Source organism: Rhinolophus ferrumequinum, chromosome 17, assembly GCF_004115265.2.
Source record: "Rhinolophus ferrumequinum isolate MPI-CBG mRhiFer1 chromosome 17, mRhiFer1_v1.p, whole genome shotgun sequence".
Taxonomy (NCBI): domain Eukaryota; kingdom Metazoa; phylum Chordata; class Mammalia; order Chiroptera; family Rhinolophidae; genus Rhinolophus; species Rhinolophus ferrumequinum.
In genome coordinates this window covers 41225885-41327706 of record NC_046300.1, presented here as the reverse complement: position 1 = coordinate 41327706, position 101822 = coordinate 41225885, and the positions used below count along the sequence as shown (strand labels likewise).

At 46.2% G+C, this 101822-nt stretch overlaps 2 protein-coding genes and 1 long non-coding RNA gene across 5 annotated transcripts; 2 read left to right on the top strand and 1 right to left on the bottom strand.

Annotated features, from left to right (window-relative positions):
• The first annotated feature begins 8307 nt into the window (after window positions 1-8307).
• Window positions 8308-46709, top strand: TRH (thyrotropin releasing hormone). 2 transcript variants are annotated; one of them, XM_033131563.1, is made up of 4 exons: window positions 8308-8430; window positions 44048-44123; window positions 44971-45195; window positions 45859-46709. In XM_033131563.1, exons 1-4 carry the CDS (start codon window positions 8398-8400, stop codon window positions 46356-46358), a joined length of 834 nt encoding a protein of 277 aa, XP_032987454.1. In that variant the 5' UTR covers window positions 8308-8397; the 3' UTR covers window positions 46359-46709. The 2 variants fall into 2 exon arrangements, with proteins under 2 accessions (XP_032987454.1, XP_032987455.1); XM_033131564.1 differs by lacking the exons at window positions 8308-8430; window positions 44048-44123 and adding an exon at window positions 43755-44016.
• A 14742-nt stretch (window positions 46710-61451) lies between these two features.
• On the bottom strand, window positions 61452-65994 carry LOC117036988 (uncharacterized). The gene is made up of 3 exons (XR_004425463.1): window positions 65909-65994; window positions 63573-63606; window positions 61452-61711 (listed from the first exon to the last, which is right to left on the bottom strand). It is a non-coding gene; the product is annotated as an uncharacterized LOC117036988 (long non-coding RNA).
• A 9960-nt stretch (window positions 65995-75954) lies between these two features.
• Window positions 75955-98465, top strand: RBSN (rabenosyn, RAB effector). Of its 2 annotated transcripts, none has more exons than XM_033132647.1 (12): window positions 75955-76144; window positions 78245-78568; window positions 83025-83154; window positions 84694-84794; window positions 85637-85682; window positions 85795-85956; window positions 87815-88056; window positions 89341-89411; window positions 90965-91051; window positions 91989-92091; window positions 93304-93396; window positions 94526-98465. In XM_033132647.1, exons 2-12 carry the CDS (start codon window positions 78518-78520, stop codon window positions 95669-95671), a joined length of 2232 nt encoding a protein of 743 aa, XP_032988538.1. In that variant the 5' UTR covers window positions 75955-76144; window positions 78245-78517; the 3' UTR covers window positions 95672-98465. The 2 variants fall into 2 exon arrangements, with proteins under 2 accessions (XP_032988538.1, XP_032988537.1); XM_033132646.1 differs by having other exon boundaries at window positions 75956-76144; window positions 83014-83154.
• Window positions 98466-101822: the final 3357 nt, after the last annotated feature.

Genomic DNA, 101822 nt, shown 5'->3' with positions numbered 1-101822 from the left:
GGGCCAACATTAAAGATTAGGTACCCACAATATGATGTTGTGTGAAAAAGAAACCACTTACAGAAGACCACATACTATGTGATTCCGTTACAGGAAGCTCAAAGAAAGGCAAAACTAACCTATGATAATAGAGATAGATCACAAGAAAAGGGGTTGGGGGCCACCATGGAAGGGGTACACAGCAGTCTTCCTGGGTGCTAGAAATGTTTGGTATCTTGATCTGGGTGGTGGTTACACAGTGAGCATGTATGTAGACATATATTCTTAAGATTCACATGCTTTACTGCACGTGATTTATACCACACTTAAAATTTTAGGCAGAAGTAAGGAATCGTGACCAATTTCCTTTATTTTGGCATAGAAGACTTCCCCCAACTCCTTCTCTGCCTCCCACCAAGAAACTCAGAGGGAAGCCTTGGTGAATTTTAATCTTCCTTTCCTTGATTCGTTACGTTGACACCCAAAAAACCAAATTTCTTTCACTGACCTGGTCTTAACCTTGAACAGGATAGAATAAGGGCACAATCCAGGAGGCCCAGCAGGTAAGGTGGGAGTGTGAGTACAAATGGCCCTCGCCATAGTATCAGGACAATCAATGGTCTTCCCTGGGAATCAGATGTTGCCAGTGGGATAAGGCCTTAGTGCCAATTCCCACGGCCCCCACCTCATCCAAGCAGAGCCAAGAGTATAGTCAGCTCCAAGAGAACAGAACTCTGACAATTTCTATGCTGGGGCCTCATGGTCAGAATTGCTAGTGGTCAGGATGTCAGATGTATTGGTCTATTTTGGTTTCAAGTGATAGAAATCCAAAGCAAACAGGCTTCTGCAAAATCAGAGCGATTTACTGAAGGATACTGGTATTTATAGAACATATCCATGCAAATGGCAAGGCCTCAGAGACACTTGAGCCCGGGGGCATTTTCTCTCTTCTCTGCTTCTCTTAGTTTTATTATATCAGACGAGCTTTCTCCTCGTGATGGAGAATGTGGCTACCATCAGTTGCTGAGCTCCACACATGGTAGCCTCACACCAGAAAGCCTACATCCTGTTTCCCTTAAATCCAGTCCAGCAAATCAGAGGGGAGGGCTCTGATTGGCCCATTTTGTGTCCAGTGCCCACCCCTAGATCAATCAACTGTGGCCATGAGTGTGGGACATTGTGACTGGCAACACCCACCAGAACCACATGGTGGTTAGAAAGTAGAAAAGAATAGTGCCCCAAAAGAAGGTATTGTTCCCAAAAGAAGAAGGGGTGCAGAGCAGGGTGGACAATGGTGGAATACAGAGGGGCACAACTTAATCCAGAAAGCCTGGTCTGGTTACTCCACTAATTAAACATAACCTTCTCAATCCCCATTGTCCAGGGATCCTGAGACAAAGTCAGCAAGGCCCTACCTTTGAGATCCAACCAGCTCAGCAAGTGGTCAGAGAATATTCCAGAGAAAGGCTGTTCCTCTCTCAAGGTAGGATACTCAGCTTTATCAATAGGACAGGTGCAAGAGAGCAGTGGAAGCTCACCAGGCTGAGATCCCAGAGACTGGGCCTCAAGCTGTAACCAACTCAAGCTATGACCAAGTATAAATCCCCTTCTGTCTCTGGGCCTCAGTGACCTCCGCTGTAAAACAGAAGTGATGGAGCCAACTGACTAGAGTGACAGCAGAGTTCCTGAATGGCCAAACAGCCTGGATTTAAATCTCAGCTCTACCCCAGAAGTTGTACGCTTTTTGGGATGATGATGATGATAATGACGACGATGATGATTACTTTTTATTTTGAAAATAATCTCAAAATTACAGAATATTTGCAATAATAAGTCAAAGAACTCCTATATACTCTTAACCCGGATTCAACAGTTTCTAATATATTGGCACATTTATTTAGCCGTTCTCTTTTTTCTTTTTCTTTTTTTTAAACTATTGGAGAATACCTTGCATACATCTTTACTCTTTACTCTGCCCCTTTACTCTTCACAGTTGTGTTTCCTAAGAACAGGGATTGTCGCATAAATGACCACAATAGAGTTATCAAATTCAATAAGTTTAACATTGGTACAATACTTCCTAATCAACATATTCCAATGTTGTCAATTGTCTCAGTGTCCCTACAGTATTTTTTCCCCCTCCAGTATGGAGTCCAGTCCAGGAGCAGAAATTACATTCCGTTTTGTAAACAATAATATAAAGAGAGCCACTTTCAAATGGAACCAGAGTTGCCGTGCCGAAGGAACCACCTTGCACACCTTATGTATCAAACCTTGGAATGTGAAAATGGCAAAATAACCTTTGGACTGGGCTTCAGCAACCTTGTTTCCCCCCAAAAAGTGTTTGCAAAGATAATAAGAAAGCATTTATTATGACTACTGGACTGAAAATTTAAAACATTAGTTAGTATTAACATCACCATGTTACGTTATCTGCACCCATAGAAATGCTTTCCTTCTATTGATGTAATTGTTCCTCTTTCCTTTCTCATAACTATCCACTGCCTTTTTCTCCTAATCGGAACATTATTTGGGCTTCTGCCTGAATCAGTGGTCCCAAATAGCTATTCTTATTGATCTCAAATAAATGCTTGTTTGTCTCTCACTTTGAAAGTCCTTTTTATTTTTAGTTTAGTAATTGTCAGGTCTCTTTAGCCTTCTTTAGTCTGAAACAGTTCCTAAGCCTTTCCTTATCTCTTATGACATTGTTATTACTGAAGAATACAGGCCAATTGTTTTATAGAAAGCCTCGCAATGTGAGTTTGTCTTATGTTTCCTTATGATTAAATCCAGGTAACGCATCCCCAACCAGGATATTGTATGTGTTGTATCCTTTTAAGGGTGTCACAGTAGTTGAATGGATAAATAAACCGTAGTACATCCAGACAGTGGAATATTTTTCAGGGCTAAAAAAGAAATGAGCTATCAAACGATGAAAATACACAGAGGAACCTTAAATGCATATTATTAAGTGAAAGAAGTCAATCTGAAAAGGCTATATAATTGTTTGATTCCAACTATATGACATTCTGAAAAAGGTAAAACTATCAAGACAGTAAAAGATCAGTGGTTGCTGGGGGTTAAGAGTAGGGAGGGATGAATCTGCACAACACAGAGGATTTTTAGGGCGGTGAAAATACATTATACTATAAATGGTGGACCCATGTCATTAAACATTTGGTAAAACCCATAGACTGTACAACCCCAAGAGTGAACCCTCATGTGAACGATGGACTTTGGGTGATGGCGGTGTGTCAAGGTAGGCTAATCGATTGTAACAAAGTATCACTCTGGTGGAGGATGGTGACAGAAGGGTTGGTTTGGGGTGGGACAGACTGTGGGGACCTGCTAGTTATTCAGGGCAGACAATCAGAGAGTGTAACTTGGGGTGTGATAACAACTGAAGCTTATCATAAACCGTTGGGGCCATAAGGAAACTTCACATCCTTGAAAACTTTCTATTTTAGTAGCAGAACTTTTTCAGGCCAAACCTAGAACAGAAAATAGATGAAAACAGAGGTTTAGGTCGAGTGGGGATGGTTGTCCAGGGGACTGGGTCTTCCACCAGCTTTCCTGCCACCCTCCCTGACATCTTTGTAGAACTCCCGCTGGACGGCATCCCTCAATTTTGCAGATGAGGGAACTGACGCCCAGAGGGGAGTGACTGGCACCACTCCTCCTAGGTGGCGAGAGCCAGGACTTGGGACTTCTAGCCTGGGGTCTTTTCTCTTCAGGATCATTGGAAACTTTTCTTTAAAGTAAGAGCTTTGAATAGGGTTAAGGGAAAGGGGCAGGTGCAGGCATTTTAGCTCAGAAAATCACAAAGCCTCTGCTTTCTGGAACTCAGTGTTCCCATCTGTACAAAGGCGAGTGCTGAGCAAGGTGATCTTGGAGAGACTGTCCATCCCTGCATCTTGAGGCCATTGGCTGTGCCTCAGCCTTTCTTACGGGACTCCCAGCCCTGAGCCCCAGATCTTAGGCTATGTCCCTCCAACTCCCACCCCTAGTCTCAGAAAGGAAATGGAGGTGCCCAAGAGCTGATAGGAGTGAAAGCCAAGGGCAGAGTGCTGAGCAGAGGACAGGCAGCCCGCTGTCCAGAGGCTGAAGTGATCTAACCTGGCGGCTCACGGTGTATTTAGGCCTCTGAGCTCTTATCCCTGGGCTGGCAGCCGATTAGAGAAAAACAAAAATGGAATGACCTCTGCTTGGCCTGACAACTCCACCAAAAGGGAAGGAAACAGCTTTTGGGTTATTTTGCTCCTTCTTCTCTCAGTGGGTAGAGCAAAGCCAGGACCCCTGAGGGGATTGGCAATCCTGTAAATACCTCGTTTGGGACCAGGAATTTCCTTCCATCTGCCCTCTCAGACTGGCCTCTGTAACCTGGCCACACTGTCCAAATCTACCCTAACTCAGCACCACAGATTTACTTAACAAACGTTTATAGTCCAGGCTCTACTCTCAGCATTTTCTAATATTGATTCATTTACTCCTCAAACAGCCTCACTTTCACAGATGAACAAATTGAGGTCACAGAGACTTATTAACCTGCCTGTGGCCATAAGAAGCAGAGTCGGGACTCAAACCCAGGTAGTCTGGCTCCAGACTTAACCTCCATGCTATGCCACTTCTCCAAAGTCTGCCAGCCTTCAGTGCCACAGGACACCAGGCACCTCCCCTCTAAAGTAGCCCCAGAGAGCCCTCCCAGCCCCCATAACCACTAAGGTTACCCACATACAGTGGAAACCTGCCGTCCCAGAGAAATTAATAGAGGAATTGCTTGTCCACCCCACTCAGCGGTGCCCTCTGACCTGCTCCTCTGGGCTGCCCTGCCAGAAGGCTCCCGGACCATCTCACACCTCCTTCCCAAATTCCTCCAAGTCACCCGAGTCCAGGCTGAAGCCTTTAAACAATTTTACTAAAAATCTGAGAGAGTGAAAGGAAAAGGAAATCCAGTCAGCAGTTATGTCTGCAATGGCCATGCCCCCTGCCCTGGAGAACCCTGCCCTGGGGGCCCCTTCTGGCTGCTTCTCTCCTCAGCCCCTTGCCTCTCATTTTAGTCAGAGGCCCTGACATGGAATCACCTGTTCTCTTCCCGGAGTCCCGGAATCCTCACTTGCTAGGCCATTTCCCAGTCAGAGCAAGCAAACCCAAGGGACAGCTCTGCAGTCTCTTCAAAGATGCCTCCTCCCTGTTTCCACAGAACACAGCAATTAACATTTGATTCTTCAAGAGCCAAGGTTTCTTCCTTCCAGAGAAGGGCTGTCACTTTATCTTGGGTAACAGAGGGCCCCGTGAAAGTACTTTTCCAAATAAAAGAGCAATCTTTGCCCAAAAGCTATTTCCAGTGCTACCAAAAAATCAGGCTCCTATTGAGAACAGCTTTTCCACTCCATTTTCCTGACAAAACACAAGCAACAGCTGTAATGACTGAGCAATATACTCCTGGGATATGAATAAAATGGAGTCATTATAGTCAAATTACCAAAATCAAGTAGGTTGAGGCACAAGGAAATAATTCTGTTCTTACTTTAACTAGCCTGGGAACTTAAACGTTGGAAATTTCCAGTCCTGCATCAATGCCTGAATATCTATCAAACCTCCAGATAACCCTCTGATTACCCCATGAAGGACTACAGAAAGAACGTTCACATATCCAGACCACCTGACATCCATTATCGACACCACTCGTCATCTAGAGTGTTACCATCTCAGACCATTCCAGAGGCTAAGAGTGTTGGACTAATTCTTCTCAAGAATGTACCTTTTACCCCTCTGCTTTCCTTTCTCTTTCAGGAACATTCTGGGTATTGCCTAGTTGTGTTTCTAGTTTGCAAATCCTAAGACCTTGAATACATCTTTATTATTTATTTCTAGCCAAAGCCTCCAGGCTTTTTTTGAGTTCATTTGGCAAGTATAATCACAAAAGTTTATTTTGTCTCTCATTATGTCTTTAAAATGCGTTCAGTGGAGGAAGCTCTACCTCTGTCCCTGGATGAAAATTTGGATCTGATTATCCCCAAGTGTAATGGTTCATTTTATTTGTCAACTGGGCTGGGACACGGGGTGTCCGAATATTTGGTCAAATACCGTTCTGGATGTTTCTGGGAGAGTGTTTTTCAGTGAGATCTACATTTAAATCAGTGGACTTTGATTAAAGAAGAATGCCCTCGTAATGTGGTTAGGCCTCACCCAATCAGCTGAAGGCCAGAATACAACAAAAAGACCATCTTCCCCTGAGCAAGAGAAAATTCTCCAGCAGATGGCCTTCAGACGTCATCTGCAACATCAGCTCTTGCTGGTTCTCCAGCAGATGGCCTTCGGACGGGAACTGGAACTTCACTTCTCCTGGGTCTCCAACCTGCCAGCACAGTTTACCAATTTTACTCTTGCCAGTTTCCATGATTGCATAAGCCAATTGCTTGTGATAAATGATAAATACCTCTCTTTGTCCATATATACGTATATGCATATGTACGTATATATACACACATATATACACAAACATGTATACATGTTTTAAGAAACAAATACTGTATTAAAATTGTACTACTCAATATATACCCATAACAAAAGATGAATACAAGTCACGTTTGACTTCTGCAATTACAAGAGGTGCTCAAAGTGGTTACCATCAGCATCCAGACACTTCTGATTACAGTGAACTACTCTTGAGCAACATTGACCAAAGTGTCCAGTTGTATACATTTTTTGGCACCCCTGGTATATTATATATTATATATATATATATATATAGTCATACACCACATAATGTTTCAGTCAATGACCAATCACATATATGACAGTGGCCTCATAAGATTATAATTGATTATAAGCAAAAAGTTTGTTTGCAATGTTGAAAGAAAAGGCTTGACCCCACTACAGTGTTGAATTTGCTGCTAGCTCTGGGTGGTTTCCAAATAAAGCATGTTGTCCATCTCCTGTGTGCCCACTCCCACAGCTGAACATGCACACACACTTGCGTGTACAAACTCACTTTCCTTCCTTATGTTTCTCTTTATCTCTCTTTCTTCCGGGTCCTGTTTCTCTCTTTCTTTCTAGCTCTGTCTCTCCTTTTCTCTTCCTTCCCTTTCTCCCTTCCTCCTCCTGACCTCCACTCTCTCTCTAACTGGTATTTCCCCCCCCCAGCCCTCCTCTTGCCTCCACAACACACACCGATACACAACTGTCTTTTACACCGTATTTTTACTATACCTTTTCTATGTCTATGTTTAGATATACAAAAACTTACCATTGTGCTATAATTGACTATAGTATCCAGTTCAGTAACATGCTGTACAGGTTTGTAGCCTGGGAGCAACAGACTATACCATCTAGCCTAGGCGTGCAGTAGGCTCTACCATCTAGGTTTGTGGCAGTGCACATCTAGGTTTGTGGATGTTTGCACAATGATGAAATCACCACATGATGCACTTCTCAGAAAGTAGCCCTGTCATTAAGCGACACATGACTGTACATGTATACATATCCTACCGTGTTTCCCTGCAAATAAGATCAGGTCTTATATTAAGGTTTGCTCCAAAAGATGTATTATGTTCAGGGGATGTCATCCTGAAAAATCACGCTAGGGCTTATTTTCCAGTTAGGTCTTATTTTTGGGAAAATACAGTATTAGTTCTCTTTCTCTGGAAAGCCCTGCGAAACACACCAGGTTAAAAAACAACAACCAAACAAAACCTCTATATTGACTTTAGGTTCTTAAACACAGCCTCAGTTCAAAAGTTAAAATGTCCTGTCTGGGGAGCAGCCAAAGCTTTTAACTTTTAAAAAAGTTCTAGATGGCCCCTCCCCCTATTAGAGTGTGGATGGGTCCTGTTTTCTCTTTCCCCATCTTAAAGCCTCTTCCTCCATCTTGCTCAGGTGGTTTCTCACCCCTGGCTGTGGTAGGGTGGAAGGAGGGAGGAGATGGTGGGGAGCAGGCAAGTCCTTAGTTGATACTGCTACAGGATGGTGCTGAGGTATATGTAAAGCTGATCCTGCTCAGGGGGTGCTTTCATAGATTCTGAGAACCCCCAAGAGCATTCCATTTTACCTTTTTGATGTGGGGAACATATTTACCTCCTGCTGGTGACTTTCTCCTCAGCTCCTATTTTTATTCCTCCCTCCCACAACTGGGCACACACTACACTGACTCTCTGTGTTGGCGGCACACCAGTCCTCTAAGTGTCCTCTGGGGCATGATCAAGGCAGCTCTCTCGAGGGGTCCACGTCAGAAATTCTGAAATCTGAAATTGGGAAATTCGTTGCTTGTTCATCTGACAGCCTTGGGGAGGGAGGCCTCTTTCCTGCTCAGCCGGTTCTCCAAGGCTCCTTTCGCCCAAACTTTAGATTGTTGAATTAGGAATCAGAGACCAGGTCCAGCATCCCCCATCCTGCAAGAAGCCCATAGTTAGCGTCCAAATGGTCCTGTTGAGACTCCTCACCTGGCCTCAGGTAAGAGCACCCTCAGGTCTCTCCGTGGGTGGGGTAAGGCTGAGGGTGGGGAGAGTCAAAGTCCTACTATCTACAGAGACATTCTCTTCACAAATTTCTTTAATCTTCAATGACTAGATCATTAGACCTTCAATGATCTAGTGCAGGTGATCACCTTCAATGCAGGTGAGATGTTTTCGGGTCTTATAACAAGTTTTTGTTTATTTTCTTTGAACATTTATATCTGGGTCTGGAATGTCTTATTTATTTTATTTTGTTGAATCCTTAGGAAGTTGCAATTTAACATCTTGTTACACATACACAATTACATGTACAAAAAGATGGAGAACTCTATACCTCCGAATTTTGGTGGGGAGAGCTCTGAGTGTGTCTGAACAGGGAACAGACTGGAGAGTTGGCTTGGAAGTAGATGTTGAGGGCTCTGGTCGCTCTCATTCTGGTGCCTTTCCCTTTCCCACTCTACTCTTTTATAATATAACTGCCCCAGCCCTGATCCTAACCCCCTTGCTCTTAGTTCACTACCAGAAAAGGAAAGAGAAGCAGCTTTGCATAATAAAGAATTTGAAGGGCAATGGTAGGGCAGGAAGTACAGAAACAAGGGGGAAAGTGCAATGCAGAAGATGGTGAAAGATGGCCTGTAACCTTAAAACCGTCTCCCTACTACCAAAGCCTGACAAAATTCTTCTAAAACTCACAAGCAGGGTCCAGCCACTCCCCTGTGAGCACGATCTTATCTCTTCTGTGGGGCTGGGAGCTCTGCAAAGGCAGGGACAGCTGGGTCTGCCTTAGTCACTATTGGATCCCCCACAACAGGTTACTAATAAAGGTCAAATGATTGAATAGGGAGCCAGGGCCTCAGTCAGGCTCTGGGGTGGGCTGGGATTGCCAGCCTATATGGCCAGGATCCTGTATAGCTCTGTTCCCTCCCCTTGCTGGTCCTAGCATTGACACACAAATTACATCTTTATACATTATAAGCCCATCAACATAGGTTTCCTTTAGTTCTTTGAATATATTTAAAGTAGCTGATTTAAAGTCTTTGTCTAGTAAGTCCAAGGTTTGGTCTTCCTCAAGGACATATCTATGGGTTGCTTTTTTTTTTTTTTTTTTTTTGCCTGTGTATGAATGGGTCATACTTTCCCGTTTGCTTGTGTGTCTTGTCGTTTTGTTGAAAATTCAACATTTTAAATACTACAATGTGGCAATTCTAGAAACCAGATTTCTCCCATCCCCATGGCACGTTGTTGCTATTTATTGTTTTGCTACTGCTGTTTGTTTGTTTACTGACTTTTCTGAACTAATTCTGTCAAGTCTGTATTCTTTATCGTATGTGGCCACTAAAGCCTCTGCTTAGTTAGCTCAATGGTCAGCTAATGATTAGAGAGAGATTTCTTTAAATGTCTTCAACCATAAGTCTCCTAGCCTTTGAGGAGAGACTCTGTGTGTGTTAGGACATGCTTTTCATGTCCCATCAGGCAGTTTACAATACTACCTTAGCCTTCACTTTCTGCTTTAAGCAGAGCCTAAAGGTCAGCCAGAGGTGAAAGGTTAGGGCCTTCACAGGCATTTCCTGGACAAGTGCACAGCTCTTGCCATGTGCATGTCCTGCTAGATCCCCAAGAATATGTTGGAGCTTTTCAAAGCCCTCTAGGGACATCACATTTTCTAGCTTTTCTTTTAAAATCTGTGGTCAGCCTCTTGTTTCTCCCATCTGTTATCACTGCTTTAGGCAGCTTCTATGTTAAACTATTGTTGCTGGTTGTTTTTGACAAATGCCCCTAGGGAAAGGCTGTTCACATTGACTGAGCTGAGTCAGGTCAAATAAAAACAAACTCAAGGAGTGGAGATTTCCAAGGACCTTCTGGACAGGTCAAATAATGACAACTCTCTGGGACTAGCACTTTTTAGGGAGCTCCAAACCCTTTTTCCCCTCTCCAGTGGTTGCTAAGTTGCTGATTTTCATGGCTATTGTGATTATGAAACTGTTGGTTTTCAAGGCTACTGCAAAGCTAAGACGAGAGGAATGGGACAGGATAACATAAAATGCACCAAATCTCGCAGTTCTGAGATTCAGTTCTTTCTTTCCTCTCCTTCTTTTTTTCTTTCTCTCTCTCTTTTTCCTTCTCCTCCTCCTCCTTCTTCTTCTTGAATAAATGTTCCTTGGATTGTTATAAGCTTTTGGTTAATTTTCAGAGTACTGAAAAGTTAATTTGATGATTTTGCCGGTGTTCTCATTGTTCTTACAGAGGAGTAGATTTTCAGAGGTCCTCACTCCTCCATTCTGGAAGTGCTCTCCCTCCTCCTAGAGACTTCAAAATTCAAAATTTAAAAATGTGCTGCCCAAACAAAAGAGTCTGTAGATTGAGATGGTCTGTGGGCCACCAGATTTATGGTTTCTGACCCCAAAAATAAGCCCTCTAAAAATATTCATTTATTTGTGCAAAATTGTAACAACTGGGGAGTTGATATAAATGATGATTTCATAGAGTGTGGTTCCCAGATTTCTAATGATATTCTGGTTGTGATTTTCTGTGATTTATGACCATTGTGGCCATTCCCAATGGGTCTGGCCCTTACTCCATTACCTCTCAGCCAACATTTTTCTCAGGTCCCCAAGGTGGGCAGTGAGGGGGCTGCTCCCTGAGAAGAACACTGTTCCAGGGAGATGGAGTAGGTATAGAACCTGACAGAGTACAGGACTCTTTTTTGGGAAGTTTCTCATCATCTGATCAGCACACTAATCCCATGACATGGGTGGCACAGAAATGAACACAAAGGAAATGTCTTTTGGATGCTACTGATTGCTTAGATAATTGGGTACATCTCCCTGATATGAGTGAATATGTTACTGTATAAATGTTTGAGTGTGTGAGCATGAATGTTTTTGTGAGTGTTAGAGCGTATAAGTAAATGAGCTTAGGTTTGTGAGTGTGTGTAAACATGTGAGTTTGAGTAAGAACATAAAGCGAATGTTTGAGTGTATATAAGTGTATGGCTATGTGTGTAATAAAACATGTGGGTGAGTGTGTGTGTGAATGTGTATGAATGTTTGTGCATGTGTAGGACTGTGAAATATACAAGTATGTATGGAAGGGAATGCTATGGTGAATAAAAAAGGGGCTACATAATTAATCTGACAAACTCAGTGACAGAAAGTAACTTCACAGGGTGATCTGATCATAGATTCCTAAGTGGGCAGGTCATGGTGGGTAGTCATGCCTCAGACTACAGTTCCCTTAATAAAAGGTTTAGCTTGACCTTAAGCTAGCCCTGTCCATTATCCTTGTGCATTTAGGTTAACACACCTTTGAAATGCCAGCGTAATTTTCTTTTCAGACCCTTTCAAGGCAGTCATCACCCTCAAGAGAGTGTGTGATCTTATTGCCCATATACCATCCCTACTTATTAACTGTAAATGTAAAATGTTAACTATCCTGTACCCATCAATGTAAAAGAAGTATGTAAATCTCCATTTTACCTTTTACCCAATCATATGGATTTCCCCACCTTGCTTTCTCCTGCTTCTTTAATCTACCACCAATGGATTTCACGTAGTACTGCTTACTTCCCCTCCTTTGATTCTAAATGCATAAAAAGAACTGCAAAACTGCCATTCTCCAGAGCATTTTCTCAGTCCCTTGAGATCTTGCTTCCAGGCATGTCCTCAGTTTGGCTCAAATAAACTAATAAAATTATAAAATTTTCCATAGGTTTGGATGTTCTGTAGACACAACGTGGGTGTGTGAATACATATCAAAGTATGTGTTGTGAGTATGAATGGGTGTGTGAATATTTGAGTGTAAGTGTATGAATGTGTGTGTTAATTAAATACTGGGGGTGCCAAAAAAAATGTATACACATGACTTGTAGTCATCTTTTGTTATCGGTATATATTGAGTATTACAATTTTAATACAGTTTTTTCCTTTTTTAAAATGTGTATACATTTTTTTGGCACCCGCTGTATATTTGAGTCAGTGTGTATAACTATATCAGTATGTGAGAATGTTTGAATTTGTATGTGTAAATATATGGGTATGAGTGAATATGGATGGGTATATGAGAGTGAGAATATGTATAAATGCTTGCGTGTATATGTGTGTGAGCAGATTTAATATACATGTTTGAGTGTATGAGGTGTATGAATGTGTGACTTCTGCATTATTGAATGTGCATTTAAATATAGGAGTGTGTAAGTCTAACTGTATGGGTGTGTATGTTTGCATGTGTGTAACTGTATGTACGGGTGGGTGAATGAGTGTGAGTGTATGAGTATGTGGATATAAATGTTTGAGTGTAAGATATGAGCACATGTATATATGTATGAGTGTGAGCATGAGCGTGTATGCGAGTGTGAGTGTAGGTGCAGGTCTGGAGAGGTAAGCAAATACTCACTCGCAGCTTGGAGAGAAAGCCCTGGTTCTCCCTGGGAGGCGGAGAGCAGTTGTCCCCATGCAGGGACTATTAGGTCACACATCAGAAGTTCCCCTGCCCAGTGCCGTCCTGTATTGGGTCCTAAGGGCCCCTGGTTTTCTGCTCCCCCATCTCTCACAGTCTTGGGAGGCAGGGCAGGGCTCCCAGGCACTGGTTTGCTGGCTGTGGCCTTGTCTTCCCCTGAAAGTTGAAGCCTGGAGATCGCCTTTGCCCCCAAGTTTGCTGTCTTGGTAATGCAGGTAGAGCTACGTCTTATTGGCACCATTAAACTTTTCCCATTGGCCTCATTGCAAAGGCGACAAGGCAGGAAACATGTGTTCAGGAGGTTGTTTTAAAACCCTGCTTCTATTTGAGGAATAATGGGGTAGCTCCCAAGTTTTAGAATGAGACACTATGTTGAGAGCTTTGCATATATATTACCTCACCCGATCCTCCCAAAAGCCACTAGTAAGCACCGTTCATATTCAGACAGACCTGACTTCAAATAGTGATCCTGGGAGTGGTTAGCTGGGCGATCACAAACCAGAGTCCACTCTCAATCCTGGCTGGAGGGTGGCAGCCCTGTTCTTGTTCTTTAGGCCTCCATGAAAACTTCACCTCCTTACCTCACTCCCTCCTTCCATTAGCTCCATCAAATAATCCCGTGTATTTCCTTGATAACACAATTTGTAATTATCTAATTCTTTTTTTTGTTTGTTTGTTTTTTATTTTTTATTATTTTTATTATTTTTTTAAATTTATTGGGGTGACAATTGTTAGTAAAATTACATAGATTTCAGGTGTGCAATTCTGTATCACATCATCTATACAATACATTCTGTGTTCACCACCCAGCCAGTTCTCCTTCCATCACCATATATTTGATCCCCCTTACCCTCATCTCCCACCCCCCAACCCCCTTACCCTCTGGTAACCACTAAATTACGTTCCCCAGATTAATTTTCAAACCCCGTGGCCATCTTGTGGTTACTGATTGTTTTCTAATCCCCTCCCTTCCCCCTTCCCCCCTCTTATTCTTTTGTTTGTTGTTGTTTCCACCTCCAAACTCCTCTGAGGCAGATACTAAGTCTATTCTGGTCACAGCTTGTGGCATGTGACACATAGTAGGTACTCAATGAATAACTCTTAACTGACTGGCAATGAATGAACTCACATATGTGCCCTAGAGATAAATAAATACCTCTTGGAACCAGCTACCCACTGGGACCTACGCTTTGCAAAGCTCAGGTGTGGTGTTTACTATCTTGAATTTTCGAATGTGTTGGTGCTCATATTCTAGAACTATACTTTTACCAATTCGACTATTTGAAAACTTCAATTACTGGACTGGGTTCCTAGTCCACCCAGTTACAGGGTTCTAGCTATTTCTGGCCCTACACTTCCATCTACTGGCGATAGGTGGATCTGCAGCCTCAGGAACAAGCAAGGAACGTGATGGGGGGATCCCAGCCGGTCAGGAATTAATAAAATGAAGCAGTGACTATAGAGGATTCTGACAAGCAACTTGGTAGTAAACCAAAATAGGAAATCTCTCTTCTCCCTCTACCCACTTTTATAAAGCATTAAATTCCTCCCAAAGCTTCCATTCCCCGGTCCTGGGCTCTCAGAACCCAACCAAACTCCTCTCCCTCTCTTTAAGCCTGCTTCCCCTGCAGCCTACCCCATCTCAGTAATTGCTCCCACCCAAAACACCGAAGTCCTCCTGAAGAAGTCCTGGAGGACGGGGTGTGTATTCCTTCTCCAACACGAGCACAGACAGCGCCTTCTCTTTCTCCCATGCCCCATGTCTAGTCCACAGGAAAACCCTGTCTGCTCCATCTTTGAAAGCTATCTAGAATCTGACCATTTCACACTACCTTCCCTGCTCTTACTGTTGACATCATCTCTCAACTAGAAAAGATTCCTCTCTGAACATTTATCCAAAGAAGATCTATAAATGGCCAGCAAGCACATGAAAAGATGAACAACATCATTAGTCATTAGAGAAATGCAAATCAAAACCACAATGAGATACCGCTTCATACCCACAGGATGGCTATTATCCAAAAGAGAGAAAAAAGAACAAGTGTTGGTGAGAAGGTGGAAAATTGGAACCCATGGCTGGTGGGAATATAAAATGGTGCAGCCGCTATTGAAAATAGTTTGGTGATCCTCAAAATGTTAAATATAGTTACCACATGATCCTGCAGTTCCACTGCTGGGCATATACCTGAAAGAACTGAAAACAGGGAATCAAGCAGATACCTATATCAGTGTTCATAGTAGCATTATTCACCATAATGAAAAGACGAAACAACCTAAATGTCCATCAACAGATGACTGGATAAACAAAATGTGATATCTACAGACAAGGGAATATTATTCAGCCTTAAAAACAACTGAAAGTAGATTGAAGGTTACCAGGGACAGGTAAGGAGAGAGAATGAAGGGTCATTGCTTAATGAATAAGGAGTTTTTGTTTGGAATGATGAAAATTTCTGGAAATAGACAGTGGTGATGACTACCCAACCTTGTGAATGTACCTAATGCCACTGACTGTACATTTTTAAACATGGATCATCAAAAAGACAAGAGATAACAAATGCCTGGCGAGAATGTGGAGAAAGGCAACCCTTGTGCTCTGTGAGTAGGAATGTAAATTGGTGCAGCCACTATGGAAAACAGTATGGAAGGTTCTCAAAAAATTAAAAATTGAATTACCATATGATCCAGCAATCCCAATTCTGAGTATATATATGAAGGAAATGAAATCACTGTTGAAGAAATATCTTCACCTCTATGTTCATTGCAGTATTAATTACAATAACCAAAACATGGAAAGTGTCCATGGATGGATAAATGGATAAAGAGACTGTGAGATATATATATACACACACACATACACAGACATATATATATATATATATATGATGGAATACTATACAGCCATAAAAGAAGGAAATCCTGCCATTTGTGACAACATGGATAGAACTTGAGGGCATTATGCTAAGTGAAATAAGTCAGACAGTACGACAAATATGATCTCACTTATATAGGAATCTAAAAAAAACAAAATTCATAGAAATAGAGATCAGATTTGTGGTTACCAGATGCAGAAGTGGGGGTGGGAAATTGGAGGAAGTGATCAAAAGATACATCTGCAATGATTCTCTTTCCAAATCAGGTCACATTCTGTGGTACAGGGGCTTAAGACAGCAACATATGAATTTGGGGGGAGGGGATGCAATTTAACCCATAACGCTCCCCAACATAGACACCCCACTGCTCACACAGACTCTGTCCCTGTTTCTCCTCTATCTTCACACCACTCCCCATCCCACTCTTCATCTGGAAAACTTCAGTTCCTTCTCCAACACTAGGTACAGATATCCCCTCCTCCAGGAAGGCTTCCATGATTTCTTCCTCCCTTTTTGATGCCCCCACAGCTCCTTTGGCTTCCACAATTATAGTGATTTCTCTTTGCCACTAGGCTATCAGTTGCTATGAGCACGAACTAGTTTGTTGGGATCATTGTTGAAAATTGTGGACAGGGGAAGAGACTTCAGGGGATGCTGATTTTAGGATTGGGGAAGCCTGAGTCTGTAGAGGGTCTGAGAGAAGGAGTCTGTGAAGGGGAGTAGATTGAGAAAGAGGATGGTAAGGGGCTAACTGAGGATAAGGTGGGAGGGGCTGATTTCTGGGTCGGGGGCAGAGGAGCGGGAGGGTGAAGCTGCAGTGAGAATTTGCTCTGGAGAAAATGGAAGCCGAAGAAGCTCAAAAGGGCTGTGCAAAGCACTGGGTTGGGATCCCAGAGACCTGGTGTTCGGCCCTAAAACTCCACTTACCAACGTTGTGATGGAGCAGCGCCATTCCACTCTCTGGGCCTCAGTTTCTTTGTCTATAAAACAGGAGAGTTAGCTCCAGAGATCAAAAAACTGACTGTTGCTTTTCTGACAAATCTGGTCCCAAGACATGTTTTGTTTGACCTGCATAGTGATATATGAACTTTGAATTAGTTGCCAACCTGTAAAAATCGGGAAATTTCATCTAAAACCCAGCTTTCTAGTGTCTTTTGAGAAATGAGTATGTCTTCCCTCATGGCTGTGATTGGATGGGCAAAGGTGAGGCCAACAACCCCTTAAGAGGTCTCCTGTCTCCATCGGGGACTCAGTCTACGTAACTCCAAAGGCCTGTCTGAAAAATCTAAACGTCTATGAAAAGGATTTCAGGAGGTGGGGGTAGGGTTGCCAAATTTAGCAAATAAAAATATAGGACGTTGGGTGTGGTATCCCTAGGCTAGACTTAGCATTTGCCCCTTGCAAGCGTCTGACTTCATGAGGGTCACGACTTTAAGTGCACTTCTGACTTTTACCACCAGGGAGAAGCAGAGTAGCAAAGTTGACCTGAGTCTTCCAGTCCCGGGATCTCTGCTAGAACCTAGGGGATGAGGGGTGCTTAGGGGGTCCTGGAGGTGAGGAAGGGCAGGAAGCTAAAAGGAGGTGGAGGAAGGAGGAGCTGTGCCCGACCCTATGTCCAACAACTGAGGGAAGGCCAGAGGGGGCGAGGTCATAGTGTGTGTGATCAGAGAAGGCTTCTGGAAAAGGAGACCTTCAAGCTAGGCCTTAAAGACAGGCAGGATTTGGACAGTAAAGGAGAAGGAGGTATGGAGGGAGGAATGAGTTTGCACAGGCGGTGTAGCCTGGCTTAAAGCAGTACGACAATGTCAGAAATTCTGAAATTCTTCAAGCCATTGTTTTCATCATGATTCATGGATACAAGTGACAGAAACCTACCTCAAATTGACTTAAGCAAGAGAGGAAAACATTTTCTCATGTAACTAAAAAGTCTAGGAGAAAGATGCCTCTAGGTATGGCCATATCCAGGGACTCAGATGACATCATCGTGCCCTTGCCTCTCTCCATCTCTTAGCTCTGCCTCTTTCTGTGGTGACTCCATTCTCAGGCAAGCTTCCTAGTCCTGGTGGCAAGATGGCTGCAGAAGCTCCAGGCAGACCCCCAAAACATCATAGCAACCACCACGCAAGGAGAGAACTTCATTCACAATAATTCCACCAGACATCCTGGGGATTACTCTGATTAGCCGTGTCATATGTCCATCCAGAAACTAATTGGTGCGATTCTGGTTGACATGGTCTGAGCTATAGGCTGCCTCTGGCATGAGGGGTGGATCTGTCCACCCAACTCCCCTGGACTGATACTGAGGGAGAGGGTGGACTCCAAAGGAAAAGCAAGGTGGTCTTTTCAGAAGATGGGACAATGGTTGCTGGGCAGACAAAAAGAAGAGGGGTCTGTATACCAGGTTCTCACCTGAGGGATGGTAAATCAGAAATTGTGGATGAGGCAAGGGCGAGGCATGAGGTTTATTTTTGTTATCGGTTTGTTTTGCCTATTAAATATGATTGTATGACAAAACAAAGAGGCAACCAACCAAATGGGAGAAGATATGCCTCCGATCTACACAAAATATATAAGGAACTCATACAACTCAAGAACAAAAAGAAAAACAATCCAATTAAAAAATGGGCAGAGGACTTGAATAGACATTTCTCCAAAGAGAACATACAGGTGGCCAATAGACATATGAAAAGATGCTCAACATCACTAATCGTCAGAGAAATGCAAATAAAAACCACAATGAGATATCACCTCACACCTGTTAGAATGGCCATCATCAACAAGACAAATAATAACAAGTGTTGGAGAGGCTGTGGAGAAAAAGGAACCTTCATACACTGTTGATGGGAATGCAGACTGGTGCAGCTGTTATGGAAGGCAGTGTGGAGGTTCCTCAAAAAATTAAGAATAGAATTACCATATCACTCAGCAATCCCTCTCCTGGGCATATACCCCCAAAATATGAAAACATTTATCCATAAAGATATATGTGCACCAATGTTCATTGCAGCTTTATTTACGGTGGCTAAAACACATTGGAAACAACCAAAGTGTCCTTTGATAGATGAGTGGATAAAGAAGATGTGGTATATATACACAATGGAATACTACTCTGTTATAAGAAAAGATGAAATAGTGCCATTTGCGACACCATGGATAGATCTTGAGATTATTATCCTAAGCAAAATAAGTTAGAAAGAAAAAGTTGAGAACCATATAACTTCACTGATATGTGGGATATAAAAGTGAAAGCAACAAAGGAGCAAGACAAACAAATAAAGAAACAAAAACTCACAGACACAGGTAATAGTTTGGTAGATATGAGAGGGTAAGGGGTGAGGAGGGATAGTAGAAGAGGGTTAAGGGGGTCAAATATATGGTGATGGAAGGAGAACTAACTCTGGGTGGTGAACATACAATGTGATATATAGATAATGTATTACAGAATTGTGCACTTGAAACTTTTGTAATTTTACTAAGCATTGTCACCCCAATAAATTTTAATTTAAAAAAATGTAAATGTATGAATGATTGTTTTAAAGCCATGTCTACAACTTTGATACTGGCCAGACCTCCAATATACCTTAGTTAGATACCTGCAGCCTGATCTCATTCATTCAATAACTCGTTAATGACATCTACCATGGGCCAGGTGCTGTGCCAGAAGCTGAGGGCATAGCAATGAACAAGAGATAAGGTCTTTGCCTTCCTGTAGTTTATAATCTGATAAGACAGATGGATAAAAACAAGGAGACAACTAAACACATAATGTTTCCAGTGATGATTAAATGCTGTGAAGAAAAATAAAGCAAGAGAAGAGAAGGGTGATTGGTGCCGCTGTGCGTGCGTGTGTGATATTCCATACCGCATGGTCAGGAAGGAGGTGAGGAGTGAGCCAAACAGAGATCTGGGAATGAGCATTCCAGGCAGAGGGAACAGCAAGTGCAAAGACCCTGAGGCAGGAATAAGGTTGGTGTTTTCAAGGAACAACACCAGTCTTCATGGCTCTCAGGGAAGAAGACAGCAGTAGGAAGGCGGTTGGAGGAGTAGAGGAGACAGAGGCAGGTGGTAGAGAGCCTTGTGGGCCACTGTAAGGACTCTGGCTTTTAGTCTCCCTAACACAAAAAGCCACTGGAGTGTTCTGAGAAGACTTTCCTAGCAGCCAGATAGGAAATATAGATCGTAGTGGGCAAGGATGGAAGCAGGGAGACCAGAGGGAGGCTGTTGCAGTTGACCAGGCTAGAGGCGGCAGTGGCTGGACCAGGGTGATGGTAGGGAAAAGGTGAGATTCTAAATATATTTTGCAGGATGAGTCAATAGGATTTGCTGATAGACTGGTCGTGGGATGAGAAAGGGAGGAGTCAAGAATGACCGCAAAGGTTTTTTTTGCCTAAGCCACTGTTAGGATAGAGTTGTCTTTTCAGAGACAGAAAGACTGCAAGAGGAGCAGTCAGCAAATATTGAGAACCAGCTATGTGCCAGGGGTTACACCTGTGACCAAGCCAACCTTGTCCTGGAGGTTGGCAAGAAAGACAGACAATAACCACTAAACAAGTAAGCAAGTGAGAAGATTCCAGCTGGTAGAAAGTCCACACAGAAGATTAGAACAGGGTCACGGGAGTCTGCATGTTATTCGAAGAGCAACCAGAAACCACACTGGAGGGTTTTCAGCGGAGAGTGACAGGATCTGCTTTACAAGGACACTCTGGCTGTTGGGGACAGTGACAGGGAGGCCAGCAAGGAGGCTGCTGAAGGCCTCAATGTGGGAGATAGTGGTGTCCACGGGGAAGAGCTTGGACAGAGGAACGGAGGCAGCAAATAAACCTTTATTCTCTGTGTCAGCAGCGTCAGGAGCACGGTGGCATCACCATCCCTCTCCAGGGACTGGGACAAGCACCACACCGAGGGATTCTCAACCCTCAGCCCCTGTCACTTCAATAGTGACTGTCACTTTGTCATTAATTGCCACATCATCCTTCGTTTCCCTACAATCACTTCCATCTCTAGGTTTTTTATTTCCTCAGGAGCCGCCCTATCTTGCTCATATCCTGTTGGTCCAGACCCCTCGCCTACCAATGCAGCCTGTCTCTCTAGTTATGACTTTCCAAAGCTTCTCCTGGGGTCCCAGGGAGGAACTCCCACCCTCATCCCATCCTGCAGCCCCATGTCTGCTTTTTGTCTCTCCATCCGCAAAAAATCTCCTGGGCATCTCAGTCCTTCTCCTGAAATCTTAGCGTCAAATCACACCCAATGTGTGCACCGCACTTCACAGTCGGCACCCTCCATCCTCTCAGTTCTCAGCCCAGAAACGTGGATCCCTCAGGGTAAGACCCACTGCGGCCGAAGCCTGGCGTTACCCCTTCCTAAGTCTCTGACTCTGGGCAAGGCCTTCCGTCGAGCACCTCAGTTTCCTCAACTGTGAAATGTACACCGCTATCATTGTGGCACACGTGAGGGGTCTAGCACAGTTCCTGGCATGCGGAAGTTGCTCAGGAGGTGAGAATTCCCTTTCCTATAGAGAGTTACCTGGGCAGGAGTTGCAAACCATGGCCCTTCAGCTAAGGCCAGCCATAGACTCGTTTTATTTAGTGGATATTGTGGCTTCTCTAATCTGAATTTGAATATTTTTAGAAGGGGACACACATCTCCAAGGGGGCCAGAAACCCCATCACCCCTCACATTAAAAAAAAAAAATACCACATTTCTCTCTATAGCATAGCCCCTAAAGCTATTGTGGCAGATTATATTTTTCCAAAGTTGTTACAACTACATCTCCCATTCTATGTGTTCTTCTTGCTGTGTGACACACGTAGACAGCCCTCCCATTGAGAGGTGGGGTCTCTTTTCTCCCCTTGAATCAGGGTTGACATGTGACTACAGCATAGGGTCTTCTGTGTGATTTCTGAGGCTAGGTCATAGAAGGTGACACAGTTTTCACATGGTTCTCTCGTCCTTAGAATTCAGCCTCCATGCTGTGAGGAAGCTCAAGTCACATGGAAAAGACGTGTGGGTTTTCCAGCTGACAGCTCCAGCTGCGGTCTGAGGCAACAGCCAACAACAACCAGCAGACATATGAGTATATATGTATGAGGAAGGAAGCTTTTGGAATAACTCAAACTCTCAGATAGCTACTACATGAGAAACCGCAAGCAAGACCCCCCTTGTTGAGCCTAGGGAGATAATAAAATAACCATTTTTGTTTTAAGCGAAGAAGTTTAGGGGGTTTATTACTCAGGAATTGATAACTGAAACAGATGTCTTTACTACAGCCAGCAAAGGACAGAGTTAGAAATCAGATCCAGGACTATCAATTACCAGAACTTTCCAGAACTCACATGACCTACTTCTCTGGCAATTTCTGTGTCTTCTGTCTTTTAAGGAGGCAGACAATGAAGAGAAGTGGCCAAGGAATAAGAACTTCTGAAGAGGAAGAAACTCAGCTAACTACAGCAACATGAAGCCTCATGTCCCACTGAGAGCATGTATTGAGTCCTTGCTGTGTACTCCAGTAGGGAGCTAGATACATACACAGAGTTGTGAAAGTAATCCAAGGACACAAGTATTGTTATCTGATCATATCTCTAGCCATCAGTAAGGCCTTGTATCCAGCAGGTGCTTAATGCATGTTTATTATTCAGGATGAAGATAACAATTGAGCTAGGACCAAGAAGTCTTGCCAGTGGCAATAAACAGCGTCAGTAGTGATAGGTCCTGCGAAGAAAAATAAAGCTGGGTAAGGGGATAGTGAGTGATGGGGCTGCCATTTTAATTTGGGTGGCCCACGAAGGCCTCTCTAGGGCTGTGATATCTGAGCTAAGGCTGGAGTGAACAGAGGGAGTGAGCCATGGAGCTTTCTAGAGTGTCTGGGTGGAGGGAATAGCAGATACAACGGTGTTAAGACGGGAGAAGGAGGTGGTGCAATGGAGAAAAGCGAGTGAGGAGCAGGAAGAGCAGAGGGCAGATTAATGAGGCGGGACTGTGTGAGCTCTTTTGGGCCTGGTAAACACTTGCCTTTTACTCTGGGTAAAATAGGGAATGGCTGAAGGAAGGCAGAGGAGTCTAGTGATCTAAACTTCAAAATGGCCACTCTGGACATCTCGAGGAATCCCTGACTCTCTACCTCTCAGGCCTTCCTTCCTCTCAGCGGCATGAAGGCCACCAGCATCTCCAAGCTCACTCCTGCCCACTCTGCAATTTCAGAGGAAGGAAAGAAAGTTGTTCCCAACACTTCAGTGGGTAGTCCCGAGGTTGAAGCTCATTGGATGGACTTGGGTCACGTGCCCATCCCTGAGCCAATCACTGTGCCAAGTGGAGTCAGCCCTCAGGAAGAACAAGAACTCCTTATGGGGGAAGTGTCCTCCCAAGGAGAACCAAGGTCTATTTTTAGAGGCAGGGAGGTGCCAGGAGCAGGCACGTCTCAAGGTTGGGGTCACGGGGCGGGGGCGGGAGGCTGGCAATGCCACTAGTCATCTCATCCTGCTCATTTCAGAGGCAAAGCCTGTGGTTCTCAACAGCGTTGGCTCTGGAGCCAGACTGCCTGGGTTCAAATCCCAAATCTGCCACCTGCCATTTGGGTGACTTTGAGCCGCATCAAATTCCTGGAAGCAGTGTCTGAGTCGGGGATTCTAGTGCACATGTGTTACTGAGGATGAGCTCTCAGTAGGAATCCATAAGGGATTGAGGAAAACAAATAGGACAGGGGAAGTTGTCCTACCTTGTGGCGAGTGGGCCCCAGGCCAACAGGGCTCTGTGTGAGTATCTTAGGGCAGCCATAACAAAGTATCAAAAACAGAGTGGCTTAATCAACGGAAGTTCATTGTCTCACAGTTCTGGAGGCCAAAAGTCTGGAAGCAAGGTGTGAGTAGAGTCATGCTCTCTGTGTGTGTGTGTGTGTGTGTGTGTGTGTGTGTGTGTGTGTGTGTGAGGCGGAGTGGGGGCAGGGATCCTTTCTTGCCTCTTCTGGATTCTGGTGGTGGCCAGCAATCCTTGGCGTTCTTTGGTTTGTAGATACGTCACTCCAATGTCTGCCTCCGACGTCACATGGCCATCCCTCTCCCCATACATCTCAGTCTGTGTGTTTCTTCTCCCCTCTTATAAGGACACCAGTTATATTGCATGAAGGGTGCGCCTTATTCCAGTATGACTTCACCTTAACTAATTACATCTGCAATGACCCTATTTCCAAATAAGGTCACATTCTGAAATACTCGGGCTTAGTACTTCAACATATCTTTATGGGGGAACACAGTTTAACCCATAACAGGTTCCTTGTGGGGGTGGGCCAGCCTGTTGTACCTATACTTCAGACAGTCATTGCTCAAGGGTGGTCCCCAGTGGAGAGGGCTTTTGGGGTGATGTGGTTCCCACTGGTCAAGGACAATTGTCAGGAGAAGGGGGCAGCTGTGCTCTTTAGCAGCCAACACTTACAGCAGCTGGTAGATGGGTGCATTAACCAGTAAAGGGGAGCTGGGTGGGCTCCCCACAGCCTCTAGACAGGCAAGTTGTTCAACCTCCCTAAGCCTCAATTTTCTCATTTGGAAAATAAAAATTATAGAGTGCCTAATTTAGGGAGAGGTGAGGATTAAAATAATTTGTATTCTTAGAACAGCGCCTGACACAAGGTAAGTGCTTCAGAAATGTTAGCTTATTATTAATTACTATTTAGGCCATGGTGGGTGTGACAGATTCTGAGAAGTAGCAGGGTTCATTCTCAGCTCACGAATTGGTCCCTACTCAGCCTTCCTGGCTGACTCCAAAAAACCCCAGAAGAGTTAATTCATCACAAACAAAAAAAAATTAGATGGCCTTTAAGGCCATCTAATCCTCCATGACCATTTTGCAGATGGGGAAACTGAGGCCCAGCAAAGACCAAGTAATAGAAGGGAGGTAATATGGTGGTGGTTAAGAGAAAGATTTTGGAATCAGACAAACCTGGGCTTGTATCAGTACTGAGTGACTTTGCATCTGTACCTCTGCTTCTCTGGGCCTCGGTTCCTTGTCTATAAAATGGGTCATCATTGCACCTATGGTTGAACATTAAATGATGCTCTCTAACTGCTTATTAAGTGTGAGCTCCTGTGTCACACTAACATGATCATGAAACGTGGGCACACATGTGGCCATTCTGGAGGGAAGGGGACTTCTTTGTCCAGGGCTCCAGGATACCGTAGCCTGGGAGGTTTCAGCCTCAGTCCCCTACCCCTGGCTTCAGCCCTGTAGACTGTCTCCCATCTCAGGAGAGGCCCTTGTCTGGCCTGGGCTGTGGTCCCACCAGGAAATCAATACCAGTCTGTCAGCTGTCATCCACCTCCCCAGTACCGTGGAGCTGCTTAATTGTATAGATGCTGGTGCTGCCGCCAAGGCCTCGCTCGTCAGAGCCGTGTGGTGGTCACGGCCGTGCTTGGCTGAGAGGTACATTCATTACAGAGACAGCTTTTATAGGGACTTCCAGAGGGATTGCGGATGAGGAGTGAAGCAAGCAGGCACGCCTCACCGCCGGCGTGCAGCAGGCTTCTTGTCCAAGCTGCTGATAATAACAGCCAGAATTCACATATGGTTCAGTCTGTGCCGGGTGTGGTCCTAAGGGCTTAACAAACAACAACTCACAACAGCTCTATGAGGTAGGCATGGTTATTATCCTTGTCCCCATTTTACAGATGGGGCAACCGAGGCCCAGAGAAGTGAAGTGACTTGTCCAAGTTCACTCAGATAATAAGTAGGGCCAGTGGTTCCAGGGCCTGGGTGTTTATTTAGCCCCTGCTGTGTGGCTTCTCAGTGATAAGGATGTTAATATTTATGGTATTGATAATAATAGCAGCTTCCATGTATTGCAAGTTAGCAGGAGCCAGGTTTGGTACAAACCTCCTTTTCATACCTACTTTATTTCACTCCAACTCTCTGATGGGGATGAATGGCCCTAGTTTTTAAATGGGCCAATTGGACTGTGGGATGTGAAGGCACTTGCTCAGGGCCACACAGCTGATCAAGGAAAAGGATAGATAGATAGATGGATAGATAGATAGATAGATAGATAGATAGATAGATAGATAGATGATAGATAGATAAATAGATAGATATAAAATGTCTAGCTCCAAGCCTAGGCTCTTAACCAGCCCCCTCTGCTATCTTCCATTCACTTGCTTTGTGGCTTCAGGGAGGCCACTGCCCCTCTCTGGGCCTCAGTGTACTTTTAATCTATCAGTCAGTCTTTTCTGAGCTCCCAAGTGCTTAGACTGGGGTTGGGGGCTGGGGCAGGAACAAAAGAGGAAGAGGATGCCAAGGTCTCTGCCCTTAGGGTACCCAATACCTGCTTCCAGCCCTGAGGCAGCCTTTCTCCCAGCGTTTGTGGGCCTAAACCACCTGCAACACAATGGCTGCAGAGCTTGTTAGCAAGGCCAGTGCCAGCCCCAGAAATTCTGATTCAGGAGTTCTAGGGTGAAGCTCAGGAACCTGCATTTAAAGAAACTCCCAGGGGATTCTGGTACACAGCATCCATAGGCTGCGTTGAATTAGATTCTGTACTCTCCGCTCTTAATTAAAAAGCCTTATGAAAGGAACACATTCTCTAGCCAAGCCTCAAGAAGGCTATTTCAGTCATTGAACAAATTAATACAAAATTAAACATGTTTTAAAAATGATAACATATTATTTATCAGGTTCACCTTAAAGCATTCAAACAGTAGAGGAGGGTAAGCTAGTGACTTTCAACTTCTTCCCTCCCACTCTGCCTCCTGAAGCTGCCCAAAGAAAACTACACTCCAAACACTCTTGATCACTCACTTGGAGACAAACACAGTGCCCTTCACTGAGGACAGCAGGAGCCAGACAGACATGGTCCTGCAGAACCAACGACAATGACGGTGGCAGTTAACATTCCCTGAGCACTAACAGTAGCCAGTATCCTGATCCTTATAATGGGCTATGGAGTGGTATTACGATCATTCCCCTTTTACGAAAGAGGAGAATGGAGTTTATTGTCCGAATCATGCTTTTCCAAAGTTTGTGCAAGTTTGGCCTCTATCAGAAGCACTTGGACCAGTAGCCAAATGCAGATTCCTGGGTTTCCACCCACCAGCTTCCTGGAGCAGGGCCAGGAGCCTGCATTTTTATGCACACACCCTGGGTGTCTCTGACCCCTGCTCACTTATGAGAACCACTACTCATAACCACCTCATAACTGAGGTGGGAGGATGAGGAGACCACTGAGATGGTGGGACCTAAAGAGGAGGGAAAACAGCCCGTAAGAAAGGGACAGCCAGGGCACAGGTGCAGAGTGGGCTGGGCTCACCCTGCTGGGTTTCTCTCCGGTGGTGTGGCTGAGGCTCCCCGACCCCACATCTAACCTTCCCGACTCCAAGGCTCTAGCCCCTGAAAACTCTCCCCTCCTTCTCAAGACGTACAATTATACCAGCCTCAGGCCACCCCAGCTGCTTCTGTTATGTCTTATTAGTCAAGTGGAACATTAATTAAATGTGAGAATAATAGAGCCAGAGATGGAGGGAAAATTTATAAAGCCCAAGGAAGAAAAGAAGTCCTTTCACAGGACTCTGCAGTACTGGAACCCTGAATTGTGGGACAATGAGGAAGGCTGTCACCCTGACATTCCTTTTTGCCAGGTGACTCAAGGCAGCAGACCTTTGGATGTGCGTGGGGGGAGATGGGTACAGAGAAGGTGAACCCAGGAAGCCAAGAGAAACCAGGGTCACCGTACTGGGATAAACCAGACCCTGTGGGAAAAGAAGAAAATTCAAACTGCCTCCCTCTACCCCACCTTCACTCTCTGATGGCTTCCCTGGTGAACTTCCCATTTACACCTCAAGGCCCAGCCCCAAAGACCCCATCTCTGGGAAGCAGAGTTAATCCTTGCATTTCCCCGGGCTGTGGCAGCATTATAAGCAGCTCTGTCACAATTCACGTTCCTATTTCCATGTCTGTTCCCCTCAGGGTCGTCAGAACAAGGCCTGGCCCTGAGCATCTGTTGATGAACACTAGTTGGAAGAGCAAATGTGTTTTGTCAAGATAAACCCTGGGACTGGTCATCTGTGATCTCAGACTCCTCTTTCAAACGAACTCTCGCCCCCCATCCAGCCAGTACAAAGCTAGTAGTCTAGAGTTGTTTGAACTTCTTTAAGTGACATTCAGGTCCTCCGTGATCTCATCCTAACCCACCTCTTTATCAGGGTTTCTCAAGTAGGTTCCTGAGTCACCTACATCAGAATCACCTGGGGCCCACACTGGACCTACTGAGTCAGAATCTGAGGGAGTCTGAAGAGCCCCAGTGCAGACAGTACAGAGAGTGGGAGGAGGCAGAAATAGGCAGGGGGGTTGTAGAGCCTGGATGGTGGCGCTCTGTTGGAAACTGAATAGACGTGCCTTTTATATCAATCCCCAGGGCTGCGGTTTCCTCCTTTGCCAAACAATAAAGTGATCTAAATTAAACACAGTGCTCCTAGCAGAAACAATGAGAATTATTACATGCTCCGCTACCTCTTGGCAAAGCCTCTGGTTGACTCAGCCAACCTGGGAAGGCATGGAGAACAGCCTGTGTTGTCCACGCGCCCTGCCTGAAGGAAGAGAGCCTACGTGCTTCATTTCACCAAGGTCGTAGAGCTGTGAACACCTACCCTGGGAGGGTGGGAGGGTGGCAGGGCACGGGATCAAAGTGGACCTGCCCCACGAGCCGCTTTTCCAGCTTGCCTTCCTTCCCTGCTCTGTGCTCACATACCTGCAATAGCTCGGCATGTAGGGCCTTCCAAACCAGCCTGTTTGCAGGCTTGGGCTCCTCCCCAGCCCAGCTCATGCTTGTGTGCTCTGTGCATCCTCACACCCCACAGCTTTGGCACTTTCAGTCCTCTGTCCCTTGACTCATTTCCCCAGGTGATAAAATCCAACCTACGTTACCTCCTCTGTTAGGCTTTTCCTAAGTACTCCCACACTTCCAACAGGAGTTTCTCTCCACCCTGTGCTCCCACGGTAACTTATCACGATCACATGAATAGAAGCTAAACTTTACTGAGCACTTACTGTGAGCCGAGCCCTCTGTTTCCTGTCTGGACTCTCACTGCTATAGGTCCCATGTATGTCCCATTCTTTCCAGCCTGGTGGGGGAGGGGAAGAAAAGGGTGGGGTGGGGTGGGGTGGGTTCTGATGTGGCCTTACGAGGTTGCTGGGTGCTCCAGTTTACTATGAGAAGCAGCAAAACGATCCAAGAGACATGGGTGTAGCCCAAGAGGCACAAGCAAGAAGATCTTGTCGTGAGAGCCCAGGGCTCACTGGCCGTGTGGACCAGTGACTGCAGAGCATGCAGGAATAAGTCCAACACAGGGGAGACATAGTGTGGCAGATTGGATTTGCAAGATGGCCACAAGCTGCCCCATGCCACAGGTTCATACTGCAAAGAAATACTGACGCTTCTTTCATGGAGAAGTGGAGCTTATGTTCCCTCCCCTTGACTGTGTCATGTGACTATAGCACAAAGATGCCATGTGACTTCCAAGGCCATTGTAAAAGGTGACGCAACTTTGGCCTGGTTCTTTTGGGTCACTTGCTCTTGGAACCATGCTGTGAGGGAGCCCGTGTGTAGGTGTGCCAGGCCATAGCCCCAGCTAAGGTCCCCACCAACAGCCAGCGTCAGCTACTGACCAAGGAAGACGTCAAGATGCCCCCACCTCAGCCCCTGTCTGACTGCAGCAGCACAGCAGATCCTGAGCAAGAACCACCGTTAGCCCCAGAACACCCAAGAGAATAACAGACTGCCAGTGTTTTAAGCAACTAAGTTTTGGGGTGATTCCTTATGCAACAATAGAAAACCAGCTCAGATGGGGATCCAGATGGAGACTGAGTAGTAGGAGCAGGGAAACCCTGAAAGGACCAAGTTAAATTTCCACTTCTTGGCCAAAAGGGAGCTTGGGATAGAAACGAAGTTCCAATCTAGAAAGTCACAATTTTTGCATCTTTGACTTTTAGACTGGAAATCATATGCTTTATGCCAGCTGTGTGACCTTGGGCAAGTCACTGTCCCAATGGGACCTTCAATCTCTATAGGGCTAAGACGCCCACCTTACGGGATGGTTGTAAACATTAAAGGAGATCATGGATGTGAAGTGCCTGGACCTCACCTGGCATTCCTTGTGTGTTAACCCCTGCCTTTCCTCACGGCTGAGCACAGGTCGGGGAGCACCTGGCCATCTTCCTTGCCACCTTCACTCCAGGGTCATGCTGACACCTGAACACCTGTATGCAGTTCCAGGGGACACACAGACACCCCCTCCCTCCTCCCTTGGTGCTGGAGTGAGCCGGGAGCCAGATGATCGATGGGGAGCCCTGCCTCGATGAGCTCTCTGCTCATCGTAAGTGCCTGCCACCTCTGCCTCCCTCCTTTCTAAGGACAGCCCAAGCTCAGCAGGGACTTCATCAGGGCGGAATAAAACAACCAGAAATCTGCTTCTCATCCTATCCCCCATCCCATCTACCCAGAGTAGGACATTTGGCTACTCATCCTGCCCCTTGTGACAGGCAAGGTCTGGATGGAGACACAGACCTTCCCCTCCAGGAGCATTTGAAGCTTCTGGCCAGTCACCTCTTCTGCTGGTGGGTTAGCCTGAATATTTACCATTAGTCCAGATAGCAATGACCCATTTAGTGAGCACTGATTGTGCAATTACCAGATGCTTTACACATGTACCTCAGTTGATCCCCGCCAAATCCCTGTGTTAGGCACTACAATAGGTCCGTTTGACAAAGGAGAAACTGAGGAGCAAATAAGTCACCTTTCCTGGGATGCAGTTGAGCTGGAATCAGGCCATTCTGACTCCCAGGGCTCCCTACACTTAAGGGCTATCAAAATCTCCTCCAAATTCAAGCAACATCTTGTCCAGTGCTTAGCGGAAGACACCCTATGGTTCTAATGAACAGACAGGCAAACAGACCTACTCTTTCATTCAGTGAGCACCTATTAAGTACCAGGCTGTTTTAAGTGAAGGGATAGAAAAATTAACAAAAGGAAGTCCCTGACCTCACAGAGGTTACAAGATAGTGGCCCAGAGGGGTGATGTCACTTGCCTGAGGTCATGCAGCCAGTAAGTAGCCGTATCTGTGGGCCAACCGGAGCAGATGGCGTGGTCACTGGGGAAAGGCCCATCTGACATCCCAGGGTCAGTCCAGCCAAGGCACAGAGGACAGGAACTACTTTGGCAACAGACTGGCCAGGGTTCCATTCCCACTACTGCCATGTTCTCACCTTACAAATCTGGGCAAGTCACTTCACCTCTCTCAGCCTCTGTTTCCTCCTGGGTAAAAGGGGAAGGTGAAGCCCATGGTGAGATATTTGGGAGGGTTAAATGAGATCTGGCAAGTGCTAGGGCCTGGCTCCTCCTCTTTCCCTTCCAGTAAGCGTTTCAGACTTCTTCCACTTCCTCTACGTGGGCTACGTTGGCCTTGGTCAACCCTAATGAACTTGGAAGAGATCTGGGCATACTGTGGTCAGATCAGCCACCTCCTCTTCCTGCACTCTCAGTTTATTCCTGGGGTCCTGGGGTATGAAGTAGCAAGGCTTTGGTGTGAGTAGGCAGATTAATGGTAAAAGGTTATAGCACAAATTGTAAAAGAAAAGATTAAAAAGATAACTCTGGCAGTGTGTGGAAGGTAGATTAGAAGGGGGTATATTTGTCAGCTGTTGCCACAATAATGCTGCATAACAAACCACCCCAAAACTCAGTGGCTTAACACAAGGATCCTTTATTCTCACACGTGTGCAGTTGGCGTGGCTCTGATCCACATGTCTCTCATCCTCTCCCAGGAGCATGGTGAGTTGAATCTTGTTCTCATGGCAATGCCAGAGGCACAAGATGGTGAGTCTTAGGCTTGGAACTGGCCCACTTCTGTTCTATTCCACTGGCCAAAGCAAGTCAATGGCCAAGGCCAAACTTAAGGGGCAGGGACATCCATTCCATCCATGATGAAGCCTTGGTAAGGGTGTGGCTACAGGAAGGGGTGAGGAATTGGGACCGAATCTCAGTTATCACAGGAGAAAGTGGGGAGGTAGTGTGTCCAGTTCAGAGGCCTCTGCAGATATCCAGGTGCACAATAATGATGGCATGGACCAGAGTCGTAGCCGTGGAAGTGATGAGAAATAGCTGTTGGATAAATGAACACTCATACACCTTGCTATGGTCTGAATGTTTGTGTCCCCCCTAAATTCTTATGTTGAAATCCTAATGCCCAATGTGATGATATTAGAAGGTAGGGCCTTTGGGAGGTGATTAGATCGTGAGGGTGGAGGTCTCATGAATGGGATTAGTGCTCTTATAAAAGAGACCCCACAGAGCTCCCTTGCTCCTTTCCTTTCCACCATGTGCAGACACAATGAGAAGTCTGCAGTTTGGAAGAGACCTCACCTGACCATACGGGCACTCTGATCTCAGACTTCCAGACACCAGAATTGTGTGAAATAAATTTCTGTTGCTTATAAGCTACCCAGTCTGTGGTATCTTATTACAGCAGCCCAAACAGACTAAGACACACCTTAACCATTTATTTCACTCCTGAGAATTCATGCTAAAGACATCATCTAAAACTTGAAGATGTTTATTGCGGCATTGCTTCTAATAATTAAACACTGGAAACCATTTAAATGTGCATGAAATGTAACCCCTGCTCTCTCAGGCCTTTGAGAGTGTAGTAGAAAGAGACTGGGCTTTGGATTCAGAGAAACCTGGGTCCAAATTCTAGCTCCACCACTGTTGAGATGTGTGATCCCTGGGCAAGTTCACTTCACCTTTCTGAGCCTCAGGTATGAAGGAAGGATAGGAAAACTCATAGCTTTATAGAGCAGGACCGGTGTCAGGAAGGGCTTCCTAGACAAGCAGGACTCAAGTGGTGAAAGGAGGGCTATGATTTGGGGAGGCAGAGGGAGAAGGCAGGCGCCCTCACTGGAAGGGGTGGCACGCACGGCTGAAGCCCGGGTGGCAGGAACAACATGCATGTCTAGCGAAGTAGGCAAACTCGGATTGGAGCTGAAATATTGGGAAAAGGAACAGCGGAGATGAGATATGGGGGGGTTAAGAGGCTTGATCACAAAAGACTGAATTCTGTGCCTGGAAACAGAACTGGGGGATGGGGTCAGTGAGTTGTAAGTGTGGTCCCACTCTGGGCTGGACCCTCGCTTAATGGGCTGTGACCCAACAAGTGCCTCTCCTGGAATAGTCCCTTAGAACCGCTAGACATTCTGTTGTTTAAAATATAGTTCATTATGTTGTTCATGGGCTTCTCTGCCTTTCTGGTTTTAGGGAACCAATAGAGAGTGGGTCCCCTGCCCGTTAAAACCCTTACTTGGCACTTGATGTCATTGTCCCATTTGGTCCTCAGAGCCATGTGTATGTGTTTGAGTGTTTATCTCTGTATCTAGGACTATGTATGTCCATGTGTATTCTTGTTGTGGGTTCCTGTGTGTCTGTCTTGTGTCTCTGTATATCCCCATGTGTGTCTGTATATCTTTGGTGTCTTTATGTGTGTCCCGTGTGTGTCTGAGTCCCTATATTAGTCTCCACATGTAGACATCTGTGTGTGCTGAATGTGTGACATTTTCTCCACCACCTTTCCAGCACCCCGCCTCCTTGCCCATTTTCTCTATCTTGGGGGATGGCGACCCTGCCTTCTGTCCAGCATGGGCCAGCCTGGTGGCCGTCCCAAGCCCAGAGTGAGTGTGTCAGGACTTTGTAAAGCCCCATCATCCTGACTCATAACTGCAGTGAATCCATTTGTGACTTCTCTGGATACAAACTGAAAAATGACTGTCAGTAATAGTGCGGGAGGGGTTTCTCTCTCGGCATGACTCCAGCCAGAATTTATTAAACTTTCTTTTTTTAATTTCTTTTAATTTCCCTGTTGGACTCAAGTGGCTCATCAATCATGGGGCACCTTCAGTGTGAAGTGCATCACCAGTATTGTTCCACGTCATCTGGCCACACCCGTCCCCTCAGAGCAGGCAGCACCCCAATGTCCCATCCCCACGCCAGGCTGCGTCCCTGAAAAGACCAAGCTTATCCTTCATCAGAATGTCGTCATCCCTGCGTCCCTTTCTCTGCAGTGTGGGACATTGGCTATAATTGCAATCGGCTGGGCCTAGATGTGGCAGAGCATGTTTACGGGGCGGGGTCTTCAAGCTTATTATCAACAGGGCATTTGGAAACTGCTAGTGCTAGATCTATCTATTTGACTCTCCAGATCTACTCTCCCACTTTCCCCATCCTGCTCTAGATTTGGAAAGCTAGCCTTTATCAATGGCTCGCTTGGCCCCTGGTTTTCCGTTGGGTTCAGCCAACGATCTCTCTCAGAGGAGATCAGAGGGTGGGAGAAGAAAGAGGTTGTAGTATTTAATACCCTGGCTCCTTCCTTGTGGGCTCCCTCCACTGAAAGTTACAACTGCTGTCAAGACTCTCTCCATCCAATCTGCTCTTATTCTGGATTCTGGTAACCGCTATCTCTTCTCTCCCTTTTAGGCTTAACAGGTCTCCTCTTACCTTCCCTGGGCACTGCATTATTCTTTGTGCACTCTGTGCATACTTTGATAAATAGTTACTTTATTAAATTATCCTTAAACTATCCAATTTGAGAATGCCATTTATTTCCTGGCAAAATTCTTACCAATATACTCCTTCTCCCCTAGGCCATAAGCAGACACAATTTTGCTGTTTTAATTTTTTAAACAAATTAACTATATTTGTTCCTGATGACAAAAGTATCCATTGGGGGAAAGTCAGAAAATAAAAACTGTCATTTACCAAGTACCTACTCTGTTCTAGACAAACATGACGCCAGGCATATTACACATTTCTTTGCAGTACCCTGTGAGGTATGTTTTACTGCCTCTGTCATTTAGAGAGGTGGCATTTGTTGTCCACAGTCACATATCAAGGTAGTGGTGGGCCTAGGAGTAAAAACCAGGTCTGTGAGATTCCAGAGTCCTTTCTGTGACTCTGCCCCCATTCGCAGAAGCCTTTGTTTATCTGAGCATAAGTCATGACTGCCCTGAATAGTTCTCTGGCTCCAAAACCAATAAAGGAAAACCCGTTTGCTGCAGCCATTTAGGCCCTCAGAGTAGCCCTGGAGACGTGCCCAGTTTTGGCATTTGCGATGGTCAGACCCAGAGTGCTTGTGATAGATGGCTCTGGCCCCACTCTCTGCCCCAGCTGTGAGCTAGAGTTAAGAGCAGCCCTTCCTTGTGATTTCTCCCCCAAGAATCCATGCCCTAGATCTGCACCCACAAGTGAATCCTGGCTAAGAGTTGATGGAGGCATCATAAATGGTGAGTGCTAGGTGGGTCTGCAGGGGGGAGTGAGTCTCCTACACTTGGGCAACTCTGCTCCTCCACCTGCACATGGTGCCCCCCTGAGTGCCTACCCCCTCTTCTCCAGTGTTTCTAATGGTACCCATTCTTCAGGGTCCTGATCAGCCCTGCTTCAAGTTTGGCTAGACATCTCCAGTCCATAGAGACATCCTCCTACATGACACATCATTGGTACTACGTTTCTCGGCACATAATTGTTGTCTAGTTGTTTATATTGTTTTTGTCTTGTATTCCAGCTGCCCTGGGAGCTCCACAGGACAACATATATTCACTTCTATCTCACTCATTCATTCATAGATTTAATCACTTATCTACTCCTTGACTTATTCATTCATTCACTCTATCACCTAAAGTATTATTATTCTTAAAATGTTTCTGGCCTGCCTTTGGCCATATATGGACCAGAGGAAATGACCCACTATTGGAAGTCCAGGTCAGATGTCCACAGGGCCAGGCTGATTCCTATGACCCTGACCTTATGAATGACCTTGACCTTACGTTGTCCTTTCAGAGACTCATGAGACTTTGGGTCATTTCCCCACAGGGACACTTCTCAAGTAAAATTGGAGCTCCCCCTTTAAGGTTCAGAATAGCTCAAAAAGCAGCTGGGGCTTGGTGAGCCAGGAGACAGGACAAAGCTCCCTATACCCTGCCCTCTTCTGGTCAGCTACATTTTCAACATCTTAGAGGTTGTGTAGCATTATGGTTAAAAATCAAAGACTTGGTCTCCCACCTGGTGACCTTGGTCAAGTTATCCAACCTTCTGGGTCTCAGCTTTCTCTTCTATAAAGTGAGAATAACCATAATACTTACACCACTCAAATTTTTGAGGATTTAATGTAATAATGTATGGAAAACACTTTGTATTAGCACGTAATAAGGGATTCGCATGCAGTAAACAATTAGTTGGCTGAAATTGTTTATTATTATTAGTGTTTAAGCATTGTTATCACCCTCATTTTACAGAAGGAAAACTGAGGCCTAGAGAAACTAAATAATGTACCTAAGTCCCCGGTGATTTAGTGGCCAAGCTGGGACTCGAACACAGGCCTTCGAGTTGGAGGCAAAGGCTAAAAGGAAATGAGCTTTGTTGTCACGAAGCCCTTCTTCCCCACCCTGGCATGGGATGAGCCACATCCAGGCCTGGGACCCCTTCACTTCTTTGAGTTTCATCTGTCAGTCATTAGGTTGCAAGTGACAGAAAGGACAGCTCAAACGGACTTAAACAAAAAAGGAACTTATCAGTTCCATCCAGTGATATGTTCAAACAATGTCATGGAACACCAGTTCCTTTCCACTTCCTGGTTCAACTAACTTTGTGGTGACAACATTCACAAGCAGAATCTTCCCATGAGGTGCCAAAACTAGCCCCCAGAGGTTCTGGGCTTACATCCCACAACCGCAGCATAAAAAGAACCTCTCCCCATATAGTTTCAGTAAAAGTTTTATATTTGAGTCTCATTGGCCCAGCTTGGCCAGACATTTATCCTTGAACCAATTTTGGGAACTGGGGAGATTCATACCCTGACTGGCCAGGCCTTGGTCACGTGGGTCCCAAGATGGTGCCAGCCCCACACAAACCAACAGGTTCAAGGGCAAGGGAGGGTGTTCCCCGTTTGTAAACCCAGGTTCCTTTTACAAGAAGAAAGGGGACTGGAGGCTGACCAGAAAAGTAACAGCCTCTTATACAAATGGGAATAAGAAAACTTTCTTCCAAGTTCTTGTATAAATGATTTGTGATCCTGTAGAGAATATTTGTGGTACCTTTGGACCCCTATGTGGGGTTCTTTTGGTGTCCTTGACATCCATTTAACCCAATTGTATCCCCTTATCCTTCCAAGTCCTCTGTCATCCAACTCCTTCCCTCTCCATCTCTTCTGAAATCACAGCCAGGATATCACGAGATCTCAGTACAGGACTGCAAACAACAGAACCCAACTGTAGCTGACGTAGCAGAGAAGGGGCATTTATTGCTCCGTAGAGAGACTACATACGCGCGGCCAACAGGAGGGCCTTCCTTGCAAGGGTCCAGGCAGCAGGGACTTTATAACCATCTTGTCCCAGTACTGTCACCACTACTGACAAATGTCGCCCCAACAACTCTGAAATCTCTCCACCCAAGAGTCTACGTCCCAGGAGAGAGTGAGACCAAGCTTGGGCCACATGCTGACCCCTTGCACTGGGAGTTGGGGCAGAATGGCTGGCATCCATCCAGGCTGCATGGGGTAGGGATAAGGCAATTCCCCAGAAGGAAAGAGGGACCCTTCTGCTGGCTGGAAGTCAAAGGGTGGATGCAGGCAGCCAAGGACAACAGTGTCCGCTCCAGACTCACAAGTGGGATCTCATGGGCCAATGAGAAGGAACTCGTGGACTCTTAGAAAGCACAGTGGGCATCTCGTTGGGCCAAACGGAAGGCCTCTGTCAGCACCCACTGGGCCCCTCCTCCTCCACCTGTTGTCATCCTGACTCATGGCCCAGAGTTAGTAGCAGATTAATACCTACTCCCCCACTTGCAATATTCAGGGTACGGACTCCATGAATTCTGACGACAAGCTCTAATTAGCTCGAAACATTGGGATAGATATTACTTGTGGCTGACAGCAAGATAAATATATCTAAAGGATCAGGCGATTTAGAGTTGGTTTTCATTTTTCTTCTGTAATAAGAAAGGTGATGGCAGGGGTTGGGGCTTGTTATCTCTGGCGGGTGTGATGGATGACAAGGTGTCTGATACGCCAAGTGACTATGGCTCACAGACAAGCCACCCGTCACCCGCCCCTACCCCAGCTCATCCAAAGGACTTCCGTCCTCATCAGAATGAGCATATATCTTCTGGAGATGATCCAAAGATAAGCTTCATGATATTTCAAAAGTTAGATTCTTACTTTCTCTATTATGGGATTTGAGACACCAGATACTGGGTTGAAGGGTGGCTTCAGGTATTTAGTCCTTCAAAATACTTTCTATTAAAAAAGTTCCTTTAATTTAGTGAGGAGGAGTCATCAAAACATCAAAGAGAATATTGCAAAATGAAAAAAAAATTCTCCATAGTGGTCGTCATCCTAACAATCAGCTATTTTCACCTGGGTATATTCCCTTCCAGTGGGGTAAAGTGGGCAAAGCTTGGGAATAACACATATTTGAGTTCAAATCAAAGTAAGGTCCCCTGTTTCCTGGCTGTGTGACTTTGAACAAGTCACTTCACCTCTCTGAGGCTTGGCTTTTTGAAATAGGCAGAGTAATTTTGACTTCATAGGGCGATGTGAATTAAGTGAGGAAATGTGTTCTGGGTACCCAGGAGTTGGTCCCTACATACCAGTCCTTCTCTGTTGTCCCTTTCCAGTATTGCTCTTTTTCTCAGCACCCACTGTAGGCTAAGTTCTGTGGGAGACGAATACCTACTCTGTCCTCGGGAGAGTCCTTTTGTTACATTAATACATGTTAATTCACCAGACTAGCTAGCAGAGAACAGAGAGTGGAAGAGTAAACAGGTAAGTTTTGAAGGAGGCAGTGAGGATGTCTTATTCGTGGGTTGTACATTAGCTCTAGAGCCATGTCCCCTCTCTAGATGGGGTCACCAGTGACCCACCATACTGAAGATGACCACTAGAGTCTGCCCCAAATAAGCCACAGATACATGTGCCACACGTATACACATTGCCCTGTACACCTGGGCACAAACACACATGCACACGTGCACGCCATCCACACACGGACCCACCTGTGCATATAGACATGTGCACGTGTACAGACAAGGCATACACGTGTGTGCATATGTGCACACCATACAGACATGGACCGTGCATGTGTGCGTACACAGGTCCATGTGCAGAGGCAGAGACGTGCACAAACACGTATGTGCACATGCTCCATGCCAGCTGAATACATTACACAACGCAATCCAGAAATCACCCCGGTGCGTCCAGCTCCATGCCAGCCCTGTGGGGTGGTGGCAACCCTGCAGCCCCCGCTGCCCTCCCTGAGCACGAGTTCCACTCAGCAAGCTCCAGCTGGGCAGAAAATTGCTCTTTGGAAGCAATCTGGACCAAACAGACTTGCAATTGACCTCTCAGCATGAATATAAGACCTTATAGGGAACACAGGGTCTGGATTGGAGGGGGCTCATGGCTTCAGCTTATCAGTCTAGACTGTGAGTGTGGAAGCCTGGCCTGGCCCTGAGCCCAGACAGGGGCTGACTCTGCCTGGCATTTCACAGGGACTGAGCAGCCCCAACAGTCCCTGGATATTACCCATCGCTGGACCATGCCATTCTGGGGAGGAGAGGAAGGGGACCAGGCAGTTCTGCTTAGGAAAGGGAGAGGAAGCAAGTCCTCCAGCCGCCTGAGCTCCTCTGCTTCCAATTCTGCTTGTCTTGACTCTCCCCACCTATAGGGCCCAGCTTCTGCCCCTCTGCCTCCAGTAAGATTTCTCTGATTGCTCTGGCCTCCAGGTCTCTCCTTGCGCACCTTTAAGACTGCTCCCAGTTTATCTATTCCTCCTTATGGTAAATATCTGGAGTCTGTCATGTGTGTCCATTGTTGGGAGGCTACCCTTGTGCCCTCTCACCTCAAAAGACAAGACCAGGGGGCGACCGGATGGCTCAGTTGGTTAGAGCGTGAGCTCTTAACAACAAGGTTGCCGGTTCAATTCCCGCATGGGATGGTGGGCTGTGCCCCCTGCAACTAGATTGAAAATGGCAACTGGACTTGGAGCTGAGCTGCGCCCTCCACAACTAGATTGAAGGACAAAGAGGCACAACAAGAAGGGCCTGAAGAAGATGCAGGCCAACCACGTCAAGGCTATGAGTGCACGAGCTGAGGCCATCAAGGCCCCCATAAAGCCCAAGGAGGTCAAGCCCAAGACCTCAAGCTCAGTCCACTTGCCTACATCGCTCACTCCAAGCTTGGGAAACGTGCTTGTGCCTGCACCACCAATATCTCAGGCTGTGCCAGCCAAAGGCCAAGGCCAAGGCTCAAACCAGAGCTCTGGTCATGGCTGAAGCTGCCGCTTCACCTGCAGCTCAAGCTCTGGCTCCCAAAGGTGCCCAGGCACCCACGAAAGCTCCAGAGTGGAGGCCTCTGTCTGCCAACATCACCCCTGACGTGCCCCCTGAGGATCTGTCTGCGTGAGGCTGGTGGCCTCCTGTGCTGTTTGTACAAATAAGTCTGAGGCTGGATCTGTCAAAAAATAATAATAATTAAAAGGTAAGCTGGGAGGGGCTGCTTCAGGCCCTTCTGTAGCTCAGGGTTGATGATAAAGACCCAAAAATATCTTGGGGATATCTCTGAACAGAGAGTAAAAAGGCTTTGAGAAAGAACTCAGGGGAGGCTGGGTCTGGGAAATCAGAACCCCCAGGAACCCAATAGATCTCCTGTAGGAAGGTGTGTGTGTGTGTGTGTGTGTGTGTGTGTTGGGGTACACACAGGTGGACACTGAGAATTAGAAACAGTGCATAAACTCGCCATTAAATTATCCCATTATTCATTTTCAAAAGCATAGCTATATTAATCTGATAAGCAACTACAGTCTTGAGAATCAAGCACATTTGTATTATCAGAGGGAAAAAAAGAAGTTAGAAAAATATATGCAACATAATGACTGGACTCTCAGCTCCCTGTTTTAAATGCAGGTTTCATTATGATTTAGGTTTGGTGAGGCCAATCGATCAGGAGATGACTGCCATCGTTACTTACAGTTCCTAAGAGGAGCGAGCAAGCCACACGATGTAGGGCCACATAGGGAAGCAACAGGGTCTGCCAGGAGGCTAGAGGGAGCAGGAAGTGGGGGATGGGAGGGTGGGGGGAGGGGAGTTGTGCAAGAGTCTTTAATGTGGTTTCTGCAGGGAGGACCAAGCCAGGCAGGGTCAGAAAGTTTAGGATTGGCTGGTTTGAATCATCTCAGTGGGCTCTGGTGCATAGGGACTGTCCCCAGTTGTCTGGTACCTGGCCCTGGGTGATTAAGGCAAAGAGATATTAGCCCAGAGTATGGCAGGGGTGTGGACTCTGGATTGGTTTGTTTGCATATGAAAGGTGCTCCTAGGTGAGTCCTTTACTGTCTCTAGGAATTGGCTAAGCCCGGGAGAGGCAGTCTCTCCAGAATGAGCAAGACCCCAGAAGTAAAAGCATCAGAAACGATGGTTAAATACAGTACCTGAGGCCTAAAACAGGTTCTGGTACCTACTAGGAAATCGGTGAATATTTGCAGAAGGAAGGAAGGCAAGAAGAGAGAAAGGAGGGAGGGAGGAAGAGAGTTGGCATGCTGAGGACTCTTTGGATGCCTAAACCATGCTCTCTGGTCCCTTGCGCTTTGTGGGAACTCCCCCTATGCCTTTCCTCGGCCATCCAGGAACTCTCCCCCTCACAGACAACTCTGATTAAATCACTGATTATAGAAATGCACCACATGGGCTCACTGGGGGGCGATGCTTCAGCCACCTCACTGTCCACCAGGCTGCTTTCCTATCCATCCACACTTATCATTCCTTCTGAGCCTCAAACTAGACTTTGTTCTTTTGTTTCTTGGTGCTGTTTTTGGTTTGCGGATAGGTAATGCTGCCCCGAGAAAAAATTCAAAGAGCATTAAGCAAGCACCCCCGCATGTCCCCCCCTGCCTGGGCTCCTTCAGTTCCCTGTTTGCACTGTACTCACGCATCCCAGCAGAAGGTCTGCATTAGAGCATACCAGTCCATTCCCACGCCACCACAGATGTAACTGATGTACACATTGTTCTTTGCTCTACTTTTTTCACTTAAAAATATATCCTGGAGCTGTTCCACATCTATACATATGGAATGGCCTCATTCTTCTAAAGCAGGAATAGTACCCCATAGTTTTGCATGAGCCCTAGTTGAGTAAGCAAGCAGACACTTTCTGGTGGACAGATATCCAGGATGGTTGCAATTCTGGCTTCTACAAACCACGCCGCACTGAATACCCTGTGTACACATCCTCATGCACAGGTATGGGTATTTGTATGAGGAATTATGAGAAACGAATTGTCTTGTGGAAGGTACATGTGTGTTAAATTTTCAGGTTGCCATCCAAAGAGGCTGTATGAATTTATAACTCCACCATTCTATGCGAAAGATAACAGGTGTGTCCTCTAATGAAATGCTTAGCTAGGATTTGAAATGCTTAGCAAGTCTTCAAATCCTGGACGCTGGCTAGTGGATCAAGCCTGGGGAATCAGATTTGCAATCTACTCCAGCCAACCATCTGACCTTGGGGGCACAAAGTATGCCCGAGAGTTGGAAAGCCAATCAGACCATCCTCCAGGCCTCAGTTTCTTCATCTAAAAACGAGGAGAGGACTCTTTAGCTGATGATCTGAAAGTTCTCTTCTACCTCTAACCTTCAGTCTTTCTGCCTCCCCAGGCCTCTGTACCCCTATCTGTAAAGTGGGACTAGTAGTAGTTTCTGTTTTGTTTATCGTGATGGGTGATGTGAGGATGTAATGAGATGATGGACATGCCAGGAAGGTTGGGTGCTTGCCAAAGGAAGAAGTAATAATTAAACACTTTTGGCATCCCTTGCCAGACCACTAGCACGGTCTGGGGCACACAACAGATACTCAGTTAAGTTTTAGGCCGAAGAAATATTGAATGTGGAGGCAGAATAACGTTGGGATTGTCCAGAGGTAGGAGACGCCTTCATCAATACTGTTCCCTCTCTGTAAAATGTGGTTCCCTCTAAGTGGGCATGGTTAACTTCTGTGTCCCCAGGACTGACAACGGAGCCTGGCCCATTAAATGCTTCAGGATGGAGGCTATGCCCAGGACGCCATGTGGCAGTGTTCTCTTGCAAGGTGTCATGTGACTTTGGGGAGTGATTGGGGGACAAGCTCCTTGGCGTCTTCTCCCTTCATCCGCTCCCCTCCTTTGCTTGGGTGGGGTGGACCCCAACAGGTCCAGGGGTCACAAACTTCAGTGTTCCTTCTTGGTGACTAGGGCAATACACTGGAAGACAGTAGGGAGTGGTAGAGAGTGCGGTGACCAGGGGCAGCCAGGGTCGGCTCCAGCTGGCTGTTGTCAGGAGAAACTGTAGTTTCATTCTTTTCCAAGAGACTTTCAAGAAGCCATAAATCCACATTTTTCCTGATTTCTAAATGTTGGCTATTCAGGTTTTTTCAACTGTGGGAGTTTTCAACTGTGGGAGTCACACAAAACAGTCTGTAAAGTGGTAGTGGCTCACAGGCTACCAGTTTTGGCATTCTGAAAACCGTCCCCTTCCCCCACTGTACAGATGAGAAAATTGAGGCCCAGAGAGTGGGAGGCATTTGCCAGAGGTGACAGTCAAGATCAGAGCCTGGACCCCACGTGTCCCCTAATTTCTCCTTCTCTCCTTCTCCCCTTCCCTTCCTTCCTCTCTCTCCTTCCTCTTCTTCTCTATTTGGTATGCGTCTGCTCTGTATCTGTTTCTCTCTGTATGCATCTCTCCGACTTTATCTCCTATTCTCTCCTAGGTATTTCTTTTCATTGTGTGATTCTGTGTGTCTCTCTGTCTCTCTTTGTCCCCGACATGAGTGTTCTTTTGGACAACAGATCTTCGGAGCTGGGTGCAGAAATGGCCCCCCAAAAGCACCCCATCCTGCGGCTTCTGTCTGCTCGGTTCCCCTCCCGCCCAGCCGCCCCCGCCCCAGATTTCCGGCAGAGCTGGCAGGCGGCAGGCTGAGTTGAGTACCCACGGGGCCCGCTGCCGTCACCGTCCCTTCCCGGAGGCCTCGACCCCTCCCCGCTGACCTCACCCGCGCAGCCGCCTCGCTCCCATATAAGCAGCGGTGGGGCAGAGCAGTGGGCAGCTGGCGTCCGGGTTCCTGCGAGCGCTGCGGGACTCCTGACCCACCGCCACCAGACCCTGAAACTCCGGACTCACAGCCCCAGGATCCCGGAACCGTCCCGTGGAGCTCGCGCGGGGCAGGTAACCACCTTTGTTCCTCTCACCCCCGCAGGCGGAGTCCGGGAAAGGGGGCCCTCTCCGCCCAACCTCGGGTGTCCCTGGGGAGAAGCCACGGCATCTGTGCAAAGGTGGGACATGGCGCTCGTACCCCCGGGTCTTCTGTGGCGCGGGCACACTGGTGGGGGTCACTGCTGTGCACTCGGGACCTGACATCTGAACGTCGGATGGAAGACTCGCAGCCCCGCGGCTGCCTGGCTGCGGGCGGCAGGTCCGCGCCGGGAGGCTGGGACACAAATAGGCGCTCAGCATCCGCGTGAGAGCCTGGGAGTTGGAATCCGAACCCCGACGTTAGACACCGAATTTTCGCATTGGAATCGAATTTAGCCCTAGAATCTCAGTCTCAGCGCTAGAAATAGAATTTTCGCGTTGGAATTAACGATGAAGTTAGGATCTTAGCGTTAGAATTCAATTCCTAGCTTAGCCAGAGAATCTTAGCATTAGAAACAGGATCTTGGCATTGCAGTTAGAACGCCGGCGAAGGGCTGTTGGGATGAGAATGTTGCGTTGGGAACCCCGGGGAGAATCTTAGCCTGCGACGATGCAACGAGCATCCTGGCCGTCGGGCTGGCGCTGCAGTCTTGGCGAGGGTGCTCCAGCGCCGGCTGCCCTGGCTCGGCCGAGCACTGAGCAGCGGTGTGGCGCCGGGGTTCCCACCGCCTCCTGGCTCGCGCTGACAGAGCTGGGAGCCGGCAGGCGCTCCAGGCAGCTCTATGGGTGTGGACGCCTAGAACTGGAGGCAGGTCCTCCCGCTGCCCCGCACCGCCCCAAGGTGGCAGGTGGTCCTGCTCCCCGGAGAGTGTTTAAACGGTTTATTACTCTGGCATCGGGGACCCGCTGGGACAGGACAGGGGGAGATGGAGCGGGCTGGGAGGGGGCGTGACGCGCTTATTCCGCCCTCCTCTGTCCTGACCCCAGACACCTCCGAGATGCCTGCCACTTGGTTGCTGCTCACCATGGCTTTGACCCTGACCCTGACCGACGTTCCTGGCGGTTGCGCACAGCCCGACGTTGCCCAGCAGGAGGCGGTGATGGCAGCCGAGCACCCGGGCCTGGGTGACCTCCTGCGTCAGGCGGAGCGCCTCTCACTCCTCCGGGAAGACCTCCAGCGGCTGCGAGGGGAGCAGGGAGATCGCGAATCTGGTGAGGGACTGGGCTGTCCCGGGTTGTCCCGGCTAGGAGGCCGTGGAGAGGGCTGGGGGAAACGCAGACCCAGAGCGGAGGGAGCGACTTGGTCAATCAATCGTTTGCCTTTCACAAGTTCAGAAACTCTCACCGGCCACACCCTCGGTAGGGTCGTGAGGTGACCCTAGGATCAGATTCCTCCTCCCTCTCAGTCCTGGGACTACTTCACATACAACAGACCTTCAGTCGGGAAGATTCTGTGCGGGAGAGTCTCTTTGAGTATGACAATTTTAATTACTACTTACTAGGCGCATATAAACCAGGCACTCACTGTTCTAAGCACTTCAACACCTTATCAAACTTATCACCTTATTTGATATTCCTAACAACCCCTTAGATAGATAGTTAGTATCTCACATCTTACACAAAAGAAAACTGAGGCTCAGAGAGGTTAAGTGAGTTGCTTATGGTCACACAGCTAGGGAGTGGCAGAGCTGGGATGGGAACCAGAAGTCATGCCTTTGATTACCTGTGTGAGTGTGTGTCTGTGAGTCCTGAAAGGCAGATGTAAGGCCATGACTCCGGGTGAGTCAGCAAGGAGACTCTGCCTTGACTGGGAGGAAGGCTGGAGTGGGCACTCAGGGCTCATGGGGTCCCTCACTGGCCTCTTTCCTTCCTCAGAGTCCCAGATCTTTCAATCTGACTGGCTCTCCAAGCGTCAGCATCCAGGCAAAAGGGAGGAGGAGGCGGAAGAGGGAGTTGAAGAAGAGGAGGAAGAAGGAGAGGCTGTGGGACCCCACAAACGGCAGCACCCAGGCCGGCGGGAGGATGCAGCTGGGTGGTCAGTGGATGTGACCCAGCAGAAGCGGCAGCACCCTGGCCGGCGCTCCTCCTGGCTTGGGTACACTTTCACCAAGAGGCAGCACCCAGGCAGACGGCTGGTGGATCCCAAGAGCCAAAGGAGCTGGGAAGAGGAGGAGGAAGGAGAGCTGATGCCTGAAAAACGCCAGCACCCAGGCAAGAGGGCCCTGGGAGGCCCATGTGGGCTCCAGGGCAACTGTGGTCAAGCCAGCCTCTTGCTGGGGCTCCTGGATGACCTGAGCAGGAGCCAGGGGACTGAGGAAAAGCGGCAGCATCCTGGGCGTCGGGCGGCCTGGGCCAGGGAGCCCCTGGAGGAGTGAGCCCAGTTTCCTATAAAGTTGAGTTTGGGGTCTAAAAATGTCTCGAGTCCTGTATGTTCTATCCCTGTCTGACCCCCCCCCCTTTCTCTCTTCCTTAGATCTCTGATCATAAACCTGAGACCCCCTATATACACACACTGAAACCCCTGGCCTTGCCCTCCTCCTTCAGGGACATGAGAAAGCCAGCCCATGACTTAAAACCCCGTATTACTGCACTTTGCATCGCCGGCAAGGGGGCAAATCCCAGAGTCCCTCCCTAACCCCACTGTCCTGCTCCCCTCCTTCCTTAGCCCTGGCTAAGATGACCTTCTGTCTCTTCTAAGGATTCCCCAGAGAGGGGCAGAGTGCCTGTGAGGCGGGACTGAGCCGTGATGTCTACATCTAGCTTCCATTCCCTGCCCCATGTGTCAGGATTGGCCACACGCAAACTTTACCCCAGGATCCTCTCCTCCTCTTGGTCTTTTTTTTTTTTTTTTTTTTTTTTTGTAGGTGGGCAGCACCTGACCCACAGCTGTGTTCTGCTTGGGGGAAGACCCCCTGTGGTGCTGTGCTGTGTGGTGGCTGTGGGATAAATGTGTGTGGGGACATGTAAACATTGCTCTGGAAGTTGTGGCTTTGTATATAACCCACTAGGTCCCTTCCCATTGTCAATGATATCATCCTAATAATAATAAAACATGCATCTAGATAATCTTGGAGGTCTGTGGTGGCAGTTCTGTCTTAGCTGGTGTGGGGTTTCTCTTTTCAGCATTAACAGCGGACAGGACTAGAGCTCTTCAGCTCTGCTGAGAAGGGAATCAGGGAACACTGAGGATTAAAATTCTTCTCCACCAACCCCATCTCAGAACAAGCTTGGGAGGTGGACGGGCACTCTGGAGCCCATTTGACACTTGGGGAAACTGAGGCCTGGGGAAGATGAAAGGCTTGCCGGAAGACACAGCTAGCTGAGGTGTCACCATGGTTCTGAGGGGCCAGCTCCGGACCCTGCCTGGAGTTTGCCTGGTTTGATGAGATTGCTGATTTGGCTCAAGTTTGTATTCAACAACGGTCTGTGGCAGGAATCAACAGTTTGTGTCATCTCGCAGGCACAACGAAGACTAAAAAACAGGCTATGGTTGGGAACCCAAACCAGGGGCCTTCTGCGGCAGGGCAGGGAGGCAGTCTGGGTGCAGGACAAGAGGGACCGGTGGGGACTGGGGCAAACCGAAGAGGCCATCTGAAGACACTTAAATCCACAAACTTTAACATTGTGTGAATCAAATGATAATAACAACAACAACAACAACAACATATACTCAGCACTTCTGTGTCAGGCACTGTCCCAAGCACTTTACATATATTAATTCTTTTAATCCTCACAACAATCTGTCTAGATATTACCATTATTATGCCCATTTTCCTAATGAGGAAACCAAGGTACAGAATGATTAAATAACTTGTCTGAGACTGAATTTGGCCCACTCATTGCCAGTTCGCAACCTCTGACTTAAACTAAACTCCAACATGTCCTCAGGCCTTGACTCTGAATTAGACAGACCACCATCTATATGGGTGAACGATGGGCTACTCAGCTTACCTGCAAATAGTTTTCGGTCACTTTCTTGGGTAAAGGAAGGAGGGGCCAGGAGTGGGTCTGAGCCCCAGGTCATCTCCTCAGTGAGCTAACAGTTCATATAGGGCAGGGTTGGAGGAAGACTTGGGCTTATAAGACGCATTCACACACACCATCTCCGTTAATACTCCCCAAAGTGCTCTGAAATATTGAGCATTTGATGGATTTTCAGATTTCTATCATTTTCATTTTTAGATAAAGAAGAAACACAGAGTCTTGCCCTGAGGTACATGAAGCATTTAGAGCTGCCCTTCCCTCTAGCCTTGACATTCCACCCCACTGGGCTGCCCTCTTCTGGAACCTTTTTTTTGTTTGTTTTAAGGAGGGTGCAGCTCACAGTGGCCCAAGCGGGGATCGAACCGACAACCTTGGTGCTACCAGCACGACGCTCTAACCAACTGAGCTGACCGGCCACCCTGGAAACAAATATCCCATTGTTGCCATCAGGGCAAGTGGGGCCCTAGCAAGATTCCCTCAGCTCACAGACCGCCCCCCAAAGGTAGGTGCCTTCATAGAGGTATTATGGACCACTTATGCAGCACTTCCTGGGTGCTCAACACTAACAGACACTTTCTCACTGGCTCCCATGACCACCCCCATGAGACTGGCTGTCATTTCCCACCTTCCTGATTAGAAACAGAAGAAACAGCTTCCCTGGCAGGTCGTTTTTGTGGTATCATTCTGCAGGTGTGCTCCCCAAGCCCTTCCACAATTTCCTAAGTGTCTAATTCCAAGAGCTATATTCAAAATATTTAACAACTGGCACATGACAGACATCAGGTGACATGTTCGTCAGAATAGATGGATTCTGACACACCTGTAAGGCCCCGGCAGTGTGAAGAGCTGAATGTTGGCGGTGTTAACCCTTTTTGTTTAATATTTCCAAGATAGTTTCTATTTGCTCTGCTGAATCCTGAGGATTCCCACTGGGGAACTCCTCCTCCTCCTCAGTTGTCACTTCAGACAACCCCTCGTGGGATGTGGCACTGCACCCCTCTCCTTTCTTGCAGCTATCGCTTTTTGTAACTGTGTCTGTCTTAAGCTGGGTTCCCCCAGCACCATACCCTGAGGCAGGATTTGAGTGCCAGTAGTTTACTTGTAGGGTGACCCCAGGAAGCACTGGTGTGGGAGTGGGGGAGTGATTTGGGGAAGGGAAGGAAGTGAATGGGGCAGGCATTGGGGAGCAGGTTTTACTTGGGAAACTGTTTACTTGGGACCTCAGAGTTGTCCTACTTCATGGAGTGAGGAAGCTGGAAATTTCCTTCTGATTCCCAATAATCAGGGATTGTTAACTCCCTGGCGCTTCCAGTTTGCCCTGTGCCCTGACCACAAGAAGACCCTTAGGTGAAGAATCTCAGGATATCATTGTGTGTCCTGCACAGGTGAAAGCTGAGGAGCACTGAGGGACCAGCAGCACCTGCCACAGTCTTCTTGGGTTATTTTTTCATAAATGGCTCCTATCTCACCAAACTCTGTGATTCACGAAGCAAGGACCACTCCGGTCCCCAGCACTGAGGACAGTGTCTGGTGCAGGGCAAGTGCTCAGTGAACAGTTTTGAACATATGAAGGCCACACGAGTGAAGGTGGAGCTGGGATTTGCAACCAGGTCTGCATGATTTCTGGGCCCGAAAGGGAGGTGGTGGGGCAAGCCCGAATGTTGTAGGGCAGTCAGTTACTAGAACTTGAGATGCTGGCCCCAAAGAGGGCCACAGAGCTGAGAGCTTATGTCGCAACCCAGTGTAACATCTACCTAATTATTCTACCTTTAAAAACACTTCAGAGGATACCAAATAGCCCTCTGCACTGCGCCAGCAAGAACCTACAATGTGCAGGGCCCTGTGCAAGGAAGGCACTTTCCACCCACCATTTGCACCCCATTTTATGGGTGAAAAATGCCTGGCTCAGGGAGGTGAAGCGACTTGCCCAAGGCTGCACCTTTTGCATGGATGGTACCACCAGGTTCACCCTGGTTCTGTAAGACTCCAAGTCTGGTGGTCTTTCTTCTACCCCTGCTGTTCCTCGCTTAGGCGTCTTTGAAAAGCTGGGGAACATTTCCTCAAGGAGCTGCCTCTCACGAATTCAGCAAAGCCGCCTGATCTGCTTTGCTGTGAAATATCCCAGTATCATGACTTCTAATAGGTTCTTTAATTAATCCTTTCTGCAAATCTTATTTTGATTAATTAAATGCAATCAGAGGGCTGGTTTGCGGAGAGACTCAGTTCCTGTTTGGGCCTCTTGGGTGGCGTGAGAACATGTGGGGCTTCTTACCTGAAGGATGTTGGCAATTAGAGCCCATTTCGACTGGCCGGTATGAGCTGACTGCCTCGGAGAACATCAATTAGCTGAGCGGTGAAATTGTGCTGAGAGTTACAGGTTACCAAGGGGACCTGTGGTCAATGCCAGAATTTAAGTGGCTCTAGTCTTCGGGGATCAGCTTTCCTGAATCGCGGCCACGTATGGGCCTGGTAATTATTGGAAGGCTCATTTGGCCTCTTCCATTATAGAGAATGACTTCCTAATCGCCAGCTGCTGGGGAGGAGAGCTTCCTGGCACCGACGCAGGTACACCTGGTGGAGGTGCCAGATGCTGGCAGGCACACACGGGCATAGCTGCTGTGGGCCTATAGCCAGAGAGATGGCATAGGGCATACACTGGGCTGAGCCTAAACTCCCCTGGGAAGAGCAGAGGGTCTCGGGGCAGCCCTGGAGAGCACAGAACACCAAGCCCTTCTTGAGAGGTTGAACATCATCTCCGAAGGGATACCTCGGAAGAAAAAGGAGCCCCTACTAGTGCCAGAATCAGAGCTCATAATCACAACAGTGTTTCCTGAGCACCTACTATGCACCGAGTACTGCTCTAGGAAGCAAGTCAGTCAACCCTCTCTAAGAGGAAACTGAGGCTTAGAGAGGTGAGGTGATTTGCCCACACATCTGAGATTTACATCCAGACAATCTGCTTCCAAGTCGCACGCTTTATATACAACAGCATTTCTCAGTGTTGCTCTGAAGACCCCTAGGGTCCTAAGACCTTTCAGGGGATCTACAAGGTCTTCACTTCACCAACTATATATCTGTGTGAGGCCAGATTATCTTTACCTACTTTAACCAAAATCGAATTAGTTGATTAAATGTAGAAGCAGATAAGAGAATCCAGGTGTCTCCTATTAAGTCAGATATTTAAAACATTTGTAAACATATAAACCAATGCCATTCTTCTCTCTAAATTTTTTTGGAAACTATATTGTCCATAAAATATTGTATTTTTGTTAGCACATAGTGGATTAATTCGTTATTTTGAAATGAACAAATAAACATTTAAAAAAATCTCATTTTAAAGGAAACCATCAAAAAAATGAAAAGACAACCTACTGAATGGGAGATGATATTTGTTGATGATATGTCTGATAAGGGATTAATATCAAAATTTATAAAGAACTCACGCAACTCAACATCAAAAAAACCAACAACCCAATTAAAAAATAGGCCGAGGACCTGAACAGACATTTCCCCAAAGAGGACATACAAATGGCCAATAGACATATGAAAAGATGCTCAACATCACTCATCATCAGAGAAGTGCAAATTAAAACCACAATGAGATATCATCTCACAGTTCTTCAGAATGGCCATCACTAATAAATCAACACATAACAAGTGGTGGCAAGGATGTGGAGAAAAGGGAACCCTCGTACATTGTTGGTGAGATTGCAAATTGGTGCAGTCATTATGGAAAACAATATGGAGTTTCCTCAAAAAAATTAAAATTAAAACTATCTTACGATGAAGAAATTCAACTTCTAGGGATTTGAAGAAATCCAAAACACTAATTAGAAAATATATATGCACCCCTATATTTATTGCAGCATTATTTACAATAGCCAAGATATGGAAGCAACCTAAGTGACCATCAACAGACGTTTGGATAAAGAAGAGGTGGTACAAAACATCAAAGATGGTGGAGTGGATAAACCCTGTGCCTGTGTCTTTCTGTGAACACATTAAAATTACAACTAAATTATAGAGCAATCAACCTGGAAAACCATCTGAAGTCTAGCTGAGCATAAGACTTATGACTAAAAACATATAAAAAAGAAGCCACATCGGGAGGGGGTGGGGGCAGAGACATGGAAAGGGCCCCAAACTTTTGTGTGGCTGTTAGGAATCAGGAGGGATATCTCGGCTGTGGAGGTTCCTCCCAGAGGAGTGAGCCACCCCAGCCCCCCACACCAGGCTCCCCAGCCCAGAGTACTGGTGCCAGGTAAAGGAGCCCCCACAACACCTGGCTGTGAAAAACAGTGGGGATTCCGACTGTCTGGGTGGGACGGAAGGCTGTGGGAAACACAGAGGTCCTCTTAAACAGCCCGCACACAGACTCGCTTGCTTACAGCACTCACCTTGAGCTCCAGCGGAGAGATGGCGACTTGGGAGTCATCAGAGACATATGGGGTGGAGGTGGGGGGCAGACTGAAGTGTGTGGCTTCAGAGGGAAGACAGGAGGACAGTTGGCATTGCCTCTTTGTGGGGTCCTGCTCCCTTGCAGCCAGCAGGCAGGCACAGTCTTTCCTGTGTTGAACCCTCCCTCTACGATTATGGCCAAATCTGAATCTGATTGGCCTGATGAGCTCTGCTGCTCCACCCTGCTGACTCACTGGGGCTCCGCCCCACACAACTCTCCCAACGCCCAAGGCACTTTCTCTGCCAGCAGCCAGCCTTACCTGCATTGCACTGTTTCTTGGAAAACTATGGGGGTCTGCAGGCCCCTGGCAGGCAGCGACTAGCTTCGGTGTGCTCTGAGACTTTTGCTGAATCACTCCAGGCTCAGCACTCGCACCAAACCAGAATTTACATTAACCTGGAGACCACAAATCTTCCCACTCTAGTGATTCCCTAAGACTCTGCCTCACCCAACTTGCCTACCACACCAGGTTCTATCAGTGGCTGAACCTTAAGGGAGCTGGCAGGTGGCAGCAAGCCTTGGGGTGTTCTGGCTTTTTGCAGTGCTACCCCAGGCCTGGTATTGGTGGCAGACATCCTTGGTTCATAGTGTGGCCACTCCCACACACCTCCAAGTATAGCACAGGCAGTGAATAACTGTGGATCGCTTTGTAGCTCCTACCAGGTAGTACCTGAACAGTCACATGCGGTGGGTGACCTGGACCTGCACCAGAGCCCCTCCCAAGAGTCCTCAGCACCAACATACTTGGAGGTTGGCATCAGACCACATCAGAACACTGCCTAATTAGCCCCACAAGCAACATACACAAAGGATGGTCTCAATAGTCACCAGAGCCCACTGGAGCCAATCCCACTCAGTCGGGTAAACCCCCCGCACAGCAGCCCATAAGCTGTGGATGTGGCCAAACCCCACAGTCAGTCAGCCTAAGAGTCAATCCCACCCACTGAAATGCCAGTAGCAATCAAGGTTCCACTATAACAGGATGGCCCACAAGGGACACTCCTGGAGCTCCCAGAGCAGGGAGACTGTGCCACTGGGCTCCACAGAACACCTGCTACATAAGGCCACCAGGCTAAGACTGGGAGACACAGCAGATCTACCTAATACATAGAAACAAACACAGAAAGACAGCCAAAATCAGGAAACAAAGAAATGCGTCCCAAATGAAAGAACAGGAGAAAAACTGAGAAAAAGAAGTAAATGAAATTGAAACCTACCAGAGACAGGAGTAAAAAATGGTTATAAGAATGCTCAAGGAGTTCTTGGTGAGAACTTCAACAACGAGATGGCAAGCATAAAAAGGGACATAGAACCATTTTTAAAAAACAGTCAGAAGTGAAGAATACAGTAACTGAAATGAAGAATGCAGTAGAAGGAATCACCAGCAGACAAGATGAAGCAGAGGATCGAATCAGTGATTTGGAATACAAGGTAGTAGAAAATACCCAATTGGAACAGCAAAAAGGAAAAAGAATCAAAAAAAGTAAAACAATGAGGAGAGTTGAAGAGACCTCTGGGACAATATCAAGCATAACAACATTTGCATCATGGGGGTACCAGAAGGGGAAAAGAGAAAGCAAGAGATTGAGAACCTATTTGAAGAAATAATGACAGAAAACTTTCCTAACCTGGTGAAGGAAATAGACATACAAGTCCAGGAAGCACAGAGAGTCCCAAACAGGATGAACCCAAACAGGCCCACATTATCATTAAAGTGGCAAAGGTTAAAGACAAAGAGAGAATCCTAAAATCAGCAAGATAAAGACAAGTAGTAACTTTAGTAATTTATAAGGGAGCTCCCATAAGACTGTCACCTGTTTTCCTGTCACCTCTTCCTCCAAAATCCTAACTGCTCTTGTCAATCACTAATATTTCTTATGGCCCAGCAGGGCCCTTTTCTATCTCTGGCTGTTGAGTGGTGGACTCCAGATACTGACTTTCTTGGCTTTTGGGCTCTCCCGTTTGCCCTCCAGACCTCTTCTCTGTCCTGTCTGCATCCGGTAGGCCAATCTCTACAGAATGCTTCTCTTCCCCCAGACTCTGGTGTGGTGAAGAGATCAGAGACAGGGAGGAGAGGAATACTGGGGTCCAGTCTTCCTATACTAAAGCTCCTGTGGGGCCGCCCATCCCCATAGCCCCAGCTCTCTCTGGGTTCTGGCAATGTGGCCCTCTTCTTTGTCTCTTCAGCCTGTAGGGCAGTAATGGCTCCCCATTGTTGCTCACAGCAGGGTGCTGCACTATCTCATGTGCTTTTTTTTTAACCCTGTCCTCCCCATGATTAAAAGTCTCTTCATTAAGTTCTCTTTAGGTATCCTTTGCAGTGGGCAGCTATTTCCTGCCAGGGCTATGATGGACACAGCCTTACTAGTAGACACAATAATACCATAGTGAAGTCAGAGGCCAGTCTGGCTTGTAGAATCATGGGAGACTTTAATAACCTCCTTATCCCCATTAATACCAAAGGAAATATTATAGTTATTATTATTACTGAAGCTACATTTACTGAGCACTCACTATGTGCTGTCCACTGAACTCAGAACTTTAGATATGCTATCACATGTAATCCCCACAATGATTTTATCAGGTAAGTACTGAGGTTATTCTCATTTTACAGATGAGGATACTGAGGTTTGGAGAAGGGTAGACACTTGGTTAGGATCACACAACTAGTGAGTTGCCAAACCAAGATTAAAACCCAGTTCTGTGTGATCTCAAAACCCAGGCTCTTAACCTCTACACTATAGATTGTGTGACAGAATCCAGAATCCAATTTTGATTTGAGATTTAAATTCTGCTTCTATCTTGCCTTCCCAGCAGCCTTCTTCACTCTCACTTGGCATTGCTTCTCAGCAGAGCCTTCCTCTTTCTCCACAGCACCAGTTCCTGCTCCTATGTGAGCCTCTTAAACCCAAGCCCAGGGCAACGTCTGGAAGTAGAGGGTGCCTCTCCATGCCCCTTCTGCTCCTCTCATGACCCCATCTATGAACTAAGAGCCAGACAGAGAGCCTGACTTGCATTCTCAATGGGGAGAGTAGTGCCTTCATATTAACCATAATAACAGTCATAGCTTACATTTGTTGATCACCTCCAATGCCTGTGCGAGGCACATCACAAGCACTGTCTCATTTCATTCTCACAAACAGCTTGGCAATATAGATACTACAGTTATCTCATTTTAAAGATGGGGAAACTGAGGCTCAAAGCTGTTACTTGTCCAATGTCAGGCAAGCAACCCACGGACAACTCATGATTCCTGTCTTCCTTACACCTTGTGCTTGACTTCTAAGAGATTCTACCACTATGTAGACACAGTTTCCTAATGAGTCACACCGGAGGAAAAGGTACAGTCAACAAGAACAGGCTGTCTCTCCTTGTGTGGCTCACAAGGTCTTGGTGTGTTTGAGGTCTTCTACCTAAAGGGCTCTGTGGAGAGGGTCAGGTACTGGTCAAATATTAGTGTTAATAACTCAAGCTCATTTTTAAAGACAGCCTAGATGTTTCTCTCTGCAGAGCTTGAACGTCTGTGCTTCCCTCTAACCCAGCAACTTCTGTTGATTCTATATTTTAAATAACTCAGGAGATTTTTTGGTTAAAGATGGCTAATTGATCATACATGTTTAGCTCCTCTTCTTCCTGAATAAAAACTCAAGGATGATCTCAACATTTCAGGAAATCTTGAAACTTAAACAAGAGACTAAGATAAAGAAACAGAGGGGAAAAAAATAGCCCTAGAGGAAACAGGGATAATTCTGAAAACAAAAAAGGATGTTAAAAAAAAAAGAAGAAAGAAAATACCTTGTAATTGGTATCCCCAGAGAAATAAGATACAATATAGCACCCATAAAACGAGTACAAGATGATATAGAAATGAATCAGTCAGGGAACAAACAAACACTTGGAAATTAAAAATAGTAATGCCAAGCATCTTAGAAACGCACCTTTTCCTTTTCATCCCACTGCCCCAGCCTAAAATTTAGGGCAGCTCTTCTCCTCTCTTTCCTGGTCTATTGCAGTTTCTATTTCCCCATTTCTTCTCCTGACTTTTGAACATCCTTCTTTTTGGCCAGCGGGGTGATCTTTTAAAAACATGGCCTTCCCTATGTTTCCCTTTTTAAAACCCCTGATGACTTTTCATTTCCTTCAGAATAAAAGCTTTTCATGTTCGGGACCTGTGGCAGACACCATTAGCTGCTTTCTCGACAGACATTTCTCCCATTTCTCTTGGCTTTGTTAAGGTATTAAGCAGCAATGCATCTCTGAAGAGGTGAATCTTGATGCGTCTAAGCCAATGATGAAAATTCCATTCTCTTGCCAGTGATCTGTTTGGGGGTGTTTGTATCACTCAGTGAAATATGGGATGTCAATGGGGGAAAGATGGGGACTTTGGGGAAAGGTTTACTTATTGATAAAACAAAGGCACCATGGGAAAAAATAATCCCTCTTCTTTCAATATCATAATGTTCTCAACTGATATCTGGAACTCTGGAGCCATTTTGTGACCATGAGGGCACAAGCCTGAGATAGAAGGGGATGAGCCTGGGGATGGCAGAGCAGAAAGATAGATACCTCTGATTCCTTGACAATGTCATTGAGCCACAAAGAATTAACCAATCCTGAAGCCACCCCACCTCTGGACATCTTGTTATGTGGGATAATAAAACTGACTCACTATTTAAACCACTTCTAGTTGGGGTTTCTGTTACTTGTGGCCAAAGCCTCCTAACTGCTATAGAACCTGATATTTAAGACTTGTCATCTGCTACCTCCCAGATCTCATGCTTCCCACCCTTTGCTGTCACTTCTCTTAGCTGTGCATTGCCCCCAAATATTGTCACACTCTTTCTGGACTCTACTGTTTTTGCCCCCACTATTCTATCTGCCAGGAAAGCCCTTACCCACCTCTCCTTTAAAACCCCACAACTTAATAACATTACTCTTCCGGAATGTCCTTCCTAACACCTCTGGTTGGATTGGATGATCCTCCTCTATGCTTTCAGCTCTCCCTTCACAAAATCAACCATCAGGAAGCATGTTGCCCCCTACTGAACTGTGAGATCTTTGGGAGGGGGTGAGTTATGTCCCTAGCACTCAGGAGGATGCTTCTAGGTCTTTGGGGGTTTGTCAGGTCCTCATATTGCCTCCAAAGTTATGCTCATGTATATGTGTTTGTGTGGTAGAGTGAGCTGGTTTAAAAGCAGGCTTTGGAGTTCAACAGACCTAGGTCAGAGGCTGAGCTCAAGCACTAACCAGCAGTGTGGCCTCCAACAGCTAACAACCTCTCTGTGTCTCGGTCTCCCACTTGCAAAGTGGAGACAGCAAAACCTAGGGCATCGGGGCCAGCCTGATGGCTCAGGCGGTTGGAGTTCTGTGCTCCTAACTCCAAAGGCTGCCGGTTCAATTCCCACATGGGCCAGTGGGCTCTCAACCACAAGGTTGCTGGTTCAACTCCTCGAGTCCTGCAAGGGATGGTGGGCTCTGCCCCCTGCAACTAAGATTGAACAGGGCACCTTGAGCTGAGCTGCCACTGAGCTGCTGGATGGCTCAGTTGGTTGGAGCGCGTCCTCTCAACCACAAGGTTGCCGGTTCGACTCCCGCAAGGGATGGTGGGCTGCGCCCCCTGCAACTAGCAACAGCAATTGGACCTGGATGGAGCTAAGCTGCGCCTTCCACAACTAAGACTGAAAGGACAACAACTTGACTTGGAAAAAAGGCCTGGAAGTATACACTGTTCCCCAATAAAGTCATGTTCCCCTTCCCCAATAAAATCTTTAGGAAAAAAAAAGAAAAAAAACCCTAGGGCGTCAATAGCAATGAAATGAGATGAGCCATGTGAACCATTTAACTCAATGCTTGGCACACATTGTTTATAAATACCAGCTCTTGGGATTATTTATTAGTTTGCATTCAATTCTTTTTGGGGGAAGGGATTTGAACTTTCATCAAATTCTCAAAGGGGTGGGTCTATGAACCATTGGTTTGGGAGGAAAAGGGGCAGTGTGGGTTTGCCCACTGGGGTGGGGATATCATAAATACATACACCTTGCTTTTGTAAAATCTGCAGTGGGAGTACGGAGGTACTTGGATTCTCTGGGAGGCCAGGGTGCCTGCTGCCTGATCTGGCCATAGTGAGTCCCCGTTTTATCGTCTCTCCCTCAAAGCTCTGGGTACCCTTAACCCTAGGGCTCTCCAAACGCCTCCAAACCTGCTGAGAGCAGAGCCAGCAAGTGGGGCTGCGGTAGCCTCTTTTGAGAATGCCCCTCATTATAGCAGAGGGAAGAGACAGCTGTGACAGAGGGTGGGCAGAGCCTGCAGCCCTTTTATGTCTAGACCTGATGGCTCAGGGAAATCACACATCTGAAGACAGCATTGGTAATGTAAAGTTTTGGCTTCTTTGGCCCTCTCCGTAGTACTTTACTAGTTGGTCCTCCTAGTAGCCAAGAGAGAGGGTGGATCAGAACATGAGGCCCCAGTGAGCTGAGGGCAGAGCCAGGAGTAATGCACGCACACGCCTCTGTGCTCCAAACCCTTGTGGGGTGGCGGGCAGAAGTGCACACTTGATGTCAGGCAAACCAGGATGGGTCCTGGTTCTGCCATTTTCAAGCTATGGTGTTAGGCAAATTGTTCTACTCTCTGCACCCCAGTTTCCTCATTAGTAGGAGGGGATAAATAATCATACCTGAAACCCCACTCCCCTACCTTGAAGAGAAATCATTTTAACAGTCAGCTCTGATCATGTCACTGTCCTGCTGACATCCTTCAGCAACACTCCCAGGCCCTCAGGACAAAGGCCACGTTCCTTGTCCTGTCATTCAAGGCCCTTGGTGAAACAGATGCTGCCCTTTGCCTGGCTCAAGTTCCACTACCCACCCCATCCAGTCACACTGTACAGACCAAACTATTTCTCTTCTTGGCCGAAACAATACTGCCTCTTTGCCTGGAATTCTTCCTGCCTCTCTTTTTGACCAGGAAAATCCCAGCTTCAGACTTAACTCAGGTACCTCTTCCTCCAGGAAGTCTCATTGTATCAGGCAAGTCCTCTGGGCTCCCACCTGCCAGAGCTGGATGGACCTGGCCCCAGAATCCTAGGGTTCATCCACAGCAGCACATTTCAAGATGTGGTCCAGCATCATCTGGAAACTATGAGAAATATAAATTCTTGGACCCCCACCTTCAGTCCTGCTGAATCAGAAACTCTGGGATTGGGACCCAGTGATTTGTGCTGTAAAAAGACCTCCAGGGAATTTTGATCCTCAAGTTTGAGAACTATCGGTCTAATGCAGTCCTCTGGAACCATGCGAGATTCCTGCGTTTCAAGTGCCTCAATATCAACTTCCACAGGGTCCCAACTCCAGCACCTGCTGCAGAAAGGAGAGGCCCCGGGCTGAGCGGTTGGCTCCCCTGGGTGCCTAAAGCTAAAGGAGGTGTTATAGATGAGAATTTTCCCCATCACATCCCCTTCCTGGAAACACTCAACCAATTTCAAATTGTAACTTTCTTTTATTGGCAAAGAAGAAATTTCAGCACCTGTTTCATTTATTTCTCATCAACCTCTTATCCATCCCAATCCAGCCAGGCCGGGCCCTGCTGGGCTTGAGAATCAAACTACCGGTCATCTACCGCTTCAGGAAAATGCTGTAAATTTCATGTGGCTCCTCGCAAACGTGCCAAATATTGTCTGGAAAAATACTTCTTTTCTCCTCTTCTCTTGCCCAGCACCCCACCAGTGTGGTTCAGAAAGCAGCGAAGGTCTCAGTAGTCCAGGTGTTTTCTGAACCAGGTTTCCTCTCATCAGAAGACTCATGTCCCTCAGCTCCCTTCCCCCCACTTCTAAAATCTGCTAACCTTTCATACTAGAAGTTCTCCTCGGTTTCTAACCCAACACTTTCTTGCTCCAAACCAGTCTATGACATAAAAAGAACAAGTAATTCAAACTCTGTTTTATAGCTCTGGGAACTAACAAAGGGGCAGGCACACCATAGGCACACAATAAGTGTTAGTTTAGAAAATGAGTAAACAGGAAGATTGATAATAACAAAATCTGACAATTGAAAATGAACATTTACTCTGAGGATTATGTTAAGCGTCTCAGATATATTCAAATTCTCAACAACCTAATGAGATAGATCCTAATTTATTCCCATTTTTCATATGGGGAAACTGGGGCTCAGAGAGATTAAACAATTTGCCTAAGGTCACACAGCAAATATGACAGAAGCAGCATTTGAACCTATGTGAATTAATTGTGTGATTGAGGACTCACCTCCTGGATAGCCCTTTGAGTGTTGCTTTCTGAGGGGGCAGCTGTTGCAGGAAGCATCTATCTAGCTCCTGGAGATTCATGATCAGTGGGGGCAAGGCGTGAGGCAGAGACAAATGAGCCGGTAATTGTCCTTTGATGAAAGGATCCTGCAGACTGCTGGGGAGGAGAAAGCCGTCAGGAGCTGAGCATGCTGGACGAGATGTCGGCGTCAAAGGCAGTAAGTGCCAACAGGTCTGAGTAAGAGGCCCTTTTTCCAGCACCAGTCTGAGGCTTCTATTAAAGTAAAACTTCAAAACCAATGACAAATCAGTGAAAGATAGCGCTCGCTTCCCCCTGCTGCTAAAACACACGGTTGTTGACTTAATAAGCCTCTTTTTTTCCCCCTAAGCCTATCATCATTTTTAATATCTTAAATGTACTCAAGTAATAGAGTATCATTAAAATTTTATGTAATATACAGATATGTAGAGCAAATATTAGAGCCTCCTTTTATGACTCCCAGCTCTCAGCATCCTTCTGAAGAGGGAGACACAGTTCACAGTCTGGAGGTGGTTGGCATTGCCTCCCCGGGCATTGCCAGGGAGGATGAGGAAGGGAGTAGCCGAGGTGATGAGACGAGTGTGTTACCACGTGGCCATCGCTTCATGATCGTCCTTGTGGGCTGCCCACATGGTGTGTCCGCTTCATACAGTACATCTCCAGATGGGTGCGTCCAAGGAGGAACCTGGACTCCCAGATCTCCACATCCCACACACTGAGGGGCGATGTTTCAAATATGGAAGTGGGGCAGTGTTTTCAAATGTAGATTTTTATTATTATTCAGGTATGGTGAGGCCAACAGATGGAGGCAGAGATAATTGCCATTGAAAAGATAGTTTGTTACACACGGTTCCCAAGACAGGACAAGCCACGCCATGCAGGGCCACAAGGGGAAGCACCAGGGAACAGGATCTGACCTCCGGCTTCTGTGCTGAGAAGGTATGCAGAGGGCAAAGATGCCAAGTGTGCTTGGCACATAGTGAAGCCTTAATGAGTATCAATTGAAAGGACACATGTTGAGTATTCACAAATAAATACAAATTCCAACAGTAGTTGTCTCTGCATTTGCACATTTGCATATATTCACATGCACACACATTCTCACACATTTTTTTCGTATTGTTATACGTAAATGCATTGTCACTCTACTCTGCTCATTGTCCTAAGACTTTTTTAATACCACAACATGACATGGCACTGTCCTCATATTGGCCATGAGAGTTCTCCCCTGTTCCTTTTAAAGGAGTGTTATATGGATGCATCATAATTCATTTTGCACTCCCCTGTTAATGGATATTTAGGTTATTTTCAGTGCTTCCCAATTACGAACAATACTGTAATGAGTAGTCTTGCTCCTGTCTTTGTGCAGATGTGAGAGTTTTTGTGGGATAGAACACCTAGAAATGAAATTACTAGGACAAAGGGCATGGGCAGTTAACATTTTTGTAAATACTGCCAATTACTCTACAAAAGGCTGTACCCAATTGATACTCCCCCCTATAGTACATGAGATTTGAGAGCACTCATTTCCCTACATAATTTCTAACACTGGATATTATTAGTCTATAATATTTTTTAAATTAGCCTATTCCTAAAATACACTCTACTTGATTCCAAAAGCGATTTGAGGCAGTTTTTACTCCAAAGCCCATGAAGGAAGCATTCTAAAATCGTGGTTAAATTGTGGGGACTCTAGAGTCAGACTACTTAGGTTCAAATCCCAGCAGCAATACTTAAAGGCTGTGTGACCATGGCAAGTTTCTTAATCTCTCTGTGCATTGGTATCTTTGTAGTAGAATGAGAATAATAAGGTGGTGGTGTATGGGAGCGATAAAAGTGTGCCTCTGAGGTTTCCAAGGATGGGTAGTGTCATTGACTCGCTAAGCTGCTGTGGTCTGAAGGAAGCAACATTAGCATGGAGACTAGGTACCCACAGGTACCCACAGACTAGGTACCCACAGGCTGCTCCCAGCCAGCAACTAAGGGACTGAGAGCAACAGGCCCTTTCCTGTAAGACAGAACTCTCCTTGGGCCTCATCTTATATCTTTCATTTCCTTCTTTGACTTTCTTGCCTCTCTTTTATAAGGATCCTTACAATTACATTTAGGGTCCACCTGGATAATCATCTATCTCAAGATCCTCAACTTAATCACAGCTGCAAAGTCCCTTTTGCCATATCAGGTAACAGTAACAGGTCCTGGGGATTGAGTCATGGGCATTTTGGGAGCCATTATCAGCCTGCCACACTACCCACCTTCCCTCTTTGCTTCGCCCAGGGCTCAGACCAGCACGACACTCTGGTGACTCTCTCAGTTGCCTCCAGACAAAGTACAGGATACCAGTTAAATGTGAATGTCGGGTAAACAACAAATAATTTTTTAACATAAGTATGCATGGGACATATTACATAGGACATACTTATACTAAAAAAGTATTCATTGTTTATATAACATTCAAATTTAACTAGGTGTCCTGTATTTTTGTTTGCTAAATCTGGTGACTTTACTCTAGCTCCTTCTCCATTTTCCTTCACAGGTATTTTTCCCAATAAATCTCTGTCATGTCTAATCCCATACTGGTGTCTACTTCTCAGAGGACCCCAACTAACACATGGTGAGAACGAAATGAGAAAACACACAGAAAGATCACAGAACAGTGCCTGGTCCCCAGGAAGCAAACATTTGCTCTTAGCAGGTAGGCACGGCCAAATATTACCAGCTGAAGTGTGAGCCGAGGTCTGTCTAACTCCCCAGCCTGTGCGTCATAACCCCCTCCCCCCACCCTTACACTTAGTAGGTGCTCAAAACACATTTCACGAGAGATATGTGTATTGTTTGCATGCTTACCGACTTTCTGGAAGACACCAAGGATGGATGGTTGCTGTGGAAAAGAATGAAACTGGGATGAACTTTTCGCTAAATGGACTTGCATACCTTTTGAATTTGTACCAGATAAATGTTATTACCTGTAATAAAACTATAACATTTTAAAACACTTTTTAAATTGAACTAAATTCATTGCAGTTTTTATATTTTGGAGGCCCAAACTCTGCAGGAGGCCTGAGTTGGAGCCCACTGTGCTGCCTGAGGTCCCACGTTACCTGAGAGGAACTGGCTTGGAGGCAGCAAGGGTCCCCACTATCTCCTATGTTCCTGAAGGCACTTTTGCAAGGCCAAGTTCCTACATAAATGCAAAACCATGACCTTTGATGCTGAATGACTGAGGATCTCCCCAATCATTCTACTGAAGTGCTCTTGACCCACCTAGGTTCTTCTTTGGGAGGCCAGGAGATTGGCGTGGAGGCAGGGGAGTACCTCCCACCTTCCCTCACATTTCCCCCACTAGCACAGGAGGAGGAGGAGGCAGGGCTTGTATCAGGGAGTTGGAATCACAGAATCTCAGCATTTAAACACCCTTAAAGGTCAGGGTTGGGGAAAATTCTCCCCAACTTCCCTGACACGTTTCCTCAGTCTATGCTTGCATGCCTCCAGGGATGGATACCTCATTCCTTCAGGAACAGCCTTATACCAACCAGCACAGCTCTGCCAAGAAGAAAGCGTTTACTCTCTCTGAGCTAAGACCTGGTGCCCTGGGACGGCTCTGTGATGTCCTTGGGAGTCCTTGCTCTGTCCTCTGGGCCCCCAGACCATGTGAGCTTGCTGCAGAGTTGCCCCCAGGGTGCCTCCTCCGACTCCTCAGTGTTGGTGACTTCCTGGCCTCCTATTTGCCCTGGGCATGCTTAGCCTGGCTCTCTTGCAGGCCCCAGCACCAAAGGATGGGGTGGACAGCCAACATGTCTTCAGAAAGCACCTGCTAGGCCAGACCTCAGAGGAAAAGTTGTTTTCTGGGCCTGTGCTGGCTGAGGCCTGAGGAAGCCTGAGCATCTCACACTGAGGCCAGTGGGTCTTCAGTGACCCAAGCACTGGGTGCCCCCACCCCAGGTCTGCACCTCTCCTGCTTGGACAGGGTTGGATACTCTCAGCCACAGTTAGAGTGCTGGCACTGGCATCTTTATCTGGGACACTTCCTTCTGTTAACCTATTCTTTCTTTTAAAAAATGATTTATTTTTGAAAGTGAGAAAAAGATCTGTGAGATGTAGAAGTAGCTGCGTTTACTAGTTCCTTGTGTATTCCCCTGGAGATAGTCAAAGCATGTTCAGCATACACATGCTGTCCTTGGCTTGGGAGACCTTCCTTTGCTGCTGTTTGTGTGCAACCCCAGAAGGCAATCTCTATTCCCTGATCCCACCCGTGGGTGGCCCCTCTCTGCTCCCTCCCACGTGTGATGAATGTACCCCTGGCTCTGCACAGAATGATTCTGATGGTACCTGAGTCTCAGTTTTAACAATTTAGCATTTATTTAAATGCATATTAAAGAAAACAAATACATCCAAACTATAATTTCATATGTGCCTAGAATAGGGTTAATATTTAAAAGTGAGTTGTGTTCAAGGTAAATAATAGGCAGTTTGTAGCTAGGGCGAAATTGTACAGGAGGTACAGGGACAACTCAGAAGCTTGGAAATGCTGCTGCAGCCTGTAAGAGGTGAATCGAGAAGGGGAGACTGGTGCTTGGCGCCTAGAATGAGCCCACCAGTGGCTGGTAGAGGAAGGCAGAGGCTTTGGGGCTGTGATTCTCAATATTGGCTGAACATCAGGATCACACGGGCAGCGTTAAAAATCCTGTCTAGGCTGCGTTCCACATCAATCTAAGGGTATGCGACCAGCGTAAGTCCCACCAGGGACAGGTAAGTGCTCCCAGAGCTCCCCTGAGCCTCTCCCAAGACAAATGTTGGGCGCCCCCTGCTGGCAGGAGGAGCCGCATGCTCCCACTCTGGTGGGATTTGCTGTGGGACTCACGGTCTCAGCTAAACGAGGGAAGAGGTTGGCCAGTTTATATAAGTTCTGTTCCACTCAGGCTTCATATGAATTGTTAGCAAGAGGAAGCTGTTCAAAGCAGGCGGCTGAGGGGCACGTGGGAGGCCACTAGTTCTGGCGCAGCGGCTCAGGACGCAGGCAGAAGACGATGCTCCAAATTCTCCAGAAGTGCCATCCAGGCCAAACCAAATTAGGAGCGGAAGGCAGCGGCCAAACAACAGGGGGGCGTGGAGGAGACTCTAATTAAAATGCTTAATGCACTTGGTGATATTTCTATTTTTCTCCCAGCTAATGTTTTACTCACCCCCATGTGTTGGTCTTCTGCTCATGAAGTTAATGGTCATTCGTAATTCATCAATGTTTTCATTCAGCAAATAATCCTGGGCCAGGTCCTATGTAGAGCACTGGGGGATAATACGAAAAATAATAACAGCTTACATTTAATGAGCGCTGACCCTGTGTCAGGTCCTGTTCTATGCGCTTGGCATATATTAACTTATTTAATCATCACACTGTCCTTTGAGAAGTGTCCTTATTCATTACCCCCACTTGACAGGTGAGGAAACTGATGCACAGAGAGATTAAATAACTTGCTCAAGTGCTCAAGTAAGGATATGGCTGGTACATGACTAAGACAGCACTCCTTCCTTCGAGAAGCTCATAGTCTAGTGGGACGGCAGAGCTGGGAAACATATGTATACATATACATATAATTGGGGACTCAAAAGAGATGAAGTGTCCCTTCTGTCCGGGAGGGGTAAGGGAGGACATATAGTGCACTTGGGGTCCTGAATTCAGGGTTCACAGTTCCAAGAAATAACCAGTGTGTTTTCCCAGCACGGAAAGGAGTCCTGCGTGTTCTCTGTGTTTGCCCCGCCACGAGGAGGTAGAGGGAGGCAGGCAGAGGACTAAAGGCACCTGTGTTTGGCCCCTGCCCTGGTCCTCACATCAGCTTGTTCAAGAGGAACAGCGGGTTTTCCAGGTGACCTGTGCGCAGCCTGGGACCTGTCCCAGCACACTTCCTTAGTGGGGAAAAGAGAATGTGAGAAAGCCTTTCATTCGAAGGACTGAGGCTTCCTGTGCTGGCTCCACAAGTCACTTACCCTCTCAGAGCCTCAGCTCCCCGATGTGCAAATCGGTGACTGACACCCATCTTGCAGGGTCATCATCTTATTCAGGATGTAGCAGGATATTTAGTGGTAGATTGACGACAAAAATGGCCATAGTCTCTATCTGCTATAAGCTGAATGTTGTTCTCCCTAAATTCACATTTTGAAGTTCTAACCCCTGGGACCTCAGAATATGACTGTATTTGGACATAGAGTCTTTAAAGAGGTAAGTAAATTAAAATGAGATCATTAGGGTGGGCCCTAACCCAATATGATATCTTTCTGAGAAGAGAAAATTTGGACATAGATATGCACAGAGGGAAGACCATGTGAAGACACAGGGAGAAGACAGCCACCTGCGAGCCAAGGAGAGCGGCCTCAGAAGAAACCAACCCTGCAGACACCTTGATCTTGGATTTTCAGCCTCCAGAACTGTGAGGAAATAAATGTCTACTGTTTAAGTTAATCAGTCTGTGGTACTTTGTTATGGAAGCCTGAAAGCTGATACCGCCCCCTTTGTGGTTTCTCCCAGAAAGAGGTGGTGGTTCTAGTTCTCCATCCTTGGATCTATGCTGGTCTTGTGACTTGCTTTGGCTGAAAGGAGGCTAGAAGGCAGCAGAGATGACAGTGTGCCATAATATAGCACATGATGGCTAGGCAGGTGTTCCTGGTCCATGGGTGGTGGAGGAGCTGGAGACCTCTCTGTGCAGTCATCCATTCCCTTGGCGATTGCAGAACAATAAAGCCACTGTCATCTTCAGCGCGTGGCCTCCAAGGTTGTTCAGGAGTTGATGTCCAGCCAGGAAATGGAGAATGGAGAGAGTCCATTTCCTTTCAACCACTGGACATCACTGGACATCACTTTCTCACACCTTCATTGGCAAGAAGCAGTCACACAGCCTCTCCCAGATGCAAGGAGGGCTGGGAAATGTTGTCCTTAGGTGTCAAAAGATCATGAATGCTTCTGCTTGCTCTCTTTTTGTGAACAAACCTGGGTTGGGTTGCTGGAAGATGAGAGACCACATGGAGGAGAGCTCATTTTTCCCAGTCAAAACCATTCTAGACCAGTCAACTCCCAAACATGTGAGAGAGTGAGACAGAAAGATGAGAGAGAGAGAGAGAGAGAGAGAGAGAGAGAAAGAAAGAGAGAGAGAGAGAAGCAGAGAAGCAGAGAAGCTGAGGCCATGAGATTTCCACCATCTTTTCCAATTCAGGGGAGCACCTCCGCGGGCTGAGGTACACACGGTGAATACCTGGGGTGGAAGTATCCGCCCCTTCTCACACCAGCCTGCTAAAGTTGGTGACTAGACAGCCTGGCAGAGGCTCAGCCTGAGGTTTTTTTGCATGGAGTGTAGACCTCATTTGAGAAACGATCTGAGGCAGAGACGGCCAGCTGTCCACCGGAGACATGTGCTTCTCTTGTGTGGTGTGGAGATGTTGTGGGCTATAGCTGCCCGGTCAGGGACAACATTTCCCAGCCCTCCTTGCATCTGGGAGAGGCTGTGTGACTGGTTCTTGCCAATGAAGGTGTGAGAAAGTGATGTCCAGGCTCAGGTGGTTGAAAGGAAATGGACTTTCTCCATTCTCTCTTCTTCCATTTCCTGGCTGGACATCAACTCCTGAACGACCTTGGAGGCCATGCGCTGAAGATGACAGTGGCTTTATTGTTCTGCAATCCCCAAGGGAACGGATGACTGCACAGAGAGGTCTCCAGCTCCTCCTCCCCCCATGGACCAGGAACACCTGCCTAGCCATTGCATGTTATGTTATGGCACCAAAATCTTGGGGTTGGTTTGTTACAGCAGGTAGCATTATCTTATTTAATATCATATCCGTGGCTTAATAAGAATGACAACAACAGCTGACCTTTACTGATTGCCTACTGTACATCAGAAACCATGTGACTTGTGTTAGATGCACAATCTCAAACTCCACTACAAGTCTGCGAGGTATGGACTATTATCATCCCCATTCTGTATGGAGGCTGAGAGAGCTTGCCCAAGATCACACACTCCTTCAGTGAGTCCTTCAGAAACATTTATCGAGGGCCTATTATGTATCAGCACCATTGGAGGCTGAGGATACAGCAGCAAACGCAAAAAGTTTCCACCTCCGTGCAGCTGGCATCCCAGTGGAAGGGAGGCAATTCATAAACGTGCACATATGCATAAGTGATGAGGAAAATGAATGCAGGGTACAGACACAGAGAGTAAAGGGGTGGAGTGCCGGTGAACAGCCAGGAACAAGGTGAGGCAAAGGGGCTCTGAGAGCACAAAAAGGAGGCTGGTGCTTGCAGAGGCCTAAGGGTGAGCACCTCTTTAAATTTTGCACCCCAGTTGCCTCGCTTACCTCTCCTGGTCCCAGCTCTGGCCTGGGATGTGCTATTTTGATAGCGTGGTCAGGATGAGGTGATGTTTGCGCATCACCTGAGGAGGTGAGGGAGATTCCATTTAGGAATCTGGGAGAAGAGTGTTCTAGGCACAGGACCAGCAGATGCTGGAGGTGGACCATGCTCTGCCTGTGACAGCAGGAGCAGGAAGCCATTGTGCCTGCATACCAGGGCCCCGGGGGAAGGTTGTGAGAGATAAGTCTGAGGGGTACCGGGGCCAGGTCAGGCAGACCCCTGTGGGCTAATATGAGGACTTTGGTGGCAGCCACAGGAGGGTGCTGAGCAGAGGACGGACGTGGCCTGACTTTGGTCCAGTAGGACTCCTCTATCTGCATGGGAGGCAGAGGCTGTAAGGGTGGGGTGGGGGCAAGAGAAGAGGCAGCGAGAGCAGGGAGGAGGCTACTGCAGTCATCCATGCAGAGATGGTTGGGTAACAGCGAGGTGAGGAGCAGTGGGCATATTTTAGATCCATTTCAAAGCAAAAGCCGACAAGACTTGTTGATGGATTAGAAGTAAGGTGTGAGAGGAAGAGAGGGGTCAAAGACGACCTCAAGGTTTCTGATTGGTGCAGCTAGCTGAATGGAGGAGCCCTTTACTCCAATGGAAGGGCTGTGAAAAAAGCAGGTTTGGGAGTCGAGTCCCCCAGAGAAAAGAACCCATGAGCTCTGCTGAAGGCACAAGGCCAGGTGGGAACATGGCCATGTGCCATGCCATCTGAGCTCCAGACCGTCATTGGCCTCTCAGTTGAGTGTCTGCAAGAGAAGGGGGGCTCAACTCATCAGTGCAGGGGCTTCGTAGGGGGAACTGACTCTCAATCCAGGCAGCTGGGGTGCTCACCCTCCTCTGCTAGACAGCAGGAGGGAGTTTCAGAAGGCATCAAACAAGAACCAGGAAAACCAAGTTGGCTTTGAAAACCTGGGATCTTACATGACCATATGGCGCCCCCTGGTGGCTGGCTAGGCTCACCCTGTGTGTCTACTCCACAGAGTAAACAGTCCATTGTGACAATGAGATCTCCTTCCAAGGCCAGCTCCACTCCCCAGAGGCAACGACTGTTAGAGTCTGTGTTTCCTTCCAGACATTCAACAAACATCCTTTCAACTGATTCTTACTAAGGGGTTACTACGTATGCCAAGCACACAGTATTTTTGCCTTCCGTATCTCTTCTCAACACAGAAGCCAGAGGTCAGATCCGGTTCCTTCCCTACTCCCAACTCTCCCTTGAGGACCCCGCCAACTCAGAGTAAAGGCCAAAGTCCCTACAATAGCCATGACCTGCCCTCTCCCCTTGAGCTCTCAGACCTTCCTATAACTCCCTCCCTTGCTCCCTCTGTTCCAGCCACATTACCTTTTTTTATTGTAGTAAAATAGACACAATAAAATATTTATCATTTTAACCATTCACAAGTGTACAGTTCAGTGGCATTAAATACATTCACAATGTAATGTAACCAGCACCACTATCTATACCCAAAACTTTTCCCTCGGCCCCCCACAAATCTCTGCATCTATTCAACACCAACTCCCACTCCTCCCCTCCCCCCAGACCCTGGTAATCTCTACTCAACTTTCTGTCCCTATGAACTTGCCTCTTCTAGATACTTCATGTAAGTGGAATCATACAGTATTTGTCCTTCTGTGTCTGGCTTATTTTGCTAAGCAGAATGAAAAAGGTCCAACCATACGGTAGCATATATCACGTCATTCCCTTTTATGGCCGAATAATATTTTATTGTACGAAGAGATCACATTTTGTTTATCCATTCATCCAGTAATGGGCACGTGGGTTGTTCCTACATTTTGCCTATTGTGAATAACGTCGCTATGAGCATGCGTGTTGACCTCATGACTTTTACTTTAACCTGCCAGGCATGCTCTGCCTTAGGGACTTTGCACTGGCTGTTCCCTCTGCATGGAAGTTCTTCCCCAAGAGATCCACATGGCTCATTCCTCACTGCCTTCAGGTCTTTGTTCAAATGGTGCCTTCTCAGTGACCCCCCTACTACATACTGCGACCTGGCACTTCCCATACCCTTTACTCGTTTTTTTCTTTTTTCGATGCACTTATGACTGTCTAATGTACTATAAAATATACTTCTTGGGTATAGTTATTGTTTAGTGGCTGTGTCTCTCCACTAGAATATCAGCTTCATGAGGTCAAGAACTGCTGCCTGGTTTAGCTCAGGCACCCACGTAGCAAGGTGCTCAATACATAGGTTGTTGAATGAAAAAAATCACAGGCCTAAGTCAATTTCTGAGTTAAACTGGAGTCACAAGACTAAGGTGTTAGATGCTCTACACATCAAACTCTTCAATATCTTATTAAATACTTAAAATACCACATGTACACAGATTATTTCAAATCTGTGTTTGAATTGGGGTTAACTTCTCAACTGACTGGGCGTACATATCTCCAGAGATTTAGCTCAGAGGAATGAGTTCTGAAGCTGCAGACAACCAGTGTGATTTTCTTCTCACAACCTGAGGACCATGCTGAGCCCTTTACTCTCGTCCGTCGCCCTGGGACCCTCTTGGAGGTATGCACAGCACAGTTGAGCGGGTGAGTGGGAGCAGAAATCCAGTTTGTGACCCACTCACTAGGCACAGGGCTTGAGTTCTGGCACAGGGCTCCATCCGTGGAAGCAAGAGGGGCCTCTTTCCCATTCACCAAAGGCCCCAATAGGCTGGCAGTGGCCCTGTTTTGTCAAAGGAGATGCCAGCCGATAACCTGAAAATTGGGTGGCCTTGCAGTTCACATGTTAATACCATATTTTCTACTTAACAAGTCTGTTGAGGCTGCTACTCCCCACCAACCTCCCCCACAAAATTCAATGAATGTGCGAGTAGTTATTATTTGATTCCATTCTGACTTCCCATCTGGCAGGGCCATGACTCTCAAAGATATTTCCATGATACCAGATAGGATCCTCGCATCTCCAATGACAGTGTCTGACTCAGCTTGACACAACTGCCAAAGCATTTAAATCACACCTCCCTTCCTTTTTCTTTAACAAACATTCACATAGTCCTTCCTATGTGCCAGGCCCTGTTCCAGCACTGTATTAACCGATTGAATGCTCCATCCTAGGAGGTAGATGGTATTATTCTCCCATTTTACAGATGAGGAAACTAAAGCTCAGAGAATTTCAGTGACTGAACTGGGACCTCACAGCTGTGGGGCTGGGATACAAACCCCAGTTGACTGGCTCTGGAATCTGTGCTTAGAACAGTTATGACTGGCTACCTCTTAACTTTTTCTTGTTCTCCTTTTCTCCCTCTTTCCCTACTTATTTCTTTCCCTCTCTTCCCTTTCCTTCTCTCTTTCTCTCTTTTCTTTTGTCCGTTCTCTGCTTCCTTCCTGACCCTGAGCAGCTGCCACCTGCTTCCCCTGGTCACCACCCAGCCTGGCACACCCTTTGTCAATTCTCCAAACCAGGCCCTGCCCTCCTGTGACCCTGTCAGTCCTTTGGTCATTACTCTGTTTTCCCTGTGCCAGCAGATGGGGTGTGCCAACCTCTGTCTCCTCAACCTACCTGCTCATGACCACAGCAGCAGTTGTCAGAGGCCTGGGCCAGCCTGGAGGGAAGCTGGATCTTTGGGGAGTTACATGCCGTACCGCACACCTTCCCCTAACATACGCTTACTGACATTATGATTTCCCTCTCCTGCACAGGTTTTTTAATGTCATGCCAAGACATCTTGTGCTGCTTGAGATGAACTTAAACAATAAGGGGTCAGAAAGAGAGAGAGAGAGACAGAAACAGAGACAGAACTCTAGGCCAGAAGGCAAAGGTGAAGGAGCCCTTGTCTGAGACTCGACCCTTAGACGGGGCTCGCCGTAGTGCTGGGAAGATGTAGTGCCTTCATAGTATCACTCTAGGTATGAATGAATTTTTCTGTTTCTCAAAGGACACATGTTCTTCCCCAGGACCATGCTTTTGCATATGCTGTTCCCCAGGCCTGGCAAGCGCTTCTTGATCATCTCTACTTGAGGGCTCTGCGCATGTGTTGCTGCCTCTGGGAAACTTTCCCTGAATTCCCACAGGGGGTTTCATCAGCCAGAACATCTGCACACATGTGCACACTTCTCTTTCTCTCTCTTTTCTTTTCTTCCTTTCTCCTTCTCGTTCTTCTTCTTCTTTTTTTTTTTTTTTAACTAATTGGATTATGTTCCCTGCCAGCTGAGGCCTCCTTGAAGACTGAGACTGTCTTGCATGATTCTCTTCACTTCCTCTATCTCTATGCCTGGGACATGGTTGGTCCCCGGAAAATGCTGAGAGATGAAGAAAAGCTCAGAGATCAGGCCTTCACAAAGGAAGGATAAGTGGGGGTTGTGAAAGTCTCAAGACAAGATGACTCTGGGTTCAGTACTTAACAGCTGTGTGATCTTGGGTAAATTACCTAATCTCTCTGTGCCTCAGATTCCTCACTTACAAAATGAGAATAATATTAGTTTGTACCACATAGGGTTATATGAGGATTAAATGAGTTAAAACATGTAAAGCACATAGAACAATGACTGGCACATGCAAATCACTCAGTGAATATTAGTTATTATTACTAATATTAAAATAGAATTAATAATAGAGCTGCCCAAAGGATTTAAATAATGAAAGTGCTTTTGATAAACTGTAAAGCATACAGGAAGATCTTTGCCACCATCATTCTTAAAAATATCAATAGAATAGCAGTGGCTGATCCAGCATGATTTCCGGAATTAATTCACAAGCTGCCGGCCACATTACTACTTTTTTGAGTAAATGAAATGGTGAATGCGACACTGGCTTTTGTAAATGATAGAATAACAGGCAAAATCATGATGGTTTAATAAAAGGTTCATCACCTGACTCCAAACATAGTCCTGCTGATAAGTGTGGCCAGTTCTGGGACTTATCCGGCTCCATACATTCAAGAAGGTGTTTTCACTCTTTTGGTTACTCGGAAACAAGGCAGGAGGTGGCGGTGGGTAGGTAGAGCTGGGACTGATGCTTTGCTTCTGACAGGTTGGCAAGTCTCTTGTCTGTGCCAATACACAAAGGGGAGTCACTGTCTACTCCTACCAACCCTATAAAGTTAAAAAAAATACATATTTTTTGGGCTATCAGATTGAAAAAAACAAAAGAGCTCGAAAGTCTTTAGAACCCATTTTATCTGTTTAGATGGGAAAACTGAGGCCAGGAGAGGGAAAGGGAACAGTTGAAAGTCACACAGTAAGGTCTCTGAACCCCCTACCTCACTGCCCTTCCACTGGCGCTTGCTTTCCAAAATCTCTATGCTCCCCACACTGGAAGCCCCACATCCTTAAATAGAAGGTGAGGCAAGCCCAGCACTAGTTGCAGAATCAGTGCTCCAATTTAGAGGTGGAGCCACTCCCCAGCCCCCACCCCCCAACCTCCCTCTGCCCTGGCAACCACCAATACTTTCTTTGTATCCATGAGCTGTTCTTTTTTCCCAAAGATTCCACATACTCATATAAGTGAGATCATACAGTGTTTGTCTCTCTGTCTACTTATTTCACTTAGCATGAATGCCTTCAATGTCCTTAGGTCCATCCATGTTGTTGCAAATGGCAAGCTTTCATTCTTTTTAATGGCAGAATCATATATATATATATATATATATATATATATATATATATATATCACATCTTTATCCGTTTATCAATCAATGGACACTCAGATTGTTTCCATGTCTTGGCCATTATAAATAATACTGCAATGAACATGGGGCGGGGGGTGGGGTGGGGCATACATCTTTTTGAGTTTAGTGTTTTCATTTTCATCGGCTAAATGCCCAGAAGTGGAATTGCTGGATCATTTGCTAGTTCTCGTTTTATTTTTTTGAGGAACCTCCATACTGGTTTTAGATAGTGGCTGCATCAATTTACATTTCCACCAACAGTGTACAAGAGTTCCCTTTTCTCCACATCCTCGCCAATACTTGTTATTTTTTGTCTTTTTGATAATAGCTATTCTAACAGGTGTGAGGTGGTACCTCATTGTGGGTTTTTTGGTTGTTGTTTGGTTTGGTTTTTGTCCACGTGGGAATTATACTGTATGCGGTGTTTTCTTCCAGTTTTACTGAAAAACAATTGACATACATCACTGTATAAGACATACAGCATGGTTTGATTTACATGTTGTGAAATGATTATCACAATAGATTCAGCTAACATCCATCTTTTCATATAGATGACAACCAAAAGAAAAGAAAAAAGGATAAAGCAAAAAAAAATTTTTTTTCTGTGAGAACTCTTAGTATTTACACTGTTAACAACTTTCCTGTATATTATACAACAGTGTTAGCTATAGTCATCATATTGCACATTACATCCCTAGTACTTATTTATCTTGTAACTTTTGACCACCCTCCTCCAATGTCCCTTCCTCCACCCCTTCATTGCAGTTTTGATTTACATTTGAAAATGTCAGATTTCCCACAGATTTGACCACGCTGTCTACCCTCTGAATGGATACTTCCTCTCATTATAAGTCTCCACTCTCATGTGGTTCTATTCCGGATCTTTCCACAACCTCCAAGTCTCCAAAATATTCCTTTTATCTCTAGCCCTCAAGAACTTTGACTCAAATTAATTTAGAACTGTAGCTGGGGGTAGGGTAGGAGGCGTTAAAGACCCCACCCCCAACCCTGCTGCCTCATTCATTGCACACCTTGGTCGAAAGCTAAAGAATTACATCATATACAAGCTTCTGTTTTCCCACCTGTACCACGGGGTGGAGAGCAAGGGGCTGGCTTTAACGCATTATACGTAAGTACCTGGGACGTCAAAACGTTGCAAAATTACTGAGCTCACCCTGCTGGTTCTTACAGCGCCTGCGCAGAAGCCGCCGGTCGCCCAGCGCTTTTGGAATCTGTCGCGGCCCCTTTCGCGCGCTGGAAGACTCGGCGCTCCGTGGGCGTCTGTCAGCCTGTCTTCCGGTTTCGGTGCTGCCACAGGAGCGCCTGCCGAGCGCCAAGTAACCGATGGAGATGGCGGCCGCGCCGGTGTGATGAACCGTGGAGGCCCAGAGCCCGTGCCAAGGTCTGGAAAGGCCTGCGAGCCCGCGGGAGACTGGCCGGTTACCGAGGGTTGGACTGGGCCTAAGGGGCCGGGCGCTGCTCTCTTCGGGCACCGAGACGGGCGGCCGAGCGGGTGTGGGACCGTGAGGTTGGGGTGGGTGTGACATGCGTAGTGGAGGAGGTGGCTTTCGGGTCTTGCTGTTCGCTCGTGTGTGCTTGCGTTGAGTGGGCTCTGTTTGGGTGTGTGGTGTCGCGGGGCGTGTACAGTTGTGTGTGGTTGTGCGGCTGAGGGGTGGGTGGGTGGTCGTCTCCCGGGTGGTTGTGTTTGGTTCTCTGATTGTGTGAGGTTGAGGCGTTTGGGGTCTGAGTTTTTGTGTTGTTTGTAACGTTTGGTGTGGCGTCTGTGCGATGTGTGAAGTTGTCATGTCTGCCCTGCGCGGGTGAGTCTTTCACGTTGTGTGTACTTTTGCGACGTGTGCCTAATCGTGTTGAGTGAGGTGGAGGCGGGTTGTGTGCGGTCGTGAGGCTGTGATGAGTGCGGCTGTCTCTGCGGCATCGGCTGAACGTATAGGTGCAGAATACGTAGGTTTTATTTTTATGTTTTGCTCGGTGTACAGTGTGGGCTTGCATACGTTATGGTTGTGGGGTTTGGCTTGGTGGTTTGTGGTAGATTTCTTTGGTTTGTGGTGTGTGTTTGGTTGTCTGATCTTACAGTTCATTCATTGTGTTTCTTGTAGTTTGTGCCAAACATTGTGCCAGACCTTGGGGATATGGTGGTGGAAAAACAGACATGGAATCTGCCCTCACCGAGCTTCCAGTCTCATGTGTTCAGTTACTTTATACACTTGTGATTATAGATTGAGATCAGTGCTGTGTAGAAGTGCAGGGGCTGTCAGATGGGAGGAGGCCTCAAGTCAGAGGCATTTCCTTGAGGAAGTGAGGTTGGATGGAGATGTGAAGGGTGTGTGTGTGTTTGATTTGCGGTATTAAGGGTGAATTCACAGAACAGAAGGGGGCTGTCAGAGTCAGGGTGTCAGATGAACCACTGGGTGGGAAGAGAACTGGAGCTGCTATTTCAGTGACTATCTGGAAACGCGGTGAGATTTGCTTATATATAGTCATTGGGTTTCTCAGCTAGAGGAAAGAAACAGACTTTGTTTATTTTCTGGGTCACTGCCACCCTTCAGGTTTGAGGACCAGGCCGTCCCACCTCAGTGGCCCTCTACGCAGTGGTCCGTCTAACCTGAGGGTCATACAGTCCCCCTTACTCTCTACTGTGGTTAGTGAACTCAAGCTCTTGGGGAGAAATTTCTCTGCTTTTGTGAAGTGGTTTTGTGGTCTGGGTTCTCCTTATGACCGGGAGTCTTTCTGAGGTGACATTGGAAGTGACTTTGCCATGGCCCAAGAAAACTGAAACTGTAACTTACTAAGCCCTGAATTGTTTAAGCACGAAATCCTTTGATTTTTAAAGCTGTGAGAACTTTTGGCTTCCTGCTCAACTGTCACTACTGGTTTATAAAATATAGTAAGTTCATTGGAGAGAAAGTGCTTTACAAGTATAAAACACAAAATAGATTTTTCTTTTTGACCACTAGGTTTCTAATGCTCCTCCTTAGACTGAGGTAGGGATTTTTGTTTTGTTTATTAGGGCAGGCACTATCTCTTTTTTATTGTTGTATTTTTGACATTGGTGCAAGAGCTCAATAGATGTGATTGAATCAATGATCAAAATACAGAGAGTTCAAGAAAAACTCCTATTTGTTGATAAATACTTCAGACATTACTCCTATGATCTACAGATTATGAAGTTGGATCATTTGGAATGAATGTTAGAGAATTGCCTGGGTATTGTGTTTGCTGTTGAAGTTGAATTTTCCTTTCGTATCTTCAAGCATCTGTGCTTCCCACTTTATTGAGCTGCCGTTGTCCTGTGATGTTCTTCTATCTTAGATGGTTTTATGTTTTGGTCTAAGGATTTGAGAAAGCAGTTTGCGTTCTCAAACATGTACTGAACAAACATTAAGTATCCTTGTTGAATGATGGAAAGAACAAAGAGAATTCTGAATTGCTGCTAATTTGCCTGATTGGCTTTCCCCCGCCCCTTCTTCTTTCCTTTCTTAAGGCTTCTCCCACGGACTCCAGTGAGGAAACCTCGCCCAGGGCCATGATACCACTTGCACATCATCTGTGTGCTGCCTGGTTAAGTTAATGCTGCGGGAGCCCTGGTCCTTTGCGGAGGAATCCAGCTGAGGGTTGGCATGAGGCTCCTGCCTTGTGCGGGTTGAGAGGGACACTGTCATGGCCTCTCTGGATGACCCAGGAGAAGTGAGGGAGGGCTTCCTCTGCCCTTTGTGCCTGAAGGACCTACAGTCTTTCTATCAGCTTCAGTCCCATTATGAAGAAGAGCACTCCGGGGAAGACCATGATGTCAAAGGGCAAATTAAAAGTAAGAGGCGAGGAGTTTGCTTATCCCGTTCTGTTCGTGGGAGCTTGAACTCCTGGGGTGGTTTTCATCAGCTTCTATGTTGCCTCTGGAACATGATATTAACAATCATAAATGGATAACAATAGCCACAAACATTTATCTAGCGCTTACCACGTGCCAGGCTTTGTTCAAAGTCTTCCCATGAATTAACTTCATTTAATCCTCACAATAGCTATGCTGCGATGAGCCCCATTTTACTGATGAGGGTATCAGACACAGAGATTAGATAACCTGCCTAAAGTCACACAATGAGGCAGAGCCCGGCTTTGAACCTAATAAATGTAGTTACTGTGCTCTGCTGACTGAATTGTCTCATTGCCAGCCTCCGAGGGTTTTGGAGTGGAATTCTTTTCCTTTGCTATGCAAGTGGAGGCACATTGTTGACTCATTTACTTGTCATAAATTCAAGCCTTCCTGCCATTCTTCTTTTTTCAACTAGACCTTGTCCTCTGCAGCTCAGGTAAAGGAAGGTCATAGTTGAAAAGCAAAGAAAAACGACCCCGAAAATTAAAACTTACTATTTGAGCTTTCAAGGGCTCAGGTGTTGGAGAGTTGCAGAAATTTTGACTAAACAGCATTCATTTCCTGGACTTCAGATTCTAACCCCTAACTATGATGCCACTGCCTTGGAACTCACTTTTTCGTTTTCGGCTAACCTTACATCTGGTCGCATTTCTGAAGGCAATGCGACTGAAAAGATCTGGATGCTGTTTTCACAAGTCTTTGTTGGGTGGGACAGAAAGGAATGATCATGTATTCCTACCATGTTTCCCCGAAAATAAGACCTAAGCCCTAGCATGATTTTTCAGGATGACATCCCCTGAACATAAGCCCTAATGCGTCTTTTGGAGCAAAAATTAATGTAAGACCCGGTCTTATTTTCCGGGAAATGTGGTATGTGTACTTTGGCCTCCGCACATATGAGTCATATGTACCCGGTAATCAAATAGTCACACTCTATGTCATATTTTTCAGTTCAGAAAAAAAGAATTGCTGAAAGCATTAACAACTTCTTTTCAAAAGCATGACAAAGTAAAACAGTTTCAAAATCCTGAAGACGGTGATGACCAGGTGGGTTCTGGCTGGAGCAGAGCCATAACTGTTAGAAGCTCTCCGCCCTCTCCCCCCAAAAATGCTGTTTGCGCTTTATAGTTTTCAGAGTTCTTTCACATATAATTTCATTTGATTCACCCTGCAGTAGGGTGGTTGGGCTCATCTTACAGAGAAAAAGTGAGGCTCAGAGAAGTTGAATAACTTACTCAAAGTCACAGAGGAATTGAATTCAAGAGCTAAGCCTTGAACCCATGTCTTCTATCACCTCTGAGACTACTGCTGCTCTTTCCACATGAGATCACTGATGATGTGAGGCCCTGAATTCCAATTCCCGCATGTGCTGCAGCTGGAAAACAAACAAACAAACAAACTGATTATCTAAGTTCCTTTGGACAATTGAATGGCCTCCATGATTTTCAATGAGTGTCCAGTCTTAGCTGAACCGCGTCATGTACTCTGAGACGACTAAGACTTTGATGCCAGTGGGTAGAGAGGTGGTAGAATGTCCTCCGATTCCTCTGATAACCCTTTTATTAGAAGAAAAATGTTTAAGGTTATTTAGGGAATAATAGACATGGGAATCTATTTAGAGAATACTAAATAGAGTAGAAATTTTGTTTCTTGTAAAAGAAACTTGCAAGTATTCACTTGTTTTTCTCCCTCCTTTTTCCCCCCATCTCTACCTCAGAAGAACTAAATTGAGTTAAGCATTCTTTAGTAGGGAAGGAATTCTTGATTATGTGTTTCAGAATCAGGAAAGTAAAGTTTTAAAGATTGACATCAAAGATTTTTGAGAAAATCCTTTGAAAAGCAGATCACCTCTCCATTTGGTCTTTTGATTCTTAGAAATTTTGTGACATTGCTAGTTTAGGCAAGTGAAATGTTAAAACCAAAAGAGGGGACCTTGGTTTTAACATTTCACTTGCCTAAAGTGAAAGTGAAATGGTTTCAGGTTTTGGAGGCAGTTTAAAAAAGAAAATTTAAACTTGACATTACTAAAAAGTGGTCAGTGGGTTTGGGTCCGAGACATGGTTCAGCTTCAGTTTAGCATATCTACAGTCAGTAGAAGAAAAAGTGGTTGAGAATTTGCTTTTGCTTTGTGTTTTAAAAAACATATGGGATTGTTCTTAATTGGCCCCTCTGAAAGGGCTACACCCACCCTGGGAAGGTTGCCAGACAGTTTTTCTATGCCTCTTACAGTGGTAAAATGGCATGGATTGCCTGTTTAACTTGACATAGTTTAGTCTTGTTTGCAGAAATGAATTGGTGTTTGCTAACTCCAATTTTCTGTCTGTTAGACTCTTTATTTACATCAGACACTGTCCTCTTCACTGTTGTTAAGAAAGACTAATGTACAAAGTCTCATAATTAAGTTTGTGAACTTGTTGCAACGTTGCTAACCTTTTTTGATATCAGAGGGATTATTCATTATGAATTTGTACCAACTGGACAAACAGTTAACCTAGTATTTAGAAGTGCTGAAAAGGCTGCGTGAAAAAGTTAGATAGCCTGAACTTTTCACCAACAATTTATGGCTCTTGCATCACGACAAGGCACCAGCTCACGGCACTGTCTGTGAGAGAGTTTTTAGCCAGTAAACAAATAACTGTATTGGAACACCCTCCCTACTCACCTGATCTGGCCCCCAATGACTTCTTTCTTTACGTGAAGATAAAGGAACTATTGAAAGGAAGACATTTTGATGACATTCAGGACATCAAGGGTAATACAACAGCTCTGATGGCCATTCCAGAAAGAGAGTTCCAAAATTGCCTTGAAGGGTGAACTAGGCGCTGGTGTCGGTGCATAGCTTCCCAAGGGGAGTACTTCGAAGGTGACCGTAGTGATATTCACCCATGAGGTATGCAGCACTTTTTCTAGGATGAGTTCGCAAATTGAATTGTCAGACCTTGTATTTTAGAGGATGTCCTTTAGTTCTGGTGGACCTTATTTTTCCGGTTGGAGAAAGCTATATCACAGTGACTGATAATCAAGGAATTTGCTTATTAGTCTGACTGTCTAACAAAGACATGTCTATATAACCTTATCAATTTCACCTCCTACCTGCCAGCCCCTCCCTATCTACATTTACCTATATTTTTGAAAAGCAGTGGCAGTGTTTTTAGTGTTATTCAAGTGACAGAGCACTTCAGAATCATGGGAACTCCATGAAGTATTGATCTATTAAATGTAAAAAAAATTACGCATATATCATTTTTTATTATATCTGGTATTTTCTAGTGGCAGAAGGGATAGCAGTCACCTAAGATTTAAGAACATTGATGAGAGCAACAGGATTGAGAATTCTTTTCCCACCAGTTGAGTGTTATTCCATTAACAGTCCTCTCACCTCAGCAAAGGTGGTGGAAGCCCTATTTTGCAGAGGCATAGTATTCAAATCAGTGCTGGGTGGAGAGAGCTGGGGCACTTGTTTTAGACTTACAAGGTTTCCAGTTCCAGTCCTGCTGCTTATTAGCTCTGTGATCTTGGGTGAAGCAAATTTTTCCCTCTCTTTGATGTCATGTCCTTATTGGTAAGTAGGAATACCACCTGCTTTATAATGTGTGCATGAACTGGTATAATGTATTTGAAAGCACTTTGCTTTGTGCCTGGTACATACAATGAACCAATTCAGGGAAACTTCATTTGCTCTTCTTACCAAGTCTAGTTCCCTTTGTGTTATGTTGTAGGTGTTATATCTGTTTCTTGAAGCTCTTTGCCAATATTCTCATACATCCATTCAGTAAGTGTGTAGGGAAAGAAGAACTTTACGTACAGTTAAGCATTATGGGGAATAGCAGCCCAGGGATGTTGGTTTGGCTGAATCTCATCTTGGAGATAAATAAGAAGTGTTTCCTCATGAGTCCCTAGAGTAAATGAATTAGTACTGTAGAATTTTATTTTTAAAAAACTGTATTTTAATTCAGGTATAGTTTACATATAAGTTTTTAAGTGTACAATTCAGTGAGTTTTGAAAAACATATATACCTATTTAACTATCTCCCCAATTAAGATACAGAAAAACACACTTCCATCACCGTGTTCCTCTCACTGAATTTGATTTTAATACTTCTATTTAACTGGGCTCTTACATTTGGCAGTGAGCAGTCATTTAGCTATATACTGACCACATAAACCAACTTACTGGTAATACGGACAAGCGAATGGATTGCTCTGTGGTATTTGTAATACAGTGGTTATATGATTATCATTGCATTTTATTTGGGGTCCAAAATTTCTTGAGCCTTTTTATACAAAGCATAATTATTTCTTCAACTTGGGTTTTGCGATTTCCCTTGACTCTTTACAGGGTGTTCATAGAGTCATTTGTGATGTTTGTTCCATTTTTTGAGGTCTTGTCCAGAAGGCTAAGAAAGCAAAGAACAGGCTGTTGAAACGAGAAGGAGAGGACCGAGCCGAATCAGGGACCCAAGGATATGAGTCTTTCAGTTATGGAGGGGTTGATCCTTACATGTGGGAACCCCAGGAGCTTGGTAAGAAATTCAATTTCTTTACTCAGCAAATGTTTGTTGAGATCTTTAGATGATGTTTTAAGAGTTGGCTGAGGAGGCATCAGTAAACCAGAATGGTCTACGTTTCTTGCAGACCTTATGTCCTAGTGGTGGGGGAGAAAATGGACGAGAATGAGCTGAGCATCTGCATTGTGTTAGGTAGTACACTAAATGCTTTCCAGGTGTGCTCTCATTTAATCCTCCCTGCACCCCTTGTGGACCTGCCCAGGGTCAGACATCCAGGAAACTGCAGAACTGAGGTAGAAATCCAGGTCTGTGACATCAGCCCAGGCACGGATTTCCATTGACTGGGCTGTCTCCTCTCACGCAGGATATTACCTGCCTAGTGAGAGGCACTGGTTTGTACAACTTTATTTTCTGAAACACATAATTATAGTTTAATTTACTTATTTTCAAAATAATCACCTTTTGGGGGGGTGATGAAAATATTCTAAAATATATTTTGGTGAGGTTGCACAACTCTGAGTATACTGAAAACTATTGACTTTATATGCTTTAAATAGTGAATTGTATGTATGTGAATAATATCCCAATAAACCTATTACCAAAAGATCATGCCACACAGAGCTGAGCTCACTAATCTTACATGTCCTTTAACTGTTGAATGATAACAATCATGAATATAATATTTTCTGTCCCTGCAATGGATAAAGAATGATCCCTTCATAGTGCTTTATTATACTTTCATACTCATTATCTTGTTTACCTTTCACCATAGCCGTGTGAGGTAGAATGGGTAGTGGCGTTCATTCCCATTTGTAGATGAGGAAACAGGTTCTAAGAAGGGAAATGTTATTTACCCAGGGTCATCTTACCGTATTCTTAGAGTGCCACTATAGAATATGTTTTTTTGGATGAGGAAAGTCCTAGAACTGCACTGTCCAATATGATAGCCACTAACTATATGTGGCCATTTAAACTTAAAATTAAAAGTGAGTTCTTCACCCACACACTAGCCGCATTTCAAGTGCTCAGTCTCCGTATGTGGCTAGTGGCAACCATATTGGAGAGTAAAAACATTTCCATCATGGCAGGAGAAAATGACTTTAAAAATAATACTATACACATGTAATTATGAGTTACACCTGAAAAGCCAATTAGAAACGAAGGAGAAATTTCAAGCATGTGAATTCTTATTAGTGCTTGGATAGCTTATTTCATGATTGCCAATGTTAAATTATCTGGGTGATTTTTAGACTAACTAGCCTGTTTAAACAACTGAAGGAAGTCACAAATTATGAAAAGGTCAAGAGAACAGCAGAGTTTAGAAGTTAATATTTATGGTCATCCCTAAGAACTTGAAACTAAAATTTAGATGTGAAGAGTATGGTTAGAGGAGAAAAGATACTTGGACGCTTTCCTAGTTTTTTAAATTTTTAGTAAGACTCTAAAATCCTAGAATTTTTACTTGCTTTTGAAATGTATTGAGGATAAGCAGCAAGACAAAGAGGCTTCCATAGAGAAATGACAAGTCATTTATTTCCCCACCTACTTTTCTAGGAGCTGTGAGAAGCCATCTTTCTGACTTCAAAAAACACCGAGCTGCCAGGATTGACCACTATGTTGTTGAAGTCAATAAATTAATAATCAGGTTAGAGAAGGTAAATTTTGTTGTTTTAAAACATTTTTTCAACAAGTATAAATTTTCTGGGGGGGGAAAATGACGTTTCTGTAGCATGTTGTATGCTGTATATTGTATATATCTGATACTGGCAGAGAAACGCCCTTATTGGAGGGAATGGCCCAGGTCGACAGACTTGTCACATATGCAGCTTCCTTTTTCCTCCCTATGAAGCCCACTTGGTTGCTGGAAGGCCTTTCTGCCTTCAGATTCCTCTCCTGCGTGTCCCAGGCACGATCACACAATGGAGCCTGGTGTGTGACACCACGTGTCGGCAGAGAAGCTGGTGTCTGTGAGGAGCACTCAGCTGGGTCCAGCATGCAGTGTGGGGACATCTTAGCTGGGCCTTCTCGTTCTGTAGTATGAGAGTGTGTCTTTCATAATATGGTCACTCTGTTTGACTTTGACCCTAGAAATGCTTGTCGTGTATAAGCTAGATTGTGTGGTGGGCATGATAGCAACGACTGGTACAGTTCTATATGAGGACTTTGCAGGGCAGAAATGGGTGGCCACTTGCATTGTCCAGGAGCACTGTGGAGAATCAAGAGTTCCCCACTGCTTTCAGTCCCCCGCCCACATCTTGACCCACCCCTGGTTATTGCTTGAAGCGCTAACTGACAATAAAGAGATTGGAAGTAGGTCATGCAAAGGGAGGTACCTTCTAGATTATCCCATGTGAAATTGCTTTTGGAACTTTGTGGGGTTGGGGTGACAGATGAGACTTGAGAAATGCAAATGTGGTCATTTCCACTTGCCTCTTGCTTGTGGAAAGTGTATCCATCACCTGACTAATTGCATTTGGCACTGTTATCTCCCTGTCAGCTCACTGCATTTGACAGAACGAATACTGAGTCGGCTAAGATCCGAGGTAACTCTAGAACTTTGCTCACATTCATTCTATTTATCTTTCTCCCTGACCAAATCTCTTTTTAAATGGCTTGTTTTTTGTTTGTTTGGTTTTTGTTTTGTTCTTCTCAAAGCAATAGAGAAGTCCGTGGTGCCTTGGGTCAATGACCAGGATGTCCCTTTTTGTCCAGACTGTGGGAATAAGTTTAGCATCCGTAACCGCCGTCACCACTGCCGCCTCTGCGGGTCTATTATGTGCAAGAAGTGTATGGAGCTCATCAGCCTTCCCTTGGCAAGTAGGTAAAATGGAGGTGGGTCCCTGGGCCCTGATCTCCTCCTGAGACTATCTGTTTACTCTTCACCACTGGGTGATTTTTTGAACTTTTTTGTTTAAATTAATGGCCATGGGCTCTTCGTTCATTTACCTGTTGATTCCCTGAAACCCTCTACAGACTAGGCACTGTGCTAGGGGGCCAGGGATAAAATGGTCTGTAATGGGTTGGCAAACTTTTTTTTTGTAAAAGATCAGATAGTAAGTATTTTAGCTTAGTGAGCTACATATGGTCTCTGTGACATTTCTTCTTTTTTAAAACAACCTTTTAAAAATATAATAACCATACTTAGCGCAAGGGCCATACAAAAACAGGCTGAACTTGGATTATAGGTCATGTTTGCCCACCTCTGGTCTATAAGGCATCGTCCATTCTTCCAGGGGGTCTAGCATCTAGCAGGGGACAGACTCATACACAAATAATTGCTTTATAAAGAAGTATGAGAGAAGGCGCATCAGGCATCCAGGAGAGCTGACCAAATCTTTATCAGCTCTGCTTGGAAGTGGCCGGGGAGGCTTTGAGAGGAGACTATCGGAGAGGGTCTTGAAAAATAAGCAGCAGGCTAATCCTTTCCTTTGAGATAAAAGTCACAGCCATCATCATACAGACCAGACTGTCGTGTCATAATAGCAGAGACAGCGAGTGCTGTGGCGGCGGGGGAGAGCGAAAGCGTGGGTGCTCAGGATCAGGAGGTGATGTTCTAGAAGAGCCTTGAAAGATGATGCAAAGAGGTAGGGCAGGAGGGCATCCTGGGTAAAGAGCAGGACCAAAGGCGTGGAATTTGGAAAGGTCCTAGGGAAGGTTAGTGGATGAGCAAACAGAATAGTTGGGGGAATGTGGAGGACATGTGAGAATTAGGGGATGAGGCTCCAAAGGTTAGGGGGAACCAGATGTCCAGAACTTTGAATCTCAGCTGGTTAAAAGTTGCTAAAGGTGAACTAATGGGCTTTTGGTCAATTCTGGGACCTTTGGGGTGGTTTTACGACTCTGGAGAGATCCACTGACTGTGCATGTGCTGTTGGCCGTGGGGCGTCTGGACAATGTGGGACAGAAGCAGATGCTTCCTCTGTCCAGCTCGGACTCCCCTGGGCACATATTACCCGGATACTTTCCCTTTCTCCCCGAGACCAGCTTTCCGTCTTGTCCGAGACTTCGTAAGCTATGATTTTGGGACACTATTCATCTTTGTTCTCTTGGGCTAATTAATCAACATTTACTGGGAAGCTGCTATGGGGTGGCCCTGTTATATATATATATGTAGGGGTACAATTATGAACAAGTATGAACAGTTTCTGCCCTCAAAGAGTCACAGATTCCTTGGGCAGCTCTGGGGTGTACATAGAGTGGAAAGTTCTCCAAGAGGGGTGACGTGGTAGGGAGTGCTGATAGAAAGGGCAGATCATTTTTGCCTTAAGGAATAAGGGAGGGCTTCCTGGAGGACGTGCCATTTAAGCTGAGCTTTGGAAAGGGTAGGAGGCAGGTGTTTGGGAGTGGGGAAGGCTGTCAGCACAGTCTAGGGAGGACATGGGTTGGGTCTGAGGCATGGCAAATGGAGGAGGGCAGTAGGTGGTAAGGCCAGATTGGGGTGGGCCTCACGCCCTCAAAGACAGACCGTCCTAGGTTTCTGGCTCTTTCCTGGCTGACAGTGGGAGTCCTTCCCACTGCAGACCCTGACTCCAGGAAAGCAGAAGTGTGGATACTTCTTGCCACGGGCAGATCCTGCTCTTACCCCATCAGCACGTGGACTCCCCTCCTGTTGAGGGCAGTGGGGTGATTGGAGGCTGTGGGCTCACTGCTGCCTGTCCTGTGTTGTGCTTTCCAGACAAGCTCACCAGTGTCAGCAAGGATTCCCTGAGCACCCACACCAGCCCCAGCCAGTCACCCAACAGTGTGCATGGCTCCCGCCGGGGCAGCATTAGCAGCATGAGCAGCGTGAGCTCCGTCTTGGACGAGAAGGATGACGACAGGATCCGCTGCTGCACACATTGCAAGGACACGCTGCTCAAGAGAGAGCAACAGATGGATGAGAAGGAGCACACCCCGGACATTGTGAAACTCTATGAGGTGACTCATTGTGTGTGGTCCTGGGTCTGATTCGAGAGGCAGATTTGGCTCTTCATTACATACATGCCTGCAGAGTTTGGAGAATGCTTTGGGAAGTTGTTCCTTTGAATCATTGTTAGTTTCTGCTAAAGGCCATGGTATGATTTCCTAGCTAGTGCCCTGGGTGAGTCACAGAGTCATCCTGGGTGTGTTGCCACAAACTTGTTCCTTCGCCTCTCCTTGCCCTCTTGAAAGCAGAGGTTGGAGGCTTTGGTGGCCCAGAGATAAGAGGAGAAAGGATGGCTGCCAGATGGTGTGGACAGGTCCTGGGGGTGAGGGCAGAAGCTGGAGCTGGTGGTGAACAGTGGGCCAGAAGAGTCCCATGACACTCACCTGGGAGCTTCAGCTTCGGTCTTTACAAGTTTGTATAACTGCCCATAGGCTCAGGGCTTCCCCCTTTTAAATCCACTCCCATGCCTCAGCTCTCGTTACAACCAGTGACCTCAGAACACCTTTAATAGGTGCTTCTTTGAGAGGAACATAGTGTAGTACAAAAACTTGGGATTTAGGGTCAGACTGGCCGGGCCTCCTACTGGCCAGGTGAGACCTGCAAGCTAAGAAGGATTCGCCAGGTGGAGGTGGGGCAGGGAGGCGGTAGGAGATGGGGAGGAGGAGATGAGCCCGGGCAGAGGAAGCAACTCATGCAAAACTGAGTAGAAGACTGTATATTTGATCACTAAATGGTCACTGCTAGCCATTCTGCAGGTCATGGCTGTGTTTCTGGAATCACCGTGAAACGACTCAGGCTACTAGAAATGGTGTTAATTCAACCCTGTGCTGAGCTGCAGATGTAGGCATTATCCGTCCTTTATGTGGAGTCTATGACCTGATAACTCATTTTTATAAATAGCAACTGTGCTTTTTGCTTCCTTCTTTTTTGAAGTCAGCCCTGCAGATGCCTTATGCTGCTGTCTTGCATCACCTGGCAGAGAAAGAATGTAGCAACTAGTTCCTTTTCTTTGCCTTGATAAACTCTGGCTTGTGTCCTGAAAGACCTTGCTCCTGTCAAAAACATCCAGTCAAAAATTTTGTTCTCTCTTTCCTTCCTGCAAAATTTTCTGCTTGTAAAGTAGGTCTGTAACTCAGGAAATTGATAATAGCAAAAACAAAACAAAAAAACACTCTCTGCATTTTTACATTTTGGAAAACTGCACATTTAAAATATATTTCTGTTGATGCAGCATAACTTCTGGGCAGGCTTTTCTGTGCCTTGAGAGCATCACTAATCTTCTTTTCCCTTCTTAGAAATTACGCCTTTGCATGGAGAAAGTTGACCAAAAAGCTCCTGAATACATCAAGATGGCAGCATCATTAAAGTAAGCTGTTTTCTGTTTTTCTAATTCAATGACTCTTTTCTGGTATTTTAGTTCAAATCTTCAGTAGCTGAAAATGAAAATCTTAACTCTGGCCATGCTTGTCTTCTGTGACTGACTGCCGCGAATCTTTGTCATGTCTGTATTTTCGTGGCACACATTACTATCCTCTGTAGCCATGTTCAGGTGACCCCAGATGAGCAGGTTTGGAGAGGGCCTTGGACAATAGGCACCACTGCCAAGTGCAGCATCTGGAGGCGAGCACTGGCAGTGCCACCTCAAGGTGACACTGAGCTGTCAGGGCTGGGAGCAGGCATTTCCTTTATAGCAGGGGTGGGCAAACTTGAGCCCACGGGCCAAATCTAGCACATGCCATATCCAAGGTAACAAATAATGAACAAGATAACGCCAGATGTGACATTTGCTCTGAGGGAAATGCAATTTGTTGACATGATTGAGACCAGGGGAAGTGATTTCAGATTTGGGCCAACCTTGTTATTTTCCATGTGACTTGGAGAGCTTGAGACAAAGCACAAGTCTTCTCAATTCTAGCCCGATGTTCTTTTTGCAAACTGTGCAGTGAGGGATGAAACAACTTTACTGAATCCTCAAATTACAGCACACACCAGTATTTTTCCAGCCAGGACTGTTATATAGATAGTAAAATAGGTAAATGCAGCAGGCCTGTGTACTTATTTCACTTAAATTGCGGCTGTCTCAGAAAGGGAGTTGAGTGACCATTGCCGAAGCTAGATTAATTGCTGCAAGATCTTCTGAAATGTTTCTCTTCTCAGTAAACACTGAGGAAGCTTGGCTCATGTGCTAGTTGCTGAGGATATAAAAATGAGAAGCCACAATCACTGCACTTGGACTTTAGCAGTCTGGTGGGAATGACAGACTTTTAAAGGAACAGTTCTAAGACCACATAATAACTGCTGTTGTTTCTCTGAGACTGGCGTTAAGCCGCCTCTGGCCTTCCCGATGTCCCCTGCTCCACCCTCGGTGCAGTGCCTCCCTCTCCCTTCTTGATCGGGAGTCAATGTGCTTTTTTCATATCGGGAGCAGTTCACGAGCTCCATAAGCATGGGGCAATAGATATGGTGCCGTGCTGCCCCACTGCGGACCCCGTGTCAGCTTTCCATTTGTTCCTGTGGTCCCTGGGGAGTATTTGAGAAAAGCCAAGGGCTTTCTGCTCTGATGTAGTATAAAAACTCATTTAGTAAACTACTTTATACATCTTACTAGATACAATGAAATTGTTTAGGGAAAGTAGGCCAAAGCAGATTAACTTGCATTTATTTTGGCCTTGAGTTTAAGAGCTGTGCCTCAGAGACCCAGGCATGAGTCTGTCCCTATGGTGTTTGCAAACTGAAAAGTGGCTTCCAGTTGATTAACACTTACGTTTTGAAAAGGAGTGAGCGCTGCATTATATACAAGAGTCGGAAATCCCAGTTGTGTCTCCCTCTGTGTGGCCTTAAACCTTAGTTAGAGGCCTTTTACACTATATTCCCCAGTCAGTGTGATGAAACTCAAACATTTCCGTGATTCCTCCTTAGTGCTGGAGAAACAACCTACAGTCTGGAACATGCCAATGACCTTCGAGTAGAAGTGCAAAAAGTATACGAGTTAATAGATGCTTTAAGGTAAGGTCTGTTCCGTGATGTCTCCCTTGCTGCCTTGACTGGAGGAGGTGCTGTTTGAGGGCGTTGGTGGGGGGCTAGCAAACCGAGGCTTTCCCAGAGTCCTGCTGTTAGTGGTACGTGTGAGGAGGAGGTTGAGGAAGGTGTCAGCGCTGGCACTCATCTCAGTAACTTTTAGTTAAAGATTTCGAATGTTCATTATTATTAAAGGAATAGGAGCTTACTGACACCAGCTGTGTGCCAGGAGATATCACTGAATACTTCCATATAGTGTATAGCTCATTTATTCTACCAAAATTACCCTGTGAGGTAGGGATTAACATTCCCATTGTATAGGAGAAAAAATAACGCACTATAGCTAGGAAAAGTGGTGGAGCCAGCGTGGAAACTCAGACTCTTTCTTCAAGTGGACAACTGCTTTTTAACTGTGGATTGGCTGTTGGGGTTAAACCAGCCCTTTGCAGTGTAGGTACAACAATGACTCAGAGAAAGAACTGACGAGATGAGAAATCCTTGTCTGTCTGTACATGCAGGACTGGCTTTGTCATTTGTGAGGCCTGGTGCAAGATGAAAATGCAAGTCCCTTATTCAAAATTATTAAGGATTTTAAGACACTGACAGCAGAATATTAAACCTAGCCCAGGGCTCTTCTAAGCACCAGACCCTGTGTGGCTGCGCAGGTCACTCACGCATGAAGCTGCATGTGTGGTCAGTCCCTCTATGGCCAAGTGTTTGTCATGCACCCTGTGCTGTGTTACAGGCCTTGGGGAAAGCCAAAGGGTAAGAAACAGGCTTTGCCTTCAAGGACACTTTAGTGGAGTCTCTAACCCGTCTCCTCCACAAATCTTCCCAGCATGCAAGCCTGGCAACTCAGAGACTTTTCAGCCTTGTTTCTGAGGCTGTCGGTGCTTGTTACATTGATGTGTTTGTTTCAATTCAGTAAGAAGATCTTAACCTTAGGCTTGAACCAGGATCCTCCGCCACATACAAACACTTTGCGGCTGCAGAGGATGATCAGATACTCAGCGACACTTTTTGTGCAGGTAACGCCATCCTGGGGTGGCAGAAACGTTGCATTGCCACCCCTGCTCTTCTACCACTCCGCAGGAAGACCAAGCGAATGGCTTTAGTTTTTATTTGTACATTTACTATTTTTTAAGATTATAAATTCATTGTGCCACATTTAGAGAAAAATATGAATTTCAAAGAACAGTAAAAACTCCTTTTAATCCTATGTCCTCAGTACCATCGTGCATCATTCTGGTATATTTTCTTCTTTTTTTTCCATTTGCATTTCTTATATAAAGTAGTTATAATTAGTGTATATTTGCAAATTTATGTCTTCTCTTTTTATCACTGAATTTTATATCATAAGTACTTTTTTACATAGTCCTCAAATTGCTCTCATTTGAATGGCTACAGAGTACTGCTTTGACGTGTGCACCATCCTTTATTTAACCATTCCCCTTTCATTGGGCACTTGATAGATTCCCATCTTTTTTGGCTGTTAGGAGTATTGCCTGATGGACATACGTGTATGTACCATTTCTTCCTTAGGATTACTCCTGAAGAACTCTGCCAGACCATTGATTGGGAGGAAACAGCTCCTTGTTCAAGAGCAGACTAGAGTTAGGTGGTTAGCTCTGAATTGTCTCTACCTTAGAAAGCCCCTTGTGAGCGTCACAGTTAACCACCTCTGGGGCTCCATGACAGCTCTAATAGAGTCCTATAGGGTTAGTTTTCCAATGTGGAGAATCAAGCCCTTTCTCCTTTTGATGAGCGACTATATTCCACAGTCCTGTGGTGAGTGCTTATGTGTAGCAGGCAGTGTGTGCTAGGTGGTGAGTAGTCTGCCATGAGCAAAAAGGCAAACATCCCTGTTCTCACGAAGCTTATATGCTACAGAGGAGTACAAACCAAGAAACACCTAAACCATATAGCGTATGTTGAAAAGTGGACAGACGTAAAGCAGGAAAGGGTGGTGGGGGCTCCGATGGGGCAGGCAGGGAAAAGGCCTCATTGTGAATGGGCAGAACTGGACTGCCCGGTGTTGGTCATGCCAGAGGAAAAGCCAGGCTCGTTTGGAAGGTGACTTTCTGGCCTGATTTAAAGGTTAGGGCCTTTCCTGCTACTGCTCATTAATGTGACTGTCCGAGGGTAGAGTGACTTAGCTTAAGTGGACTCTCAACACAGGGCTTAAGGTTCACTTTTTCCTAAAGGGGTTTAAGTGTAAAATTGTCTGTGACTCCCTATAGGAAAAGTTGCTTGGTTTGATGTCACTGCCAACGAAAGAACAGTTTGAGGCACTGAAGCAGGAGGTGGAGAAGAAGAGGATCCTGGAGAAACAGGTGAGTGGAGTGCAGGGACACTGGTTTCTGGCTTCCTCCTGCGGCTCTCCTGAGCACGGAGGCCACCGCAAACGCCAAGGGTTCCTGGAAGGTTGTAAATCAGAACCTCTCACTCTAGTTTCCCTTTTTCTTCTGTTCTGTTCTGGCCTCGCCCTCATCTATAGAACTCAGAATTGTTTGGTTTTCTCTGCAAGTCCTAGTTTTCTTTCAGAGGTCTACTGGTTTTCTCCTGTCCAGGATTCCATAGAGACTGGCAGTTCTCTCTCTTTAGTACAGATTGCAGAGGACCCAGACGCCAGGGAGTTCTTTGTAGAATGCTTTGGAATATGCATTATTAAACAGAAAATAATATGTGTATTTAATACTGTGTGAGATTCTAATGTAAATGAGTAGTAATGGGCCTCAGAGGTTTAAGACTAGTATGCGGTCAGTGAAACTAAGATTGAGAAAATTTTATCTTTAACTTACTGTTGGGCCGGCCCGGTGGCTCAGGTGGTTGGAGCTCCGTGTTCCTAGTGCCAAAGACTGCCGGTTCGATTCCCACATGGGCCAGTGGGCTCTCAAGCTCAAGGTTGCTGGTTCAATTTCTCGACTCCACCCCCTGCAACTAAGATTGAACATGGCACCTTGAGCTGAGCTGCCACTGAGCTCCCGGATGGCTCAGTTGGTTGGAGTGTGGGCTCTCAACCACAAGGCTGCCGGTTCCACTCCCCGAATCCCTCAAGGGATGGTGGGCTGCACCCCCTGCAACTAACAATGGCAACTGGACCTGGAGCTGAACGGCGCCCTCCATAACTAAGATTGAAAGGACAACAACTTGACTTGGAAAAAGTCCTGGAAATACACACTGTTCCCCAATAAAGTCCTGTTCCCCTCCCCCCCCAAAAAAAGAACTTTAAAATAAAAACTTACTGTTATTCATTATTTCATTGTTGAAAATCAGGGTTTGTCCCCTTCTCTCCCCCTGAAACAAAAGCATAGCTTGATTTTAGCAGTTGTTATTTTAGTGCTCAGGTGGGCAGTTGGAGCCTCGCGGGCACAGGGCTAGAGGGAGGGCAGTGGGCAGCTGACGGTGTGGTTGCTGTTGGCCTGTAACTGTGTTTCTTCTCTGGCTTTGGTGTCTCCCCAGGCTGCCCTGGAATCCCAGCGAAGGCTTGAGGAAAGGCGGAGGGACCTGCCATCTCGTGCCAATGGGGAGGTGGCATCCCTTCGCAGGGGCCATGTCCCCTTGAGAAAGGCTGAGGGCTGGCTCGCCCTGTCAGGAGGCCAAGGGGAGAGCGAGCACTCGGACCCCCTCCTACAGCAGATCCACAACATCACGTCGTTTATCAGGCAGGCCAAGGCCGCAGGCCGGACAGACGAAGTGCGCACACTGCAGGAGAACCTGCAGCAGCTGCAGGACGAGTACGACCAGCAGCAGACAGAGAAGGCCATCGAGCTGTCCCGGAAGCAGGCTGAGGAGGAGGACCTGCAGCGGGAGCAGCTGCAGATGCTATGTGAACGTGAGTGGGAACGAGAAAGGGAGCAGTTCCAGGCAGCATCCCTGCACACACGGACCCGGTCCCTGGACTTCCAAGAAGTCAGGCCTTTTCAGCTGGAGCCCAGCAGACAGCCTCGCACCCACCTTGCTCATGCTTTGGATCTGGGCTCCTCCCCCATTCAGAGCAGTGCGGCTCCCAAGACCCCTTCACCCAGCTCAGCTCTCGAGCCCCTCCGAGTGTGGTCTGGGCCCCCAGTGCTTGGCCCGGAATTGCTCCCCCAGAGCACCTCATCGCAGTCACATGGGGTCCCCTCCCTAAACCCCTTTGAGGAGGAGGACCTCTCCAGCCCGGCTGCAGAGGGCTCTAGCAGCCCTCCTGCTACAGAGCCTTCTTTCGGCTCTTCATCCCGCATCCTCAAAGATTACAATCCTTTTGAGGAAGAGGAGGAAGAGGAGGCAGTGGAAGGGAATCCCTTCACTAACTCAGACAGCCCAGCACCCACCCCTTTCGAGGAGGAAGACGAGCGTCCTCACCAGACGCACGCAAGCCCTCCTGTTCCTGGCAACCCCTTCGAGGAAGCCGTCGGTACCAACCCCTTCGAGCTGGACAGTGACGGTGGGCCTGAGGGCGAGGAGCCCATAGAAGAGGAGCTCCTCCTGCAGCAGATCGATAACATCAAGGCGTACATCTTTGACGCCAAGCAATGCGGCCGCCTGGACGAGGTGGACGTGCTGACGGAGAACCTGCGGGAGCTGAAGCGCACCCTGGCCAAACAGAAGGGGGGCGCTGGCTGACCAGCCGGTGGGCAGGGCACCGTTGTGTCCAGGGCCTGGCAGGAGCCAGTGGAGCAGGAGAGAGGGCTGGTGGGGTTGATGGGAAGGAGGAAGGGTAAGAATTAAGATGCACACAGGTTAGGGGAGGAAATCTGCTATTTCGTGCTGTGCATCTGGAGGTTTTTCCATTATAGCTGAATAATAAAATGGGAACTAGAACAGGAAGAATCAGCATTCATTTGCTGGGGTTTTTTCCTGTTTTTTTTTTTCATTTTGTTTTTGTTTTTTTTTTAATTGGGTTTTCCCTTTAGAGGACTTAAAATTTTCACTACTGAGATAAAACTAAATGCAATTCTGTTGGGCCCAGTCCAGAGATGGCTACTGGTTCATTTGCTCCTACCTAGTCTTTGGTCATTATGCAGTATTACAGGGCAGCCTTTATAGGGCCCTTCCTTTAGCCAAGACGGACGGACAAGATGGATTTCTTTAAACCTTACTCTACTCTGGCAGAAGTCTGTCCCCATTAGACTGTGGTTTCCTTTCGTTTGGGGCTTCCTCTGCCCTGCTGGGTACATCCTGCCTGTGCAATGGAAGGGAGAGGCATTGCTGAGAAGGCACTAGTTTAGACCCCGGAGAGCCCAGCACCTCTTTTTAAGAGGGGGTAACGGGGAACGAGGTTTCACCAGGGTCTGTTTCCCTCTGTTGAAGTTCTTGTTTGTCTCTTTTAGGAAGTCAGACTCCCAGCGCTGGGTAGCTCTGTGAGTCTGACCGTGAGCTTTTTAGAAAACAGAGGTGGTTCACTTTATGGTTGATCGAGGTAGTAATATTTGGGAGAAGAGTCTCCACCCAAATGTTGCTCTGTTGAAACTGAATGACTGCTGGAACAATTGTCTGTCCTTGGAGAAACCTCTAGAGCTTTGGCAAAATTACATGGACCTGGAATTCTTCAGAGGGCCCCGTCTATAACTTAGGAATTGGTGACCAGGAAGCTTTTGTGGCACATTGTCGGGAATGTTGTCAGGAAGCTGCCCTAAGTCAGAAGATAAATATAATTTCTAAGCCTAGCTGATCAACCTTCTTCCCTCCTCGTTCACCCTGTCCTGACTTGGGGCACTGGTGAGATACTTTCTTCCCAATGTTTAGCACTAAGAAACTAAAGTGTCAGAAGAGGCACAACCCTGAACCATTTTGGTACCACTGTAGTATGTGAACTCTTCATCAATTAAGGACAAAAAGGGAAATTATTAATTTAGCTCTGGTGCTTTGGTTACAGGAACATAACCCTTAACTGACATCTGACATCGTGATACCTAAGTGTGCTCAGCTGTGGGTAGAGTTCCTGCAGTTACACTTGTTAATTAATGAACAATAACTGACCACTAGTCACTTTATTCCCCTTAACTGACTGGGTCAGACTCTCACTGGTTACTGGTGTGAGGGCTCCAATTCATTTTGTTACGTGCTGGGAAGACCCCGGTTGATCTTGGGAATGTTTGAAAAACATTGTGGTATTACAATAATCTGTATTTGTGTTGACACTATTCACAGTTCGTTAGCACCCACTGGATCTTTGGCTGAATGAAAAGGTCCTGTATAGGGGTGTGGGAATGGGGAGTTGGTGGAGGGTTTGTGGTGGACCCTTTGCATTGGGGTTCTGTTCACAAAGGAATGTGAGTGGGATACTCACGTCAGCCAGTTACCAACCTTGCTGACTGGTAGTTTTGGCAAGTTGGCAATCAGGCATCTAAAATGTTGCCTGCTATAGGTGTCCATTCCCTTCCTGCTGGAATTCTGGAGGGTTTTATGGATGTCTACATGCCTCTCTCGCTCAGTCTGTCATTTCTCTCTGACTGAAGAGGAGGAAGCTGTCTGCACCAAAAAGCAGGTAGTTCCAGAAGCTAAATGCTGCTTTTCATCATAATTTTCTTATGAGACTATCTCTTTTAATTAGCTGATAGTTTCAGTTAAGACTGGTTTACTAAACATACCCTTCCCCTGAAATCAATCATGTGTAAGTAACTAAGAGCATTGAGAAAGACAGGTAAGAAACATTTTTAAAACTAAAAAAAAAAAAAAAAATTCAAATATCCTAAACCAAACTAAAACCCTCTGATGTGATTGAATTCTTCCATGGCTGTACTCTTCCATGAATTCTTCCATTTAATTCTCCCATGGCTATATTCTCCTCTAATCATAGACGTGACAGGAGTTAGAATTCTCTGTCCCTCAACAGTACCATTTCCCAGAATTCACACAGGCACAAAGTTGGATTTCAGAGATGGGTTAACGTCAGGGAAAAGGTGGCCTGTGAATTGCAACCGCAACTTCACGTTCTTACCTCATGGGAATATTTCACCTTTCTTGCACTCCTTCAGGCAGATGGTACCCTTCGTTGGAAAATGAGCAAGTTCTTCATAGGGCGTTGGCAAATCTCCCTAGATACAGATCATATATGGAAGAGACTTTAAGGATTCAGGCATCAAATGAAGTTGGCTTTTCCTTTTTATGCCTTGTTTTTATTTTTCCCTAACACACTAAAGACTTTTACTCATTGTACTTGCAGCTCAATGTGTCTTTGCTGTTCATATACTAAAATGTACCTGAGTCTTCATGAGCCACGTGATAGGTTGGACATTGGCATAGTTAGGTGATGGGACTCAAAGTGAGAAGCTGGTCTCTTTACCAGGTCACAGACTGGTAGTAGATTGTGCTGGTCATCTGACAGTGATGGACAGTTTAAGGGTCACTGATTTGCATGCACTACTCTGGGGCCTTGTATTGGAACCTTTTTAAAAAAATAAAATAACAAATGTCAGTGGTTGAGTGTGTTTGCGTATGTGTGCATACGTGTTGTGAGAGTCACCAGATGACATCCCTTCTCCCTTCCCTAATGACCTTTTGAGTATCAGAAGATAGCCCCAGCTCCTGTGTTATCTGTCTGGTTAAGGCCTCCAGACAGAGTCAAGGTCACTCTGCCCTTATCCCCAGTTACTCCTGCAGTATTGATTAAATGAACCGTTTACACAAGCATAGTGTAAAACCATTTCTAATCCTATTAGCCCCATTTCACACTAGAAGAAACAGGCCCGGTGAGGTTGAGGAACCTATTGGCTGCCATTTGTGCCAAGCACTGCTACATTTTCACGCATTCCTCATTTGGCTACCAACTGGCCTGTGAGGTAGTTATTTGCGTATGCATCTGACAGATGAAGAAAGAGGTTGAAAGAAGTTAGCCTGGCTGGAATCATAGCCAGTCACTGGTGGAATGAGGATTTAAAGCCTGGTCAGCCTGACCCCTTTTGCCCTAAGTAGCAAGGAGGGTTTGATCTGGGTCAGGCACAGTGGGAGTGTTCAAGCTTTGTGTCTGGCCCAGAGGTGGCAGAAATGGGCAGTGGGGAAAGAGGTTGGCAGCTGCTGAGTGGGTTTCTGGTATTGACCACATGAGCCTTTGAAACAGACCTTGCCAGGACCTATGGAGCTTCCAAAACTGGAGGAGATCATCTGTAGCTCTCACTGTGGGCCAGACAGAATGCTAAGTATTATGCATGGATTACCTCATTGAATCTTTCCAACCACCCAGTTTACAGATGAAAAAGTGAGTGTGGTGAGATTAAGCAGGCTCAGGGGGACACTACTGGGATTCCAGCACAGGTCTGCCTGACTCCAAAACCCAGGCTGCCCTGTTTCTAACGGGATGGGGTATTTCATTCTGCGGATTTTAAGATCAAAAGTTCTTCTGCCTAAAACGTCAGTAGCCTAGCACAGTTTTAAAAATACTTCGGAAAGGACTTCTGGTTTCAGCTCAAACAGTTTGGAAGTTGTCGCTCCTGTCCTTACAACAAGAAAGAGTTGTACAAACTGAAAATCAGTGACTTTTCTTGGGCCCATCAGAGAACTGAGTTTACAGGGCCTACTGCCACCTCAAAATCTGGAGGGAGAAGTGAATGCAGAGTCACAGCTGAGATCCGCTTACCTGAAGCTGAAGCCACTGGAACCAGAGTTGGTAGGAACACTGGAGCCAAACACTGGAGTTGGTAGGATTTGCTGGAGCCTGAGTCTGGACGTACAAGAGCGAGAAACTCCTGGGGGCCACAGCCTAAGGGAGATCCCACACTTTCATAGGTTTTACCTCTAGGAACCCCTCCAGGTTTTCACAGATAAGAGCTGAGAAAGATCCCCTGATGGATGTGGCAGGCTAAGGGGATGAATAATTTTTGTAAAAAAAAAAAAAAAAACAACTCAGAGCCTTCCACAGGGGAAAAGAACGTACCAGAGTCTAATCCTACCTGGGAAAAGGGCATTTTCCCCACTCCACCCCTCCTGTCTTACCTAAGTGAGGGAAGGGTGAAAGAAAACTCTTGTTTTTCTATAAACACCACTACTTATACGCTTCTCCCACTAAATGTGTGGGCTATTTCCTACACCAACCAATTCTTTGACACCAGCTGAATGTCTTACAATTTAGTTCAACTCAGACCCTATCTACCTGGAATTACTGTCAGATCCCACGTATTAAGGCTCAGTCCCACAAGACTGCCTGCATTTCAGATCCCATTTACAAGTATGGGCCTCCGATATTTCTGATTCACCGGCTATACTTGTAAATTGGGTTCCCACAATCCCTTCCTTGGGTTTGGTAATTTGCTATAACAGCTCACAGAACTCAGGAAAACAGTCTACTTTTTAGATTATCAGTTTATTATAAAAGATTTCAACTTAGGAACAGCCTGATGGAATTGATGCACAGGGCAAGGTATGTGGGCAGGCGTGCAAGCTTCCATGCCTTCTCTGGGAACACCATTCCCGACATCTTGATGTGTTCACCAACCTGGAAGCTCTCCCAAGCCCTTCAGTTAGGGTTGTTTATTTTAAATGGTGGCTTCCTTACATAGGCATGATTGACTAAATCCCTGGCCATTGGTGATTAACTCAACCTCCAGCCCTTCTTCCCTTCCCAGAGATCAGAAGTTGGGGGCCTGGGGCTGAAAATTCCAGCCCTCTAATCACATGGTTCTCTGCAACTAGCCCCCCTCCTTAGGGGCTTTCCAAAAGTCACCTCATTCGCAAAAACAGGTGTGGTTGACTAATTTGTTACAAATAACAAAAGATGCTCCTTTCACTTTTATCTCTTCAGTGCTATTTCAGGAAAGGGGACAAAACCCAGAGATTATGACAAAAGATGGCCTGTCTTGGCTCATGCTGCAGACTTTCCTAAAATCTCTCAAAGGTTTACAAGCCCCACACAAGCAGCATCTGGCCTGGGCATGCTCCAGACCTCTTGCTAAGCAGTCCCAAGCCTGGCACTAGTGGCAGCAGGCCTCAGTTCACAGTTTAGCTTCTCCTCAGCACCTCCAAAACCAGTGCAGGCCGTGGCCATCTGTGGATTGCTTTGTGGCTCATGCCAGGTGGCCCTGGGCAGGGCACAAGTGGAGGCTAAACTTGGCCAGTAGTGGGGCCCCTCCCAAGAGGCCTCAGGGCTGGCATACCCAGTGGCCTTCAGACAGCATGGGAGCACCACCTGGCGGCTTCCACAGATGACACACCAAAAGGGCAGTCTGGGCAGGCACCAGAGCCTCGCTAAATCGAATCCTGCTCTGTAGGGTCAGCCCCTCCACAACAGTTCCTCCACTGTAGTCATGGCTAGTCCTCACAACCAATTATCCTGAGGGTCAGTCCCTCCTACTGATGTACAAAGAGCAACCAAGGCTCAACTACAACAGGAGGGCAAACACAACCCACACAAGGGACACACCTGCAGCAACTAGCTCAAGTGACCAGGGAGATTGGGCCACTGGGCCCCACAGGACACCTACTATGTAAGGCCACTCTACCAAGACTAGGAGACAGCATCTCTAATACATAGAGACAAATGCGGGGAAGCAGCCAAAATGGGGAGACAAACATATATCAAATGAAAGAACAAAGCTCCAGAAAAAGAACTAAACAAAATGGAGACAAGCAATCTCCCAGCAGCAGAGTTTAACATGCTGGTTATAAGGATGCTCAATGATCTCAGTGAGAACTTCAACAAAGAGATAGGAAACATAAAAAAGAACCAGTCAGAAATGAAGAATACAATAACTGAAATCAAGAATACATTAGAGGGAATCAACAGCAAATTATAGGAAGCAGAGATTCAAACCAGCGATTTACAAGGTAAGATAGCAGAAAA

Excerpts from the sequence above, each read along its gene's own strand:
- TRH (XM_033131563.1), top strand. The coding sequence starts at position 8,398 with ATGGTCCTGTTGAGACTCCTCACCTGGCCTCAG. Across the intron at positions 44,124-44,970 it reads GCCACGGCATCTGTGCAAAG|ACACCTCCGAGATGCCTGCC; the intron begins GTGGGACATGGC and ends TCCTGACCCCAG. Across the intron at positions 45,196-45,858 it reads GCAGGGAGATCGCGAATCTG|AGTCCCAGATCTTTCAATCT; the intron begins GTGAGGGACTGG and ends TTCCTTCCTCAG.
- RBSN (XM_033132646.1), top strand. The coding sequence starts at position 78,421 with ATGGCCTCTCTGGATGACCCAGGAGAAGTGAGGGAGGGCTTCCTCTGC. Across the intron at positions 83,155-84,693 it reads GTGGGAACCCCAGGAGCTTG|GAGCTGTGAGAAGCCATCTT; the intron begins GTAAGAAATTCA and ends CTACTTTTCTAG. Across the intron at positions 93,397-94,525 it reads AGAGGATCCTGGAGAAACAG|GCTGCCCTGGAATCCCAGCG; the intron begins GTGAGTGGAGTG and ends GTGTCTCCCCAG.